The following is a 138,059-nucleotide window of genomic DNA, read 5'->3' as shown; positions in this document are numbered from 1 at the left end:
CTGTGCCAAAACTGGTTTAACTTCCAAATTTTGAATTTTAAACACCGGGGTGTTACAGACTGCCGCACGGCCGTGAGCAGCAGCTCACACTCACTGGGCAACTTACCACTTACCAGCCTCTGAATGTAGGGAACAGGGACGGCGACGATGTAGGCGGGATGGGGACGGGGCAGCCTCTGAATGTGGCTTGGATCCTGGCGGTGGCCGCCTCCTCGACGGACGCGCCACTGGGGCCGCCAGCCATCATCGCGGCATTCGCTGCAGCCAACGCTGCTGCCACGGCCACCACACGCACAAACGCCGCCATGACGAACACCGGTGAAGCCCCTCGATGGAGGCCTATGGAGGCACCATTAGCGACGAACCTTGGATGCCATAGCACTCGGTCGAAGGCGGAGAAAGGACGACATCCGGGGGAGGGAGCTGCCTGGCCGTATGCTCTTGCCGCTGGATCTGGTCCGCGGCGGCCGGACCTAGGCATGCCGCGACTAGATCTGGTGTCGGGAGAAGCAGCGGCGCCCCGGGGAGACGGATCCAGCGGAAGCTGGCGGGCTCTGCACCCTGGCTAAGCGGTGGAGACGGTCCCAGCAGACCCAGCAGACCCCACACGGAAGCGAGGCGCTGCCTGTAGGGCGCAAAGGCAGGGAGAGCGCCGAATCCACGTCTCGCGTCGGTTTTCTTCTGCCAGGGCACGTGTCGATCGGGGAAAGCTCGGTCACTGTGAGGGCACCCTCTCCACGGTGTATAGTATCTAGAGTACTAGCTAGAACCGGCCGAACGGCTCCTCGATCGGTTTTGGCGGCATGGAGAAAGGTTTCGTGTGCTCCCAGCCCATCGGATGCTCCCGTGCACCCGAGCAAGTGCAGCCGTCGGATGCAACGTCGACGGTGCAGAATGATCGTGATTTCTACCAGGTGTAAATTCGTGATTTCTTTTAGAGTGCAAATTTTGCAATTAACCTCGTAGATTTTCTGTGAATTGTGCGCAGTCCACATGTGGATGTTTATGGTGCACCTGCACTCAGTGGCGGATCCAAAATAATTTTTAGAAGGGACCTATTTTCATCTATAGACAACTTCAGCCTCTCCTCGCACTGCATTCATGGCAAAATATTATAGAAGGAGTTTAGGAGGGGCTCCATAGATTCAACGACGGTAGGCTCAGCCCCACGGTTAGCTCAGCCCGTGCTGCACTGCACCGTTGACGTTGCATCCAGACGGCTGCACTTGCTGCTCGGGTGCACGGCAACTTTTCCTCGCCGTGCCAAGCAACTTTCTCGGGTGCCAAGCAACTTTTCCTCAACTGCTCATATGTTGATAGCCTTGTGGTTCCTTATTGCCTCGTCGCGCGCTGACGGGTCCATCCTCCGCGGTGTTAGTGTAAGTATGCGTGTGACGGCACTCAGCCGAGCAAACCCGAGCGTGGCACGATGCACCCATTCTTGCGTATCCTCGCCGTAGTGGATCGTGGCCCCACCTGTCATTTAGGCACAAGGGACGGGAGCATGGTAAACCAGCTTCATTGGACATGAGGGGAGAAATAAAAAACACGCCAAGGTGTGAACGTGTACTCGGGGAGCTAGCGGAGAAATTTCAAAATTTTCAGCCCTATATATAGCGCGCACACCCAATGACCCAATATGCATTTCTTGCGGGGAACCCGTCTTTGCCAAGCACATCTCCTCTCGCCCCCTGTAGCTCAGCCGATCAAGAAGAGGCGCCTTCATGGCAGCGGCCAACGGGCGCGACGGCCGGGCGCCGAAGCTTCGCCAGGCAGCCTTCTTCGAGCGCGGCCTGCTCGGCCTCGCCGCCGCCTCCACGGCAGTCACCTTGGCCGTGAGCGAGCCGCCGCCGTGGCTCCACAGGAACGCCTACTCCGTCGCCCTCTCGGCGCTCTTCTTTGCAGGGATCGCCCAGGTGGTGGCAGCCTCCGTCTGGGCACCCGCCGCCGCCGCCAGCGTGGCCGGGAGGAAGCTCGTGATGTACGCCTCGCTCGTCGTGGCCGCCGGCCTCGCGGCGGCTGCTTCACTGCTCCTGTGAGCTCGCGGCTCCGAGATCACGCCTTCAGCCATCTCTTGGCTGTCGGCGTGCCGGAGTTCAAGCGCCGCCTTGAGCTCAGTTTGATGACTTGATCTCAAGGGAGTGCGAGTGTCCATGCCTCTATTATCGTCAGTCAGTCAGTCAGTCACGGTTCCATGCTTTTTTCCAATTGTCCTTTTTCCGTTGGGCCTCTGGGCTCTGTCGCACGTGTGGGAGCTGCTTGTAAGCTTGTTTCATGTCATGGTTTTTACCTCAGCTCGCATAAATAAAAAGCTGTTGCCTGAAATCGGGAGTCTTATGAATCACCTACCACGCTGCTCTAAGGTATATACTGCTGTAAAAACAAGCGCGAATTACTTACTCGATTACATGTTCTCGACTTTGGGGGATCGGAGGAGGTTGCCGTTTGGTACGACTTTTTTCTCTTTGTTTTTGCTTCACGCTTGATATTTCTCATTAGCACTAACTAGATGTGGAAATCTTCTCGGAATATAGTTCTACGTAGCCAAAAAACGGAGGTGCTCACAAGTACCAAAAGCAAAACAGAGGAGAAGCAGAGAAGGAAAAGAAGACGGAGCTAGCACAGAAAGAATTGCGTGTTGCCGTGTTGGGTCGTTGCCTTGGGCCATCCTTAGGCCCGTCACGCTTTACATCTAGCGGCCCTTTGAATGAGAACGATCTTTCGATTAAACTCCAGGTCCACTTTGACCTACCAATAGATTGTAACCCGTACCATACCCGATATGATCTAAAATTAATATACTTATGTTCTCAAACGAACCCTACCTAAATAGTTAATTAATGAGTGGTTATTACAAGACATGGCATGGAAAGGTGGTAACCGATGATGGCTCTAATGTTCGCTTCACGATCCAACTTGATTCTTATATATTTTTAGCTCAAAATTATATAAGTCAAATTTTAAAAACCTACTCTTTAGATTATCTAAACCAAATTTTAAAGGGTCGCCAAGTCTGCGTGCCACGGACCTTCCCATGTTCCTTTTTCTCTGGCTGTGGAAAGGTTCAAAGCGTAACACTTGTATTCGGGCTCTCTACTGATGGTCACCTGTCTCTAAGGCTGGTACCCGCTACATGTGTGATATCCGGCGATCATCTAGAACAATACGCGGGCGATCAGATACTTATCTCTTTGTCTAAAGGGTGTTTGGGTTCCATCCAGACGAATTGAATGACTAGATATATCTGGGCCGTGTTTGGTTTGGCCTCAAAAAGTTTTCATGAAAACTTTTCGACCCTTTGACCACTAATTACGGATATTAAATAAAATCTAATTACAAAACTACTTCAACAATTATGTTACTGTAGCACTACTGTAGTTAATGAGGTCTTTGACCGTATAAGTAGACGCGGATACTGTAGCTAATCATAATGAAACTTGGCTCATTAAATTCGTCTCGAAAAATTATACTCATTCGTGAAAAAAAATTCGCAAATAAATTTCGTTTAGCACTACATGCATGCATTCATCTTTTTGTGAAAAAAATTTCATGGAAACAACCAAACACGGCCCTGTTCGATCGGACTTGGATGAAATTCAGAGTAGGGATGCTGAGCATTTGCAGCTTGGCATTTGCCACGACGACGAGATACCCTTCCCCTGGGAACGCGCTGTATATTGCGCAACGGGAGGGCTCCGCTTTTTTACCGCGAGGCATGCAGTATGTCGCTGCGGCTGTTTTTGCGTTATGTTTCTACTGCAGTTGGCGGTACAGAGCCCATTGCGGATAGCCTTAATAGTATTTCACCGTGCGAGCGACTTATCCACCCTTGTTTTTGTATTCTGATGATGCACGCGCGAAACTTATAGCGGAAGGTACGTAAGAAATTTCCTCCACGAGATACACCGGATTAATAAGGCTATGTTTAGTTGGTGAAAAGTTGTTAGTTTTGGTATTGTAGTATATTTCGTTGTTATTTGACAAATAATATTCAATTATAGACTAATTAGGCTTAAAAGATTCATCTCGTACTAATGCTTTATACATGTGTCCAAATATTTGTATGTAAATATTCAATATGACAGCTACTGTAAAAATTTTTTGAGAATTAAACCGGGCCTTACTTTCGGGTGAGGTGCGGGCCTTGCTTTCGGGTGGCTGGTTGGCGGGTGCATGCTGGCAAGTGGGATTCAGCCTACAGCCCCACACGTACGTCCAAACCCACCTCCCGGGGCTGCTGACTGCTGTCCGCGCGCATCTTGCCTTATTTTTCTTGGCCTCTTGCAAGGGAGAAGGCATGGGCCCTCAGCCCCTCACCAGCCCTGGTTCTCTACGCTAAGGAGAATTAGAAAACTTTGACTCTAATTACGATATTAAATAAAGTCAGTTTATAAAACTAACTCCAGAACTCCTGCGTTAGAAAATCCTGAAGAACTAATGAGATCTTTGACTGCGTGATTAGAGGATGATTACTGTAGCATCACTGTAGCCAATCATCGATTAATTACCGTCATTAGATTCGTCGCGAAAAGTTATACCCATCTTTAAAAAAAGTTTTGCAAATAAACTTCATTTAGCACTTCATACATGCGAGATTTTTTCTCGACTTGTGTGCGGTAGGAAAACCAAGGTCCAACTGACGTCTCGCCACGCATGCTCGCATGGAAAAGATCTTTTTTTACTTATTTTTTTGTATTATTAGTAATCGTGTGGGCCACCATGGCGTAAATGAAGCTTCCTAAAATTGATTGATGGGGAGCGGCGGGCGGATTATGGCCATCCCAGCCAAGTCTACCGTTGATATAGACATGAGAGCAAATAAAATAAAGAAAAACACCAGCTGCGCAGCATGTAGAGGAACGTGCAGTGGGGTCAGAAAGCTGGAGACGGTGGTCTCGATTCCTTCAATGAGCCAAGACCTCCTATCCACTAGTCTGATTTTCTGTGTTGTCGTCTCATGTTAGAAACGTGGTCAGGTCAATGTATAAGCATAAGCAGCATGCTGCAAGTGTCGTTTTCTTCTTCTTCTTCTTTTTTTTTTCTTGTTAGGGTGTCTGCCGTCGTGCACGTGCGTGCCAGACTTGTTATATATGTGGAACTATTTGGATCCAAGGCTAAATTTTAGTCCCCGTTATATATGCCAGAGTCTTTCTCCTATAAATTAATAATGAAAGAGTTGTGAGAGTTCGTCGCACACCATATTTTTATTTTGCGGGTTCACACCATATTTCTTGCTTTATGCATTATATGCTATCCCTGAACGTCTTCTTGGTGTTAATATGTTATATCGGTGTGGATTGTGAACGATCTCCTTCATGGTTCTTAGGATCGGTAGTGCGCTCTAGTCTAAAAGAGGGGGGAGGTGAATTAGTCAACTAAAAACTTAGATCTATGGCTCCAACTTATTTGCACAAAATTAAACTAAATCAAGCTATCTAGATGTGCAAATATAGTTGTTCTAATGTGAAACCCCTCTCACAAAAGAGTTTAGTAACCTATAGCCTTTCCTATCAAAAAAATACTCTATGAAAGTAAAGACATATAAATTACTAGTATGAAATGCGGAAACTTAGAGATCGGGATAGGAGATAGCAAACTCTTTGACGCGGGTGTTTATCCCGGGGTTCGATTAGCCACAAAGGCACACCTACATCCACGTTGTTGTAGCACTCACTAAGAGTATTGCTACTCGGTCACCAAGTCTCTTCCGTGAACACAATCACGGTCACCTTGGCCCCGGGTTCCACTAAGAAGCTTCTCCACAAAGATGGGGGTCTCCACGTCCTCCGCACAAAGATGTCGTCGCCGCTCCACACCAAGTCGGAGGGTCGATGACGTTGCCGGCAAACCTTCAAAGCTCCAAGGTGCCGGCGCATCGAAATCTTCTTTTGGTTCAGTTAAGAACAACAACACAAAGGCTCTAGGCCTTGCAAACTCACTCACTAAGAGCTATCTTTTACACAACACTCTCAAAGTGTGCCAAGGGCTAAGGATATGATCACTATGCTCTTGTATGGCTTGGAGGTGTTCTTGAGTATGTGTGGGAAGTTCAGCAACTCCTGCAAACTTCAAATGGCCGGGGGATGCCCTATATATAGGCCTCCAAGTTGTGGAGCCGTTGCTCCAACGGTCAGCAGAAATCTGCGTACCATCGGATGAACCGATGCTTCTGCCAGGGATGACGTCGGTTCATCCGGTCACTCTAATCAACTGAAGTAGCTGTTGGCTTCACTGACACAGTTGCAGCGACTCCAGGGACCATCGGTTAGACCGATGCTTAGGGCGTCGGTTCAACCGGTCACACACAGCAACTGGACTAGCCGTTGGGCCTCCCTCTTTCTGCTGACGTCAATGCACCGATGCTATGCTCCGACGCCTCGCCGGTTCAACCGGCGCTGAAGATTTGGCTCCTGCGCACTTGACATCGTCTCTGGAACATGGTACGTTGAATGCACCGATGCCTATCTTGAAGCCGTCGGTTCAACCGGTGTTTCACTTGATCTTCACATGATCTCCAAAGGCGCACAGACTTGTGCCAATAGCCAGGTCGTTGGATCATCCGACAACCATCGGATGCACCGATGCCTATAGCATCGGTTCTTCCGGTGCTACTGATTTCTGCCAAACTTGTCCAATGCATCGCAGCGATCAATTGGATTCTTCAAATTTATTATATCTCTGGATTTCCACTATGCTTTGACATCTCTACGGCGGATTGGATTTGTCATCTTGATGGTGGATTGGACTTGGCGTCTCGACGATAGATTAGATATTGTGTCTTGACGATGAATTAAACATGTTGACTCATATCCATGGTACCTGAAAACTCCTACAAGTGTGATCTCACAAACTTGTTAGTCCCATTAATTATGTTGTCTCTCAATCACCAAAATTACAAACAATAGCCTAAATGGGACTATGTTACTTACAGTTCTCACTCACTCTCGCCGGCAGCCGGCAGCCCGCCACCGATCCGTGTGCCGACGGAACCTGAACCGAGCGGAGACAACAGCCGGCGCCCGGGGCGGGGAAGAGAGAGCCGGTGCATGCCCAACAAACCCACTCCCTCCTCCTCTCTTTCAAGTGCCCAGCCGCCCAGGCGGTGCTTGATGCTGCTGCGACGTGGCCTTCGGCGCTTCTCACCTCAAGCCATCGCTTTTCTGAATTTGTCTTCCTGTTGTATTTCTTCTCCCCTTTCTATTGGGTCGTTCACTTGTAGAGCATTAGTACTGCAGCATATTCCGTACAAAAAAAATCCCCAATTGCTATCTCTATAATTTGTTGGGCGATGAACCGGCGGCGATCACAATACAACCGGGTACGGTGCATTTCGTAGTAGGTCCTCTAGCTAGAATCATATCTGTAGTCAAAACTCAATTGTTATAAGATCTGTACTTCTCAGCTGATCAGTGTGCTTATTTTTGTAGAACCAATTTCCTTCTGAGGATGTCAAAAGAGAGACAAGTTTGGCATAATTTTTTCTTACCATAAATTAGACTGATTGTTTCAAACTGTTTTGCTTATGCTACGAAGTACCATAATTTAATATGATTCTAGACTTTTAATGAATTAATTATATTAAAGGTTATTTATTTGGCAATATATAGTTGGACGTGTTTCCCCTAGACCTTCCATGTAAACCAAATTGCCTCCAGAGAACCATATAGGGAAATCTCCTTCTGAAGCTTACAGTTGCTGTCAAGTTATGTTGGGGGCGTAGACGCGTAGTAGCTTCATGCAGGGGGCGTAGACGCGTAGTAGCTTCATGCATTGAATTTTACTAGGCTTAACATCTCAGAAATTATTGCGTGCCACTTCAGCGTATATAAGTTGAAAGTGATGGCCTATAGTGTAAGAAAGTCTATGAGTTTGAATTCGAGACTATCTGTCAGTGTCCAAGTTTAGTCCACAATTTCAGCTAATAATGCACACTGTGGTTATACCCTAACTACAAATGCATAACAAAAATATACTGTAAACCATCACATGTCCCTTTGCAGCTATCACTGTCAGCAAACCTGAATAGTTTGAGAAGAATAGTTAGGTGATGTGTCATATTGTACTGTATATGGATGTGGCAGAACTCAGGATTACAACTTAAATTAACTACTCAAGTGCAATGTGTATGGCACAACCAAACAAAATCAGCTAGCTTTTGTTTGTGTTGTGATAAAATGTGGTTACCCAGAAGAAGGCAGTAAAACAGTGTAGCTACTCCCTTCGTTCCAAATTATTGGTCGTTTTAACTTTTCTAGATATACATAGATTTTGCTATGCACCTAGAAAAACCAAAACGAATAATAATTTGGGACAGCCGGAGGGAGTATTGATGTACTGCAAGCCTCAGATTTGCCATTACTATCGTTCTCCTAATGTCTTGATTTATTCTGCATGCAACGGGCCGGGGTTGTTTCTCTGCCGACATGTACAAAGTTCAGTGCCATTAGCTTTGCAGTTGGTGTTGTGGTGAGCTTCACTCTCAAATAGAACGGTAGTAGCCTAGTAGGCTATGCCGATAGTCTGCTAGACTTCTGAAGAGAGTTAGGGATGATGACTTTCGCCCGATCAGAGCTTCATTTTTTTTAATATATTCGGCAGCTCTTCTGCCTGGTTTATTTTTTTTTAAAAAGAATTAATGATGACGACGACTAGTGCAATCTTTAAGCATTACTGTATATTTAGAGGTTTTTGCTCAGAGCTATGACTACTCTGTAGCTGAAGCATCTTCGCAGGCTCACTCTTTGAACGCACTACCGGATCCTGGGCCTTTGCCGTGTGCCAAAGACACACGGCAAAAGGCCCAAAGCACACGGCAAAAGGGTTCGCCGTCGGGCGCCCACGGCAAAGATCCGACGGCGACCCTCCCGACGGCACACACACTTTTTGCCGTGTGCTCTTTATCAGGCACACGGCATAGACTTCATCATGTGTTTTTGACAACACACGGCGAAAAAAATTAGAGACGGCGCGGCGACGGAAAATAGCGGAGTAACGGCGGGGTGGACGGCTTCGCCGTGAGCCAAATCCGACGCACGGCAAATAGTTTCAAAAAAATAAAAAAATCCACCAGCTGCCCCCACCGCCGACCGCACCCTTGATACCGCCGCCGAAGAGAGGAGAGGCAGGTGAGCCGCCGCCACCAGAGGAGGAGGAGGCCCCCGCGCCGGATTTGGAGGGGCACCGCGGCGAGGAGGGAGGAGGCCGGTCGGGTGCAATCCTCCCTCTCCTTCACCTCAGCAACTCCGTCTACGCCGAGAGGGAGAGGTAGGTGGCCGTGCGCCGTCGCTGGAGGAGGAGACAGCCCCGCCGTGCGCCGTGGTGGAAGAAGAGGACAGACCCGCCATGCGCCGTCGCTGGGAGGAGGAGGCCGGCCGCAGCTCGCCTCCATCGCCGGATGTGAGGATGAGGAGGAGGCCGGCCGCAGCTCACCTCCGTCGCCGGATGTGCGGATGAGGAGTAGGTCGCGGCCGCCGCTCCTCACCCCGCCGCCCCTCCTCACCGGTGAATCTATTCCGATGAGGGGCGAGCGGGGGGGACGAGAGGAGCCGCTTGTGGCTGGCTGCGCCCCCGCCCGTGGCCCTGCCGGCCATTGCCACCCGAGGCCTCGCTGTTGCCGTGGCCGCGCCCGCTCGAGGCTGCGCTCCGGGCCGCCGCCGCCACCGCAGGCGCCTCGCCCAGCCTCACCTCCGTGGCCACGCCGCCGCCCCTGCAATCGCCGGTCGCCGTCCGCCCGAGGCTCGCGAGGTCTCCCAGCGCCCAGGCTGCCTCCGGCAAGAGAGAGAGGGGGTCGGGCCCCTTATCCATCCGATGGGAGGAAAGAAAGGAGGGATCCAGCCAAAGTCACTTCAGCCAATCAGAAACAAGGATTTCATGCACATGGATCGCTGACGTGGCGATTGTGTTTTCTCTGTGCGTTTATAACGAAATTTTGGTTGGCCAAATGAGCTCAAATGAAAATGTTATAAACTACAAAGTTTTAGAACTCATCGAGATGTACAACTTTGATATAGAACTTATTTACATCCAAAGTCATTTGAAAATTCTAAAAATTTAAAATTTAAATTCTAAGAACTTATAATCATATTTTGAAGTATCAAACAATGTCAAATAAAAAAGTGTACAACTACAAAGTTTAAATCTCGTCGAGATCTACAAATTTGGTATAGAACATGTTTACATCCGAGATCATTTAAAAGTTTTAAAATTTATAATTTCAAATTAGATAACTTATAGTGATATTTTGAAATATTAAACAATATTAAATATAAAAGTTGAAAACTACAAAGTTTTATATTTCAGCGAGTTGTATGACTTTGGTATAAAGTTTGTTTTCATAAGAGATCATATAAAAAAGTTTGTATTCAAAACCAAATTTGATCGTCACTTTCACTCCCAAAACTAACCGCATCCTTCTAAACTCTATGATTCTTCTTCGGAGATGTTTCTGTTTGTAAGCATGTTTGTAAGCATCGTACGTGATAAAATTTCAAAACTCACTCAATTTTTTACCATAGCCTCCACATATGATATAATGAGTTGTTGACAAATCTCACAATTTTTAGACTTCATTTGTATTTTTTAGAATTTTAAAATCATTCAGACACACGGTCGTGGTCGTGTTTCCTGGTCAAGTTGTTCGAAATTTCTTTGCATTTCATGGGTATGGCCTTAAATTGGGCTAAATAACATGAATATCATTTTTGACTCATTTTGATCTACTATTTGAACCACTTGCAGTTCACATTTGACTGGATTCAAAAAATTGCTTGAAAAATAATTAATTAGTTAAATATAGCAAACAAATACAAACATGTTCTAAATTTTAATACGGACTACAAAATGTTGCTTGTGGATTGGGAAACAAATTTGAAGGGTAAGGGATAATTTTTTGTTGTCCGCTTTGCCGTGTGCCTTCAAAAGGCACACGACGAAGCTAAAAGGCACACGGCGAAGGCCTGGCTTTGCCGTGTGCCTCTTCATGGCACACGGCAAAGCCTAACGCCACTGCCCCCTCCTAACGGCCGTCATACACAGAGAAAAAAATTATTGCATTGTCGTGTGCCAAAAAAAATACACGGCAAACTATTACTTCGCTGTGTGCAAAAAAAAGCACACAGCGAAGCTTGACTTCGCCATGTGCCACTAAAAAGCACACGGCGAACCATTACTTCGTCGTTTGCCAGAAAAAGCACACGGCGAAGAATGGCTTCGCCGTGTGCCAGAAAAAGCACACGGCGAAGAATGGCTTCGCCGTGTGCCCGAAAGAAAGCACACGGCGAACTATCGGGCACACGGTGACTTTCGATTTTCCGGTAGTGACGTTTTCATAACTTTTTAATTGAATGTAACTCTATGATTCCATTTGCAATAATAGAGCATCGAATAGCAATAGTAACGTGTGTTTGAGCAATTAATTGCTCAGAATGTAATGTTACTTTGAGAAACTAATACGTATCTCTCTTTACTCGCAAAAAAATAGAGGGAATAGCAATATATAGTAATAATGTTATTAATCAGCTATGGGCAATGTAGTGGTTCGCAAAGATTATTGCGCGATATTGGGGAGTGCTTACTAACATAAGACACAGTTAAGTCGTTGGTGATTTTTTGGAATAACGCATCATCTAATAACTGACGACCCTTCCAAAGAGTTGTTACCTACTAGTCTATCAACCACAGTGCTCCCGCACGGGCTAGTTAGAGATATCTAATAATTATCTACCTCACACTCTCTTTAACCAATTAAATATTATAATCCAGTACTGCAAAGATACATATTTATCATTATATAATTGTAATAAATGTGATAGGTTTAGTTACTAACAATTTTATCTCACTTCATATCACACCTCCATATATGTTTGACATGTGTTTATTTGAAAATTTTGTTTGAGCTATGTGAACAACATGAAAATTGATATTCTTATCTCTTCTCTTATAAATGAATATATGGTGACAAATAGATGGTTAGTATGTTTATATAAATAATAATATGAATAATATATTAATAATGATAGGAATAGTAATTTAGAATTTTATATTGATGCATTTTAAAATTTATTATAATAACATATTTTTGATTCAGATTTGGGGTTCATTTTAACTTTTTATTATAATAACATTGGATAATATATATGAAAAGGGTTGTTTGATATTATTTTATAATGGCATAAGTGGATAATTTACACGAAGATTAGGGGGTACTTTAGATTATTTTCTATAATGGCAGAGGTGGGTAATTTGGATACATGTTTAGGGGGTTCTTCTAGTCTATTTTCATAATGGCAAATGTGGGTAATTTATTAAAAAGATAACAGATCTAATGTCTATTATGATTAGAGTTGCCGAATTGATGGCCGGATGTTTCTGATTTTTTGAGAATTTATAGGATTTCTCTATTTTTTAGACTGTCCACCTAGGATCCTAGGCGGCTTCACCTGGGGGCTTCAAAAGAAGCCTCCAATTAGTAATAGTAAGATACAGGAGACGGTGATGGACAAGGACTCGATGTTACGGCCTACTGTATGCAAGAACGTCGCCCTCATTCACCTAGCTAGCCAGCTAGTACCAACGTATATAGTATGTATCACAAAATAATACTCCGATCCTTCACCAATCAGCAGCTAGGTTAGTTATGTTTATTTGATGATCGATTACTACATAAACTGACACAATAATGAGGATCGATGCTGTTTTCAAGAAACCGATTGGTCCGCATGGTTGTGTTTGGTTTTGATTTCAGGCAGCGTTGGACACCATGCTGACCGCTTGGTTGTGGCGGCAGATAGGGTTGTGGCGTCAGAAAGATGATGTAAGCAACAATACGCATGCCTGACGCACTGGCTATCGCCGATCCGTTCTTTTGGGGAATAGACACGGCGCAAAAGTAGCAGTGACAAAACGCGCTCGCTCGATCGGCAGGGTTATACTTTTGCTGATTCTTCGCCTTACAGTTTACGTACGTAGTACACATATGGCGCGCGTCTCTGCTGATTCCCGTACGTAGTAGCACTGTAGCAGGGATACATTTCTGAGCTAGTACGTTATTTGCAGTTCCGAGCTACTGTTTTGTTTTGCAAAAATCTGCGCATCTCATCACCACAACCAATTATAGAAATTAGCACTTCATTATTGCATTAGCAATTATTCAGGGCCGCGAGCCCTAATATCCTGTTTTTTAGTACATACTTTTTTTGAGAGGTTTCTAGTACATACTTGACTGATCATCGTATGAGGCTATATATATACAGGCTACACAAACAAGACCACAAGGCTCATGCATAGTCATATCTACAACTATATAGAACCTAGGGCTAGCTAGTTCAACCCTACTCTATGATAGCTCATGCACAAAGGTGCTAATCAGCATCCACTTGTGTACACTGTTTCCAAGGTACATTAGTTTAAATTTTATTCCCTTTGCTCCAAATTATAATTCATTTAATTTTTTAACACCAGTTTGACCAGTCGTCTTATTTAAAAAATTATAAGTTGTAAAAATTGTTGCAGCTGCAAATCAGTAGTAATTGTTCCCGGGCCACGTGTCGATGATCCAATTGCAGGGCAAGTACTTTTTTAGACCAAACACCAGTTTGATGATTGAAAGCATAATACCGGGTTACCAGTTTGTCAGTTTACAAGAGTTCAGAAACTCTATAGCTATTGTCCAACTTTGCTGGGCTAAGTTAAAGCCGAGCGGAATAAGTCGGGGCAAGTAGCCAAGTACTACAGGAGGAAACTTCGCGGCAGCCTCGCTCACGCGTGGCCATCGCATCTTTAAAACCCCGATCAGTTGATCACTGATCTCTCGAAGCTCAAAACTCGCTCGCTAGCTGCCTCCTCTTGCTTCTCCGCTCAGACCTCTCTTCTCCTCTATCCTGACCATCAACTCAGCCTTCCCGATCACTATGGCCACTCCGCAGCTCGCCAACAACGACGACAGCAGCAACAATAATGAAGTTCGGATCGACCTTCCCGGGGATGAAATCCTCCAAGGAATTGCCACCGGCAACTCGAGGAAGCTCGCGGGGTCGCTGTTTTGGATTGGACTTGCCACACTGGCGGTGGTCGTGAACAGGAGTTTGTACAAGCCGCCCCCGGGATCCATCTTCGAGGGCCACCAGATCGCTTACTACCTCACCCTCTTTGGCATCTTCCTTGCCGGGGTCGCCGAGGTGTTCGTCGGCAGCTTGCTCTTCTCCCAGCAGGGCCAAGACGGCGGGAGCGGTCGTCGTGCGTTCAGGGTGCCCCTCGTCTGCGCTTCCTTGGTGCTGCTCGGCGCCCTCATCGCTCCCGGCGGCACCTCCTTCATCGTGATGGGCTAATCATCGGGTTCCGTACGTATTCGACGACAATGCTTATTAGTACTATATATATGCTTGCTTTACAATAAAATGAGGTATAGTCATGGCATGCATGGTGCCGTGTATGCAGTGTATGTGTCTCCACGTGCTGTCTCCTTATTATCTGCGATTGTGCTTCTGCTGAATTCTGCTGAATTTAATCGATTTGAGGTTTGTGTTTATGCAATGTATGCACCAGTGCGTGCAGTGGTTTCCATTTTGAGATCCTTTAATACTCCCTTCATATTGTAAAGGAAGTCATTTTGAGTTTGTCTTAAATTAAACATTTTAAATTTAATTATAAATAAATTCTTTTAGGTTGAGTTTGAAAATATAAAAGTGATATAAGTAGATTCAACTTGAAATGTAGTTTCGTAAAAGTATATGTTGACTATATTTTATAAATTTTTTATAGTAAAAATTTAGTAGTCAAAGTTGTTTTTGGAGATCGTGTCGACGTCATAAACGACTTCCTTTATAATATGGAGGGAGTACCTGTGCTTTTGCTATGTTATTATGCTGAATCGAGTCGATTTGGGCAATCCTCTCTCTGTGTGTATGTGTGTTTGTTTGTTTCAATTTCCCTCGTCTCCTCCTTCAAAGGAGCGGCGGCAGGGACGGGCCGGGGATAAATGGAAGGAAAAGGTCAGGTAGCTGATAAAATTATCATTTTTCCTTCATCGGCTAGCCTAGCGTTTGGCCGGGGTTTGACACTGATTTACTGCTCCTCGTTTGGACTCCATCTGCAATCCAACGCCAAGAGATTTTATCACTCCTATCAATCAGTTGCACCTGTTGTACGGGATGCCATTGAATCTCAAACTTATCATTTGAAGTCCTGAATTACTGCATGCATTTCCTTTCCAGTGAATTCCTCCTCTAGATGTTGGAGGTTCAGCCTGGGCAAGCCAGCTGCCTCCCAATCCGAAATCACATCTCTCTGTGTGGGCTGACCAAATTGCTCACTAAAATGTGTAAACAAATATTCTTCCTTGTCAGTTTGTCACCATCCATGGAGCAACTTTGTCACCATGTATGCAGCCAACTTTTTCTCCATTTATAGAGCAACTTTGTCACCATGTATGAGCCAACTTTGTCACCATAAATGGAGCAACTTTGTTACCATGTGTGCGCGTGGCCGGGTCCCTCCGCCGTGTGTGTTTGCTTTTAGTCAACCCAACCCGACGATGCACCGTACCCATTCTTGCGGATCCTCGCCGTAGTGGATCGTGGCCCCACCTGTCATTTAGGCACAAGGGACCGGAGCATGGTAGACCAGCTTCATGCTACGTGTTGGCGTGTACTGCCACGCCCGATGAAGCTGTTGCGCAAAAACACGCAAGCGATTGACAGCAACGTGGCGGTACCCTGGGGTGGTTGGGAGCGCCAGCAACGGCCAAATATATATACGCCCTCGCGGGCCCAATCTGCTAATGCTCTAGACCCAAACCAAAACCGCACCAGACCAATTGCTTAGATGCTCGTGTATAAAACCACACCACACTAATCTGGTTATTTGAAAAACCGAACCAAACTAAACTGTATGGGTTTTCAAACCAGAAGCCGCGACGAATGAGGCTGGTGTGGTTCGGTTTTCGTTCCCTCCGGCGCCTGTAGCTACTGGAGTTCGAGCTGCTCGTCGAAGGTCGATTTGGAGGCCAGGGAGGTTGAGCTGCTCGACGGAGGTCAAATCGGAGCGTCGGAGGTCGAGCTGCTCGCCAGAGGTCGTCGATTCGCAGCTTCCTGCCGCATCGCCATTGACCCCTCTACCTGCATGCTCGATGAGCAGTCGTGCACCTCTTGGAGCTCGCCCTCCTCTCCTTTCTCTGTTGCGGCCTCCTGCGTAGTCCAACATGAGGAGGAGACATGAGCTGATTGAGGAGCGGACGTTCAAGACATGAATCGGAGTGGAGTCGTCGGAGCTATAGCAGATGGGACTCATGGAAGCGATGGGAGAGCGAAGGCTGCTCCTGCCTGGAGGTTGAAGATGAAGGACGGGCGCAGGATCTACATCCGACGGCTGCAAATTCGAGTATGGTCGGTATCTACATATTCCATTTAAGATTCCATCCCAAACTGAATCAATCCGTTATAGCAGTTAAACCAGACCAAACCAGACTGGTAGACACCATAACCTATTTGCCACCGAACCAAATGGGCCCAAGTAGCAAAACCAAACCATTAAAACTGGTCTTAACCCAAACCATTAGCAGCTTGACTCGTGGCCTCGCCCCCAACCCCCACCCTTCTTGCAAGCGCCCCCCGTCTCCTCTCCCTCCCTGTAGACAGCAGTTCAGCCAGCCCTTTTCCCCTAGAGTTCCAGGACACAAGAAGCGGCGCATTCACGGCATGACGGCAGCAGCAGCCTCTGGCTTGGAGATGGCAGCGGGCAGGGGCGGCAACGGGCGCCAAGGGGAAGAGCGTGCAGCCTTCTCCGAGCGCGGCGGTCTGCTCGGCCTCGCCGCGGCCTCTTCGGCCATCGCCTTGGCCGTGAGCGAGCCGCCGTCATGGCTCGACAGAAATGCCTACTCCGTCGCCATCTCGGGGCTATTCTTTGCCGGGGTCACCCAGGTGGTGGTGGTGGTGGCAGCAGCCTCCGTCTCGGCACCCACCGCCGGCGGCCGCGGAGGCGCGGCCGGGAGGAAGCTTTTTATGTACGCCTCGCTCGTCGTGGCCGCCGGCCTCGCAGCGGCGGCTTCGCTGCTTCTGTGAGCTTGCGCGCGGCTCCGAGATCAGCCGTCAGTTTGACCTCATGGGAGTTGGTGTGCATGCCTCTTTTCTCGTCAGCTGCGTGTGGTTCAGCCAGCAGTGTCAGTCAGTCAGTCGGTGTGGTTCCATGCTATATTTTGTCCTTTTTCAGTTGGGCCTCTGTCGCACGTGCGGGAGATGCTTGTTTCATGTCATGATTTTTAACTACCTCGCATAAATAAATAAATAAAAACTGTTGCCTGAAATCGAGAGTGTTATGAATCACCTATCACGCTGCTCTAAGCGCGAATTACTCGATTACATTTTCTCGACTTTGGGGGAGGAGATTGCCGTTTGAGACGACTTTTTTTTTTTTTGCTTCACGCTAGATATTTCTCATGGCCACTAAGTCACTAACTAACTAGATGCATGCCGATCACGGGAGACAACAGCTATGCAAATTTTCGCCAACTATGAATGGAAATTTAGCAATAGAATTGCTGCTTAATAAATTTTCATGTGAATTTTATTGGTGTCTCCTATTTACTTTTGTGAACTTTATGAGTGTGTTTGCAGACGGAGGTGTTGCAGTTTGATGTAACGAGTGGGTTGTAGCCTCTTGGAGGTCAAGGTCGGACGCTTTTTTGCATCATCTAAAAAATCGTCTCGGAATTTAGATGTACATAGCAAAAACAAAAAAAGAAACGGAGGTGCACACAAGGAAAAGCAGAGGAGAAGAAAAACAAGAGGGAGCCAGCACAGAATGAATTGCGTGTTGGGCCGCTGCCATGGGCCGTCGTTAGGCCCGTCACGTTCTGCATCTTGCGGCCCTTTGAATGACCTCCCGCGCCTGTGGCGGCGCCGACGGAGCCGAGTGGAGGCAATGGTTCGCAACGGGTCCTGTCAGGGAAGGCCTCAAGAGGAGAAAAAGAGCAGAAAAGAGCAAAGGTGGAGCAGGATCTTGCGAACTGCGTCGGCACACGTCGGAGAGACGTGTTCGGTCGATCAAAAGAGAAGCTAGTTTGGTACGGTGGAGACACATGTGCGTTGGGCCTTGTTTGGTTTAGTAGCAAATTATGACTGTCCATTACAGATATTAAATAAAAATATTTTACAAAACTAATTCTACAACTCATGCGCTACTTCGCAAGACGAATTTAATAAAATCTTTGACCGCATAATTAGATGACGGTTACTGTAGTAAATCATGAGTTAGTTAGGCTAATTAGATTCGTCGCACAAAATTACATCTATATGTGAAAAAAATTTTGCAAATAAATTTTTGTTAGTACTCCATGCACACGAGATTCCCTTCTAGCGCTAGGTGTGCTAGGATGAACCATGCCGGATACCTTTTTAAACAATGCTGGGAACTTGTATTTTGAACAAAAAAAAATTCTATATGGTATTACTTACATGCATGCATGTTGACACAGTCGCGCTTCACACATCAGAAAGCCACGGATCGGAGGCACCTCCCAAGCACACCACCATAGTATGATGACCTGTACATGGACCATTACATGCTGATGAGAAAATCACTTCACACATTACAAAGTCACAGAGAGTAAATGGCAGAGTGCCCTCAGCCAAAACCGAGTGGCGACAAGACGCTGGAATGAATCGTACCGCAACACATGGCAAGACCACAAATAGGAGCCTCTTCCTAGGGCTGGCTGAGTTTCCTAGGGTGCACAAGGACGGCCGGGGTAACCACCGAGGGAGGCGAGCGTCCTTACGCGGCTTCTCGTCCAGCGCATCACTGATCTCATCGACTCGACCTGCATCACTAGCTCCCAATATAAACCCACCGCCGCTGTCTCCTTTTCTCAGTGCCCCCGATCGTCCCTGACGGTGTGCAGTGCGCCCCCCTTCGCTTTTGCAAATAAACCGCCGGCGTCGAGCTAGTACAAGACATGGCAAAGGACATTGGCGGCGGCACCCCCTGCCGGGAAGAGGATGTTCACATGACGGGTGGTCTAGTCGGCTTCTTCGCCATAGCCGCAGCTTCCACTGTCGTCGCAGCACTGTCCGGTCGCGAGCCGCCGCGGGGGATCGATGACAAGACCTGCTTCCTCGCCCTCTGGGGCATCTTCCTTGCCGGGGCTGTGCTGATCACCGCCGCCGTGTGGGCCTCGGACGCCGCGCCCCGCCGACGCGCCGCGGCGAGGAACAACCTCACGTGCTGCGCCTCCGCCGTCGCGATAATCGTCCTCTCGGCTGCTGCTGCGCTTCACTGCTGTGGTGACTGGTGAGCTCGCACTTTGCCGCAGCGCTCTGTGTTCACGACGCCTGGGCCGGAGCCTTCGGCGAGCGGAGTGCATGCTTCAGTCTCTGTCCGTGTTGTTGTCCTCCAGTTCCAGGTCAATCAATATATATAAGCAGACATGTCAATGTCAGCACGCGTCGTCGTTTCCTGTATCTGTGGGCTTGTTATTATTACAGTATGTGTTGTTGTTCGTCTGTGGCGGCGTACAGTATGTACTCTGTCGTGCATCTGAGGTATCCATGCATGTCAAGTCTCTCTCTCTTCTGTGAAACAGTGAAAGGAATAATATATATTGGTGTATGTGGATCATATTTGTGTTCTGTTCCTGAGAGCCTTCCAATGCTCGCCGTCATGTTCTCAAAAGTAACGGAGGGCGATCATGCTGTTGACTCGTCATCACTGGTCACCTGAAAATCTTCAATCGTTTCTTGACTTTTGTTTTTGTTTTCAGTGGACGAGACCTCTGAATATGCCTGCATCGTATTACGATGCAAGTAGATGATTCAATCAAAAGAAAATGCAATTTAAGTGAAACAAGAAAAATTCAACTAAAACGACACTACCAGAAGCGAGAAAATTCAGAAAACAGAACAAATGTAGCGCAAACAACATAGAGAAAGTGAAGGTAAAGAGAGGCGTGTTTGCACCAGTTTATTAAGTGATTGTGTCGCGCCAGTGAACGGCAGTTAACTTACCACGCGCACAACATATATTCAATCGTCATACATTCTAGGGCCTTATTTAGTTGCAAAATTCAAAATTCCAAATCTATCACGTAGAACGAGAATTTTACATGCATGGAGTATTAAATATAAACGAAATAAACTGGTATAGGTGCAGAACTAAAACGACAATACCAGAAGCAAGAAATTTCAGAAAACAGAGCAAAAGCAGCGCAAACAAACATAGAACATAAAGGCAAAGAGAGGCGTGTCGGGCCGCCGCTTGGGCTGCGCCCGGCGAGCCCCCAAGCTTACTCTGTTGTGCCTCTTCCGTCCCTCTCTCATATACCACCATACATATGTACACATACTCATTTATTTTTTTGAGTATGTTCATATACTAATTCTAAAATACTTCAAAAGGATACATATGAAAATTTTCAAAAGTATCCTTAGTTTTTTAAATATATTGTGATTATACCTTAGTACTAGTATATAAAAATAAGTATATCAACATACTGTATGTATGAGTTCATACTCAATGCATATACCATCATGGATAGACTAGTATGATCACATACTTCACGTACATGCTCTTCGTTGGGTCAGATATGTCACGAGATACTCATGGATTGATTACAAGGGCGAGAACGTCTGGTCACAAAGTCCATACATACTCTTTTTACCTTGCGAAACACGGTAGGTTGATCTAATAACTCAGATTGAAGTTTCTATAGTTTGTACGGAGAGGTTAGTTTGCACTTGATACGTTCTCATATATGTATACGCACGTCTTAGGCTTGTTTGGAATATATCCCCTTCAACAATCACTTTTAGCAAGTTTTAATAACTCTTGGCTGGCTAATGACTACTGGCGTTCAACTAAAGTTTAGCAAGATTTTAGCAAGATTTGTTTGGATTCAAAATTGTTGCTAAACTTTAGCAACTAAACTCTAGCAAAGGGATTCAAATATGACCTTAATTTTCCAATAAACGTCTCTCCGTCTCGAAGAAATTGAACTAAAAATGATCGGATCTTGACATAGGTTCATCATTAAAAAAACAAATCCAAGTATCTACTTCGTAGTCCATACAACCTGCAACATGCATGGGATGCAATGCAATGCAATGAGGTTGAGGACAGGGAGTCCAGCTGGCAATAACGCAAAAATAAAGATAGCCCCACCTGTCAATCTGTCATATAGTCTTGTTAATTGAAGGAAGCTTCCTAGTACGTACAGCCGAGATCGCGTTCGGCATCCACGACCACGACCCCTCATCAGCTTCATGTACGTCCGAACACGGGCATCGCCATCGCCATCGCCATCGCCGTCGTATATATAGGAGTAAGCTGAGCTTCCTCTCTTGCCAGGCCACCGCCATCCTGGCATCCTCCAATTCGTTCTCACATATCTAAGCTCGCAGTCACAGCCCCGGGGCAAAAATTAGAGATGGCAGTGGCCATTGCCCTGAGGCAAAAGGAGGCCCATGGCTCAGCGTCGATGTTCCGTCAGGCCACCTTGGCCGGCCTCGCCACCGTCTCCATGGCCATCGCATCGCATTGGCCATGTCGTCCGAGCTGCCGCCTGCAGGCGGGCTCCACAGCAACGCCTACTCGATCGCGCTCTCGGGCGCCTTCCTTGCCGGGATGGCGCGCGGGGGTCCTCGCCGCTGTCTGGGTCTCGAGCAATCCCTCCGCCCGCCGTGCCGCGGGGAGGAAGCTCACGTACGCCTCCGTTGGGCCGCTCGCCGTCGTCGCCGGCCTCTTGCTGGCTTCACTGCTCTGGTAATAAGTTTGTGTGGCCGACGGCTCATCGTCCTCAGCTCCGGCAGCTGGGCCGCCCGTCCGTCGTCACTGCCGGTGGGATCTCGGGGGATGTGCTGGAGTCTATGTTGTCGTCAGCTAGGTACTCATCAGGGTCAATAAGCAGCAGCGTGCCCTCGCCATTTCCTGTTTCTAGCTTTTCCTTTTTTTGTCGTTGTGGGTGTAAACATTCGATTCATTTCAATATTACGCGATCCCGGCTGATGTTCAACTCGATCTGGTCTCATAGATCCCGTGCTGCTTCGGTCAAAGCTTTCTTTGTACCTGTGGAGTTCTAGCACTGATGAAAAAAGTTTCTTGCTGCGAAAACCCTCTTTCTCTCCATATCATAAACTTAAATATGTACAACTTCCTATAATTTCTCCTCCGAAAGTTCGTTAATGCCTGAGGGAGATCAGATCATGCCGTTTAGCCGTTCAACCATGAAGCTGGGAGCATGCAAAAATAATCTTCTATTTCTTACCCTGAAGCGGCCCAAAGCCCCACTGCCGGCCCATTCCTTTTTTTTCCTCTCCCGGCCCAGCCCGCTCCGTTTTCTCCCTCTTTCTCCCTCTGCCACGCGGGGCCCGCCCATCAGGGTTTTCCCCTACCCCGGGTCGGGCACGGACTCTGCAGTCCGGCCGCACCCCGCGCCGCCGCTCCGCGCCTTGGCGCGCACGCCAAGGGGCCCTGCTCCGGCCTATAAAAGACGCCGCCCGCACCCCTTGAACCCCTCAAGCCGCAGCCTCGCCTCGCAAACCCTAGCTCCCGCGCGCCGCCGCCATTGTTGGAGCTTGGAGCTCCGAGCCGCGCCGCCGTTCCGCGTGGTTCCCGTCGACCTCAAGCCGCCCCGGAGCTTCGCGTCAAGGTGGGGAAGCTCGCCAGCCCGTTTTCCCCCTCCCTCTCGCTCAGCTTCACCGGGATTAGCTCGCCGGAGCTTTGCTCCGCCGCGCCGCCGCCGTGCGCCTTGCTCCGCCTGCCTAGGCCCCACCCGAAACCCTAGATCGAGTTCGCCGTGCCGCGCGTTCTCTCCCAGGCCGACCCGCGCTCGAAACCCACCCCGGATGGCCATTTCGGCAAACGCCGGTGAGCTCCGCCGCCGCAACACCTCGCCGCCGGCGCAAGCGCCGCCCGCCAAAGTCGCGGAGCCGCCGAGCCGCCCCGCCCGAGCCACTGAGCCGCGTGCATGCCTGCAGCCGAGCTGCCGCCCGCCTGAGCCGTTTCAAGGCCGAGCCGAGCCACGAAGACGCCTCTGCGCCGTTAGATCTAGATCTAACAGGTCAGATCTGTTAAACACGAGCCGGATCTGAGCCGTCCTTGGCCTTTTTGCAAAAGAGACCCTGAATTTCTCAAAATCAACCCGCCGTCCTGCTCTGTTAAAAAATAACTCTGTTTAAGTCCTTTTATTTGCAGAAAGAACCCTGCATTTTTACAAAATAGAATATGCCGTCCTTAGTGCGTAGTTTTTCAAGCTAGCCCCCGAGTTTAGGGTTTAATTACATTTTTAGTCCCTAGTTTCTTCACCCAGAGCCCCTGTTCTTTCCAAAACTCTTACAAATAAGCCCCTAGAACCCCGTTTTAGCCATAACTTCTCTGTTTTAGCTCTGTTTTCATCAATTCTTGCGCTCACGTGATCCTTGCAACGTGTGCAATAGCTTTATCACCTTGTTATCCTATGTGAACACATTTTGTTGTGTCTTACAAATCTTTTCTGTTAGTCCTTAACCCTTTGGTTAATCGTGACTAATAAATTCCTAAAGCACCATTTATCCCATAGAATCGCCGTTTTAGCTCCGTTTTCCGCGTTTCTTGCGCTCTCATAACCATAGCAGCGAGCCCTATCCTTTAATACGTTCTTTTAAATCTTTTCTTTGTTTTGGTGTATTGTTCTTAGTTGTATTTTTGTTTGTTGCTTTGTATGTTTACCCGAAGATTGTTCCGAGTAGAAGAATCGCTGTTCGAAGATTGAAGATCAAGTTTTCCATGCGAGCAAGAGCTAAAGAGCAGTAAGAGTTGTTTTTCGTTGGAGAAAGGCAAGTGACCCTAACCATACTTCTGTCTATGCTTTATTTATAAGATTATATGTTTAATTCGAATATGGAGAACCACCCAAGAAAACAATACAACCACAATACTATATGGCTCTGATCTTGGCTAATTAATTAGAGACTCTAGCCTGTGACAATCTTACCGAAAGGGCAAGAGGGGATGCATCGATGGGGTATAACTCGGTCCTCTTGGGGCAATTGGTATTGTTTAATGGTCCTTTGGCAAGTTACCACCTCATTAGGACAGTGTTATGACCACTTTGACTTGAAATCTTAGCAGATTGTCATATGTTAGGAAATCTTTGTAAAGGCCTCGTAGAGTCCCTATGCAATCACACCTCGGAAGTGTGGTATTGTGCCTAGCTAGCACATTGCGTGGTTGGGTTCAAAGTTCTTTGGAACTTTTACGCGAATTGTGGTGAAAGTGTACAACCTCTGCAGAGTGTAAAACTGATATATCAGCCGTGCTCACGGTCAGGAGCGGCTTGAACCCTCACATGATTAATTTAACTTAAAGATGAGCTCAAATCATATTCTGGTTTTTTCTTGTGGCCTTGCTGAGTATCAACCATAAGTATACTCACCCTTGCTTACTGTTGCTCAGAAGGAAAAAAGTTTGGAAGTCTTTTGAAGATGATGCTGAGTTCTAGGCGTACGCAACCCCCAGTCGATTGCCTGTGAAGTTTGAAGACTTCATTTCCAGGATAAGCTGTATAACTCTGATAGTCTTTAATTGTTGTTTTTTTCTCCTTTACGTGATACTGTTATTGATTATTCACTTATAATGTCTCTATATATATGAAACTTGATCCTAGCATACATATAGCTATGCATTCGGTTTTGTCCTTAAAACCGGGTGTGACAGCGTGGCCGGCCGGTGGCCTGAGATTTACTACTACAGGACGGGTCAAAAAGTTACCCACTCATGCAAAAGGTGCTTGGTTACTGTAGCAACAGACCCATCCCGAAAAATACATTTAGAAGCGGGTGACACCATCACCCGCCTCTAAAAGTTGACACACCACCATTTTTAGGGGTGGGTGAGGTGACCCGCCCCTAGAAATGGCGGGTTACCGACCACCCGCCCTACAAAGTTTGATCCGAACGAGCGGGTTAAAACAATTACTATGGCTACGACGGCATGAGCACCTTATCTTCTCGGCGGCCACCTCTTCCTTATCATCTTCTATCTCCTATATATATCTCACCTATCCTCCCTCATCCCTCCCCGGTGGCCACCTCCTCTCTTCCCTTCGCTCTTTCTTTTAGAGCAGTCGGCAGCTTAGGGCGGCGGCATAGTTGCCGGCGGGCCCGGCCTCCAGCGGCGCCAACAGGCTCCCTCCCGGACGCGCCCCTCCCCGCCCGTGCCCCAGCGGGCGAGAGCGTACCGTGGTGGAAGGGCACACGGCGGTGGCGGACATGGCGGCAGCAGAGGCACCCCACCTCATCTCGAGCGCCCCAAGGGAGGATGACGGCTGGATGATCAAGATCCAGGGGGAAGACGGCACCGCTACTCCGATCCAAATTTGTGAAATCATTGAGTTTTTTCTATTTTTGTTATTTCTTGGGTGATTTTTGTTCATCGCAATTTTGGACCAAGTTCTTGAAATTTCTTGAGGGGTTTTGTTGCTTGGATCTTTATGAGCAATATTGCTTCAATCGCAATACAAATCTCTCGCGAATCAGCTCAGACTTGAGTTTCCCCAAATATGAGTTCTTGATAGGGCGTTTGGTTTTTCGTTTTAATTCGTGATGGATTATTGATCGTATCACCTATCTTCTTCATGGATTATTGAAAATTCATCTTGATCTGTTAGGTGGCGCGGCACGGCACGCAGCGCGGGGGGGGGGGGTGCATCGGGGCAGCTCGCGGCGGCACGTGAGGCACGGCGGACAGCGGGGGCGCATGCATGGCGGCCGCTGGGCCCACTTTTTTTGGTTTCTAGGGGCAGTTGACTCCCTCGTGCACCCAAACAAATCGTTTTCAAGGGGCAGGTACATCACGCATCCCTACAAATAACATTTGTAGCTGTGCGAAATAGGGGCGTGTAGTGCATCTGTCTCTAGAAATGCGATTTTACCCGCCACTACAAATTATTTTCATAGTAGTAATTGTATTGTATTGTGAAATTAAAATAATAAGGAGCGAAAACAAGAAGTTCATAAGTAAAAGATGAAACGTGTTGAGGAAGTAAAATAATACATGTTCTTTCCAAAAAAAGAAGAAGTAAACGATGAAACTTGTAAGAGGAAGTCTTCGATGGAGACATGTCAGCTGACTATAAGGTACTAGTACACATCACCATTTACCATATGTGGTGGACGTGGGTTAGTTACTGAATAGAGAACACACATCTAACGTTTATCTAGTGATCTAGGAGTAGTCTATAGCAAAAAAAGAACGAGATAATTATTGTTATGTTGTCTTTACTTTACATATACACTGAGGTCCCGGGGGCGTGTCACCGGAATGCTAAAAATTTTAGCCCCAACCGGAATATGATTCCGCGCACTCGCAATTAATTCATGTCCTGACCGTGTGCTACTGCAGCTAGGTCTAGGAATTCGGTCCGATCGGTTGGTTCCTAGAAAATAGAAACTGATCCATTTTTTTTATGATCACAACCGAGCAAATTCAGTCTTAGTTCAGTTCGATTCCAATTCTAACTGAGGGAACCCAAATTTTAGGATGCACAAAACAGCCCATTCAATAGCACAAAAACAATCACCAATTACTCATTTCTCGTTGCAGATCCTCCTGACATATGAAAAAATAGTCCAGTTATCACAGATCCCAGTTCCTCACATCTAAAATCACATACAGATACTAGCACATCTTGGAGCCCAGATAGCCATATCGGCCCAGTATCACCCACTAAGTATATATATACCACGATTTAGGGTTTCAGTTCTATCACTTCTCTCCCTCACCTACAGCCCATCGCGCCGCTTTCCCTCCCCTCCTTGAGCGCCTCGCGCCCTCCCTCCCTCCCGAGCGCGCTGGCCCTCCCTATCCCTGTCATTCTCAGGCACGGGCGGCGCGGCAGAGCCGGCACGGGCGGCGCGGCAGAGCCGGCACGGTGGCGGTGCGTCCTCAAGCTAGCGGGCGACGGCACGGCCTAGTGTGGGGTGGTGGCGCTGCAGCAACAGCTCCGAATCTGCAACGTCAAAAGTAGAGTGGGGTCACAGTGGGGCATGACATCGACGGCGCCGTGACATGTTATGGCGGCGATGGAGGCCGGATCCAGCGTTGGGGCGGCCAGATCCGACCAGGGACGACGACGAGATGATGTAGCGGTACGGTGGGTGGATGAGCTCACCGACCAGCAGCTGCGGCGGCGGCGGCAGCGGCACGTGGATGGGCTCGTCGGCTTGTCCATGGATTATTTTTCCCTTTTTTGTTTTTTATTTTGATTTATCAAGACAGGTACCAAACCGCCGCAAAAATAAGTCATTTACCGCGAACTTAGTTCCGAGGCGGTTGGGGTTGCCCGCTTTGAAAAATCTTTTCTAACCGTCTCCTTTAAGTTGATTGTAGTAGTGTGGGGTGTGCAGGTCGTGACGTCGGGTCACGGGTGTGGGTGGGGATTGGGGGTGACAATTGGGATTGGGAGGGTGGAAGTTTGGGATGTCGGGGTTAGCTAGGGTTTGTAGTTTGGCCGGCTTGGGCCTTGGCGAGCTAGGCTAAATTAGCCATGGGCTCGGTTCTTCGGTTAACCGAACCCAAGAATCGAAAGAGCCGAGTGAATTCAGTTTCTCAAAATTAGGAAATAGAGCATAACTAATTTTTTTCGATTTCGGTTATATTTTCCCAGCCCGACTGCTAGCTCTCTTCGGTTAACCGAACCCAAGAATCGAAAGAGCCAAGTGAGTTCAGTTTCTCAAAATTAGGAAATAGAGCATAACTAAATTTTTTCGATTTCAGTTATATTTTCCCAGCCCGACTGCTAGCTCTCGTGAAATCGATCGAGAAGTCTCATGCTTCAAGCGATGACCTGTCCTAAATTATAATTCGTTTTAGCTTGTTTATACATAGTAAAAATTATGTATCTAAAAAGCTAAAATAAATTATAATTTGGGATGAAGGGAGTAATTAGCAAGCACGCGACCAAGTCCAGAATTATTGGAAATAAACAAGATCGATGGAGGTTCACAATAACAATACAGCTGAGCATGCAGGACATATAATGTAAATGTTACAACAATCAGCAAATTATAAAGCCTCTGTCGGTTGTTCAATGAATCTTCATCCGTTCCGATCGGCGTATTCATGCACGACTGATGGAGAAGGAAGCAAAAGAAAGTGCAAGTCCCCAGCCAAACTCGATCCGATCCGTCCGTTCCGTTGAGTGGCGAGAAAAAGAACGTGATTGCAACGGGTAGTCGGAGGCCGAGATGGCCTGGGAAAGAAACACGGCACTCAGCGACGAAACTAGAATCTAGGTTTCGAAATTAGAGCGATGAGAGAGAGAGAGAGAGAGAAACCATGTGCCTTCATATTTCTTCATGTTTCACAGCAATTATGCACTGCAATAACACAAGTTAAAAAATTCGCAGCTATCATATTTGACTGAATGTTATAAGTTTTAGCAAATTTGCTACCGATGTGCAAGCTACCAAATTGGAACGTAAATTGCCAGATTACAATTAGCTTGTCGCTTGGTACTTCCAAATAATAAGCAAATTGCAGTGAAGCCGTGAAGGTGCTCTATTGCTTTGAGCGCAACCTCTAACCGCTGCCGAGCGGATATGGATTATGGTGCCCCGCAAGGCCGCACGGCCTTCGCAATCGCAGCAGCGCAGCTCGCGCCTGTGCGACCATCTCTAGACACATGATGTGGCTTCGATCAACCTCCGCTTGCCGCCGGCCGCTGTGCCTCCGTAGCAGTCGCAGCAGCGCCGCTCGCCGTCTCGCCAATGTCACCCGGCTCACCCCCCCCCCCCCCCCCCCCCCCCCCGATCCGCCACTCGGCACTGTATGCATCTTGGTGATTCTAGTGTCCTTTTTATGATGGCCTTTAGGGAGACTGGCATGGCCTTAGGGAGAGAGGAGGAGCACGGGGGAGGTGCGCGAACGTGGGTGGTGCTCCCTGCAGGCGGGTAAATTGAGTTCTCAATTCTTTGACTTTTAACACCTTGATTGATTGATTCAATGGATTGATGTAGTAATAATCTATCAGGGTATGCTAGCTGCGCCGCAGTAACAAGGGTTTGTTTGATTATTAGTAGTAGTACTTGTTATGTAGGCAAGATGACCAGTACCATATTGTCTATCTAATCACTTGTGAGCTGACATGTTGGTACATGTCATCCCCATCGGCAAAGACCAATATATAATCCTCTGGTATTTCTCTTCCGAAAAGGCCACGCACACGACCCGCATACATACATGCACACGTTTACTAGGCAACGTGGGTGCATCTAATGCGTCCACGCGATGGCTTGCATCCGCCGGGTGCACGGGAGCACCAGATGCACCTGGAGCACCCTAACCGTTCTCGTGCTGTGTGACAGAACCGCCAAATTAAACGGTTTAATTAAGCGTAATGGCCATCATTTGAACGCATCAGGCGCATTAGCTTAATTAAGTGTAACCTGACAGCTTGTTTCCAACTCACAGGAGCGCAGACGGTACCAGCATGATACAATTTTACAAAATAGTAAACAATATTAAGGTATTTACAAAATGACTTTTACAAATTAAAATTCATATAATAGATAACAGCAGCGGTAGAGAGAGTCTAACCTGAGAAAGATTTTTATTAGAAACCAACTGAAATAAAATGAAATAAAACGATAACTATGGAGACGTGAGGACGTCACATCGAGCCCACCGATGTTAATCCTGGTTAGCTTTTATACCTGAAACAGGGTAAACAACAAACTCTGAGTATACTAATACTCAGCAAGACTTATCCGACTATGGGTATACATAGCCCACTATCTAGACATGCGCGGCTTTCTGGCTGTGGGTTGTTTTGTGGAAAAGCAATTAAAAGTGAGTCCTTACTTTCAATATTTTAGGTCAAAATTAGGAATGAGTACCTATTTTCTACGGTTTGCATTTCTACACCAATCAGTGGGGAAAAACAATTGATTAGGCACAACCATATTGATCATTTCATTCCCTTCCATGTTCTTTCTACGATGTGACTCGCAGATCAAGGTGCTCATGTCCGAGAGCGACAGACGGCGAATCGATCCGATTTAACCTTGCAAGGTGGACCTAACCAACACGGCACGTATTTGCCCCGTCGGACAATACGAACTAACCATTCTCCTCCCCGCCTCGAACTACAGAACCGCCCCACCTGCATATAGTCAACCAAGCCCTACGAGAGACCACCAAAAGTAAACATATGCATCCCAATTCTCCGCGGCCACTCGACTGCCCTAAGGGGTGGGTAGAAGTTCTGTACATTCGAAACAAGGCAGTACTAGGCTTACCGGTTTCGACTACCTCCTACTCCCGGCATGCAGTTAGTACAATTAAAACATGATCAGCAGGGCCAACAACGGTACGGTCCTCAATCGACACAGACGAGGCTAAGACACCAGGAACTCTGTCCTGTTACCATACATATATCTCATCATCATTCCCCGTCCGGTCTCAAATTTCCAATCATTCCATATTGTATTTCATATCTCATATACTGGAATATAAAGATAACTATAAATCTCACGAGTAACCAGAAATTACTCGACTTTTGCCCTATAGCTCGCGAGTGACATGAAATCACTCGACTTCTAAATATCCTATATCTCGCGAGTGCAAGAAGGCACTCGAATTCTATCGAGAACTATTAAGCATAGCATTTCTATCGTCTTATATATGCTAGTATAACTCAGGGAAACCTAGGGATCATGAAACTAGGGTTCCACTCAACTCCTGAAACGTAATGCACAAGTAATAAATACATATATAGGTATCATAATTTCAAATAATAGGATGTGCACCGGGCTTGTCTTAATTGCAGGTTAAGTTAGTTTGCTTGACGCCGAGCTTGATCCATGGCAATTCCACCTGGGTGAACTCCAGATTGATCAACCGCAACTTCGTGAACGATAAGTGCATATTCCGACTCTACATGAACGATAAAATGCTATGCATGAGTGCAATGGATGAATGCATGCATTTATGAAACAAACATAAACTACACAGTGAAGTGCGATGACTACTCGATAACCAACGGATAGGGCAGTCAGTTACCGAACCACTAAATATTTACTAAACCACTATAAGAGGCAACACTAGTATATCTACAAACAACAAGAAAACTATTTTAATTAACTAAGTCCTAATTAAATTCAACTAGTTTATCAAGCATAAAATAATTATTAGAAACTAACTAAATTATTTTTGCATGAACCCCAAAAATATGTTTTTAATACAAACTAGCTAAATTCACCATGAGCAAAATAGATTTACTAAAGTAGATCATGAGTACATTCTAGTGATGAGCAAAATCTAACATGAAACAGCTACTGATACAGTGTTCTAATTTAAATTAACAAGATTTTTCTTACATATAATTTATTCCTTAATTTATAGATATACTAAGATATGGAGAACCCAATTAACATATCAAACTATGTTTTCTGGACATGAAATTTTTATAGTGGACTACACATGCATAAAATGAAGTACCCCAAAAATTTCATAATTTTTGGACTAGCAGATTTGCAGAAATTAATTAATTAAGCCTAAACACAATTTAAATTTTTGCAAGGGTAAAAAGATCATTTTGCAAGAATTAATATTTTTCCCTTATAGATACAGATGTAACCACTCTAACAAAACTAATTTTGTATTTTTACTATTTTTCCTTGATTTGCTATGTAGTCTACAAGTTTTCGTTACATGAATAAAAGTCAGAAAATCTTACCCACCGGTAAGACAGGTCACGGCCTGCGGCGTGGCGACCAGCTCCCACCGGCGGCGAGGACATCCGGTGACGGGGCATGGTGGCGCGGCGGCTAGCGCAGTCGGGTGGAGCCGGCGCACACGGCAGCGCGGCGCAGAGCCGCGTGCGTACAGCCCGCGGTGAGCAGCAGTGTGGCGGCGGCGACGGCACGACGAACGAGCGCGGAAACTCATAGAACGCGATGGAACGAGAGAAGCACGAGCATCAGTGCATCTCCTAGCTTCGATTTGAACTGCTAGACGAAGAAAATGATGGCCGGAGCTAGGAGTTCGATGGTGAGGGGCGGAGGTGCTGTCCATGGTGGTCTGATCGTCGGGTGAGGGAGCTTCGGGTGTGAGGGATTTGGAATCTATGAAGGGAAGCTCGCAGATTTTAGATCGTACGAGTGGTCTGCTTGCTCTGTTTTTGCGTCCGGAGGTAGAAGATGAAGTTGAGCGAGAGAGAAATGAGGAAGAGAGCAGGCAGTCAGCTCAGGAGACGGATGGGGACGGCACGAACGCCGTGGAAGGCCAGAGAAGGGGAGATGGCTCGCCCCTAGGCGGCCGGTGCGTGGCGTTGACGAGCCTGTTGCCGTCGCCGGCATGGGTGCGGTATGGCGATGGAGTGGTGGCGCTCGGCTATTGGAGCAGCACGCCGTGGAGACGGCCAATCGATGCACGACAACGGTGAGGAGCAGGCAGCAAGCTGAATTAGTTTTGGATTAAGCATGTTTAGACAATTAATGAGTGGTTAATTAGCTTTCAAACACCAGGGGTGTTACATGCTGCCGACGCGGCCATATACTCTCCAAGCTTCCTTGGGCAAAACGGATGTGGCCCTCGTTTCTGCACTCCTATGCGAGGCCTTGGGATTCTCGATCTTGAGCGGCTAGCTAGTGAGAGCACTTATACTTCGATGGTGCTGGTTCCATGGAAGCACCACAGTAGACCGTGGGTTGGTCTTGACATTCATTGTGATAAGGGTGATCGAGACATGTTCAACGCATCAACAATAGTACAGTGGGCAAAGGAAATAAGGTTGGTTTTTGACACTCAAGTTGGGCTATCCGCGCGGCACCAAAAAATTTAGCACCAAGTCTTTCTAAAAAATTGAGGAAGAATTTTATTGTCCAACACGCGTTGCACAACAATTTCTAGATTAATCAGTTGTGCTCTTTACATATGGGTACTGAGTTTAGGGAGCATGCAAGCCTGTGGGGGATAGATCAATTTACTTGGTTGCGATCCAGATATTTAGAGATGGACGTCGGATGGAGAATACACACTAAAAGCACATATCGCATCCAGTTTGTAGACCAGGTGAGAAGACAATCTATTATCCAATTTACTTGTTTTAATAGTTGTTATGTTCTTCCAGGCCCTACAAAATTTTTAATCTTGACTTTGATAGGTTATCTCACACAGTATGATATAGGAAATTTGATGGTGTAGATCAGAGGGGCTTCACAGAACATCTCATGATCTAAATTGAGGACCACGAGAATACTCCAAAAGCATTGGAAGCATTGTAAGAGTTGTTGCAATACAACTCACCATACTCTTTTTTATCCACAAATTAAAGCATATGGTATTACTACGAGACACAGAGTCGTCTTAAGATTTTACATTGATACATGAGACCACCTTTTAGACGGCATCGATGTACTTGTCCTTGAGCTTATAACACATGAGGATGTTATTTGTGCTCCACACCTTTGTCACCCACAAAATATCCATTACCCTTTGCATTAAAATACCTGGAAGCTTTTCTTCTTCCTCAAGAGCTTTGCACCCATTAAAGCTCTATTTGCTACCCACCATTATTCACCATATAGAGGGAAGAACATTGCCCTTTGCTTCAACATCCATGCGTGTGAAACTAACGTAATCTTAGTAAAGCAACATCCATTGCTTAGTTTTTTTCTTGAGCGTAGGGCCTCATATGTGGTTCTTATTTTTTTTCCACTACCCATACTTAAAATGTGCATATTTTACTTAAATTCATTATGATTGAATCACACCAGAGCTTCCTTGCAATTAGCAAAAGGTGAAAAAAAAACACCCAACAGATTCCCATATATGAAAGTTGTCTCACAGCTTTAAATCTACTTGTAAACGTATTTGAGATGACATTGCACTAAATGTGGACTTTAATTATTGTTCAGTAGATCCTCTTTGACACATCAAACTAAATAGAATGAACAGAAATAAAGTATGTTGTGATTCAGTTTTATGGTTTTCTGTTACTGAAGCTACCAATGGTATAACCTAAGTTCCAGAGAAATAGCAGCACAAAACCTTTTTAAGGGTGGAGTATGTAGATAGTAATTAAGAAGAATAAATATGAAACTACAAAACACATATTTGTGTCGAATGGAATGTGGCAGTGGCATGAGATCAACTTCGCTCCATGCAATGGCCTTATATCAAAGTCTTGAACTTGAAAAGCATAAGGGGATATGTTTGGATAAGGCATATTCCACCAAAAAGTTCAGGATCAGATTTATATAATAAACAACTGCAATCAAACTGGCTCCATTGATGTTTCATGTTGTTACCATTGGTTAACTAATTCTTCACGGGGTTACCACATGACAAACTAATGTCTTACTACAATTTTTTCCCTTTTCAGCATAGAAGACACATTTGACCGCTATCAGCAATTTGCCAAGGCAGGAACAAATGCAGCTGGAGATCACAATAAAAATGATGTAAAGATCTGAATGTGGCTTTTGCAGTGCATAACTCGCTATTCATTTTCAGACATGCAACCTGTACCCACTCAGATTTTTATCATATTTTAAAATCCAGTCAAACCATCAATCTGCCTATAATGCTACTCTTGCCATTGTCAGTTCTGATACACCATGATCTGCTTGTACAGTATGTAAAATACCAACAAAAAAAGAGCTATAATGTTCAACTAACGATGAAGTTAACTGAGTATTTTGGTACAGAACGAGGATGAAACTTCTTCAGATCTGCAGTCAAGGCTCCAGCAGATCGCAACCTGGTAACACTCAGTTTTCATATTCCTCCCAGATTTTTTTTTATTTATTAGATAGCATAACAACTCTTGTGTTAAAAATTGAGGTCTATCCAAAACAATGCCGAAGAATCGGATGCCACTGAGCTAGAGCAGTTGGAGAATCTGCTGAGAAATGCTTTGAGGGATACAAGATCGAAAAAGGTAGGAGAAACTGTTTCTAGCTGCCAACTTTGTGCCTACTTTACATTAAGATCACTCAAATTTGTGAGGCTTTTGGGTTCCTAGCTTAGCATGCCAAAACTTCACCGTTATCACTTCTGGTTGTTTAGCTATCTGTCTTTTTATCTCAAACTGCGTGTTACAACTAGATAGTATTCCTTTGAATCGGTATTACCCAGTTGGGCAGCTATTACCCTTATTTGGTGGTATATGGTTTGTTGAAGTACTATTTGACCACAGTGAGACAATTTTCTTCAAGAAAAATTATCCAGTAAGATGAGAAAAAGCTATCAAAATGGACGTAGTTGGACTGCGTGTATTGATTCCTAGGTTTTGGCAAATGATTTGCTGATAATAAGGGAACACACAAGAGCCACGTTCATTTTGATTATTGGAGTGTGACTTAGTTGTGCTAATTTGCACGCAAATAGCATTAGCAAAAGTATACTGTTAGACACACCAGTATTGGAAAATAAATATATGCAGAATGCAGAGATGGCAGATCATGCATCAAAATCATTGTCAGAGAGTTTTGTTTGGGAGCAAGATAAGATGGCAAGCAACTATCATGATATCTTATTTTGCCTGTGTTTTCTGGTTAAATCTCTAGTGACATGTACTCTGACTGTGACAACAAGTGTATTCTGCTGCCTTATTATTATTACTGAAATGTGCTAGTCACAGGATAGGGTGTAAAAACAGGCACTTATCATGGGGTCCTGTTCTGTTCGTATAGCCTGCAGCCTGAAATGATTGTCAGTCAACTCAAATCATGAAACTGTTGCTCATCATTCTGCATAATTGCCAAATTCGATATAGTCTGCCTGAGATGCTTATTTATACTTTTCTATGATGATTAGATGCAGTTGTTGGGGAAACAGAACACTGGAGGGAGTGCAAGCGGCTCCCAGAACTGCAAGGCGTGAGCATGGAACAGGGTGTCCCGACCTGCACTGCGCAAGCGGTGAACGAAGCTGACTTGGTGCAGTTACTATTGACAGCTAGGACTCTGGTTCCCTTTTCTGATTCCTGTACTACACGCTGATTGTGAGATCGTACGGGGTGTTCCTAGCTTGGACCTGATGACATCTCTGGGGTCTCCCTTCAGGGGATTGTGGATTCAATGTTTCTTGGTCCACTTATCTGCTGTGATATGCAGCCAATACCTGGTGCCAAAGGCCTGCTGCTGTAACTGATAAGGTTGAATTCATCACAGATCTCTCTATGCAGCAGCCACTTATTTCAGTTTCTATCTACTGCATGACTCTATCTGCCAAAATGGGCTTCACAGTTCCATATAGCTAAGGAATGGTTGCTTTGGGCTAGAGATGGAAATGATGGTGTCAGGCTCAGGTATGAGTTGTTGAGGTCAACTTATGACATCAGTCATTCATGATTAGAATGTTTACTGATGACATCAATTGTGACTGAATTCTGCCTACCCAAGTTTTTGCAAATGCCATGTGTCTGAGAACCTGGCATGGGATTATGCGCTGATATATACGTACCCTTGCTGGAGTTCGTATACGCGATGGTGAAGAGGCAAGTCTTGCTGTTGGGTTGCTTGCGCCGGTTGTATCGCTTCGTTTTCTTCCTGGTGGCCTGAACAAATTCTGGTCTTGGTGATAATGTCCACGATGATTTCCTCGAACTGAAGAAAAATTATGCGCAAGAACTAACTGATCATTGCCACGAGATGGTTCTGAGCAAAAAGGTTGGTGGAATCGATCGAGAGGAGCCTCGCTCAGCTGACCTCTGCAACCGCGACGCGACGTACGCGAAGCGGATCGGAAGAGAGCAACTGCCGCGCCGTCAAGGAGTGGCCGGCCGGCCGGCCGGCCGACGGCGAGCGGCATGCAGAGCCACCGTGGCAGATGCGCTTGGGTAGTGGATTATATAGAGATCGAGAGACGAGCGGCGCGGCGGCTGACGGTGCGATGGACACGGTACAGAAAGAGAGGGGACAGGTGCCATTGCGCGCTTGGGCGCTTGGCTCCTCGTCGGCGCGTACAAGGTACCGCGCGTCGACGGGTGGCGGCGCCGCCCCACGCGTCGACGCATTCGTCTTCCCCGGAAGCGGCCGAGCGGTGGCGGGCACTTTGCCTTCCGATGCGCCTGCGAAGGGCCGAGAGCGTCTAAAATTTTGCTACCACGACATTCGGATCCTTTTTCGCGGAGTAAAAAAGTGTAACAAGAGGACTGAGCCGTAACTCAGTTGGCAAGGGACGCCGGTGTGCTCCCTGCCCGCCCATGTTCGAAGCCCAGCTTCGACGTGGGTTGCTCACCTGGGGATTTATTCCCCATTTTAGTTGTGGTATCCTCGGACGCCTGTGCAGCACAATAGGAGGCGACGCTCTCGTCGCTAAGCGAAGTTCTGGTCTTCGTGCATGTATTGCAGGCGTGTTGTGTGTATAAGTTTAGGTCTTAGCGTGCGCCTTAGGGTGTGTGTCGTGTGCGTGGGTAGGGTGTGGTGTGCGCTTGGACGTGCGTTCAGATACTACAACTTGTACTCTCTGAGGAATAAAAAAAAAAGTGTAACAAATTTTAGAGTCCGTCTTAATGGGTTATTAAGATTAAAGTTTAATCACATTCAAAATTCAAACATCTAAATTCCAACTGATAAAGATCTTATCATGAATTATATGGATATCTGGACTAAATTGTATCTATACTATAAAGATCGAAAATAATTAAAAACCTTTCTCACCCAAACTGAACCCACCTTACCCCTCACACTGGATCCACCTGTCGGGGTCGAAAGGAGGTGGGAGGGGGCGGAGATCCGTAAAAATCACATGTTAGAGAGTATTTCTGCCAAAAAAGCTAATTATTTTGTCACCATCGGTTATCCTACCCGCCCACGTATACCCTCTTATCGAGTCTCACGTGTGTCTCGGATTCTTCCCTTCTCTGCTGAACTCTTCTCCCCCCTTGGGTATACATGGCCAGACGGGCCGCACGGCACTGGCACGAGCACGGTCAGGCACGGCACTATGCCGCGCTCGTGCCTCGCCGTGCCGCCTCGGGCCACCGTGCCGAGAGCTAGGCACTAGCACGACCCTACGGACGCCTGGCCATGCCGTGTCGTGCCCTTAGGCACGGCGGCCCCGTCGTGCCCATGCCGGCTTGCCATGGCGCTGCGCCGAGGCTCCGCTGCACCGTCGCGCCGCCGCTTCGTCATGCCACACCACAGCTCCGACGCGCCGTCGAGCCGCGGCTTCATCTTGCCGCCGCGCCACCACTCCGACTCGCAACGCCTCGCGCGCGAGGTCGTGGTGCCGCTGCAGCGCCCCGCTGCGCGCCTGCGCCACACAAATAGAATGGGGAGTGGCATGGAGATCCGAAGATGGAGGAGGGGAGGTCGTCGGGGCACTGCAGCAGGAGCAGGAGCGACGATTTTGGGTGGAGGGAGCGAAATCGGGCAAGCGGCGGCGTCGGGAGGGAGAGATAGAACGGAGGGGGCGGCGCTAGGTTGTTGCGTGAGGGATGGAGGCTGTGGGAAAATAATGTTGAGTTTTATACTTAAGTTTTGCAAATTGGGATGCAAGATGGGCCATTAAAAGGCCATGTCTTTTGGTGTTATCGGGCCGGTATCGTGCCAGCCCATTAGTCGTGCCGTGCCCGTGCTAGTGCCGCGGGCCGGACCTGCGGCCCAGGCACTATATAGAACATACCTCGTGGCAGCACTGGCACTATGGTGTCATGCCCGTACCATGTTAGGACCGTGTTTTTTCGGATCGTGCCCGTACTGGCCCATCGGACCTGGCCCATTTGGCCAACTATACCTTTGGGGCCTCGCCTATCCGAGATTCAGTCATCCGTCCGCGTCCAACCCCACCGCGTCCAAAATCCCACGTATTGCCATTGCCGTGGCATCGGAAGCTCAGAGCTCGCCCTGACGCCCTCCTTGCTCCCCCACCCGGCCCCGCCCAGCCCTCCCCCGTTTAGGCCGAGCCGCCGAGCCCGACCGCCGGTCACCGTCGCCGACTCGCCCACATCCCTGCTGCCGCCGCTCCTCCCATGGCGAGCTGCCTCCACGCGGTCCTACGCCGCGTGCCTTGGCTGCGCTTGCCGCGGTGCCGCTGCACCCCGCCGCCATCCAGAAAACGAATAGCACGTAGCGTCGTAGCCGCATATTCCGTCGTGATTGCGCGCACACTAAGTAACGGGGCCCGTCATCAGGCTGCCGGCTATGCAGGAACTCACGTCGCCGCCTTCCGGGAACGGAGAGATGATGTCCATGGAGGAGCTTCCCTTCAATTCTGACGACAGGACGAGGCACTGGCGTGCTGCCGAATGCCGATGCTTCAAGTCTCGGGAAGGGAGCATCTCGGTGGCGGGTCGGCGGCTACGGCAGCTCAGTGGCGGGTCGGTGGCCACGGCTGAACAACATGGATTGTTGGTAGGAGAAGGGCGACAGAAATTGTTGATCAGCGTCGAGACTTTTTTGAAAATCTTCAAAGAAAAGTAACAGATGCTATACTATAGCAGGTGAACTATAGAGTAGAACTTGATAAAATCTCTCCAACACTGCTAGCTTTGTTGATTAGTAAGCTGCATAAAGGCGTGCTCGTGCTTTCAAGCTCCGGCGGTGCTATGCAGAGGACCTCGTGTTGTTCATGAATATTCAGTAATTTTTAAAAGAAAATATATTCAGTTACATATGGTTGCGGCCGTCTGGTGTCATGTTTGGCGTTGAGAATTAAGTCACAATTGGTAATCAGTTGTCTGATTCCATGGCCCAGAAGGTTGCGGAGTCAGTCGACATGCATATATAGATGTATCCAAGAATGTTTAACTTGGGTATTCAGACCGTGTGGTTGTAAGTGAGGTACCTCCACTTCATGACAGCTTTGCTTTGCTTTGTGGTCCTTAAGATTTTGCTTTTGTTACAATAAAATTGATTCAGATAGTATCATTTGGAGATGGTTTCTTCAAGCTTCCATATAGTGATATAGAAAAAAAAAACGCGGCCGGAAGGGTGAACGGACCCCAACCGTTTTTTCATTAAGAGGAAGCAACACGGCTTCACCCGGCCGCGGAAAAATCTCCCGAACCCTGGCCCATGCCCGAGAGGGCCAAGCCTTGCGGCGAGCACAGCGAGGGGGATTTTTTTGCCCACGAGAAAATTCATCCCGGCTGGAAATCGAACCGGCGACCTCGAGTGGGAGTGCCATCGGGCTGGGCTAGCCAGTTGGCCGCCCAACCTTAGGCCATATAGTGATATAGAATAGTTTTGCTGTCACCATTCTGATATGTAGAACCATTTTATTAATTAGATGCAGTACCAAAGCGATATGTCTGAATATCAATTTATTTACGGCATGTAAATTGAACCAATGCCATTTATTACTGGTATTGTCTCTATTTTGCCCCCAATTATTATAAGCATTTTGCTTGAATACATTGTTTTAAAATTCTTATTTATAAGATTCCTCTAATTTTTTAAAAAATATACGTGCGTGCCGCACGTGCGTCTCTGCTAGTAGTATTGAAAAGATCGATTATAATCTAGACCAAGCGAGTGTTGCAAAGAGGATAGTGTTTAGGACGGTACTTTGATCAAAGGACGCGCGGCCGTAGGGGACAGTGGTGGGGTGGCCGGTTCCTCGGACGGCTCGGTTCGAGCATTCACGCTCCTGCAGCAGGCACAGCCCGTTCTGCCCGTGCAGGTGCAGCCTTCCACTACGTGCTGCACGAATCTCCACCGTTTCTTTTCCTTGTCCGATCCGGTCACTAGATACATGGACCACCAAACAATCCTTCGTGTTGTCCCTTTCTGCCCGTCAAGAACCAAGCGTGTTGAGTGTACGGTTTAAGATGGGATAAATAAACCATCAAAATCGCAATCCAATAATAACTCACTTTCCAGAACGCAATGGGTCAACCTCGTGCAAAACCATCCAAGTGAAAATGGTAGCTGAATCGACACATACACACACAAAAAAAGAGGAAAATCTGTTTATGGAGACACCTTGGAACAATCATCGACTCTTCTTCCCCTTTGCTACAGTAGAGAAAAGGGCGAGTCGGAGGCGATCTAGTTTTCTACTGGTGATTCCACCGGTTCCTCTCCTCCCGACGGCCAGTCCGGCGCCGGGGAGATGGGGGAACTGCGGAACGGAATCGACGGGCGGAGGTGTATAGGGTAGGTTTTATGAGATCTAGGCTTTAGCTCGATGTCTTCCATGGCAACGGAGGCGCGGAGCTTCTGCTTCGGGATGAGGTTGCCGCGTCGGGGACCTCTCACCGGTGAATAACAAGTAGTTCTAGGGTTGGCTGGAAGGTTGGCGGAGGCGCTGTTGCCCAAGTTCGGTGGATGGCGATGATGCTCGATCATCTGTGCCTGCTGTTCCTCATCCTTCGGTTCCTAGGTGCCAGCGATGGCGTGTCTGCTGGGATCCTTGGAGCTCTTGTCGGGAGAATTTTGTTTCTTCTACTCTTCTCTTATGCTAGTGACGGCGACGACATGGCTTGGGATGAAGTTTCAAGGAGGTTTGTGCTCTGTTTCTTCATTAAGATGGAGTTGTGGTGCTTCTCTGTGCGTAGCTTCCTTTTCTGCGATGAGTTCTTTGTTGGTGACGGACTTCCCTTTCGGGTGGGTTTGCGGATTGTGCTCGTAGAAGCTTGGTGGTTACTCTGCTTGAGTAGTGCAATGGATTACTCTCCCCCAACTTTTTTTGGCCATGGATGAGGTAGAGGAAGAAGAAAGGGGGAAGAAGAAAAAAAAAAGAGGAAGGAGGAAGAAGGAGAAATAAGTCTCCTAATGCTCAATTCTTGGATCCGCCACTGATGGAGAGAGGTTAGGTGGACAGATGTAAAAGTTTGACGACTGATGCTCTCTTTTGGCGGATTTCATGCGATTTATTTACCTTCGTTTGGAGTCTGTTTTTTTATCTGGGCGGGTGGTGAAGTGAAGAAGGTGGCGGCGGTTTTTTTGATCTGGTCAATGTGATTCTGATTGCTGCGTCAGGTCAACTGGAGCAGAAGATGATGGACTTCTTTGTAATTTCTGTGTAAATGAGGGGCCCATCTGAAAAAGGGCAGCACTGTTCTTGCGCCTATTTTCTTTTAATAATATAACAAAGTTGTCCCTTCTCGGAAAAAAAATTATCCCCTGCTCACTTATCCTCGCTTAACTCTCTTTTTGGCATGTGTGGAGTGGCTATTTGTGGGCCCGCCGTGGGAAGTTAGTGTGCGGGCGACAGGTCCCCCCCTCCAAACGTCTGACGTGGCCCAGCACGCATCCGCACGAATATGCTGGGCCTGCGGCGGTCCCCACCTGGGCCTGAGCCGGCCAGGCACGGGTCGCAGGGCCGTGGTGGGCCACGCGATTGCCATGCTGCCCACCACGTCGTGTCGCGCTCGCTTGCCATGGGCCCACGCTCGCGAGCCACGCGTGGGCTTTCCCGATACGGGAAATTTCGGATTGAGTAAAATACACAGTGGGTATTTCAACTCGTAGCATTGTGTCAAATAGTTCCATAAATTTAGAAATCAGACATCTAGCACCTTAAACTTGCGAACTCCTTCACCCCAAGTCCAGCCCGGTTTTGTATAACTTGCATGGCACTGTGCAGCCGTAATTTGCTACAATGACCCCGGATTTGCTACAGTAACTGCGTTTTGTTTTTTCTTTTTCTAATTTATTTCGACTAAATCTTCGAAAAATCATAACTCTTCGATACGACATCGGATGAAGATGATTTTTATATGAAAATTGTAGCCCTCGACGAGATCTACAATTTTCTAGGTTTGAATTTTTTCATTTGACGATGTTAAGGTGCTCAAAAAAATTATATAAAATTACAGCACTATAATAATCATGTACTTTTGCTTGTCGCATTAGAAAATTAATATATTTTTTGTTTGTTGTCAAATGAAGACATTTTGTATATCAAAATTTTAACACTTTTAACGATATAGATTCTTGTAGTTTTGAGTTTTTACATTTGAAGTTGTTAAGATGTTGATTAAACAGTATAAAGCCTCAACGTCTTTCGTGTACTTAATATGCTGCTTTATACTGTTTTATCGATATTTTAACAACTTCAAATGTAAAAACTCAAAACTATAAAAATATAAAAATATAGATCGTTAAAAGTGTTAAAATTTTCGTATACAAAGTGTCTTTATTTGACAACAAACAAAAAATATATTAATTTTCTAATGCGACAAAAGTACGCGATTATTATGGTGCTGTAATTTTATATAATTTTTTTTATCATCTTAACATCGTAAAATGAAAAAATTCAAAAATAGAAAGTTGTAGATCTCGTTGAGGGCTACAATTTTCATATAAAAATCATCTTCATCCGATGTCGTATCGAAGAGTTATGATTTTTCGAAGACTCAGCCAAAATAAATTAGAAAAAAAACAAAACCACGATTACTGTAGCATATCCGGGATTACTGTATCAAATCCCGGCTGTAGAGTGTCATGCAAAACCGGGCTGGACTTGGGATGAACGAGTTCGCAAATTCGAAAGATTAGATGTCTGATTTTTAAGTTCAAAGATTTATTTGACACAGCGCTACAAGTTCAGACATCATGATATATTTTACTCTCTGTCCCCCCCCCCCCCCCCCCCCCCCCCCCCCCCCCCCCCCCCCCGCGATGGTGGCCGCCGCCCGGCCCAACAACCCCTCTCGCTGTCGCTGTGCTCCGCTTGGCCTAGCTTAGCTCCCAGCGCCCAGCAGCGGCGAGAAGCGATTGGGCGGAGGGCCCGGCGGGGTTGGGTTCCCGCGGGAGCGACGGCGGCGCGATGCCGCGGCGCGGGCGCGTGGAGCTGCGGCGGATCGAGGACCGCGTCAGCCGGCAGGGCGCTTCTCCAAGCGCCGCGCGGGGCTCTTCAAGAAGGCCTTCGAGCTCTCGCTGCTCTGCGACGCCGAGGTCGCGCTCCTCGTCTTCTCCCCCGCCGGCAAGCTCTACGAGTACGCCTCCGCAAGGTTCATTTTCGTTCCATGGTCACCAGCTTCAATTCTGCCACGACCTGATGATGTCCGGATTCTCCAGAATCTAACAAATCTGTTTTTTTTCAAGAGTTTAATTTGCAGTGAGCTCATGTCCTACTGCCATTCTGTTTCCTTCTTTACAGCATACAAGATACGTACGACCGCTATCAGCAATTCGCCGGACCAGCAGGAGACGCGAATGGAGATCGAAATGGAAACGATCGATCTGATCTTTCAAAAAAAAAGAAAAAGAAAAAGAAAAAAGGGAACGATCAAAAGATCTCGGTGTGTGGCTTTTTCCAGTGCATAATATTGCAGCCTGTAGCTCATGCCCAGCTCTTGATCATACTATTTCAGAAACCATCAGTCTTTGCACAATGCGACACTTGCTGGTTGACAGCACCAAAAATAAAATGTCGTACACGTAGTTTACATAATGTTTTGTCTGTACAGTCTACGCAAAATACCAGAAGTGTAAATGCAAAGAATGTTAAGCTTTTGATTAGATGTAGCTGACTAGGGTGTTTTGGTACAGAACAAGGATGAAGCTTCTTCAGATTTGCAGTCGACGCTCAGAGAGATTGTAACCTGGTACAACACCTACTCCGTTTCATGAGTTCTACCTGCTTACTTTTCTTGTTCAATGATAAATGATTATAATTGCATCATGCTTGCAGGTGTCTCCAGAGCAATGCTGACGAATCAGATGCCAATGAGCTAGACAAGTTGGAAAATCTTTTGAGAAATGCTTTGAGGGATACAAAATCCAAGAAGGTACAAGACTGAAACGTAACTGTTTCTAGCTAATTAAGCATGTTTGTGCGGCCTTATCTTTGTGGTGCTTCGGGGTACCTAGTTAATTAAGCAACATATTTTGCATTGTTGGTAATTAAAATGACATGACTCCCAGTTATGTTGGTATAGTTACGTCAAGCTGGCCATGCCAACCAGGCACATACTTTCCCAGACGGTTTCTTAAGATCCATGATCCGTTATGCTCAGTAGATAATGCTAACTTTTGGTGGTGTATGGTTTGACGAATGAAGTTTAAGTTGATCACAGATATTCAGTAAAACAGGGGAAAATGTAGTGTCGAATAAAATAGACACAAATGCTGAAATGAATCTTGAGACTAGTGACTCTGCTATTTTGGTTAATGATAATCCGATGTTAAGGGGGCACACTGATGGAGGCCCGTTTCTTGTATGCGGCTAATTGTTGTTTGTTTTGTTTGAGTACTAGGCTAGGCTCTGCACCTTGTGTATAAGAATGCTAGTCTGCATGGAAATAGCACTGGGATGGGGGATGGGGGATGGGCAGCTTTTTTTTTTTTCTGATTAGCTGGCAGTAGTGATACGTACGTTTTCTATGAATGCGTGTAACCATAAGATGGCTGCCTTACTGAATAGCACTGGTAGTGAGCTATCCCACAAGGTAAGGGTTGTAGAACTGGCAGTTATTAGTACGGAACATACGATTGTGATCTTTGTTTGTGGAGTCTGTAGCCTGAAATGATCAGTCAACTAAAAAAACAGGATATTCATCAGAGCCCCTTGCTCTCAGTTACTGCTAAATGCAATAATTATAAGCCCCCCTGATGTGCTAATAATTTTTTCTCATTTTATTGTGGTGATCAGATCCAGCTTCTGGCGAAACAAAATGGTGGAGACGGAGCAAGCGGCCAGAGCTGCAATGTAGGCTTGTAGCTATAAGGCAGGAGCATGGAACAGCGTGAGCACGGAATTGAACTGTTGCAGCTCGCGAATGAAACAGAACATTTTGGTTCTTTTCTTTGAGTTGGTTCCCCTTATTACTGATTTGATGCCTGTACTGATCGTGGGGTTGTGATATTGTACGTATGGTGTTCAGCTAGCTTGGATGTGCCAACATGCAGCGTCCCTCTCACTCTACCCTTGTCTGTCGTGAGAAGCAGCCTCTACATAATTAATGGCACCACACAGTTTGGCGCTGACGTGCTGTAGGCGATCAGGTTGAATAATGGTTTTGAGAGATCTCTATGCCAAGCAATTGCCAATTATTTTACCAGTTACTCCTTGCATAGCATGCAGCCATAATCTGAAAACCCAAATAGACTAGCATGATAAGCTATTGATAAAGTGCAACCAAAATTTACAAGAATTATTACAACAGAAACTATTTCTTTTAGCCTTAGCAAGACACAAGCAACAAATAAGGATCTACAAAAATACGCATAGTTTTCTAGATATGACATTTTTACAATGAACTACTTATGCAAAACGCAAGCTACTGCATAAATTTTATGATTTTTGGATTAACAGATCTGTAGAAACTAATTAAACAAAGTAAAGCACAAATTAAATTCTACTAGGGGTAAAAAGGACATTTCACAAGCGTGAATATTTTTAGCACATGTCCTCGATTTGTTATGCATTTTAAACAAACAAATTTAGTTTTACATTTTTAGTATTTTTCCTTAATTTGTTCTGCATTTTACACGTCTCAGTTTACACAAATTTTTTTAAAAATAATCCTTATATATCCGCCTCTAACCTGTGGGTCCCACACGTCAGAGGGGCCGTTCACGCCATGGCTAGCGCGGGGCCATGGCAGACAGCTTGGCCGGCGTGCAGCTCTCGCCGGCAGCAAGGCTAGTCGGGCGGGCCCGCGGTCAGCGCGGACGGGCGGAGCCGAGCCCTTGGTAGTGCGGCTCAGGGCTGTGCGCTCAGCCCGCGATGAGCGCGCGGCGGAGCATCCACGTTTTGACGCCGGCGGCGTGCGAAATGGAGGGGAAAAAGGTTGGGGTGATGATTTTGTGGGTTGATTCGGGCGGATTATCGCCGGAGATGAGGGTTCAATGAGTGCCAGTATTTTGGCGGAGCTTCAATGGAGGCTGATGGTGGCGGGGTCGATCTCGGCCGTGAAATGGCCGAAATGGGTCGGGTGAGTGGCGGGGAAGGTGGAGGGGTGGTGAATGGTGATGAGGATCTAGGCCCGTGGAATGGAAGTGGGAGGAGGTGTGGCCCATAGGCGGACGGAGCTTGGTTCGCACCGAGCTGGAGGAGGAAAAGAGGGAGGAAGGGAAATGTGGCGCCGGGAAGGGATAAGGCCCCAGGTGGAGGGCCCAACGTGTTGAACTCGGCTGGCGTTATGCCAACTCGGCAAGGGATGTGACCATGGCGCCATGGCCATTCGTCGGTAAGCTTTGTGGCAAATGTGCTCTGCCCGGTGGGCCGAGGAGAGAGAGAGAGAGAGAGACGTCGGGGTCAAACGATATTTGACCGGCGAAAACTCCAAATTTTATATTGAAAACTTGGAAAATAGCTAAACCGATAGTTGTAGAGGATTTCAAGACCTTCAAAGACTGTTTTTGGGAAAAAGTTTATTTGAGTTCTAAATTTAGGAGAAAAAGAGATTAAAGCCCAGCCAAGGTTCAAAATTCAAACACAGCGAAACATGAGTTTGACTGTGGCTACGAACCACTCAACAAAGTTTTTATAAAAAGGAAGTCAACCACATTAGATGATTAACACTCGAGGTGTTACAGATGGGCCTAAATAAGCTCATAAATTTTGATGCAGGTGATTTGGACTATTTGTAGAATCCAATTAATTAGAAAAAATCCATTCAAAGAACTAACAAAATTATGTCCATTTGCATTGTTTATTATACTTAATTTGTACCCGGACAGGCTAAATGGATGGTCCAACATTGAAATTGACGACTAGATCAAATAGCAAGGTCTAGATCTCGGCATTGCTCGAGAGAACAAGTTCAGACTTCGGATTTTGAGATTAGAGATGATAAGGGAAATTGATAAGAGAATTTTAATCAATGATTATATAGGAATGATGGTCTTGATTATTATGAAGTAGGTTCGAGTTTAAAGTGCACACAAATAAAGTCCCAAGAATCTTGAATAAACCTAGAAAAAACAAAAACATGCGGCGCTATGAAATTTTGTTTCACATTTTCTATTAAACTAAACAATTTACACCTTGTTATTAGCTAGAAAGATTCACATTTGAATATTATAAAAAATAAAATCTTTAAATGAATAAAAATCTTCGAGAATTCATTTCCTCATTTTGTACTCTAGCGTGTTTAAATGCAAGTAGTTTTTTTTACCCATAGCGACACACAGACATATTTTCTCGTAAATGATATGTGATCTCAGTTCTGAACTCTTCTGATTCGCTTTCAATAGAAAGCAAAGTTTTTTCCTTAAAGTTATAGCAAACGTTGCTAACGTTGGGTGCCTCATCAATCTTTAAATTAGGAACAATCTGTGTAATCAAATGGCTTTACATGTAAAATGGAGCAATCAAATGCGGAGGAACGGAATCACATTAGCACATCGCACAAGGCACGTGACTACGTTAGGCCGACGGCTGGTTAGTAGGGTTACCCAGACATCGCACGTTTGCTGACGATCCATCGGGGCGTGGATCGTTGTCAAGCCAACGCGTGTGGGCGCCGACTGGATGCACGATTCGGCCAGGGCCCCACCTAGCAGATGACGTAACAGAGCGAGTCAATACGACAAACTCCACCAACGTTGCGTCGACCCCGCTATTTTGCTTGGAGAGGGCGTGTGGTTGACCATAGCGATTCAGCAAGTCAACACACTGTCCGGTGTTTGTTTCGGTGAACAATTACCCATTCTACCCTTGGCAGCCAACAAACTGTGCAAAGCTAACCTTGGAAGCTTCGGGGTAGCTTCTTCGAGATATCGTTCCCCCACCGTCCGTGCCTATTTATCCCCCCGGCGTGGACATCCGTTTCGATCGTGCAAGCTGAACCAGAGAGAGAGAGAGAGAGAGAGAGAGAGAGAGAGAGAGAGAGAGAGAGAGAGAGAGCAGCTGCAGCTCAGCGCAGCACAGCACAGAGAGAGCAGAGAGCTAGATGGCGAGCTTGGTGGTCGCCGACGCGTCGGAGTACCTAGCCATCACCGGCGGGTTCGACACCACGCCCGTCAACTACGAGTTTGAGGTCCACGCAACAACGTTGGAGAAGCTCTCGCTCATCCTTCCCATGGTCCTCACCGTCGGCCCCAAGGTTGACGAGCACAGCAAGGCGTACTCCAAGCTCATCATCGCGCCGCACGGCAACGACCCCTCACACGTCGGCGAACTCGTGAGGGGCGCCGTCGAGGGCCAGGCGCGCGCGCTCGCGGCCTCCATGACCGCGGAGGAGATCTCCCAGGGCGCCGAGTCGTCGTTCGAGCAGGCCGTCGTCGAGAAGGTCCAGCTCGAGCTCGACCACTTTGGCCTCTTCATCCACAACGCCAACGTTAGCAAGCAGTTCGTCGCCGTGCACAAGGTGGACGTCCAGGTGACCAAGGTGGAGGCGGAGGCGGAGGCGCTCGAGAACGAGAGGGACGACGCGGTGGTGGTCGCCGCCGCGGCCAAGGCCAACCTGGAGGCCACCACCAAGCTGCCGGCTTGGGTTCTGGCCAGCCTCTTCATCGCCTCCGCCACTATACCACAGCCCAGAAATCCCATCAAACGTGTGTCGGCAAAAGTAGATTAATAGCAACAAATTGTCGGTCGGTAAAGCTCTGCAACAGTCAATCAGTCGGTAATTCAAGTTTTAACGACTGACCATCAGTCGGTATTTCTGTTCACATGTACCATCGCACCATCAGTTGGTAAAAGCTGATATAGGCCTCAAACCATCCGTCGGCATACATGTACTGGGCCTATCGGGCGCTTTAGGCCCACTCCGGCGCGCAATTTTTCCTTCAGGAGCCCACCAGTGACCAATCAGCTTCGGAGAACCCTAATTCTATCGTTCTTCTGCCCTTGCGCGCTTGCGCGCCGCCATCTTCTCCCAAATGTCTCCGCCGCCGCGCGCTCTCCCCAAATCTCCCAAAGTCTTGCGCGCTCGACCGCCTCGCGTTTGCTGCTTCTCTCCCAGATCTCATCCAGAGCCGCGCGTCGCTGCCCGCCCAGTACTCCTTTCCCAAATCCACGCTAGCAACAGCCAGCCACCGTGTCGTGGAGCCGCGCCGCTGCCCGCCCACTGCTCCTCTCCCAAATCCACGCCTCCTTGCGTCCAGGAGCGGGAGACCGGGCAGCCCCGCCGGCCGCCGCGTCCAGGAGCCGCCGCATCAACCCACGGGAGAGCAGGAGACGTGACGCCCACCGCTCGAGCTGCAAGAAACGCGGGACCCGCAGGAGGATGTGGGCGGCGAGAGCGCGTGAGGGACCGCGGGAGCCGGCGCATGCCTTGTGCTCGCATCCGTGCGGGGGACCTCCCAGGAGGCGGATGCTGCACAATATGGACTATGGAGCACATCCATTCGTGCGGGCGCAGAGCGCATCGGTGGCGGCGGCTGCGAAGCCGCATGGGCCGCATCGATCCCCTTGTCTTCCCGACTGCCCGAGCCCCTCGTCACGCTCCATCTTTCAATCTCCATCAAGGTATTACTTTCCATTCCCTCACTCCCCCCTCCCCTTGCTTGGATTTTAGCAGATCCGGTTGCACTTGTAGTCCTGGATTCATATACGTATGTATGCTTGTTGATTTGAGGACGTGCTAGGGTCAACTGTCAAGTTGTTCGGTGGTGCTAGGGGTTTTTCCCCCCTCTTTGCTTACAAATTACTTGTAACACATGTTGGTTAGCATTCCGTGAGCTGAACTATATAAGCATTTCATATATACCGAATTTTGTTGATGGGAATGAATACATGGGTAACAGATACGTAGTGACAAAGAATGAGGAGAACAAGGAAAACGATCTTGGTCCTGCACCTCTGGAAGAAATGGCTCCAGGTATGACATCCCATTAACTCTTGCATACCCCCTTAAACTGAAAGTAAATGCACATGGTATGATATATTAATGCCTGCTGATTTCTTATGCATCTATTACCAGCACCATAACTTGACTGAAGAAATGACAGTACTTACCATGGCAAGCAATCGAGCTGAAAGCCACTGTGGAGGTCTAGACTTTCCATCTTGAATGTTCCGCAACTCCTCATGCTGCACACAGCATAGCATGTTAGGAATTCAGGTAATTTTTTTTTAAAAAAACTGGTATTTTTAAAGACATTCCTACAAACAGTGCAAGTATCTGGATAATATATCATGCATTAGCTACATATTTGAGTTCTGTATGTATTATGTAATTGAATCATTTCTAATTATTTTTTTCCCTTCAAGGTGTGAGCATGGATGCCTGATCGCAGAGGGAGGGCATGCTTCTTTTGTCTACCAGTTCCAGCACATTGAAATTGTGTTTCTTCTGAACTTCCTAGAGATAAAACTAGGATCTCCAAGAGGATGCTTTATAAGGTGTCTCTAAGAGGATGCTTTATAAGGAGTCAAGTGCTTAGCTGTGTTCCTGGTATGTAGCCTTTTAGGTTGTGTTTATAGGTTAGGCCTTCTCTGTAGTTAAGTCTTTTGGCGTTCCTGAGCGCCTTTTGGTGTTTACTGTGATGGAAAATTTGGTTGTATATGCTTCTTGTAATTGCTGGCTTATATGGACCCTTTGTCTGTAGTTCTGGGGAAAAATTGGACAACTAAATGTATGGGTGATCAATGTCAATGTTTGTATGCTCATATTGAATCTTTTGGCTTCAAATGAAAAACCATCAGTCAAGTGTGTTTGTTATGTATTGTTTCAAAAAAATTGGTGCTGTATGATCAATGAGAGATTAATTATATTATTTTATATGGATTCTTAGCATTGGATTGTTAGTTGGTAAAGAAATTTAGCTACTTGCTGTCAGTCGGTAAAAAAATTGTAACAGATCATTGGTTGGGATATGTGTCAGTTGGTATATCTTAGTAGGGCATCAGACCATCAGTTGGTATAACTTTGTCAGTCGGTATAAGTTATACCGACGCCACTTATAACGACAGAAACGTGATGTTGGCATACATCTATACCGACTGATGGTCTGTCGGTACAACGGCTTTTAGCGACTGACGGTCAGTTGATGTATCGGGGCTGTGGTATAGTGCGCGGCCGTCACCCTCGTCGTGTACGAGGCGCCGACGGGCGTGGGCAAGGGCGCTTACTACCTCGCGGTGTCGGGCGCTTTCTTCGCCGCCGTGGCGGCCAACTGACACCCGCACACATGTAGATACTGGTCACGGCCATCGAGTATCTTAGTGGATACGCCTGCTGCGTCCAGGGCCGTCCCGCAGTGCGCAAGGTGCGACCGCACCGGGCTAAAAGATCTGTTAAATCACAAGTTACACTTGTGCTCGAGAGCTAACTCATTTAGGTGTTGAAAGGGCCCAGATCATCCAAATATTTGGCATGATCCTCTCCCAGACTTGATCCTCTCCCAGACTTTATAATTTGTATTGTTGGGTATGATATCTCTATCTAGTTGGATGAATAAAGTAACGAGCTGTTTTGGGATAAAAAAAAAGTTACAAGTGCCATCAAAGCCCAACTGCATGTTTACATAGATAGTAGGCCTAATAGAGAGGAATCAATTGACAACTCATCCACCATCTACCAATTGCACGCCTTAATGCATCCTTTACTTCCTCGCGAGATGTCACCGCAGTCTACGGATCACCGATTCACCGCCTGCGATTGCCAATTTGACTTCTTCTATTTTTATGGTAAATGGGGCCTCCATTTTTTTCATGCACCGGGCCACCAAAAAGTCAGGGCCGGCCGGCTGCGTCGTCGTCGCCGTCTCGTCGATCTGCCTGCTGATGTCAGGGTCGTCAATAGGCCGCGTGTGCTGTTCACGTGTTTTAAATTCTGTCTGGGATATAAGCCGGTACTCGGTATAGTGAAGCGTCCCCTCATAAGAGAAGACTTAAATGTGATACAAAACATCAGTCGCAGGAGGCTGATGCCACATTTATTACATCAGATGGTTCAAAACCTTACAAACCTTGGCGGACACTCAATACAGATAATGATGATAACTAACCAAGCTACGACATAACACCAGACTGCAAACCACATAGGGTCTACCACAGGCTCAGAGTACTGCGACAGCGGAGGCATCTCGACAGGGCCGGTTCCACAGGCAAGGTTGGGTGCAGGACGGTACCCCTACTCAACGTCGTCCGGTACAAAGTCTGGGTCTTCTTCTGTAAAAAGTAAGAGTGGGGTGAGTACAAACGTACTCAGCAAGTCCAATCACACCCACGGAGGGGGGTTATAACAGGATATTATGCATAGGTAAATCAAGGATAAGGTTACGGTTTAATTTGCAGAAAAACGATATTTTATGCAGGGGTTTATTTTAAGGAAAGCCTTTTTGAAAAATCAGTTTCTGGAGTAACACGGAGTTTCAAATTTTAAACTGCTACCGGACTCCCCGTCCGTCGTAGCACACGGCACAACTGCCGGACACAATTCCAAAACAACTCACACCAGCCCATCCCAAAGAAACACTAGTTATGTGACCACACCATAACTCACCCAATACCGTGGGCACGGACTATTCGAATAGATTCTTAACTCTGCAGAGGTGTGCAACTTTACCCACAAGTAGGATACCACAACTCGAACACCGTCGTGTCGGTGTAGATCCCAACATAGCCATTACCCACCATAGCTAAGCCTGACTAGCCATCACGGGATGCACCAAGGGGTCATCGACCATTCACTTAGGTATAACCGGGCATAAGTCACTCTGGACTTATCCCTTCTCCTTAGTCACCCGTTGCTCTCAGCTCTCCTGATGGCTATCACACTAACTAGTGGGATTTATGCTACGCCGTTGCCCATACAACGGTCGAGTGGTTTGCACGATAGTGGAGTTAGGTGAGATGACACACCAACTCGGTCCTTAAACGCGACAAGATGGATAACTCCCTTCTTTGCCCTGCCACACAGGCATAAGCACACCAATCGGCAATTCACACAGAAATGCCGTCCATCTCGCCCATACTCGTCTTTCGGAAATCCACATTTTATCCCGTCCCATACGCACACATTTTTCTTTATCAAATAAATCATATTAAGGGTAAAGTCCTAAGCGTTCTAATATCGATTAACGTCCAAGCAAAATCAGACATTAATCTAGGTGGTCAAGGAATAGTCATCGCAAATCAAGGGGTGGCTATCCAACCGTGTTTTCATGCAAGTAAACATATGCAGTTTTATAAAACAGGCCATTGGGTTGTGTTTATAAAACTAGGACAGAAACATGCATCAAAGGATGGGATTGAACTTGCCGTCTTCAAAGCCTTCGGGGAATTCCTGTCCTTCGGGCTCGGGGTCGTGGAACTGGTCCTCGTTCTCCTGCTCACAGTACGGCTCGTCAACGGGTTCTCCTTCGTTCACTCCGTGATCTAAAGCGCACACAAACAGGCACACAATCAAAACACAGAAAGTAAAGATCTGTCGTCGAGCTCGAAACGGGAACACATGAAATACAGAGCATAGAGTATTATTTTTGGATGGTTTCTGAATGGTATGGCCAAAACTGAGTTAAGAGAGGCGTGGTCGAGTTTTGGGTAGATCCGAGGTTGTTAGGCGCATAAAATGATAGGTCAAAGGAGTGTTTAGGCCCTAAACAGGGGTCCAGGGACCTAATTGTAATTAAGTTTATGAGGGCAGGGGCTTGGTTTGCATTTTTAGAAGTTTCTTGGGTTAGTCTAAAAGAGTCAGGGGCCTATTTATCAATATTTTTATACAATGGAGGGTTTGTTTGTAAATCCAATAAGGGGTGAGGCTTTATTTGAAAAACCCCAAAGAGTGGAAGGGTTCTTTAGTAAATAGAAGGGAAAGGAAGGGCCTAGGGGCAAAAAGCCCTCTCTTCCCCCTCCTTCCTCCCGTTCAGAACAGAGGAAGGGGATGGAGGGGCGCCGGCGGCGCCAATCCCGGCGGCCAGAGGCTCGGGGGTGGCTCCGGAGTGGGGGAAAAGGGAGAGAGGGAGCCGTGAGGTTGATTCCCAGCCACGGCTCGGGCGGAGACGGCCTGAGTTGGCCTGGCCGCGACGGGGTGCGGCGGCGAGCGGCGGCGGACATGAGGCGGCGCTGCAGCGCCTGCTTTCGGCCCGGATTCGAGGGGAAAAGGGGATGAGGAGCTCGGGAACCCCGTTGCCTACCTCGGCTCTAGCTGCGGTGCTGCGGAATGGGGGCTCCGCGGTGGCCTGTGCTCGCGGCGGCGGTAATGGTGGGAGTGGTGAGCGGCGGCGGCGCTGCAGGGCTGAGGAGAGGGCGTGGGGTGGCGGCGCGGCCGGAGGCTGTAGGTGTGGTGCTCGGGGAGGGCTCTGCGGCCTCTTTTATAGGTGGCCAAGGCGGTGGCGGGGTGCTGGCCGGCGGCAAGCTTGCAGGCGGTTTAATGGCGGGGGGCGGCGAGGCTCTGTGCGGCGTCAATGGTGGCAGCGAGTGAGGCGCGCGCGGGGCACTGGTGGAACGTCAACGGGGCGCGGAAATGGAGCGGCGAGGCGAAGCGACACCACGGGCGACCGCCGCAGGCGGCGCTGTGCCGTGGTCGACGCCGCTGTGCCGCGTCAACGGCGGTCGGCCGTGGCGTGGGCGCGCGCTCGGCTCAGGCGGGCGCGCGTGGGTGCGCGCAGCGGCAGTGCGGGCGGAGGGGCGGTAGCAGCGGCGCGCGCGAGAGCGGGGTCCCGGGGGCGTGCGCGCGCACGGCGTTCGCGTGGGCACGGCCCGGGGGCGGTGTGAGCGGGGCCGGCGAGCGGGATGGGACGCGACGGCGGGTCGCCGATGGCCCTGTGCGGGGGTCGTCGATGGGCGGACCGCGTGGCGGTGCCTTGGGCAAGCGGCGACCGCGTGCAGGCGGCGCTGTGCCGCAGTCGCCGGCGCTGTGCGCTCGGCTCGTCACGGCACCGTGTCGCCCTGGCGCGGCTCAGCTCAGGCGGGCGCGCGCGAGTGCGGTGGTGGCGCGGGCGGCAGGTGGGGCACGGCCAGGGGGCGCGCGCGGGGAGGAGGACCGGCCGGGCCGGGCGCGCTGCGCGACCGGAGCTGGGCCCAAGGGCGGCGTGCTCGGGTGGAGAGCGCGGCCGGGTGAGCAGGGGGCGAGGGGAGGGCGCGGGCCAGGCGCGCGGCAGAGGAGAAGGAAAGAAAGAGAGGAGAGGGAAGGAGAGGGAAAAGAAAAGGAAAGAAAGGAGAAAAGAAAATGGAAAAAGAAAAGAAAAGGAAAAAGGAGGGGGAAAGAAAAGGAAAAAAAAAGAGAGAGGGAGAGAGAGATCCGCGCCGGGATCACGGCGCTGATCGCGGAGCCGGTCGGCCACGCTTGGCGTCCGGGGGCGCGAGAGTGCGACGCGCGGGTCGAGGAAAAATAGGGTGTCGGATACGGGTGTCGGGTCTCTGGGGATTCGGGAGATCCGGCGGAACAGGGAAGATTCCGGAAAACTGGGATTAGGGTATCAAGGAGAGATCGAGCTCAACGACGAGAAACAAAATTTTAGCGCACGATTTATTTTAGGTAATTTTCGGGATGTTACATATAGTCTCCTGTGTATCGTACTTGTTCCGTCTCTGTCGTGGGCTATTTCCGTTTCCGTCTCTGAAACACCACAATAATGACTTGTTGCTTGATTGCGTGTATCTGCTGCGTTTCTGATCTCTCGAGTACAGCAAGCGTGTATAGGAGCAAAAGAAAAAAGAAGAAGATACGCTCCAAAGCGGTAGGCGAAAAAAGAGCAGAGCAGAACTTAGGGTGGGGGAGAAGACGACCTTCCCTCCCATAAAGAGTGCAATCCCAATATTTAAAAAAATCACAAAAAAGTGCAATTCTAGGAATTATTGGATAATAGCAACCGTCTAATATAATTTAGTGGTCAAATTTAATTTGCATTTCAAAATTAGTTTTTGTCCATGATTTTAGGAAGTCCGGTAAGTTGCATGAAGTAAATGAATGAGGATATGAAAGTCATTCACGCCACGATTGACTTGTGAAAGAAACTAGTATTGCACTCATTGGGGGATTTTATGGAGAGTTTCATGACATTAAATATTATTAATTTTGCTAACACGGCAAGGAGAAAGAAGAATGAAATTTCATGAGATGTGAGGAGAGTTTCATCACCATAAAACTTATCTGGCACGGTTACTGTCAGTGTCCGGACCTCGCGGTCTAGCACCAACTAGTAATGATGCTGCGTGTCCCTGTCCCTAGATGGTTGATGCAAGAGATAACATAATGACACCGGGTTTATCCTGGTTCCGGCCGATGAGGCCGTACGTCCAGTAGAGAGGGGAGCACTGTATTATCTTGCACCGGGGTGCTTGTAGTAGGGGGTACAAGCTTGAGCGAGAGAGGGAAAGAAGCTCCCAAGTCCCTAGATGTGCTAGGGGTGATTGAGGTGAGTGCCAATATCGGGAGTTGTGAGTGCGAGTGTGAGTTCGCGTGTGTCCGCTCGTGTGTTTCTCCCTCCTTTTATAGACCCAAGGAGGGAAGGATTACATATGTGCATGAGCAGTGGAGTCGTCTCCTTCCCCCCGAATCGGGGGAAAACAGTTGGCGGTCCCTGCGCTGTGGAGCATGGCGCTGGGCATGGTCGTCGTCCTTGAAAGCCCTTCAGCCATGCCCGGGGCGTGTCCTTGCCCTGTGGCTCCAGTCGGCGGTGTGGCGGTCGCTGTAGAGGTGCGCAGTGCGCAGTGCGCCGTGTTGACGAGGCGGGGCGCCGAGGGTGCTGCTGATGGCGATCTTGCCCCGGTCAAGGGCCGTACCGCGTCCGAGGGCCGTCGCCCATGCCTGCCGAGGGTCTTGCAGAGGAGAAAGTACAAGGGGTAGGCAGCACAGTAGCGGGGCGGTGTCAGGCCTGTCCGCATAGTTTTCCACAGATCCACCCCGTGCCGGGAATAGTGGCACAGTGGTTGGAGCAGGCAGACGGGACGGCGGTCACGTCTGCTGTGCGGCGTGGTGGCCGACGCCGTCTGGCTCCCTTCCCATTTTGCGGAGTGGTTGGCAATAAATGTGCCCGTCCCGTCGGGTGGTTGGGCCGTTGCTCCAGTCTGCCGAGGGGAGACTTGAGCGAGGCAGAGTTTTCCCCGTGCCGAGGCCCCGCGGAGGGCTCGGCTGAGGGGGCCTCGAGTGAGGCGGAGATTGCATGTGCATCGAGGGGCCTCGGCGGGGAGCCCTCGAGCGAGGCGGAGTTGGCTCCACGACTGGTGAGGCCTCGGAGGGGCCGTACCGTGGTGTTGGGCCGTGGGCTGAGTGTACATTTGGGCCCCTCTCTCATGGAGTGGCCTTGGGCATCCAAGCTTAGATGTCGGTGTTTCTTCCAGAGAAGGATTCGGCCCAGGCGTCTGATCTTGTTTTGCGTGTTTGAGGGCGTTTTAGTCCCTGATTAGGGTGCCCTAAATTATGGTACCTGACAGTTACCTAGTTCTTAGTCTAGTATCTGTGTCCATGAAACTCCCACTGACAGTGACCTAAAATCAAAATTGGGGGACAAAGCAGCCGTTTGCTAGGAATACTTTTAACCAACAAACTAACCTATTGTGGCTGTGATGTGTCTCAACCGCGAAAACCATGCAAATAGATCCAGTTGTTGTCTTGCTGAGCCAGAGTAGATATCAACACCCGAACCGTATGGCGCATATACTCTCTCCGTTTTAAATACTATATGGCATTGTTGCCATTTTACTCAAATTCTAACCAACAATATCTATTTATTGGTTTAGGGAATAAAAGTAAAATAAGTAGCGTTATGTCTAGACCTACATCAAATAGTTAAATAAACTTAAAAATCAACATCGTCATATATTTAAAAACGGTGGTAAAACTAGATAACCGTATGCAACGGACCCATATAAATCCACTGGATCTAACTCCTACTAGCATTTTTTCAGCATTTATATCCTGGCGAGCAATGGGGACGGTCCAAATTTGCCAACAAAACTGCACTCAAGAAAAAAAAAACTGTGGCAAGGAAAAGTGAAAGCAGAGGACGACCCTGCGACCATTGCCTGGTACTGGTAGCTGGACCCATCTCCTAGTTTGGACCGGTCGTAACTGTCGTAGGAAACGAATATCACCGGTGGGCCTGCAGATGCTTCGTCAACGCAGCATTACATGTTTGGTTCATTCTAACACACCTAACGCTATAGGAGAATTTTACATGCATAAAATACTAAACAAAATTTATTTGTAAAATTTTTTCATAGATAGGTGCAATTTTGTGCAACAAATCTAATAAACCTAATTAATTCATGATTGGCTACAGTTTTCATACTCTAATCATGCAATTAAAGACCTCATTAAATTCGTCTCGGAAAGTAACACAGAGGTTGTGGAGTTAGTTTTATAAACTATTTTTATTTAATACTTCTAATTGATAGTTAAAGTTTGCTACAGTAGCCTAGCGCTACGAAGCCAAACAATGGCACAGTAAGGTCTCCATCGGCTGACGACGTTTCTAACTTATGCTAAGATGACAGAGAGAGAAGAAAAAAATCTTCTTTCAAAAAAAAGAAAAGAAAAAAAATCATCTCGTCAGCGACAATTTCATCGCTAGCTTATGACACACTTCCCTATCACTGTGAGAGAGCCGACGCACAGACTAAGAGGAAAGTCGGTTTTCTTTTGTCTTTTAAGTTGGCACTGATGGCAGGATTTGGGCAAAGGGATTCCGCGCCGCCGCAGCCCATGCGGCGGTGACAGCGAGCACCGCAGAAACTACGCGCAGAGCAATCAAGGCGGTTCCCCCGGTTTTGACTCTGGCGCTCAGGTGTTGCGCGAGTTTTTTTGCCCGCATCGCATGGCTTGGTTACTGAGAGCATATTCAACAATCTTCTTTCACCGAATAAACTGCCAATACTATAAAAAATATATTCTACTCCCTCCATTCCAAATTATAAGACATTCCAACAATTTTGAAGAGTCAAAATTTTCTATATTTGATCAAATTTATATAATAGAATAATGACATTTATTATATAAGCTAAGTACTATTAGATTCTTTTCATAGTACATCATTTTTTTGATAATTCATAGTACATCAGTTTGATATCATAAATTTTTATATTTTTTCTTTATAATTTTGGTCAAACTTGAAATTGTTTTGACTCTTCAAAATTCTTGAGATATCTTATAATTTGAAACAGAGGGAGTGCCAATCTTGTGTCTCAATCTCAAGCCGTGCATCCCCCTGGTTTATTTCACCTCCTCGCTAAGCAACCGACCAACCGGGGGTCCGGGCCCACCCACAAATCGAAATCACGCTCCCGGACCTCTCGATCTTTATCCTCATCCTCAAACAGTCAAATCGGTTGTTGCTGCGTTGCGATTAGAGGTGGTAAAAGATTTTGGAATTTGATCTAAAAAATTTAAAGACCAAGTCTTAAAAAAACCGGAGTTTAATCCTATACAATTTTGAGCTAAAAATTTAAAATTATATTATGCTAAGGCCATTAGAGCCATGACCTATTACCACATCTGGTTGCCATAGATAGTCACCTTCCAATAATTCCACCGCGAGAACGACAGCAACAGCGATAGATGGTGCTGCTCCCAAGACCATGGTGCCCCAAGTTCAGGGGGTCAAAGCTGTTGGACATCCGCGAGGCCGTTTTGAGTGGAGCTGAATCCAAGCACGAGCAGCAACAAATCAGCAGCCTCCGACCAATGGATAGGTGGCGAGGGGGGAAATCTGCAACTGGGGCAGGCATCATGCGTATGCAAAATTATACTATAGTAGTAAACGTTTGATGTGACTTGTGATGTCTGCATTGTTGGGCAACTTGGATGGAGTTTGGCGAAAGCAACTTTTAAATAGATAATTTTAAGAGATACTAGGTCATCAGGACACAAGTTGGAACCGACGTGTTTTTTCCTTCGTTATTCCCCTGTCTAGCTTCTTTATTTTATTTTTTATTACTTTATTTTACACGATACTTTGAAGTTAGATCAGAAGTGATCTTGGTGCATATCTTTTCTCCTTTCGGACAACGAATAAAGTGAATAGTACACAGGCGGGGAAATTGCTTTGACATCTATATCAAAGTAAAAGTTTCATAGAGAAAATATCCTTCTCATCCACATAACTAAATAAAAAACCCGATGAATAAAAATAAAAAACACTTTGGAATCTATTTAAAATTCAAAAAATCCTTTGAAATCGTATATTTAGAACTTTGTAGTGGTATGTGGAACTTTAAACTTTTGTATTTCCAAACTTCACACAACAAATTTAGAAACTTTCTACTAGCATGTGCACATTATAAACATTGTACTCTCAAATCCAAACCATTGTGCTGCTAATAGAATCTTCGAACATTATAGAAAACCTTTTAATTTGGTGCAGCATTAAAATTTTTTTGAAGACATATACCAAAACTTCCTACTCCTATATCTGAAACTTACTACTAGCATATATCGAACATTGTATTTGTAGATATACAAATTTGTACTCCCAAATGCAAAAAGTTTAATTGAAACCTTGCACTCTAAAAAAATAAAAAACTTTGTACTAACATGTTTTCAAATTTTCTACATCGGAGTGCACAACTTTGTAATTCCAAAACTTTATACACTAAATGAAGAACTCTGTACAAAAAAATTAAAAATCTATGGTACTAGATACGAAACTTTATACATGGATATTTGAAAACTATAATTCAAACCTTGCACTCAAAATTCAAAAAACTTTCTACTAACATATTTTCAAACTTTCTACACCGGAGTCCACATCTTTATAAAAATAAAAAACACTAAAATCAAGAACTTTGTATAATTTATACTAGCATTCAAAACCTTCCGCACAATGGATCCAAAACTTCATAAGCACATGTTAGAGACATTTAAGAAAAAATTTATTTGAGAAAAAATTTTAAATTTTATATAAATAAATGTGTGCATTCCAATCTTTTAAGTAAACGTCTAAAATATTTGAGATTGGATATGAAAAACTTTCAAATGATATATTTAAAACTTCTGACAAAGTCCAGCTTTCAACATCATTTGAAAAAACTTTACATTCAAAATTTGGTAACTTTGCACTTTGAGTTAAGAAACTTTGAAGGCGCTAGTTAAAAAATTCAAAACTAACTCCAAAATTTGCAGTTTAATAAATTCTAGAGTTTCTGATGGCATGTTTCAAAATATTTTAAGGATCCAAAATAACTTTGTAATTCTTAACTTTGACTCTGAATTTATGAACTTTGTACTAAAATATTGAAAATTTCTACTATCATATTATAAACTTTAGACATCCCGGTTCTAAAAATTTTTAGTTTCAAACTTTTGAGTCACAGCTGCAGGAAAATTTATACTAGTACATTTCAAAACTCTATCCTTCGTGGGTCTAAAACTTTATATTCACGTGTTAGAAACTTTTAAGTAAATTTTATCTGAGCGGTAAATTTGAAACTTCTTACATATTGGGTTGAGTACCTATATACATAATTACATACCTAACTTCGTGGGTCCATAGACTTGGAAAACATATATTTAGAGCATTTTTACTCAATACAAAAAAAACATGTGTTATTAGCACAAAAAATGTAAGTGAATTTTAACCAAATTTATGAACTTTCTATGAGCACGTTATAAACTTTGTACACCTAGATTTGAAAATTTGCAATTTCAAAACTTTACACTCCTGGATCCAAAAATTGTGTACTAGAATTTTACAACTATATAAAAAACTTTATAAATCATATATTAAAAACTTTAACTATTTTATCTTCCATTGAATGAGAAACTTTGTATAAATAACTTTCTACATTTCAAACTTTTAAGTAAACATCTAAAATCTTTAAGATTGGATATGAAAAAGTTTCAAATGATATATTCAAAACTTTTGACATGTCCAGCTTTCAACATCATGTGAAAAACTTTGCATTAAAAATTTGGTAACTTTGCACTTTGAATTCGGGAACTTTGAAGACACTAGTTTAAAATATTTTTACAAAACTAACTCTAGACATTTGTAGTTTAATAAATTCAAGAGTTTCTATTAATATGTTTCAAACATTTCAAGGATCCAAAAACTTTGTAATTCTTAACTGTGACTCCAAATTTATGAACTTTCTGCTAACACATTGTAAATGTCTACTATCATATTATAAACTTTGTACACCCGGATTCAAAATTCTGTAGTTCCAAACTTTACAATCACAGCTGCAGGCAAGGTGGATCTACATGGGGGGCTAGGGGGATCAAGCCTCCTCTATCTTCCCAAGATCCATAGATACCCCCTTCGCAGCGGCATGGGAACCGGCGAGCCCCCTCGCGGTGGTTCCCCCTCGTGGTGGCGCTGCGATCGGCCGACCGAGCGGTGCTGCCATGGCCGGGCGGGCCAAGCTGACACAACCATTGTTGGGTCCCCCTCGCAGCGCGGCGGCCGGCCGAGCAGTGCAGCCATGGAAGGCATGGAGGGGCCGAGGAGGGAGCACGAAGGAGAGCAGACAAGGTGAGGGCGACAGGATAGCTAAATCAGGGGCGGGTCTACATGGGGGGCTAGAGGGGGTCGAGCCCCTCTACCTCCCCAAGAACCATGGATACCCCTCTAAGCCCACCTCTCCATTTTTGGGAAGAAATAATGAAGAAGGGGCAGGAAGAAGGATAGAAGGAGAGAAAGAAGAAGAGAAGGAAAATGAGCTCCCTCTTTATATCTTGGTTAAATTCCCTCCTGAGCTAAATGGTTAGAGTCGAATAAATATGGTAGCTAGTCTGTTGGACTCTACCACAATATAGAGAGTCAACCTTTGCAAAATGGATAGTTAAATGAAAATTTTGCTAGTATATTTTGGAGAGTCTCTCAAAGATGCCCGCCCCGCCTTTTATATGGCTCACGTAAATTGCGTGCTCTGTCTTGGACGTGCCCCAAAACTCTCGATGGCATATGCTTAGCCGCATCGATCGAGTCTACACGTACATGAGGTGGTATTGTGAAAGTAATTGTAAGGCTAGTCTCAGTGAGAGTTTTATGGACACAGATACCTAGACTGAAAACTAAGTAACCGGACCAGATGAGTTTTATAGTGATGAAACTCTCCTCACATCCCATGAAACTCCATCATTCTCTCTCCTTGCCACGTCAGCAAAATTGATGATATTTAATGTCATGAAACTCTCCATGAAACCCACACTGAGACTGACCTAATGGAGAGTGAATCTAAGCAGGAAGTTAAATACAGTAACTAATTAATAGTAATTATAAATCACAAGCTATTAAAAAAAGCAAAATTAAAGCTTAGTAGCTATTGGGAAACATAATGACAGCTTGATCGCACATTATGTTTTCGTTTGATCACCGTAGATAAATTAATGTGGATGGATAAAGATGCATGTCGCGCTTGACGAAACGTGCGCAACCTCTATTATATATACAAGTTGAATTTTAGTTTAAAGTTTACAGTAGTGGACATCACAATGCATATTAATATTTTTTATAATTTTTCATCGTTATTTTTATATAATATTGAACTCCAATGATTAATTTATCATTAAATATTCTAACCTATCAAAATAATAATAAAAATTATGATGTATTTTTCTAACATGTGTTATGATGTGTACTATTATCTTGTAAAGCTTAAAACTCCACCCATGTATGGATAAATAAAAAGAGATAAATTGTATTAGGGGTAATTTGAACTAAATGACATAATTTAGAGGGTAAATTGAAGAAGTTATAGTTCAAGAAGTTATCCAGATTTTAGCTATAGTTGAAGGAAGTAATTTAGATTTTTTCCTTTAAAAAATAACAGGCACACTGCTCATTCATGTTGTCAAGTCAATCTCAGGTCTCAGTTTATTATTGATGGAACACATTTTGGTGCGCCGCCTGCTCCAAAAGTCAAATAAAAACTAAAAAGGAGGAGAGAGCTAGGATGAGGTTGGAAGAACTTGCAACCCCGGCGGGAAGCTTCTTCCCTAGGTACGCAGCGTCTCGATGCCCTCTCCTTTTTCCCAATGGACAGGACAGACAACTCTTTCGGCAATCACGTAGGGGGGTCGGTTCGATCGCGGAGGACGCGTGTCCGCCATCTCTCTGGTACGGTCGCGTACCAACTAACCAATGACGCTTGCTAAATTTGCATTGCATCCACTACTACAAGTCCAGTATGAAATCAAGCACATGGCCTTCTTCAGCATCAGGTTCTCTCTCCAGTTATTGGTTGATTCCTTGCCCTCGCTCCGCTGGAAAACCACTGATTCCTAAAACGACCACCAACTAACATTCCCCTTGTCTCCCCAGTCTAGAACGTCGTACTTGAGTAGTGTTTCTTCAGGGCTACATCAGACAACAGGAGCGACCTTTCAGGAATGCCTAAGTACCCTTGGCCTTTTAGCGAGGACAAGAAGCCGTTCCATCTGACGCATGACCTACCTTTTTAACAAAAAACTATGATCCCCAGCCCAGAGAGGCGTTCCTTGTTGCTGCGGATCGGACAGGGGATCCAGCATGTGTGAACGTGCCACTTGTCATATCTGAAAAACATTGACGACGACGCCTCCTTTTTGTTGCCCTATATAAACCCTTGTCCTGAGTCCAAAAACCTTCCCCTAGCTCCATCTCAGCAAAAGACACTCTTTCAAAACAAAACGAACAAGAACAAGCTCATTTTCAGTTGCTGATCCACTAGCAGCCTGCTTGCATCCTCCTAGATCCGATCCTGACTTCATTTCATCCCATCGTATCCCATGGCCACCCTGCAGCTCGACAGCAACACTGCTAACAATGGTGCCGCCGCTACAATTAACATAGCCCCGGACGAGCTCATGGCTGACGACGACGACGACGCGCCGGTGGGCGAGTCCAGCTCCGTCGTCTCCGGCTCCGGCGCCGCCTCGAGCACTCGGCTTGGGCGGTCGCTGGTCTCGGTGGGGTTCCTGACGCTGCTCATGGACACGGCCGTCGCCCTCCACAAGCCGCCCGGGGGAGTGGTCTTCGGGCGCCACGTGCTCGCCTACTACCTCACGCTCGCGGGAATCTTCGCCGCCGGGCTAGTGGAGCTGTGGGCGGCCTTCTCGCTGTCCCGCTCCGCCGGTGGCGGCGCGTTCGCCAGGGCCGTCCTCTACGCCTCCGTCGTGCCCCTGGTGCTCGTCATTGATCTCGGCGGCTTCTCCGTCCTCATCAAGATCTAGCCGACTAATGCCAGCAGTCTACGCTGCGTATATACTATGCTACTGCCAGTAGAGGTGGTAAAGGGTCATAAAATTTGATTTAGATAATCTAAGAGCCAGGTTCTAAAAAGATTTGCCTCTAATTTTATACAATTATAAAATAAAAATATATAAGAGCTAATTTGAATTGTGAAGAGACCACTATGGTTATAATCCGTTACCACCCCTAACCGACACTACTATGCCATATGCCAGTGCAATTTGCCACCGTATATACTACCACTTTCGGTTCGACCATACATTATACATACTACAAGTATAAAACAAATGAAATTCAGGTGGGGGACACTCTCCCCTGGTGACCTTCAAAAGAAAAAAACAAAAGGATCTGATGAATTCTCCAAATTTTTTTTGCAATGGACTTTTTTTTGTGTGATGAAGATGTTGCATGTGTGATGTGTCTGGTAGTGGACGCGGGAAAGTAAATTTTCGCTGCACTGGACAAAAATAGGCCCAAGCGTTTTTCTAGTTTAGATCCAACGACAACTTTAAAAGCTTTTCCGTAACTGATGGGCCGGGCCAGCCTGTCAACATACGGTCCGGGCCGCCATTGATGGGCCGACGGATCAGAAACACCCAAGAATTCAGCCATTTTTCTTCATTTTTTAGAGGATAGACAGCCCATCTTTCTTGCCCGGCCCGGCTTCCCGTCGCCTTCCTAATCCTTCTCTTCCTTTTCCTTCCCATCGCCGTCGCCGATTCGATCTCTCTCTCCTTCCTCCCCCGACGACTCTTCTTCCACGCCTCCCCCTCCAGCTCGTCCCACCTCACCTAGGGTTTCGACTCGCAGCTCGCCGCCGGCACCATGGACGACAAGTAAGTATCCCGTCAGCTCGGTCGCCCTCATCCCTCTCCCCCTAGGGTTTCGTCTACTCGCCCTGATTCCGCTCCCCGATCCGCGCCCGCAGCTTCTTCGACGAGGACGGCGAGGCGCTCATGGACCCCGACGCGCGGGACCCGTCCCCCGAGCCGCAGCCCTACGAAGACCTCGACGACGACCTGGGCGACGACTGGGCCCGCGAGCGCTCCCCGACCCCCGCCCACGGCGATGACGGCGGGGCGGGGTCCTCCAAGCCCCGGAAGCGGCTCCTCAAGAAGGGCGGCGGCGGCAGCGGCGGCGGCGGCATGCCCGGCGACGACGGGCTGGAGGACTTTGGGTTGGAGGACGCGGACGCGGACCCCGCGGCGGAGGCGAAGAAGAGGAAGGGCTCGTCGGCGCTGAGGGACCTCGCGAGGGGCGGGGCGGGCAAGGAGAAGAAGGAGAAGAAGAGGAGGAGGGAGGACGACGGGAGGGGGAGGGACAGTGGGGCGGCCAGGGAGAAGCGGGGGTCAGGAGGAGGGAGGGGCTCCGGCGGTGGGGAGGACCAGGATGACGGAGAAAGGGAGATCCAGGAGCTCTGGGATACCATTGCCGGTGGTGACTCAGAGGTAATTGTGATTGCGAGCAATGTCTTAATTTCATCAAGCTATTTTTCACTTCTAGTTTGTTGAACTTTACTGTTTGGATTCCCGTTCCGTGCACTTGTATCTATGCTAGCTCGTTAGGAGTACTCTGAGCTTAATGTGAAAGGTTATTGGAAAATTGAAATTCTGTTGGCAATCGGGGAGAGATCACTCCTGTCTTTTGTTGAGATCATAATGCTTTACTATGGTCCATGGAATGTACTGGCTATTTTTAATCTATCAATTGACACCTGAATTGTTGCTTGTCGTGATTGGCTGAGCTTTACTTGATGGTGACGTAACCATTGATTTAGTTTATATACCAGTGCTGTTGCATGTTGATTCATCCAGATGTTATTGGTTTCTTATGCTGTTGTTTCATCCACATGCTCTTAGGGAATTCAGATTGTTCTTCAAGTATTAGTAATGTTTATAGCCAACCCTTTGTTATCAGGATGTAGTTTAGATAGCATCTCAACAGTTTTGCTTGTTGTATTTTTAAAGTGAATTTGGGTTATTGAGATGTCAAAATGCGGCGCTGGGTTCTATAATGGCCTATTTAGATGCCTTTGGATTAATTTTGCAAGTTAGGATTTTACTTATCAGAGCTGTATAGAGCTGTTTAATAATCTATTTGTGATACTTTTTATTTCTAAGGAAGATAGTATAACTGGAATGATTTCTCTTTATGGAATATATCTTAACTTCATTTTTTAGATGACATGGCAATTGATGGCTTGTTTGCTAATACCTCAAGATATGGAATAAGGAGATAAAGCATCTAGTGGGTCATCATTATTAGTTTGCTTGTTTTTTTAATCTCCGTTCTTGCATTTCTAGTTGATGCATTGAAATTGCTTACTCATATTGGGTTGTGTAAAAATGTTGGGTGCATATGGATTATTAAGTCAGAATTGTTGTACCTTGTTAGTTGTCTACTACTTTGATTGTCTTGGACAGACTAATCTCACAGCTGCCATTTTAATCTGGTGGAGTAGGATGACCAAGAAGGCGTTAGAACTGTAGATGATGATAATTTCATTGATGACACTGGGGTTGATCCAGCTGATCGTTATGGCAGTGATAATGAGCGGCATTCTCCTGGACGTTATGCACAGGTATTTGTTCTTGAGTGCTCAAGTGCCCCAGAGCCTTTTCTTTTGCACTCTTCTTGAAGACATTATCATTCATGTTGAATGAAATGTCCATTTGCACATTATATCATACCTTCCGTTGTGTTGCATGCCAATTGCTCTAGTGAGTACAGTATATTAACTATACGAATTGGCTGCAAGTCACTATTAACCGTGAGATCCACTTCATAGTCTTTCTGGAATTCATAGAAGCTTTAGGGATTAGTCCTATGATGAAGCTAAAACCATGATCGAGTTGGCCCCTTGTTGGGTCGACTAGGTCTGCTGATTTCTGGATCATGCCACCGCACCGGCTCATGAGTTGTCCAAATCAATACATGTGCTCTACAGAATACAGATGGTTATCTATGTGCTGTACAGAATACATATGGTTTATCTTTTTCTGTTATTCTCTCTAATCATAACCGCTGATAATATAGATTGATTCTTTACTATAGGCTGAGGAGGGTGAGGAGGACGATGAAATTGAGCGACTCTTCAAGGGTAATAAAAAGAAGAAGAAGAATGATCGCCCACGTGCAGATATTGGTCTTATAGTGGAACAATTCATCGCTGAGTTCGAGGTAGCAGCTGAAGAAGATGCGAACTTGAATAGGCAGTCAAAACCAGCCATTAATAAACTTATGAAACTTCCACTGCTCATAGATGTTCTCTCCAAGTAAGATATCTGGAGCCTTTCCTGTAGTGTCAGTGCATATTGCCATTTTTTATAGCTAACAATAATATTCTTGTTCATCTCCGTTTCACAGGAAGAATCTTCAGCAGGAATTTCTTGATCATGGAGTTCTCACTCTTCTAAAAAATTGGCTTGAGCCATTGCCAGATGGAAGCATGCCAAACATGAATATTCGATCTGCTGTACTTAAATTATTAACTGATGTAGGCATCTTTATTTCCTTCTACCTTTTTGCATTGTAGAACATTGTTCTTGCACAAGAACCTAGTTGTCTGTGGTTTATGTTTTGATGATGGCTCCTAAAAATTTGTTTGTTAATGGAAGTTTTATGCCTCTTGTAGTTTCCAATTGACTTGGAGCAATATGACAGAAGAGAGCAGCTTAAGAAAAGTGGTCTGGGAAAGGTACTCTTATTTTGGCTTGCGTGGTTGCTCTGATGTATTTTTTTTTTCAGATTATTTGTTATGTCTTTTATGTGCTAAATCTGTCCAATGATGCATGTATAGGTCATTATGTTTTTGTCCAAATCTGATGAAGAGACTACTGCAAATAGGAAACTGGCTAAGGAGTTGGTTGACAAATGGGTAAGTCTGTGTTCACGGTAACATATATGTGTGCTTGTTTACTGTGAAGGGTTCTTTAGTTGGTACTTATTTTTGTAAACAAAATTCAGAGTCGACCAATATTCAACAAGAGTACGAGATTTGAGGATATGAGGAGATATGATGATGAAAGAGCGCCTTACAGGCGGCCACAAATGAAGAAGTAAGTGCATGCAGTTATTGGCAATCTGAAGACTGTAGTCTTCTTATCGTGTATATTATGGCTGTATGTCGTATTTTTATTGGTTATCCTGTCCTGTCATGAAGGCCTTCGTCAAGTAGCTCTGGAATGGAATCTAGAGATGATGATCTTGATGCCGACTTCTCACAGTAAGTCTTCATCATTTTTTTACCTTGGATGCTGGTTTTCTCTCCATCTCGTAATTCTTTAATTAATCTATTTTATGCGTTGTATTTAGACGCAAGTCTGGGCAAAGTAGTTCAAGGCAGCATGCTTCAAGGCCAGAAGCCTCGCCTTTGGACTTTGTCATTCGTCCACAGTCCAAAATTGATCCTGAGCACATACGGGCTCGTGCTAAGCAGGCAGTCCAAGACCAGCGCAGGCTCAAGGTTTTCCTTCCATCCTTGAAACACCTCGGTTTTTATAAGCTGCTGTAGCATCCGTCAATTCTTGTTAAGTGTTGAAATAGGACCGATGAGCGACAATTAATTGTTCGTGTTGAACATGCAGATGAACAAGAAATTGCAGCAGCTGAAAGCGCCGAAGAAGAAAAATCTTCAGGCATCAAAGCTCAGTGTGGAAGGCCGTGGGATGATCAAATACCTGTAGGCCATCCACTATGGCATCCGCAGCCAACAACTCCCTGCACATGACGATTGTGCCTGTAGGGGGTTCACTGAGCTAGTGTGAAGCACCCTACCACCGGCGGGGGGCCAATAGCTCGGCGTTCAATAATTGCTTGGATCTTTTATCCAAGTATTTTTCTTGCCTGGCAGGGGGCAGCAGATGGGCCTCAGAAACTCGATGATCTGGGCACTATTCATTGTGGAGGGCTTATAATATGGTGTGCATGAATATAGCATTTTTCAAGGAGAATGGTGCCTCTATACTGTATAAATGTTTTGTCAAGATTATAAGTTAACTGGATCTGATCAGCGGTATGTTGAGTTGGGTTGAATTTTTTATTTATTTGTACTTTAAGAAACGTTATGTTTTATGAAATCAATAGTACGACAACCAGTTAATTGTGCTTAATGGTTACTGCATACTGGTCTGGAACTTGATTTTGACAAGTGATATGTGATCATGCTTTGATGAGTTCTATCTTGCTGTATGAAGGTAGTGTGCTCAGGCACCTGAGTAGCATTTAAGTTTTATCTAGTGGATAGTGTTTGATTTATTGTGGCAATGTGGATTACTCAACATTTTGCATTATTTGTGGTGATCCTAGCAGGATAAGAATATTGAAGCCTTCACGATCAAACTCTTTTTCTGCCCTTTTGCTGCCAATTGTCGGAATGAAGATCGATGATACGGTGTGTATATCCAAGAATGGACCATGTCGTGGCAGTCTTTTTCAGGCTGTACCCGAACACATTGTGATGCGGACAGGCAGATCTATCTGATCGGGATATTCTCTGTCACGTACGTAAAGGAAACTTTAGTTCGCGGACCAAGTCCTTAGCTGACAGCGACATGGTAGTTTAGCCATCTTTATTTGTGTTCCGCAGCGGTTAATGGGGTTGATAGGATAGTACGCAGTGATCTCGTAGCAGTCAGTACACGAATAAAGTGACGGCGAATTTTGAAATGGACAGTAGATCCATATGTACATTTTCATTTGAAATTTGAGATCATATTACCCAAATTTTATGGTCTCATTTTCTTTAGTTGCTCTCAGTGCCTCAGTGGACACTCATCACGCAACAAATAAATGGTCGCCGTCAGAACGTTGGGATCTAGGACTAGGAGTACGAATTTTCCAAGGAGTAGAATTTGAGTCGAAACTACTAATGCAAAATTGTTTATTTTTCGAATTAAACTCGAGGAGACAAAGGACGATTAGATTCGATCAGCTCTGCCATTTCCGCCCGCGGAGAAAATACTCCTACTAAAAATAGAGGTCATTCTCCTTCTGCGTCCTTTCCTTCCCAGGTCGCCACCGCGTCTCGTCCTCCTCCCCCCTCCGCACCACCTCCACCAGGAGGCAACACGCGCCAACCGGCCCTCCCGAGCTGCAGAATCCCGCCCTGCGCGCTCGCATTCGGCGCGCCGCCACCCGGGATCCAGCCGGCCACGCGCCCGCGCCCCCCGCCGCCGGCCGCGCCATGCCGCGGCGGGGCGAGACGGCGGTGGTCCCCATTGACGCGGCCAGCGGCGAACGAGGAGGCCAGGAGCGGCCCAAGAGCGAGCGCCACCGGAGCCACGGCCCGGGGCACCACGGCCGCCACGGGCCGGGACACCAGCACCGGAGCCGCCCGCCGCCGCCGCCGCCGCCCGTGTTCCGCCCGTTCCGGCGGTGGTTCCCGTTCCTCGTGCCACTCTTCATCGTCGCCAATATCGTCCTCTTCGTCCTCACCATGTACATCAACGACTGCCCCGCGCACGCCCGGGCCGCCGGCGCCGCGATAGGGGGATCCGTCGGCGAGAGCGCCACCGCGCAGGGCTGCTGGCTCGCGCCAGAGCTCGGCAGGTTCGCGTTCCAGTCATTCAAGGAGAACCCCCTCGTCGGCCCCTCCTCTGCCACGTAATGCACTATTCAAATCTCTCCGAATTTTGCATCTTTCTGCTGTTTGCTCGGTTTAGGCTATTTTAGCTTTAGATGTGTGCAGTGTGACAGATTATGACGATTTTATGAAATGTTACTTCCTTTATGGTCTTCCGTTTCGAAGTGTGCATGTATTTTATAAAATTGCTTATATCGAAGTCTTTTCAGGCAGGCACTTTTCCTTTTATCTTCCAGCGAGAATCCTTCCTTGTTCCTTTTTTAATTAATAATCCTCACAGTTTATTTGAATTGGATTTTATCCTAAACATTAAATTTTGAATTAAATGAGGTTGGAGGTTTTGAATGTGATGCTTCTGACACATTTGTTGGTCTAAACGATTCCTGATGCAATGTTCTAAACAAGAGAGAGTGAAGATAATATTTTGGAAGGGTTAAATTACTAAAGTTGGTCTAAGTGGATGACTTTATTAGTCAGCTACTTGTTTCTATCTTGTTCTTGTTAAAAGGGGCGTACCCAGTGCCGTAGGCTTCCCGCACTGTGCGGGGTCTGGGGAAGGGTTGTCTTTAAGCCCCAAGCCTTACCCACACAAATGTGCAGAGGCTGGGGCTCGAACCCGGGACCTTCCGGTTACAGACGGTAGGCTCTACCGCTGCACCAGGCCCGCCCTTCTATCTTGTTCTTGTTAACAAAAGAAATTTTCTTTGTTTCACTTTTATCTGGTTATGTTTGAATTATTAGCTATTGGAAGCATGGTATATGGTAAAGATCTTGACAGTACCTTTTATGTATCATGGATTGAATAATCTTCTCCCTAAAATAAAATAATTTCTTATATCTACATCTTAGACCAGTGAGGAAGCAGTCGCAGTGATACAGTAACATTGTGCACTGTTCTATAATTTTGTTAAACAGTATTGTTTGACAATGTATTTAGGATCACTTTTCGCTATTGAGATGTTTTTATTAAGCCCTCTGGTGGCAGTCCTGTTGATTTTTCTCCTGCTTATTAATGTAGTCTTGGTAGCTTGGAGGTTCAACTAACGTATGTTTAAATTAATTCCTCAGGCTGTTGAAAATGGGGGCACTGGAAACCAGTAAAGTTACCAAAGATCACGAAGGCTGGCGCCTCATTACATGCATTTGGTTGCATGCTGGAGTTATCCACATACTCGCTAATATGTTGAGTCTCGTATTGATCGGAATCAGGCTCGAGAAGGAATTTGGCTTCAGTAAGTGTCATTTTCTATTCTGAAGAAAACAGATTCTTAATACCTGTGCATTACATTTTTATTATCTGGAGTTCATTTCGACCCCTGTACACTGTACTTCTATTATCTGGAGTCAGATGGTTCCTTCAAGGCCTGATGATCATTTAACTTCACCATTGTTGAATGATTGTCTGTTGCAGTGAGGATTGGTACACTGTATGTGATCTCTGGTGTTGGTGGCAGCTTGCTGTCATCTTTATTTATGGTGTCAAATATATCTGTTGGTGCTTCAGGTGCACTATTTGGACTATTGGGCTCCATGCTGTCAGAGCTCATAACAAATTGGACGATATATGAGAACAAGGTTGATTCTAAATATATGCAATGTCTTCACAAATTGTGCCATATTCCGTGTTTCTAATTATGTTCTTGTTTTCAAAAATTCAGATTGCAGCACTCATGACCCTAGTTATGATCATTGTCATCAACTTAGCTGTTGGGATCCTTCCACATGTTGACAACTTCGCTCACCTCGGAGGTTTTACATCAGGGTTCTTTCTCGGTTTTGTGTTGCTAATGCGACCGCAGTTTGGATATATTAACCAAAAGAACTCTCCTCTTGGATATCCAATGGGTGTAACTAAACGGAAGTTCAAGATATATCAAATCATACTTTTTGTTATTGCGCTAGTGATATTAATTTCTGGGTAAGTATCATACTGATCAGAAGAATAATAATGATCTAATCATCCTTTGCACATCAACTGTTTTTTTTTTTTTGCTAAACCTTGTTGCTGGCAGGTTCACTGTTGGCTTGGTGTTGCTTTTTCAAGGGTTCAATGCTAGTGAACACTGTTCTTGGTGCCATTATTTGAGCTGTGTGCCTACTTCAAAGTGGAGCTGCAAAGCACCAAGTAACTATTGCATGGTAAGCCTTTTTCTGCATCTACAGATCTGATGTGGCAATCACCAGTTCTGATACTTTTAAACTTGTTGGTTGGGACAACTTGTGTTTAAGATAAACCTAAATGCTACACGGAGGGCCCTCTCCATTTGGCACTATCTGGAGAGCCCTCTTCTTACTTTCATGAATACACACAAGGAAGTAACAGAAGAGGACAAGAAAGTAACTCCGCCGCACTTCTTCCCCGGCGAGCACCTTCTTCTCCGACGACGGGCGGGCGGGAGGTCGCCGCCGGCCGCAGGCGGCGGAGGTCGGCGTTGGCGAAGACGATTCGGGTTAGGGTTTCGGGGTTTTCATGGTTGCTGGGTTTAGAGGGATGGCCGGGGAGGCCGCCGGACCGGTGGTGGTGGTTCGTGGGCGGTGAGGCTGGCGGCGATGGCGCCGCCGGGCGGGTGGTGGGGGAGGCCGGTTGGGCGGTGCCAGCGGCGAGGGCAACTGGTGGAGGTGGATGGGGTGGGAGAGGGAGGGGGAGGAGAGGGCGGTCCTCGCCGGCGTCGGTGGCGATGCCGGCGAGGTGGTGGCTGGCGGCGGGGCGGGGGCACTCACCGGGGATCTGGATAGAGAGGGAAGTGAAGGGAGATGAGGCGGGAGAGAGGGTCGTCCTCGCAGCATCCGACGCCGGCGTGGCAGGCGGCGGAGGCAGGGGCTGGTGCCGCCGCCACTAGGCGTCCCGCAGGCGGGCGGAGGCGGTGCGACGGCGGTGGCTGCGCGGCGAGTGGATAAGGGTCATGGGGCACTCGCGTTAGCTTAAACAGAGGGTGCTCTCCCTGTAACCAGGTCCTAAGAGAAAACCTTAATATATATTAACACAGGATAAGCACAAATGCCAACTCTTTAGTTTTTTTTTAACTTTACGTAAATCTCTTAGATAAAATCATGAAAACTATCATAACTTCAACCACAAGCTGTAACAGCATATTATGATAGTGAAAATATTGCATTGATTGGTTTTCAACTAATATGCTCTTTGCAGTTTTGCTCTACCTTTCCTGTAAGCGTAATGAGAACTTTCTTAGGGAGATTATTTACTTTCAATATGATGGTCATGTTTCATTGCAGCTATTAAGTGCTTAAATTCATGTTTCATTTTTTATTTATAGCCTCGCGTAAATTTACTAATATAAGCTTTTTGTGCAGTCTTCACAGCTTGGAAATCAATTAAATCTGACATGTCAAAGCACTGGAAAGGCTGCAACATATGTTCTCAGCAATCCAAACAACACGGAAGCAATTAGAAATCTTTGTGTTGGCCTTTGCAGTTAATGGTGAATGTATGTACTTTCTAACCTGGAATCGATGCCAGCATATCTAAGGAAAAGATAAATAGAAGCTGATGTTGACATTGAGATTCTCTGGTAATGCTTTTATGGGCGTCTATGGTTTTTATTCTATTTGTGCATGCTGTGTATTATGTTTGTCAGTTGGCAATTATAAAAGACGGAGAATTTAGGACAGTAGTTTCCGCGACAAAGATAAAGAAGTGTCAAACATAAACTTATGTTGAGACTTGAGAGAATGATAACTTGGTGGATCTCCTAATTTCTCAGAAAGAACAACAAAATAGAACAGTAGATGGAATACGTGTACATATCTTAGATTGTTTTCCCAAATATTAGGTAGAGAGAGGGAGATAGGGGCAATCATGGCAAGCATAGTAGGAATTAGGAGTTGTCCTGGTTAAAGTAAAATTATTGCATCAGATATACTGAAGAAAGATGTTTACACAAGACCCAAGTCATGAATGCTCTCTTACTCCTGTGCTGTGCCGTTTCTTCCTAGGTTAGCATCCCTCTTCATTGTTTCCTTCCACTTTTGACATAGATATCTTAGTATCTTATTAGCAGAATATTTAGGTTTTTCTGTGCTACTTTGGATGGTCAAAGGATGTAAATGTTACAATAGTTAATGGAATGATACTAGTAAAGCAAAAACAAATAAATTCCCACTGAAACTTGAATGTTAAATCTCGATTCATTTTATATCCCTGGTTCCCCTGCTTTTGCCAATGGTTGTTCCATGGTGTCAGGGATGTATTTTTGCACGTTGATTTTATTATCTCAATCCATCAAAGATACCAAGTATTCAACTGCATGACATGGTCTGCACTCGTCACTTTATATAGACTATTCATGTCTATGATTTCCTGCATCATTTATATAGTAGAACTATTTATGTGTTCTTGTAACTATATGTTTGTCGTGGGATTTCTAGGGTACCCACAGCCGGGTGGCGGAACGCACCCGCCTATTCCCAGAGAGGGAGTGCTCGGGAAGGTACTAGGCGATTGGGCTGATCTAGCTCTGGGATAGGCACACAAGAACACACGATCTAGAGTGGTTCGGGCCGCCGGAGCGTAATACCCTACATCCACTGGGAGAAGTTTTGATCTCTGTTGTGTATGAATCTATCCTCTGCCGGGCCTTGGCTCTCACCCAGCCTCCGCTTTCCTTCTAGCGGGCGCCCCCTTTTATAGACCAAGGGGGCGGATACATAGGACGTTGGGGCCCCGACAGGTGGGCCCAACGTGACTGCGCAGCATACTGCGCAGAGTATTTAAATGGCTACAGTGGTTACGAATCTTTCCTCTGATACACTCCCACGCCCTGCTAGCGCTATGACGAAAGGTGGTCTTCTCTTGTCCCGTCAGCAAGGTGTCCGTTGGGGAGCGTAGCTTGCGGCGTGGCCTGTGGAGGCTATTATGTAGGCGTCATAATGGGTGAAGCCGAGCCATCGTATCCATCTGTTATGGCAGACTGGCAGGCGCGGCGTGGGCGGCGCCAGCAGCTCCACTATCTTGGTAATACGCGATCAATAGTGTCCCCTGGTCAAAGTATCGCCTCGGCTTCTGCTACATCAATGCGGACGTCCTCCTGTCGTAATGAATGCAGCGGTAGGTGAGCCTTACTAAGGAGACCAAGCGGCCTTATATACGTGTGTCTGGGCCTGTTGACACGTGGTGGCCCCGGACCACCCCGAGGCGGGGTGACGATTCCTTTCCTTGGAGAGGGGTCCCGGACCCCAAGGGAGGTCCGGGATTCCCTGGGGATCCGGACCTCTTCAGGAGGTCCGGAGCTTCCGGCCGTTCGGGCTGACTGCCAGCTTTACCCGGGACACGTGGTGCTCCCGGACCTTTCCCAACCAGGGGACGGGTCCGGGACCGCTATTGGGTGAGCAGGGCTCCGGACCGCAGGGGTCCGGCTGCTGGACGTAGTTAAGGATAACTACAAGGCTCTTGCCTAGACGCAGCAAGAGGGGGTACCCCAGTCCTGGGGTACCGACAATGTTTATGGAGTCGAGAAACTAACCAGTAGGTCTGTAGTTAAATAAGTTTTAACATGGATCCATCTTTTGGAATGATTATTTCATAAGGAAATCTCCTTTGTGAGGCAACTAATAACAGTGGACCAGAAAAGTTAGCGAGTGTAAACTAACAAAATTGCACATGGATATTGGTATAAAAACGGGAACAGATACAAAGTTCCATTAATGTTTCAGCTTTCAGGCTAGGAGGGAAGTAGCATAAGCCTACAGTGGTGTGACTTACAGATACATAGCAGATAGGTGCCCATCACTAATGTGCAAGAGCAAAACAGACATACCCTACAGCACATTTATGTCAAGACCTCTGGATGTGATACATGTCATAGCTTCAACCTGTATACTGCTACTAACTGCTTGTCTTCAGCTGCTCGAAAATATAATTCACCACTTCTGCCATTGTTGCCTTCCTCCCTTCCCTGAAATTCCAGAGCTCATTCACAGCATGCCGTCCCAGAGGACTGTACTCGTTGAGCTCTCTCAGGGTAACTTTCACTGCATTGCAGACAATGTCACCATACTCGGTCCATAACTGTCTCAACTTTGGATCATTTTCATTCACAACGTCCTGAAATCATCCAGATGTGAGGCTTTTTAATTAATGACTCTCCAAACAGAATTGAGAACATGCAAATGAAGATATCAATATATATAAATTGGGCAGGTACCTTTTCTTCTCCATCGACCAAAATAGTTGTAAAGGGGTTCCAGGATTTGTTCTTGAGTTCCTTTTGCCAACTTGAGAACAACCTTGCTCCTTTGCCCTCTGGGTCGTCATCCCTATACTTCCTCTTGCATGCATGGTGGAAGGGCTTTTCATCAAGTTGTCCCATTCTTTTAATCCCTATAACTGTGCAATCGCCGATCACCATGCTTTCCAAACACTGAGCATTGCGATCATTCGGCAGAGGAAAAACATTACTCATACAGTGGAATTGAAAGTGTCAAAAACATGTTATTTACCTTGATCACTTCTTGGCAGGTCTCTTGAAGCTCATTTCTGTTCAGGTGATCTCGTTGTGTTAGGTCAACGTATGCATTTTGAAACCTTTCAGCTTTTTGCTCTAGACACTCCTTCAAAATTGTAACTAATTTATAAAGATGTTCATATTCTTCCATTCTCAAGTTTTTCCCTGGCTGTAGTTTCTTGTTCAGCATACATATTGCAGACTCTTGTGCTTCCTTTTGCTCCAACTGCTTCTCAAGCTGAATTACTTTTGCGTTAATGGCTTTCATCTCTTCCTAAAAAGCATACATGTAAATGAATTTGTGTGAATTGGTTGGTCATTTGTGAAACAGCTGATGCAAACAATCTTGTTAGTTGTTATACCCAAATTGAAAGAAACCTTATGTTTATCGTGAAGCATTTGAGCATTGTCACTCGCCGCGGTCTTTATATCTGCCATGTCCAATGAATTGATCTTGATAGCTAGCTGATTGAATCAACGTATCAGAAACAGCATAAGCTAAAGTGCTGCATTGAGAGGGTTAGTCGGAGGTGGATAAAACACAGAAAATGGAACAGATTGCGTGGCTACTTGTGGTTTAGTGAGCAAATTCTGCCAATGTTGGCCTTGGGTGACTATTTTTGCTGCTGGCAAATAAAGGTGATGTTAACTGATGCTATTTTTGTTTCCTGCTGCTTGTAAATTTAACTATTGCAGGGGACGAAGCTGGTAGCATTACAATGCAGTGAACCGTAAAATTCTCTCTTAGAAGTAGAGAGGTGATACTATCATATGGAATTGTATGATGTATTCTTTCAGGTTTCTCCAGCTGAAGATCCATACAGAACTCTGCAATCCAGATAAAACGAGTAAACCTTCTCCAGTTTGCTCAAGTGCAGATCCGTTCTGCATTCCTTCAGCTCCTGGATTCTGTCCACCCGCAACTCGATCTCTCCCTGGATCGCATCCAGCTCCGCCCTCAGCTTCTCGTTCTCCTCCTCGACGCCACGGTTCATCTCTGGCAGGGAATTGTCAGCTACGGCTTTCAGCTCTGCAACAATCACAGGAACATCGCGGCAATCAGGTTCTGACAGAAGTCTCGGGGACACAATTCCATGGAATTAACCCTAAAAGCGCCGTGGATCCATGGATTAACCTTTGAGCTCGCCGCGGAGCCAGCTGGTCTCCTCCTCCATCCTCTGGACCGCCCTGGCCATCTCCTCGTTCTTGGCGGCCAAGAACCTCTCCCTCTCCTCGTACTCGCCGGCCACGGCGCCAAGCGTGACGGCGACGCTCGCCTCGTCCTTCTCGACGTCCTCCACGCTCCTCGACGCGGCGCCGGACTCCCTCAGGAGCCTCCCGACCGCGCCGTCGCCGAGCAGGTCCTCACCCACGGCCGCCCAGCCGAACACGCCGCCGGCGCCCTCGCTACCACCCTCGCGACCGCGCCGCTGCCATTCCCTCCTCCCGGCGCCCGGCGCCGGCGAAGTGGGCGGCCAGCGACATGGCGCCCCGGAGGCCCGCCCAGCTCTTGCCGAAGTGGAGCAGCAAGAAGTGTTGCCGGCGACGCCGGTGGTTGGCTGGCTCCTCCTGGAGTGCGGTGGTTGCGACGCCGGCGACGCGCTGGTGAGCGTGGAAGGCGAGGGTCGTCATGGCATCAGCGTCCTCATCGGCCGCGGCCATGGCGAGAATGCCGGTCCAAGGCCAGACGAGGAGCTCGCCGGCGTCGTTGGCGGCTTCTGCATCAGCCATCAGTACGTCGTCGGTCGGCATGGAAGTCTTTCCTTTGGTTGCAGAGCTTCAACGCAGCGGGGTTGGATGGGGCTCTGCTCTGTAATTCTGAATGGCATCGCCTTTGTTTTATCAATATACTTACTGTGCTGTGTTCATGGATTGTGTACATGCTGCGTCAATGTGCTATGGTGATATTTTTGTGCTAACTTGATTTTTTTATTTGGATTATGGTATTCTACTTGTATCGAAACAGCAGTGAGCGATGTCTGAACTCTGAAGGGTTATTTGCTTATTATTTCTGGTTCTGAATCTGAATTTTATTCGATAAATAGGTGCAAGCAATTTCACCCAATCACAAGAAAGCACAACTTGCTAGCCAATTAGATACACATCATGCAAAAGAACACAACTTTCTGTTGGCTGAATCGCAGTTCACTGACGACTAAATCAGAAAGTTCAGGGCGTAAGAATTGCAGGGAAGCTCCTGATTTAGATAACAATAAACATCCTAGCATCATATATGCTAACATAAAAGGCGACTGGTTAGATGCATGCATCTTCATGTTCTGCAGCAAATCCACTAGTTCGACTGCTACCTGACACGAGTAAACAACCTTAAAAACCCCCTTTCACTACAACGAACAAAAGAGAATGCGAATTCCTAGGTATCAACAGATCGATGATTGGATGCAAATGGGGTGTGATGAACAAGCTGTGGCCTTGCAGTGTTAGTAAGCATCCGCTGCTTCCTCTTCTTCAGGGGAACTAGCAGCTTGTCGCCTCTTAGGGCAGTTGCGGTAGTCATGAAAGACGCGTGTATTACAGGACCTGCATAACCTTCGGGCTCTTTCTGGCTTCACCTGTTCACACACAATAAAGGTCTCATAAGCAAGCACAAAGATTAACTGACTGCGTGCTGAAAGAAAACAAAAAAGGGTATAAAGAAGGGGCCATGGAGTGGGACAATATTACACATAAATGGGGTGCTCACTGATCAAGAAGATACATATAGTCAGAAGGTTCTACAGATTTTTCAGTTTTCTATTACAGGTAGGTGCTAATTACATGATTACATCAAAGTTTTGGGATAGATCAATCAGAATCAGATTGGACTTGAATCCTAAGTATCATACTAAGGTTGTGTCAACAACCAAACAGAAATTCTAAATGAATCGATTCAATACTGGGTTAGTAATCCACTAGTAAAATTTAATCATCTAGACTGATGAGCAGAAGAAAAAGAACCATTTAGCACTAAGAGTAGATAACGCTAGCAAAGAGTTGGAAATACGCAAAACAACTGCAGGCTGCTATTCAACCAAAACAATGACAAGACACTAGTGTCTCAAGCATGTATTTCAAGTGTTCCTGTGATGTTAATTGTAGACAGCGTGATTTAAATAAACAGAACCGCATAGGAAGCTTACATTCTTTCTAAGTTGCTCATTCTCAGCTTTCAGTTCTTCATTCTCCTTCTGCAGGGACTCCATCTCCTTCGTCTTCAGAAGCAACTCTAACTTGAGCATACGGTTCTCTTCCTGCTTGAGCTCGCTCGTCTTCTGAGCCAGCTGCAACCTCAGATTCTCAACCTCGCCATTGGCCTGTTCATGGCCCTTAAGCACCGGGCACGGACTCTGAGCTGAACATAGGGAAAATTCACAAAGTGCATGTCAGAAGACTCTGAGAAACAATTTCTTTTTACCTTGACTCATGTCATTCTGGACCTCAACTCCATCAACCTTGGGCTTGCTGCGCTTCGCGATTGCCTTCCTCTTGCTTCGTGGCAGCTCCCCAGGTAAAACATTGTTGCCTCCAGAAATGTCATCTGCATTTAAACATGAGATCAATGAAAAATGCAAGGATACAAAAGGAAACGGAAAAAATTCTCTCCTGCTCTATAGTACCATAACGCAACAAGGGAGAACTTAAATTTCTGTAACACTGATCCGCCATCCATGTCTCACAGACCAACAGAAATGCAAACATGTTGGCTGATTTCGGCTGATTCAACCAGCAGAGCAGAGTAACATTTTTGCATTTCTGTTGGTCTGTAGTCCTTCATGAAAATGCAGACGAGTTAATAGCCGCTGCGCGTCACTAGTTCCCATGACGAGAAAACCCTATACAGACAAGGCATTTTACACTACGCTTGAGATCGCTCTGCTCCAAAAAAAATCCCCTTTCGTCGGCACACTCCGCTTTCTCCTTCAACGATGCAGGTATGAGCTTTGCGATTTACCGCGATCTCAACTTTTAGGGGGCAAACGATGGGATAGTAAAAGTAACTGAAAACCCTCGAGAGGGATGAGAAATAGCAGATTAGTGTGGTGTCAATTTCACGAACTAGGCCTCCGGCTCACCATCGAGTTTGGCGCGATCAGCGGACCGCGCGCTGCTCCGCCTCTTGCCGCCGGCGCCCGCCGGCGCCACCTCGCCGCCGGGCGCGACGAGCTCCGCCTTCGCGCCTCTCGCCGCGGCCGCGGCCCTCCCGTCTCCGGACCCCATCTCCGCCTCCTCCTCGTCCCCGGCACCCGCGACGCGCGCCGCGCTCCCGCCGCTCACCGCCACCCCCGCCCTGCCGCCGCCGGCACCCTCGGCCTCGTCGCCGCTGTCCGCGGCGCCGGCGTCATCAGCAGCGGGGGCGCCGTTGTTGAAGCGCAGCCACCACTCCGCCTTGGCCTCCTCCGTGACGCCGGCGCGGCCCTTGGCGATGGCGGTGGAGGCCATGTCGGCCCGTCGTTGTTGGAGCCGCGGGGAATGAGGAGGGTAGTGCGTGTTTGCGATTGCGAGAGGAGCGGTTTTCTCCTATGATTACCCCCACGTAATAAAATGACTTCTTTTTCTTTTTTCTTGCCGCGGAAAAACAATTTGTTTCCCGCTCTCCCCGCCCAAACATTTGCAAAAGAGTAAGATAAAAAATGAGATTAAAGAAAAGAATGAAATACGAGTTTTTTAAAAGATATAAATGTTAATACGTGTTGCTCGGGAATATATAGACCTATTCGTTGTTTGGGTGGCTGCAAAAACTAGTATGAACGATGATAGAAATTAAAACACACCTCATGAGCACCAAAGAATGCTATGCATATGTGTGTAATTCTAGAGAAAAGTACGATTTACACCCTTTAACTATAACAAAATCTAATTTTCAACCTTTAACTATAAAATCGGATAATATAGGCCATCCAGCTGTTAAAACTGGACAAATTTGGCCCTTATGATGATTTTGAAGGTGGTTTTATATTTTTTTAAAAAATAAAAAATTCTAATTAGGCCTAAAAATCAGAACTAATTCATTAAACTAGTATATCCAAAAATAATAGCCATACCTAAAAGCAACCAAATATTATGAACATAAAAAATTGAATCTGAATAACTAACAAATATAGTAACAATAGATAGGTTGTATTTTTAGAAAAAAAAATTATACCCATTTTTATTTTTTATTTGAAATGAATTACTTATGAATTTTTAGTTTAAATTTAAATATTTCAAATTTTCACAAAATTAAAAATCACCTAAGGGGCTAAATTTGTCCGGTTTCAACAGTTGGATGACTTATGTTATCCGGTTTCGCAGTTGAACGTTGAAAATCGGACTTTTGTAATAGCTCGAGGGTGTAAACCGGATTTTTCTCGTAATTCTACAATCGTAAAAGAAGCCAGCCTTGAAAACTTGCAAAAACTCACCACATGCTTTGAAAATTCCGTCTCAAACTATTTCACTTTTCACCTCGATTAGCATGTCATAAACAATATACTATTATTGTTAGATGTGGCGTGAGGTTTAACCGGTTATTCTTGGGTGGTGTACCTGTTGACAATGAGACGCTTATGTTGACTTGTTACTATATTATCAAAGTGAAATAAAATATAATCTGTAACTAAAGTTTAAAATGACAAATATAATTAGAATGCAAAGTAATGTGTTATGGGTTGGGGAATCTCATGACATTAGTTCGGTGTAATAGTTGAGAGGATCGAGAACTCCCTAGGTCACAATACTTGTTGTTTTAGAGTCGAGCACAAGAATTAATAAAGATTAATAGGGTACATCAATTAATCTAATGTGAAATGTGCATGCATGAAAAAAAAGCAAGTTGATGACACAATCAAAGAAGGCAAGACTAGGAAAAAAAGAGACGCTACAATTGTCTAAAAGTTATTGCTCCAATGAGTAATTTGAAGAATGTCGCAAAACAATAAATTTTTGAACAAGAGGAAGTAATGTTTTTATGAGAAATTGTTACGTAATTAACTCCAAGTCTCCAACAAAGATGTCCTACGGCGAGAGCTAATAAAACGACATTTTTTCAAGAAAAGGAGCGAACAGTGTTATGTAAATACCAACTTGCCTCAACCTTAGACCATTTTGGGTTTCCAGATAAAAAGTCATTTTTTTCAATTGGAAAATTGTACCCGGCATTATACGAGAAATACGAATAGCTGCACGCAGACAGCGTTTGTGGTAGACCATTCATCAAGGGACGAAATTAAAGTAAGCAACGGTTACACTAGACTAGAATGCACACATCTTCAATAGGACGTGGTCTTCAAATAGTCGAGCAGGTGGCCAAGCCTAACTTGCGGCTCGCCGCGGTGGGTGGGTGGGGGGATTAAGTGGCATACTTAAAGGCACTGACACGTGGGTCCGAAATGTATGGGGCCCACACATCAGGGACTTTCAAGTCCCGTACCGTACATCAATGAATCTCAATTGGGGGTGTCTATTCATCGCGCGCGCACAAGACGATGCGCCGTCTGTCAGCGAACAGGGAACGGGGGTATTCTTAACAGACGACTCATGGAGAGGCTCAACCGACAAGATGCACAAAGAAGTAAGTTAAGAGATGGGCCCATCTGATCCCACGTCTCGGGATTCAGCTCGAAGGATCCCGGGGTGCTACTGTCCACCTCGGGATCAGGCTCACCTAATCCCACGTCCCAGGGTGCAGCTCGGAGGATCCGGTGACACAGGCGAGCTTCCTTCGGCTCTAAGGAAACACTATGACAGCTTCCAGAGCAGATATTACTAAACAGCTCCTGCAAGAGTGCAGGAAGATAGCCTGCACGCATGCACGTGTCAGGATAACACAAACAAAAAAATGACGTGACATGAAGAAAGAGGCAAAGCATGTGCTCTCTCTCCTTCTCACCGTGGGAAGGCAAGTGGGTGGACAAATGTATGCATGCATGCCCCCAACAGGTGGGCACCTCGGGTGCATATGCATATGCCATGCACCCCGGGATGCATGCACCACCATCCCGATGTGCATGCCCACCACCATCCCGGGGTCATTAAAAAAGTACTCCATTCTCTTTCTCTTTAGCCCATTTGGTCACGAGTTCCAATGAAATAGCTCTAGTCACATGCTTGCATGCATGGGCTGTATGCAAGCTCATCCAAATACATGCACCTGCACGCGCATGTATGCATGCAATGAATAATGAGAAGGAGGTGTGCAGGTACCCAGAATGGAATGACACCCGTCAGAGGTCAGCGCAGGCTATGGGCGTGCATGTTGAGCACGTCAACTGTAGGGATGACACCTCACTTATTCTTCAATGGACACACAGCCCGATGTGGTGATCCCTCTTGAGCTATAAAAGAGGAGAACCGGGGCAGGAAAAGGAGACGACTTCTTTTCCCCCCAATGAAGATTACAAAGTTTGTGCACGAGCTCTGCCCATGTATTCTCTGATTTATACACAACCATAAAATATACGTGTGCATGTTATCCTCCGGGAGGCTTGAGCCTGGGTAAAAATCCTCCGTGTGTTCTTTGTTCTCTCACAAGTTACCGCAGGAGTCTACAACATGTTCATCTCTTGGCCGAATCTCTAAACGGGGGCTCCCACGAATCCCTGCTTGCGGTACTCACCCACCGTCACCGTCGCTGCAGGTGGGCCCGTGACACTATTCATCTTCCACCTCAAGCACCAGCATTGTTTTTCTTCTCCGACAAGATCTGACGACTGGAGACAGAGGCGGGCGAAGGCGGATGCGGAGGCGACCGGATACGGAGGCTGGAAGGCAGAGGCGGAGGCGGCCCGGAGGCGGAGTGGAGACGGCCGGAGGCGGATGCGGAAGCTGGCGGAGACGGAGACTACGGAGGCGGGCGGAGGCACACGTGGGCACCGGCAGGGGCGGGCCCAATTGAATTCAAAAGTATTCAATTGAATACCCATTATTTTTGGACAAAAATTTGGTATATATAGAGTACTCTATGTATGTGATTAAAAAACAAAAGTAACACAACAAACCAAACTACTAGTGTCTCAGTCTCTCTTTTGGCTCAAAAAATCTCAGCAGTCCAACTTCCCTCCTTCACCACCAGCCCATATACCCCGAAAAGACTTAAAAATGAGTCGTCAAACTGGTTTGCCAAGACCCAATCCCCCTCCCAGGCTCCCCATGGAGCTCCACCTGCAGGCTTACAAGATCTTAGCACCAAGCTTAATCAACAAGCTGTTGACTCTGATTCAATGTTCTAACCAGCAATTCCTATAGCGAGGAGACCAAAGGCAAGATTTTGCTGTTAGACTCGTGAGCAATCCAAGCCAACCTAGGCGCCTTGTCGATGAGCTCCTAGACGTAATTCTCGCCCAAGGTGGCCCGCGTTGATGCCGCGAATGATGGGCACTGGTTTGGTCTCGCTAATCGCCACAACGTGCACAGACCCTGGTGCGCGAACCACCTACGCCGCAGCTTGCTGCACGCGTGACTGCACCGAGCAGAGCACCGCCACCACCACGAACGCCATCTCCGCCCCTGCCGCAGCCGACGATGCGGCCTCCACCTCTGCCGCCGGCGCCACCGCCACCGTGAGGGTTTGGTAGTGGCCTGGTGCGAGCAGCGCTGCAGCGCGCCATTGGCGTGGTACGCGACGCGTAGGAGAGCCACACATGTCTTTGACGGAACCGCCAAATTTAAAACTCTAAATTAAGCGTAATGGTCATCATTTGAACACATCAGGCACATTAGTTTAATGGTTTAATTTGAACTCTAAATTAAGCGTAATGGTCGTCATTTGAACACATCAGGCACATTAGCTTAATAGTTTAATTTGACGGTCCTTTCTCAACCCACGGCCCGATCGAAACAACACCGGTAGTCCCACGCGAAAGCGGGCGTAGATGGTACAAGCACGACAAATACTTGAAAATACAACAACACTGCATAATATAATACAAACTTTTTACAAACCAAGTTCAAATACAAAAAATTTACAAAGTTTACATAACTCGATAATTTACAAATGTTACAATAGGGTAGCCCAGCTTAAACGAAAAACAACCTACAACTACTTTAGTGTTCAGCCACTACACAACCGGTCAGACCGGTTCATCCAACCAGTCAGACCAGTCTGCATGGAGACCCCTACGAAGCCCACCGGTCAGACCGGTCCAACCAAAACAGACAGGTTGCACCCTCAGCCCGCAAGTGTGCAACTCAACAAACTCCTAGCCTAAGGGTCTCGGTCCACCACCTCCCACCCCTCTGCATCACGACGGATGAATTTGACACAGCAGGGACAGAAGTCGACGTCGGGGTGTCATGAAATAAATTTTGGGTGGCAACAAACCTGAGCAACTAATACTCAGCAAGACTTACCCGACCAGTGGGTATACTTAGCCCACATATCTAGACATGCAAGGCATTTAGCTGGTGGTTATTTTGCAGAAAAAATGACTAAAGTAATTTCTTATTTTTATTATTTTAGCTCCAGATTCTATGTAAATTAGCCATAATCTAATATTTACATAAACCAACTATAGCAATCATGGTGGAGAAATAAATAATAATACAATGTATTCATAACCAAAAATATCATTATCAATTCAACATAAAACTACGATGTGACACAGTGACCAAGGTGCTCATATCCGAGAGCGACTGACGGTGAATCGATCCGATTTAACCTTGTAAGGTGAACCTAACCAACAAGGCACGCTTTTGCCCCGTCGGACTATACATGCCAACCATTCCCCTCCCCGCATCGAACTACAGGAACCAGCCCAATGACATATAGTCAGCCGAGCCCTACGTGAGACCACCAAAGGTGAATATATGCAACCCCTTTTCTCCGCAGCCACTTGACTACCCTAGGAGTTGGGTGCGGGTTTCTGTACTTTCGAAGCAAGGCAGTACTCGGCTTACCGGTTTTGACTACCTCCTACTCCTGGCATGCGGTTAGTACAATTCAAACATGATCAATAGGGCCAACAACGGTACGGTCCTTAACTGACTCAGACGGGGCTAAGACACCCAGGAACCCTATCCTGCTGCCATACCTATATATCATCAGCATTCCCCGTCCGATCTCCAATTACTATTCATACCATCTCAAATATAGTAAACCATATACTGTAATATAAGGACATCCTATATCTCGCGAGTGACAGAAATATCACTCGGCTTCTATCGAGCCCTATTAAGCATAGCAGTGCTAACGACCTATCCATACTAGTATAAGGCCCAGGAAAACCTAGGGATCATGCAACTAAGGTTTCAAACAACTCCGAAAACGTAATGCATAAGTAATATATACATATATAGTGAGTCATAATTTAAAATAATAGGACATGCACTGGGGCTTACCTTGAGTCTGCTGCTCAGCACTAGGGTCAGTTGGACCTTGGGCCAACTCCCCACGAATCTCCTGCTACGGGGCTTGCCCCTACGGCTCCTGTGGCTCCGCAACCACCTCGTATATCATCTCCTCTGCCGCGGCTGCTACACGTGTGCATATGCATATGATATGAGAATGCATGCATGATTTATAAAATTTAACAGGTAACCACTAACCAACATAATTTCTAACTATAAGCACTAACCGACTCTTATTAAACTCTGCTCAGCCTCTGCTATATCGGTCAGACCGGAGACCCACACCGGTCAGACCGGTCCAATTTAATCCAACCATGCCACCGGTCCTACCCAGACCGAAACTGAAAGTCTGGGCACGGCGAAAATCGCCCACCACATCCAAAACCTTTCTAGACACTAGTTCAGAGATACAATTGGACGTGTTTGACTAGAGGGAATCACCTAAAATCATCTAGAACTAGAGATCGACCATCACAAGCTAAAATATCTTGGATGAGCTTTTCCCCCGCGAAGAACTTAGATCCGCTGCTCCCCAGAGAGGGAATCGCGAAGAAGAAGCTTCCCCACGCCGGTTTGATCTTTCCTTGGCCTTGGATTCAGGGGAGTTTAGGGTTTGGGTGAGGGAGAGCTCGGGAGAGAGCGTGAGGGAGCTGGGGAAGGTGGGTGAACTGATGAGGAAGAGAGAGAGAGAGAGAGATTTAAATGTCGTGGGGTCCAACAACAAGAAACAGTTGACCCAGCTTCAACCGGTCAGATCGGTTGCCCCTACCGATTAGACCGGTCCGACCAGGCAGACAAGAAGATCGCTAACTTATGGTTTAATGTGTAGGTTTGAAACTAATAACCCTGATTAAATTTAATTAGGATTAATTAACACCTGGATGTTACAATGTCCACCACCTCCCTGGCATCCCCGCCGAGGAAGCCATACTCCTCGTCCTCGAACGCAATGCAGAGCGGGGCGGCCACCGAGCGGGCGCCTCGGTCCTGGCCGAGGAGGGCGGCGCCGTGGCCGGTAACGAAGCGCGGGGCACGCACGTTGTCCGCGGTAATCTATTTGTGGGCTGGCAGTGGCAGCGGGTAGAGGCGGCGGCCTAGCGGGTGGACAGGGCCAACGCACAGTGTAGGACGGCCGGGCACAGCTGCGTGGAACAGCTGCACAGCGGCATACCGAGTGCCAAAAAATTTTGGCCCTTTAAAATTTTTGAATACCCAAAAGTCCAAATTCTGGGGTCCGCCCCTAGGCACCGGCATCTGCGAGTGGATCGATTCCACTCGCATATGCGGTGAATAGACCCCAGCGAACCGTGGCTGCAACCGTCAAGGTGGCCTCCCTGCCTCGCCGGCGCCGGCCCCGCCGCTTATGAGCCTCGTGTGGAGGCCGGAGAGAGTTCGCGGCTCGTCAGATCCAGCACTGGGCACACCGGTGCTTTGCCAAGGCTGCGATGTGGGGTAGACGACGTATCGCCCACTGCCTGCAATGAAGTGTACCTCAAGTGTATGTGTGTGTGTGTGTTTTTTGCCGTAGACGGGACGGTCTCATTCGAATCACCTGCTGGGAGTACCTGAAGTGCCATCTATACCTGCAGCCCCTTCAGCGTATCATCGTAGCAATCTAAGTATATAACGGTATATCACATGGGTTTGTGCTAGGACCATATATCCCCAACGCTAGTACAATTACCCATATAACATTGGGAAATTGCTTTAAAAACGTGGGAAATCTAGCGCTAGGACTATTTCAGAGGGTAAAACACAATAATGTCATGACAAGAGAAATACATCAAAAGAGAAAACCATGCGGCACCCAATGCCTAATAAAATCTGTGTGGCTTCCGTGCAAAAACGTGCACCGATGCTTGCTGATTAAAATACGCTACATGCGTTTTGGAGGGAAGGAGAGAGAGGAGATAAGTTTGGGATTTTTAATTGTATTTTGGTTTCCAAGCGGTGTTACAAGTGAAATAGTCATCACTTATAACATGACGTTTCAATCATCACTAGTAAAGCTACACGTTGTGGAAGGCCTAACACGTTCACGTGATGTTTGTAATTAACGAGATGACATCTTTCAAATCGGGTTTCTTAAGGGCTACTGCCTCCTGGAGCTCTCTCCGTGCTTCTGGGGACGCGTGGCGCCCGGCGCTGAATTCTGGAGCCGAAAGCGCTGCGAGCCTGAAAAGCTCCAACAAATAGGGAACTGCACGTGTAGGTGCAAGAAGTGCATGCGGGCAGACCATGGTGGACTAGACGGGACGCATACAGTATTGTTCTACTCGTCGCCCTCATCCCGGTGAGACCATCTCCAAATATTTGCTGCAAATTACTGGCAAATTGCGTGCTTGCAAAAATATGAGGACCATCTCCAAATTGCGTGCTTGCAAAAATTACTGGCAAAGATGGACTGTTTTTCTCAGGTAGAATTTGCTGCTTCCATCTTCAATAAAGAATCTTCCTCTCACTTTATATGCTGCATCTGATTTTCAGGCCGCCGACTTTCTCAAAATGGATGTTTTGCTTCAGCTGGCTTGTGAACGTGCTGCTTAACTGATGGTGGGAAGAACACCAGAAGATGTCCATTCTTTGTTCAGCCTGAAATCTGTTGTAAGCCCATCAGAGGAAGCTTATATTAGGAAGAAGAACCATGGGTGTGACAATTGAACCAGGCAACCAGGCAGTACACATTGCCTGGTCTGCAAATCTAGATTTGTAAACTAGTTTTTCCAATTTAGTTACAGAGAATAGTATCAAGATTTAGCAGCTGAGATTGACACTGTGTAAGGAACATGGCCCCTTCTAGGCCATTGTTTGTGATTTTGGTGATTGAGTGACAACATAATCAATGGGACTAATGAATTTGTGAGATCACACTTGTAGAAGATATTAGGTCCCATGGATACAATTCAACACGTCTAATTCGTCGTCAAGACGTAATGTCCAATCTATCGTCGAGATGCCATGTCCAATCCACCATCAAGATGTCAAGTCCAATCCGTCGTAGAGATGTCAAAGCATAGCAAAAATCCAGAATATATTTCAAGCATCCAAATGATCCCCGCGACAAATTGGACGAAGCAGTGCAGAATTAGCTGCACCGGTTTAACCGACGCCATACCATCGCTGCATCCGATGGTTGCCGGATACAACGACGCCCCATGCATCGGTGCAATTGGATGTGCTTATTGAGCCAAGTGAGGAACACTCAGTAGCACCGGTTTAACCGACGGTCCACTCAGAAGCATCGGTTCAATTGTCCAGAGACGATGTCAAGCATGCAGCAGCTAAGCCTTCAACACCGGAAGAACCAATGCCCATCGGAACAATGCATCGGTGCAATGATGTCAGCAAGGTGCAACGGCTACGAGAAGATCATGTATCACCGGAAGAACCGACGCCCTAGCATCGGTTTAACCGATGGTCCCAAAAAGTTGCTACAGCCGTGTCAGAGAAGCCAATGGCTACTTCAGAGCGCAGTGTGACCGAAAGAACTGTGACATCCCAAAAATTCACTAAATTAAATCACGCACTAAAAATAATTTTCAAAACTTTTTTTCGTCGCTGAGCTCGAATCGCTTTCTGTCCGAACTCCAAATTCCCCGTAAACCTCCCCGGCGATTTTTCGCCGTCCCGACACCCGAATTCAAATGTCGTCCCGTCTCCCTTTTCTTTCCTCGTTCCGCGCAACGCACCGCGCGTCGCCGACCGGCGCGCGTGATCGTCCGGCCGCGGTCGCCTCCGTGAATTCCGCCGCGAATCTCTCTCTCTCTTTTTCTCTCTCTCCCTTTTTTCTTTTTCCCGTTTCTTTTTCTTTCTCTCTCTCCTTCTTTTCTTCCCTTTTCTTTCTTTTTTTCCTTCCTTTTTCCCTCCTTCTCCCTTCTTCCTTTTTCCCTCCTTCTCCCTTCTTCCTTCTTCTCTCTGCTCCCTGGCCGCACGCGCGCCCTGTGCCGCCGCACGCGTTCCACGCGACCCCGATGCTCGCCGCGCCGCCCGCTGATTAGCCCCGCCACCGCCTTCCTGTGCCCGCCTTCGCCGCCGGCCGTTCTTGTGCCCTGCCCACGCACACGCGCACACTGCACCGACGCACCCCACACGCCTGCAGTGCCCGGCGCGCCGCTCGGCCTCTGCCCGAGCCATCCCATCGCCTGTGCTCGCCTCGACACCGCGCAGCACAGCGCCACCACCGGTCCCGCCGCCATTAAGGCCGCCCCGACGAGCTCACCGGCCACCACCGGCGCCCCTCCTCCCCACCACCTTCCAACGCCTATAAATAGGCCTCGACGTCACCCACCACCACCACCACCACTCACCCCGCCACTGCTAGCCGCCTCCCCAAGCTCCCAGCGCCGCCGCCACACACAGCTCTGGCCGCCACCCGCCGGCCACCGTGGGCGCACCTTCTCTCTCCATCCCAGCCCAAGGTGAGAAGGGCACTAGGATGCCCTCGCTCCCCTCATCGTTTCCCCCTAGCCCTGGCCGCCGCCGCGCCCCACAGCGCCGCCGCCCGCCGGCCCTCGTGGCGCCGCAGCCTCGCTTCGCCCTAGCCCGAGATAGGAGGGGGAATCAAAATCCCTCGACCCCCTCGTGCCTTTGCCCCCTCCATGACCGCCGCCTTGCCCTGGCTCGCCGGGAATCAGCGCCACCATCGCTCCCTCCCCCTCCTCTGTTTTGGTCATGGGGGAGAGGAAGAAGGAAGGCGATTTTGCCTTTAGGCCCCTGCCCTTCTTTCTTTTCTTTTATGAACCCTTTCCCCTTTAGATCTTTTTCCAAAAGAGACCTCCTTCTTTTCCCTTTTAAAGAATAAACCCCTCTACCGTGTAAACTTAATTCTAAATATATCCCTGCCCTTTTTTAGAGTAACCCGTGTATTTCTAGAAATAGCAACCAAGTCCTTTCTCTCCCAAAATAATTACAAACAATTCACTGAATCCTTATTTAACCCCTGAACCCTTCTTTAACTCGTTATTTCATGCGTCAAACATTCTCCGGTTGACCCGAAACTTTACCACGCCTGTTCTAATATAGTTTTGGCCATGCCATTAGAAAACCGCCCAAAAATATTACTCCTGTCTCCATATCTTAATTGTTTCCGATTCGAGCTCAACGATAAAATCTTTACTTCTTTTTCTTAATTGTGTGCTTGTTTTTGTGCGTCGTAGATCACGGTGTGAACGAAAGAGAACCCGTCGACGAGCAGTATCGCGAGCAAGTGTGCGACCCCGAACCCAAAGGACAGTACCTCGATCAGGACTTCCTGTAAGGCTTTGAGAACGGCAAGTCCAATCCCATCCTTTGATGCATGTTTTGTCCCAATTTTTATAAACACAACCTATTGGCCTGTTTTACAAAACTGCATATGTTTTGACTGCTGAAAACATGGTTGGATAGCCACCCCTTGATTTGTTATAACTATTTCTTGACCACCTAGATTAATGTCTGAATGTGATCTGTTTGGACATTAATCGCTGCTAGAACGCTTAGGACCTTAAACACGGTACAACTTGTTTTATAAAAGGAAAATGTGTGAGTGTGTGGGAAGAGAAAATGTGAAATTTTCAAAAGATGAGTTAGATGGAATGGATGGCAAATCTGTGTGAATTGCCGAATGGTGTACTCGTACCTGTGTGGTTGAGCAAGGAAGGGAGATATCCATCTTGTCATAATTAAACCCTAGCCTTATCCTTGATTTACCCTGTATATTATATTCTTTTTATACCTCATCCGTGGGTGTGGTTGGACTTGCTGAGTATGTTTGTACTCACCCCTTTCCTAATTTTTATAGTGGAAGATCCAGACTTCGTTCTCGAAGACGTTGAGTAGGGGTTCCATCCTGCACCCAACCTTGCCTGTGGATAGGGTCACTCGCAGGAAGCTCCGTATGGCGCAAGACTCTGATGACCTCTTCATAGTTAATGTTGTTGTGTGGGTTTTAGTTGTTATCCTCGCGATAGTGGCGCTTCACTACCCATTACCGCGTAGAGTTGTACGGCGATGTATGATCTGATGTAATAAATGTGTTATCAGCCTCCTGGGACTGATATTTGTATCATATTTAAGTCTTTTCTAATGAGGGGACGCTTCAAGAACCGATGCCCCTGCACTGGAAGTTTCGATGCCTACGCAGAAAAGTGCCCAACGGCTCCTAACGGCTAGTTCAAGTGTTTGGTCTATATATATGAGTTCTCCCGACCATTTGAAGTTTGCTGGAGTCCCAAGACATCACACACATATCCAAGAACACCTCCAAGCCATCCAAGAGCATAAAGATCAAATCCTTAGTCCTTAGCACAAGATTTGTAAGTGTTAGTGCTAGGTTAGCTCCTAAGTGAGTGAGCAAGCAAGGTTGAGATCCTTGTGGCTGGTTCTAGAGTGAATCAAACTTGTATTTTGGTGCGCCGGCCTCCTTGGAGCATTGGTGGCTCGCTGTCACGTCAACGACCCTCCGGCTTGGTGTGGAGCGGCATTGACAACTTTGTGCGGGGGACGGAGACCCCTCCTTTGTGGACAATCTCCCTTAGTGGAAATCGGGATCAAGGTGACCGTGATTGTATTCACGGAAGAGACTTGATTGCCAGGAAGCTATACTCTTTATGAGTGCTTCAACAACGTGGATGTAGGGGCGCCTTTGTGGCAATCCGAACCACGAGATAAATCCTCGCGTCAAGAGTTTGCTTCATCTCATCCCTCTCTTTAAGCTTCCGCATTTCATATCGCAACATTTGTGCCTTTACTTTCATAGAGTAGTTTCTTGATAGGATTGGCTATAGGTTGCTAAACTCTTTTGGGATGAGGGTTTCATACTAGAAGAACCGTAGTTGCACATCTAGATAGCATGCAATAGTTTAATTTTATGTGCAAACTAGTTGGAGCCATAAGTTAAAGTTTTTAGAGAGCCTAAGTCACCCCCTTCCCCTCTTAGACTAGAGCACCGATCACTTTCACATTGATGTACGGATTTTGTAACTTGAAAATGAGATTGAATTGTGTGATACAGATTCTTGCGTGTTCTATCATTTTGTAATCAGTACTGTTATGTTTTGGGCTCATCTTTTTTCTGTTAAGCAATATACTGTATGCAGAATGTTTTTAAACAATCATTATGTCTCTTCTCACTGTACTGTTGGAAACTTGGAAAGAAAGCTACAGGCATCTGATTGCTTCAGTTCCATACACTGGACACAGTCTTTTTTCTATTCTTCATATAGTTTGGTTGGTACTGTGTCCTTTGAAACAACTAATGCCATGAAACTTGTTGCGTGGCATTCTGATTCCTGAAGTACTATCGTCCTCAAGTTGACATCAGACTGACCATCAGCCAAGTATCTGATCAAAACTTCCAGGTTGGCACAGAGTGAAAGAAACAATCATCATAGTCAATATACATCACCCACACGACGGCAGTTCTGTCAGCCATCTCTGGATTACAAGTTCTAGTGTCAAATTACAAAATATCATCTCTGGATTACAAAATATCAAGCCTTTCAATGTACAAAAAATGAAAAAAAGCAGCATACAAGTAGCTAGTGCCAACTACATTTTGGTCTTGTTTATCTCCATGAATCACAAAGTGGGTCACACTACCAAGATGGACAAATTCAAGTGCTCTTGCAATCTGGGTTGCTATCTGTTATCTCCTATCCGAGATAAGGTAATCCTTGTCATTATCATCATCTGAAGAGCAATAGCACTTACAAATATGAGACCACCAAATAATATGGTCAGTAGTTACAGGCATTGTTCAGAATAAATTTCAGGAAACAATAAGATTAGTGAGACCAGCAAACAGTAAAGTTGGGACCTCAGAACCATTTTTGGTCCATGTGAGCGGACTCCATGGAGCAGCCACCGGCTTCATGGCTGTTGGGCGGCGTTTCCATTGGAGTTGGAGGCCGGCCTCCATGGCCTTGCGACGAGGGCGGCGGCGCTGGTGGCCGCTCCACGGAAGGCGGCGGCGGCGTTGTGGGGAAGACGAAACATGGGCGCGATGCGCTCGTGACGGAGGGAGACGGAACGGAGGCGGACGGCGCGTGGGGGGAACGGAAGCAGGGGGCAAATGCAAAACTGACAGGCAAGGGTGGGGAGAGGCGGGCGTGAAAATGCAAAATTTCCCCACCTCTATCCAGTGCCCTCGGATGGGGATCCAGTGGCCTCCGTTGGAGTTTTCATAGTTTGCACAAAAGATTTGGTTTTCATAGGATACGGTGTCTTATATCTGTGATATATGTTTGAGTGGGGTCCTTTATACGTGAAAAAATAAAAAAAATAGGGTTTCTATGGTCACTTTGCTGTGTGCCATGACACACGGCAAAGTGACCATTTGGGATGGCCTGGGAATTATTTCGCCGTGTGCCACGGTGAATTGACCAAGCTTTGCCGTGTGCCGCAGGCCAAGCACACGGCGAAGGCATTATTTTTGCCGTGTGCCTCAAGTCCACACACACGGCGAAGCCGGTCTGCCGCTGGGCCCCTCCCACGGCTTTGCCGTGTGCCGCCTCCTGAGGCACACGGCAAAGTCATCGTCTTCGCCATGTGCTGGGTCCCTTGGCACACGGCGAACTCACCTCGACGCCGTCCGTCCAGGGTCACGCTGTCTCGTTAATTTTCTTCACCGTGTACCTACAAAAACACACGTGTGGCCGGAATAAGGCACACGGCAAACGCGGCATTTGCCGTGCCTGTGGCTGCCCTCACCATCGGCCACCCTCGGTGAAAACTTCGCCGCGTGCCCTAGGGCACACGGCGAAGTCTCCATCTCCCGTACTGAACGTCCTTGTCCGCCTTTGTTTTCTTGAGCAGCTTTGCCCCCAGAATCGGATGCTGATCGATAAAGAAAAATTTGGTAGGCCGAAGCTGCGGTGAAGCGGTGGTCAGCCGTCCACTTCCACAAGAAACGGTCCTCAGCCCTGCCAGATCATCAACTGTTTGGTTTTGCACCAAATTCCAAAACTTGCAGATATTCGATGAGCACTTGGACAGTGAGTGCTCCTGCAATGTCATATTGACTTGCTAAACTATTGCAAGTTGATCCTTTAGGTTCAGATTATTTAGTTTTTTCTTCTTCTTGATGTTGGTGCACCACTTTATTTTGGCCATGTTTAGTTCCCACCCCGTAAACGCAAAAACGCAAAATTTTGCGAAGGAATTTTGCTAATTTGAAGTACTAAATGAAGCCTATTTACAAAACTTTTTGCATGGATGAGCTGTAAATCGCGAGACGAATCTAATGAGCCTACTTAATCCATGATTTGCAACAGTGATGCTACAGTACCATCCGCTAATTATTAATTAATCATGGATTAATTAACATCATTAGATTCGTCTCGCGATTTACAACCCATCTGTACAAAAAGTTTTGTAAATAGACTTCATTTAGTACTTCAAATTGGTAAAATTCCCTCACAAACTTTTTTTGAGTTTACAGCCCGTGGAACTAAACAGGGCCTTTGTATGTAAGAGCTAGGGTTGTTGTTATTCAACAATTGATGCTCAAATGAGTATTAGATCGTCGGGTGTCAGATCGGCCCATCACTTAGAGAGGGGTTCCTGGTCTTGACGGCGTGTGTAGCGAGAACATAATTAACATGCTGGAGGCGCTTGTGGGTTGTGTTGGGGCCAGGGTTTGGGCCGTATTAGCGAGTGCTCTCAAGGAATCCCTCCAACTTCAGGGCGCTCGAGGGCTTGATCTGGAACGAGCTACCAGCGGGGACACTTCCGATGAGGAGTTACCGGTACCGGAGCTGCGGCTCAATATCTGCTTGGTATCCGAAGTGTTCGTGCAGATCCTTGCCACGGGGGTCGGCACCCTCGCCTTCATCTGGGCCACCGTCGTCTTGCTCGGAGGCTTCTCGACTTCTCTACATAAGGCTGATTTCTGGGTAATCACGGGTATCGTCTTCGTCCAGGCTTCCAAGTAAGAATGAAGCTTCATACCTTCATGCCTCATCCCAACTCATCTTTCTAAAGGTTCTATTTGGATCCAAACGAGAGTGCTAATGAGGTGGACTAAACTTTAGTCAAGATTTAAAAATTTTAACATGTGTATTAGTGCTAATATATGCTAAAGTTTAGAACTCAACTTTTGCTCATGCCGTAAACTGTTGGTATATGCAAACAGGCCCTAAACCAGTATATGCAGTATTCGAAAATTTTCAAGAGCAATCCCGCTCGTCCGAGGCCAGATTACACAAAGGCTTTATTAGGAGAGACTTGTTTGTTTGGCTACTCCATGCTCTCGGATGTCAGTCTTGATATATTTTATGCTTGTAGACGGTGTTGTAGACGGATGTCACTGTCTCGGATGCCCTTTGGCTTGCACAATAAGCCTGCACGCTGCCCATCTAATAGGCATAATCTGTATCCTCAAAATATTCTGACCTTTAAACCCAGAGCAGCTTCTAGATTGAATTTAGGAAAAATTCTACCAAATAGGTTTTTAAGAAGTGATTCTATACTGATTTTGTGGAGTGATTCCCTGAAATGGACTAAGAAGCCGGGAGCTGAAAAAAGTAGCTTTTTATTCACTTCGCACACTGAATCTGTTTTTTCATAAAGTTAATCATAGAGAATCACTTATGTTAGAGAACTAGCTCCTATAGAGAATCATAATCAGTTGGAGCTTACCAAATTAGCCCTAAGTTTCTTGTTCTAGAGAGCAAGAAATGTGCATTATAGGCATGGGGTGGCGGCATTTGAACCGTATAAGCACCAAAGTATCAAGTTCTTGCATTGAATTAAGTGGATTACAAGTTCTTGGAGTAATTTGCACCCACGCACCTAATTCTTGTATTTCGCGGATGCTTTATTCTATATAAATTGTGTATTCACTACTACAGATTGCGCATTTTGTCCCGATTCCAAACTGTCTTTTGTCCCGATTTTGGAACCGAGACTAGGCTTTCAGGACAAAAGCCGATCCCAACACCTCTGGCCTTGCGCACAATTATCTTGCCAAACCCACCTATGCAGCACATGTGACTCAATATAGGATGTCTTCCTTTTGAACTATCACTGGAGGGGTAGTCTGGGTTGGTAACACCAACCGGTCCTTTAGTCCGGGTTGGTGTTACCAACCGGGACTAAAAGGTTGGGCTCTTTAGTCCCGGTTGGAGCCACCAATCGAGACTAAGGATGGACTTTTAGTCCCGGTTGGAGCCACCAATCAAGACTAAAGATGGACTTTTAGTTCGGGTTGGTGGCTCCAACCGGGACTAAAGAGCTCTTTCGTCCCTAGTCTTTGGAACCAGGACTAAAATATTCTTTGATCCCGGGTCCAATATTTGTCAGGACAAATATAAAGGATCAAAGCCCCTTTCTGTAGCAGTGATTAAAACTTCACGTAGTAGACTATATCAATTGTCTAAACCACCTATATTTTGAACCGTAGAGTATCTCGGTCCATCCTAATACTTTAGGGTGTAGGCTCCCCTACTTGGACCAGGAACCAATTACCAACATAAAACTAATAAGATAAAAGTTTAATTTTTATTCTCAAACTATTATGATAGTCTAATTTTCAATCCTCAACTATAAAACCACAATTATAAAACTAGATAATAAGGGCCATCTAAATGTTGAAACCATGCAAATTTAGCTCCTTAGATGATTTCAGTGGTGATTTTTCAATTTTTTTAACATTTTTTTATAAATTGATTTGATAAAAAATTCAAAACTAATTTATTCTAAATAAAAAATATAAAAAAATGTATTAGTGATCTATTTAGATCTTATTTATTCAAATTGTAAACATAAAGAAGCTCAAAATAGAAATAAATTAAAATTAAAATAAATGACAAGTAGAGTACTCAGTTCCATTTTAGAAAGATGTTGGGACTTTTTTATATTTTTTCTTTTTTAAAATAATTTATTTATATTTTTTAGATTAACTTGAATTTCTTTAATTTTCACAAAATAGAAAACTATCTTCGAAACCACCCAAGGTGGCCAAATTTGGGAAGCAGTTCCTCTGCAGAGGGAGTCGCTCTCACTAACATACGGGCCGCACAGCACCAGGACCCACATGTCAATAGGACGAGTCCCTCTGCAGTATTGCAGAGGAGACTCATCCCAAATTTGCCCAGTTTGGACAGTGGATGAGCTGTTATCCAATTTTGTAGTTGAAAAATAAAAATAAGATTTTTATGATAGTTGAAGGCTCCCAAGAAAAAACCATCGGTTTTTCAGATCAGAGCTCTGACTTTTTTAGGCTGACCGCTGAAGCCTAAATACAGGTCCTAAAGACCTAAACATTATGTAGTCAAGGCTGATTAGTTCGTGGTTGCATTTGCTGACTAACAGGGTCGTGGGCGTAAACTCAAACACTGAAGCAAAATTTTTTGCCCAAGTTCCGCCGGCCTTCCTAGAATTGGGAGCCGAGCACTTCACGCGATGGGGTCGACGAAGGCCGTTAACGGGCGATGCGTCAGGCCAAAATATCGTGTACTACATCATGCTGGGATTTGGAAGTGCATGGGATCTGATAAGCTTTATGGCCTTGTTAACATTAGGCCTACTGCTCCTCCCGCTTGTCGCAGCATCCAGCTGCATCGGCCTCTCCATCTTTCGCCTCGTGATCATTATTACGCGGAACAATTACCGCGGCAGCAATTCCAATTTGTTGCGTGCACTCATCTTCTTCTATGCTTTGGTGCTTGCCCAAGGGGGATTGTTCCTGATTTGGCTAGTCATTCTGTCGGTCCGCTTGGTAGAGAGAAATCGAGTGTGCTCACAGTATCAGTTTGAAGGCATGGACAAGAAACTGATTGATAAATATATCAACAGAACCTCAAGTGCCTGCATCAAAACAGGGGTGTTGAACACCATCAACAGGAAACTGGTTACCTTTGCAGTAGATTTGCTGCAATCCAAGTATAGTCAAGACCGCATTTCTGGAGTCCTAGTGCTCCACACGTTGACATACAAAGATGCCCCTCAAGCTCATAAAGCAAGAGCGCTTGCCCACATTCAATCCTCACCTGATTGTATTGCCACGATGCTTGCTCTGCTCAGCTCAAAAAGTACCATTGGTGAAGAGAGCAAAGTACACCTAGCACAGATTGTCACACTGCTTGCTAGCGATTTGAGGTTAAGTGACATAGACAGAGCAACCGAGTCCATATCATCCTTGTTGGACCCCTATTTGGTGAAGATATCAACAACAGCTAACACTGTTAGCAATGGTCAGCAGATAACAATTGACGTTGACCAACAGGAAAGAAACCAGTCTCCCAACACATCCGATGGAGAAAAGAGCAAACCTCTGATAATTCATGGCCTGATGATCCTTGCCAAGCTTGCTGGAAATCCGGACAACTGCTCAAAGATATATGAAACCAAGAGTCTCTTCTCCAAGATCACTGCGCCTGTTAGTAATAAGATGTATAAAGTCTTCAGCCATGATGATACCGCAATTCAAATAGCAAAACATTCACTGCAAGTTCTGAGCAAGCTTGTCAAGGGGACAGATGAAATCAACAGAAATATACTCCAGGAGATTCATAGAAATCAATTTGAAGCGAATAGCATCCGCCCAATCTTGCAAGATGACCAAAGGTACAACGAGCTAAAGGTTCCAGCAATAAAGATACTTACAAAGCTAGCTTTGGCTAATACCACCAGAGACACTGTTGGAGATGAAGCCATGGTTAATTTCATCAATTTCTTGATAGGATTATTCTTCAATGATCACAATGAGAGTTATCTCAGGAAAACTGCAGGGAAAGCACTGGCATTGTTGGCAATAGCTTGTACGTCGTATTGTGCGACGATCATGAATGGCAACACAGGGACAGCTCATTCAGTTGTTCAGAAGCTCTCCGATATGCTTGCTGATAGGAGCAACAAATCATATCGAACTGCCATAGCACAACTGTTGAGGCAATTCTGTATTGATTGTCGTGCTGATCAAAGGGAGCATCTCACATCAGCCAAGACAATTCTGCACGAGGTATCCCTAAAATATATCTTCTGATGTTTGTTCGTTATCATAAATTAGGCTGCGCTCTGTTTATTATAGAATTCCTGCACCCAGGGATCACTATACCTTCATCTATTTACAGTCTCAGATCAGTTTATAATGCAATATACACTTATTTAAAACTGAAATCATGTTACCATGAGAATGTGTTCTGAGAAAAATCTATACTTAATGGGTTCGTATTATGCCCCTAGAATTTTATAAGTGTATTGTTGATCCATGTTAAAGCAATTTAATTGCATTGTATATTCTAGAATGAAAACATTTAATGGTCCTAAACCCAAAAGATTCTTCTTTTATATACTTTTATTTTGACATCACAGGTGCTCAAAGTTATATGCGACATTGATCAAGAAATGGACGCAAATCAATCGGATTCTCTCGAGCACAACCGAAGCCGAGGTCTAGTTATCCTGCAGTTTTGTTTGCCTTGCATAGACCCATCACAGTGTTTAGGAGACTATGGGAACAACCAGCGACCAGCTAGAACAATGCAGCAGTATCTGTTCCCCTGCCTTGGCACTTCATCGCCGGCAACCAGAGAACATAACAGCAACACTACTTCCCAGAACCAGGCGCCAGGTTCACAAGATGAAAGACGTGAAGGGCACAACCAAGGCTTAGTTCAAGGAATATTATCAAGAGGATTCCAAGTTCTCATCTTTCCCATAACTTGTTATTACAGAATATTATCAAGAGGATTTCAATTTCTCGTCAATGTTCCCACGACTTTTCATGCCGATAGGCAAAACAGGAATGTTCACAGTGACAACGTTCAAAATCACCAGATGGCTGATACACCAATTGAACCTGGCAGGAGGAAATCACTGGTAGCCTTCCTAGGCCTTGCTGTGCAGATGTGTGAAAGACTGATCGATGCAAGTGATTTCGATGCAGCAGTTTCAAATATTTCCCTTTCCGAACCTGAGGTCGTGGAGAAGCTCAAGGAGATAATAGAAATATGCATTAAGGATTCGGTTGGTCCTTCGTTGGGAAAAGGGACCTCAGTTGATTATCTAACGATGATTAAGTCAGTAACAAAGTTGTGCACATGGGTTATGCGGACCAAGCCAGGTTATGTCACATACTTCCTGGAGAAAAACATTGGCCATAAACTGAAAGATGCAGAGGAGACCATGAGAGGACTGGAACTGGCTGTGCTTCTGACTTCTAGGGCAGATGAGATGACCAATTACAAGACCCTTTCATCTATCGTGGGAGATGCTACAGCACTCATCCCATCTCAGCATCCCAATATGCCAATGTGAGTAATGAGAAACCACTGAGCTGTGAGGATTCAGATATGCTACCTCTGTTTTTAAATATGTAATGTTTGTGGGTGGTGGTTTACTTGTTTGTGTGTGAACATTTACCTGATTGATTGTAATCCCCTACTTGTACCATGCTTCTGCAATACGCTAGAGTTGGATTGTGTATGCTCCCGTTTGGTCCTGTGAAAGAACAGTTCATTGTTATAACTTTATTGCCATCCATCTCGCTGATTTGATTCTGTCCATTGTTGTTATTTACAATGCCGCTCTAGATACATTATGCTTGAGCACAGGTTTCTCTGTGTCACGATGAAAGATCTACAAGTTTGAACGAGATGGGAACGATCTGGGGGCGCACGGTGAGAACTGAGAATGGGAACCAGAGGAATGCTGCCACAAACAAGAAATCGCTGGCACTAATATTTGGAAAAATCTCCGCAACGTGCAAAGGTGAATTAAACATTTGGATACTCAAAACCTAGGCTTGGATCGAAGCAATCACCAAATTAATGTATTGTGTGCAGTAATAGAGGGGGAAATGAGGGGAATTGGCAGTAGCAAGAGTGGGACTAACCTCTGTAACGGCCGCAACGTCCAGCGCGGGCAGATCTTGCGAGCTGCCGTAGACGCCGAGGAGGAATGGAAGGGGGATACACCTTAAACCACCAACAAGCCGGAGTAGCTCGAGACGGAAGGCGATGGGATGCAGACGCAGATGCTCCCGGAGTCCGGTCCTCCGGGGGCGCAGCGATCACGTAGGGTGGGAGCCGTACGGATGAGCCCGCGAGCACGGCCGCGGCAAGAACACGGGCACGGACAGCGGAGGGGGGAGAGAGTGGAATCCGGCATTCCGGCGGCCGGAAATGGGAAGCAAAGGATGAGCAGTGAAGTGTTCAGCAGGGGGAACGGGAACAGAGGCACAGAACCTGCTGGTGGTGGCGTACAATTTTGCTGTAAAGTGTAAACAGTAAGATTCACTGTGAACAAGTAGTACCAAAGACATGTATTTATATATTTACATAATACTCTGTTTATCAATAAAGTTATATATTGAGTGAATTTTTTAATATGAAACAATTTCTTCAATAAAAATTAACCAGATTTGAATTGAAGAAATTATATAAATATAAAATAAATAAATAGGCATTCGAATTCGATTGAGGTGTACACCATGACTCTAAGCTTGTTCATTAGTGTTTACTAGCATAATGTCCGTGCGTTGCTACGGGTAATAAAAAAAAATTACTACATCTCTAACCCATGAACATCAAATATTTTCAAGATAGAGTTTAAATTTGTGTGCAAACTGAGCTCGATAATAATTAAAGTGATAGCGCCACATGCTGGGTAGGGTTGCGGTGGTGATGGGGTGGTGACAATAACCAGCCACCTAGTCAGACCTACAGGAGAAAAATGCAAGTACCACCAACTTTGCTCTAGGTTTGGCATTTGGAGTTTGATTTGGGAAAACATGACTGTACGTGTCGTGTTCATTTTTGTTTTGCAAGTAAAGGAGAAACATCCAAAGGAGAACACGCAAGTACCACCTCTTTTTCATCTAATTTCTCTACTATACGTGGTGTTTGAACCAAATTTCATGCTAAAACAGGGCTGCATGCTAAATATAATTTTGGTATAAATGATGATAATTTTTTTTTGAAACGAGTTCAAATGATGATAATAAAGTGGAACCAAAGTGAAACATTATTGGAGATAATTCTAAACACAAATACTATATGGAAGGGCTTGTGAATTGAAGTTAAAGTGAATATACGACTGTATAAAGTTTATACAAAGGAAGATACATGAGAGGTCAGCCCAGCCATGTGACGACAAGTATCGGCTCAAGCTCAAAGAGCGAGTCTTGTGTCCGCCCTTTTTCTTTTTTGAGAATAGACGGTAACGCCTGCTCCTTTTTCTTTTTTGAGAGTAGGGGCAACGCCTGCTCCTGGCACCCAGTTCGACTCGGACTCTGCTTCCAATCAGATTAGATACGGACTCCTAGGCTCTTCTGTGCAGTGCAAACAATGATAAGCCAACGAAAAGAATTCTATCGTTTCTATATCCAGCGCACGCAATCAGGGAGCTGTCCGACACAAAGGATTTGTCAGGACGGACGAAAATTGGCATACCAAGGCAGAAGTGAACGCACGAAGGATTCATTGCTCGCTTTTGTAAGGAAAAGAACAAGGGGTGTACCGGCGTTTCATAAAATTTTCTTTAGCAAAACATAAGTATAGGAAACCAGTCGAATCTTTTACTATTATAGTAATTTGACAATGGAAAAAAAGGAACCCAAAATGCGCCTTTATCCAGTAGAATTATGAGAGAGAGAGAGAGAGAGAAACAGCAGTACTTATTTATTCATTCGTTGCCTTGTCTACTTGTCTATAGTAGGCTACAGAGCTTCCATGACCGTCCCCCTTAATCTGCAGTGTACTCGCCCACACTTGAGAGATTAGTTGAGCCGGCGTTTTGCTCTAATAATTTTGGTTTGGCAAAAATTGGCATCCAACCAATCAGACTCTCATTCTATGAAGCCTTCGTTGATCTTCCTCTGAAGGCCTGTCTTGGTGCCATTTTATCTCTTCCAACTTCAGAGCTAGAAGAAATTTTCTCTTCAATCTTCAGAACCAGCCCCAGTTCAGTCAACATGATTAACGTAGTTTGCTTAGTTCTGGGTCTGAAGCCAAAAAAATTATCTCTTCCAAAAGACCATAACGTTACTGCCGGCCCCAGTTCAGTCAACACAATACTCAGTTCACGCCAGTAGGCGTCAAGGCAGCCTTACCAGAGTTTGCTCCTGCAAAAACCATCACGAGCACGAGGCTCCAAGCAAGCGCTTTCTTAATGATGTTTCTTAATAAAGGATTAATCCAGCCTCTATATCCACAAAGTAGATATATAAATCCAAACGTTACAAGAGTACTTAGACTCCAAATCTCAAATAAGGGATTTCACGGAACAAGAGAGAGCGCTAGAAAACAATCTTCTTCTTCGTTCCCGCTCCAACCTTGAATCATCTTCGCGCAAAACACCAATCCATCACATCTATTGTTTGCTTTCTTAATGATGTGGTATGAGATATGAACGGCAACAGTCAAAGTCCATTGTTCAGTACTCTGCTCTTACTAATCAGATGCCAGTGCTCTTACTAATTCAGTCAGTCCGTAGCAAATGCTACATTTTTCTTACACAAATTAACATATCACAAGCATCATCAAACCAACACCGAGTACAGATGCTATAAATCGGTAGCATGATTAGCCAGTTACGCATGAGAAAGCCAAGGAGGCCAGCACTAGCACTACTACATATGTACTTCTGCACGAAAGCCACTGGCTGGTATTATTCAGTTCACCGATCACATCAGTATCTAGGATGCAAGCGGCAACAGCACCACCACATGCTGACATGCACACCTCACCTACGCTTGTGGCACATCTTGTTTCCCTGTCTCCTTGACAACAACAAAGTCTAAGTTGCGATCCTTGACCAAGTCCGAGATATACTGATATTTAGACAAGTCCGACATACCTCTGATATTCCAAATTTCCAATAGATGCCTTTTATGGGGTAACTTTCTTGTTGGTTGGGGTATCTGTGATGAACTAGGATATTTGGTGGCCTTGTTCTCACTACTCACAGAGGAAAACCGTAGCAAACGAGTACAAGATCTAGCTCACAAGTCGCTCGGTACATCAGCGTCCGCAGATCGCCGCCTTCTTCCGGACGCAGCCGGCCAATTACTTCTTCTCCCTTCCTACCTCCTCTTCTCCCAACTCACAGAGTTCTTGTACACATCTCGTCGGCGCTTCTTGGGCCATCTTTACTTGGGCCGCCACTCTAGGCCGGCATACTTGGGGTTGGGCTTCGAGATTCGCTTAGACTTCCTGTTGACAGCAGCGTTGCTCACCCTTCCATCATCATCAGAGCATTCAGGTTCAGTTATGACAGTATCCCTCCTACGTTCTTTATTCTTCTTGGAACGTGACTTTGACTTACAACCGGTAACCATCAGATCACAAATTCTTGTGTCTAGCTCAATATCATCAAAGCCAATATCCGAGACATCTTGGACCTGTTGCAACATAGCCACCAGCTGTTCACCTGTAGCCTTCTTTGACTCCAGCACTTTATTTTTCTTTCGAGTGTGTTCCAGGGAGGCAGCATAGGCTTGCAGCAACCAGAAGAACAGGAAATTGGTCGAAAGCCCATCAAATGTATGCGAGTTATATTTACGAAAAAAGCCTTACCAGCAACCTCCTCCTTAAGAGCAGCATGGTTGGCTGCAGAACACGTGTAAGCGGTAAGCCAAAGAAAAATATCAACAATTTGACTACAGGTATACCTCTGCTAGCCTGAGGCGCCTCACAGACTCCAGAACAATATCCCAGGAGTTTTTGGTCCCATATATGCATAATTATTTGAAAGTTGGAAATATGAACTTTCTCACGTTGTTGATGCACAATCCAAACAAAAAAGGCTGAACCATGAATATTAGGGCTACTTTTGCTTAAAACCAACCTGCTCGCATAAACAAGTGCTACACCAGACCAATATAATTTGGCAATACTTGAAAAAGATTAAACCTTACTAGTCAGATAACCTATAATAGCTATATTAAAAATCTCAGCATCAGTACTTTTAAGTTAAGAGTTTTTTATAACCATATTATTAACATTTGATGAAACTGGACTGATTGCAAATTTAGATGCATGGCATAAATATAACTGATGGTTCTATTTTAGTGACTTTTGATCAACTTCCCATCACCATACATACAAAAAGGGCACATGTAAAAAGATTGTATACCTTCCACAGATGACTTATGTAGCATTCTCTTGCCCACTTCGAGCTGAGGAGTTGGAAAGTCTATTGTGCTGTACAGCTCCTCGAGTTGCAGCAAGTGCTTTCTCTTAGTGTCAATCTTATTTTCCAGAATCTCCTTAATCTTGATTGGTAGAAAGAAAAGTTACCGCAAATTAGATATTTCTATATATTTTACTTCCACAACTTAAAAACATTCACGAATATCTAATGAAGCATGATTTCATTTTGATTGGCCCAGGTTTCCATTGAAAGGTAGGAAGCAGCAAAGACCTACATCCATGTTTACAGGTGCAATAAACATAGGTAGTCTACTGGTGTGATTCTCTTTTTCTTAAGTGAATGGCAAAGCTCCTGCACCTCTTTTTCAAAAAAATACCGAGTGAAATCTTACATTATTTTTTAAAAGACCCAGACAGCTTATGCCCGGCATATATTAAAAGCTTACATTCTTATGGAAGCCATCATTCTTGGCTTCTAGCTCCTTATTCCACATCCTCATGCTGTCATTGTTGGCCTGCAGTGTGTTGTTCCACTTCGTCAGGCTGTCATTCTTGGCTTGCAGCTCCTCACTCCGCTTCCTTTGGCCGTCATTCTTGGCTCCCAGCTCCTCAATCCACTTTGTGAAGCCGACATTCTTGGCTTGTAGCATCTCATTCTGCTTCCTGATGTAATCATTCTTGGCTTGCACCTCCTCATTCTGCTTTGTCAGGCCATCAGTGTTGTCTTGCAGCTCCTCATTCTGCTTCATTAGGCTGTCATTCTTGGCTTGCAGCTCCCTGTTCCCCTTCCTCATGCCATCACTCATGGTTTGCAATTCTATATTATTCTTCACTAGGCCATCATTTTTGTCTTGCAGCTCCCCATTCACCACCTTCATGCAGTCATTACTGGTTTGCAGTACCTCATTTTGCTTCACCAGGCCATTATTATTGTCTTGCAACTCCTCATTTTGCTTCACCAAGTCATCATTCTTGTTCCGCAGCTCCTCATTCGACTTTCTCATGCCTTCATACTTGGCGTGCATCTCCTCATTCTTCATCCTCAAGCACTGTATTTCTTCTGCATTCAGAGCCAGCTCAACTCTCAACTTCTGATTCGCCTCACAGTATCCAAGCTTTTTCACATCCTCGTCAAGTTGAGCCCTCAGATCCTCGATCTCATTTAAAATCCTCTGAGAATCATCGCAAGCCACCTTCAAATGTTCTGCCCATGGGTGACAATATTAAAGCATGGCATGAAGACAAGCGTGAAAGATCTAAGTAGATTTTCAGTAATACATACCTCCACTCCCAACCGGACTCCCCGTATCTCTGGATATAACTGACACTTTCCTCTTTCTGCTTCCAGGTTCTGCCCCAAAATCCTGGCCTGTTGAGGCTGCAGAAACCAAGAAAACATTTCCCTTCAGTAAGTGCAAGCTATATATCCCACCACAGGTACAGCTAGGTGAGCAATCTATCACAAAGTCTGTTCCTGAGAATAGTACATGTTACAGCTGAACATAAACATAGTAAAACGAACTAGAGAATGAGATGGCTGGACACAAACTGATTTTTTTCAACAAAACTAAAATAATAAGATGTGTGATGTGCCAACAAAACTGATGATCCAAGCAACCAATTAGTGTCAGCATATCAAGTCAGCCTTCAGAAACCTTGGACGCTTGATTCTGACTAATTATCACTGTTGATTTCTCTTGACATTTACCTAAGTTAATTCAAGTGTAATTGTTCCCCGCTAACTGTACCACGTCACTACACTCTGTTGCTACAAATTCCACCACTCAGATAGTCAGATTGCTAATCCTGAAGCCCAAAAGGTCTCCATTCGTTAGCCAATTGAAAGAGTATGTGACCCTAACCCAAGGTCGCAGTACAGTTCAAAAAAAAAACAAGGTCGCAGCTTGAGGGGAAATGAAATGAAGGAAATTAGTAAGCTGGTTTCGGAAATGCATCACAGATCAGATAGATATCCAACTACGCCGCTCGACCGATGTAGTTTATCTGGAGTAGTAGATGAACTGCATCGCAGGGAGGTAGTACTACCAGATCAAGGGCTTAAAGAGCCCTAGCAAACAAAAACAGAGAAGAAAAGAAAATGTGATTAGGTGGAAGAAAGAGAAATCGTAGCTTATATTACCAACAGCCGTTGTGCCTCGACCGACTCCACGGCGCATGGACCGCCCGCTGCCCTCTCCCACCCCGTCGTTTCCGCCGGAGGGGGGCATGGTTACGGCCTACGGCGGAGAAAGAGTGGGCTCGCCTTGCGGGCGCCGCCGCGCAGGGAGCCGGCCAGGGAGGAGTGAGGGGTAGACCCGAGCGAGACCGGGAGCGAGCGGAGTGCCCGGCGCCACCGCGAGAGGCCAGGCGGGAGCGACCTGCCACCGCCGGCCGCTGTGGAGCAGAGGCGCCAAGCTCGGCAGCCCGCCGCCGCCGGTGTCGTCGCGGAGGCGCCGCGCCACCGCGAGCAGCCGGGGCCAGCGAGCAAGCGGGCAGGAGTCTGCGCGTCCCCGGTGCGGCGGGCGGAGACGAGGAGCTCCCCGCCGCGGTGCGGATGACGGACGTGGTGCAGCCTGGCGCTCCTCGTCGCTGCGGCGCGGAGGAGTGACGGACGCGGCACGGTCCCGCAGAGGTTGCCGCCGGTCGGACCTGCAGAGGACTGGCGCGGCGCGGCCGCCGACGCACGCGGCTGCCGAAGCACGCCGTCGCGGGGCCGAACGAAGAGATTGGGGAGAGAAGCCCGTGTGAGTGTGACTATAGATGTCCATTCGGACCGCCCGGCCCGGGGCCTTCCCCGTGGTGTGCCTGGCCCGGCCCAATGTCCCAGTGTGTCGTGCCAAGCTAGCCCACGGGCTGCACCTACGGCCCAAGCACGGGCCCACGAACCCATTTTCGTGCCGGGCCGGCCGGGCTGGCACAGATTGCCTGCCGTGCCCCGGGCCCCGCTCGCCCACACTGCGGCGGCGGCGAGGGTGAGAGCAAGGCGGCGGTGCAGTAGTCCCCCGAGGAGAAGACGACGGCGCAAAGGAGGAGGGTGGCCGCGGCGAGGGAGCGGAGCAGGGCAGCAGCACGGAAGAGGAGGAGGCGGACGGCGGCGCGGAAGAGGAGGCGGCGGCGCGGAGGAGGCGGAGGCGCGGAAGAGGAGGCGGCGAACGACGCGGAGGAGGCGGCGCGAAAGAGGAGGCGGCGCGGAGGAGATGGCGGTGTGGTGGCCCTGGCCCCCGAGGAGCAAGCGGCGGCGCCGAGGAGGAGGGCGGCGGCATCGAGGGGGCGGAGCAGGGCAGCGTGGAAAGAGGAGGAGGCGGGTTTTGGGGAGGAGGAGCCAGCCGCCAGGTGGCCTAGAGAGGAAGGGGGGAAATGTAAATGGCAGCTAGGGTTAGGAGCCTTTATTTTTACATGGGCCACGATGATTAGCGGGCTGACATCGGGCCGACCTCTGTTAACTGGCCGGGTCGTGCCGCCCGCCGTGCCGAGGTGGCGGCCCAAGCATGGCCCGTGCTATGGGGCCGTGCCGGCCCAGGCACGCCAGCTACGGGCTCGTGCCGTGCTTGGGCCGGGCAAAAAAGAAAACGTGCCTCGTGTCGGGCTATCGGGCCTCGTGCTTTCCGGACATCTATAAGTGTGACTAATTTTTTTTTGACATATGGGATTCACAAAATTTTAAAGCTGTTGTTACAGATGATCCATTGAGTGAATAATCTATATTAATCCATCAAGTAAATAATCTATATTAATCTATGCAGATGATCTGGCAAATATTATAGAGAGTTGCTCTCTATAACTGTTGCGGGTGCCCTGATAGCAGGCCACTATGGTGTGAGCTCTCTCGAGTCTCGAGCTAATAAAAAGTATATTTTTATGCTTTAGACGTAGTTGCCTACTAATTACTAAATGTAATAAAGGGTACTACTTTAACTATTTATCTCTAATTTTTTTATGAAAGTACATCTTCTACTGTCATCAATCTGATATTGTTGATACACCGAATTTCTTCAAATATTGATTACCAAAAGTGAAAAGGATTATAACCAACAAAATCCGAACAATTTATTGCTATTGCCGTACACTAGCTTGGATTGGATAGAATGTTTAAGCCTCGTAAATTCTAAATATAAGTTCTTCTTTTAGGATTCAGAGATAATTAGCTTGTTTGTTGACAAAAAAAGGTGCGAGCACCCGCCACATTCTGTCAATAATGAAGTAACAAATGGCACCCTTTTTTGTCAACAATGAAGTAACATGAAAACCTCTCTCGCTTATTAACGAAAAAAATTAAAGCTAAAAGTGTTCGCGCTTTTCTGAACCACATCAAGCACTTGATTTTTGGCAATATTTTTCCGACTCCAGCGAGTCTTGGACGAGCTAGTTCGAGTTCGTTCCAGGATGGTGATCTGGCCATTGATTGGTGACGGCTTTGCAGGGAGGGTCGAGGGATGAAGGCAGCAGGCCTAGTAGGTGGCGCCGTGACGGTGAATGGTGTCAGGCACGGGCGGCGGTGGAAGGTGCCAGTGACGCGCCACTGGCCAAGGCCCAAGGGTCAACCATAGACAACATGTTAACCAACATAATCATTGTGTCAGGCTCTAAAACAACTTACCAAGAGAAGTCGTGGGGAATGCTCTCTAGGATAACCAGTTTAAAATGCATTCGTTTGCTCAAACAAAAAGAAAGGCGACGAAATTGCCTCGGTTGGATGCAACATCTCACAAGATTACACTACACCTCGTTCATCTTCCTCGTGAGGTATGTCCCTCGAGCTATCTTCAGAGCCAGAAGAGTTTCTAATTAGTAGTTTTTCAGGGCAACCCAGGTATCCATAAGACCATAACATTATTGCTGGCCCAGTACAAATGAGCATCATCAAATCAACACCAGGTAGCTAGCTATATTACGGTACAAATAGATGCTGAAAATTGACAGCATGATTAACCGATTGCGCATGCCAAGAGACAGTCAAGCTTGTTAGCACTTGCACTACTACATATGTACACCTGCAAATATACAGACACCTAAGAAGAGCACAAAAGCCACTGATTGGTATCGTTCAGTTGGCAGATCACATCAGTTTTTACTTTTTAGGACGGAAGCGGCAACAGCACCACATGCAAATGCCACATATGCTTGTAATGTTCATACGCAAAGGAACGCAGAGGATAGATCTCCTATGTCAGGAGGGGATCCAGCAGCGTGGGCTCCCACAACGGTACCAATTGCGCTTGGTGATCACGCAGACCAGGGTGCCTCAGCCCCTCCTGCGCTTGGTCGTCATCTCCATATGTCCCAACAGGTAGAGCACCTCCTTTATCGTCGCCTTCCGGCCTTTCCTGAAGTTCCAGAACTCGGGCACTAGATCCCGCTCACTGGGGTTGTATATGTTTATCTCCATCAGCGCGGTCTTCACTGCGTTGCACACATCGTCGCCGTACTCGAACCGCAGGAGCTTCAGTTTTGCATCATCGTCGTCTAGAACTTCCTGCAACAAATGAGGATGGGCTATGATTTCTGAACAAATGCTAGCCTCTATAGATGACAAAGATATATAGAACCTTAGTTGGATAGAAAAACACACAAAATACCTTATGCTCTCCATTAACCTGAACAACCAGAAAAGGATGCCAGGATGGATTCTTCAATTCATCCTGCCAACTTGATACCAGCTCTGCAGCTTTGGTCTGGTAATCAATGTTTCCATATTTTCTCTTACATGCATTTTGAAATGGCTTCTCGTCAAGTTCTCCCATTCTTTTGATCCCAATAGCTGTCTGCCCATTTAACTTGTCCTCCAAACCTGGTTTTTTTAACCTTTTTTTAATAATATTTTAAATTTAACCCGTATTGGTTTTTATTTACAGGGCGTAGCCCATTTGGTCGCGCCAGCCCGCATGGCGCGACAGATAGCCTCTGTCGCGCCAGTGCATGTGGCGCGACAGTGTGGCCACGCTGGTGGCCCGAGCCAGCGCTGCACCGCGACGGCGATGACGTGGCCCTTGCTGTCGCGCCATGCGGGCTGGCGGGACAAGGCCAATATCCTGGCCCGCGCCGGCCTCTTCTCCCCCACCCTCCCTTTCTTTCCCTCACTCCTTCCCGACCAGAGCAACAGCAGGTCGTCGCTGCCGGCCGCCCCACCCCCCAGATCCCTCCAAATCCGGCCTTGGGGGGGGAGTTGGGGGAAACGTTCCCCACCCTTCTCCGAAGGTATTACTCCCATTTTTTCCTCCTTTAACCCTGCATATTTGTAGATATTAGGGATTCTTGGTGATTAGGGTTTGGTTCTTGATTTGAAAAATAATGTCGTAGTTGATAGTTTTCTCATTATTAGGGTTTTAGATGATACTCTGCTCTCGATTTGGACGTGAGGTAGTACGTGCATGCATCGATTAATATGATTTCTAGGATTGAGTGGTGGGGATGTTAATATGAGTTACATGTAATTTTATTCCATAGTTTTAGGAATGTACATATTATATTTTGAGCGCTATTATATTGTGCTTAATTAGTATATACTTTGTTTCCATAATTATTTTGTTTTTGTTTCCATAAGTATTTTTTTTATTTCACATGGCAATTGAATTTATGTATCTGCAGTGCACATGGCAATGAGCGATGCCCGGTACAAGCTGCTTGGTGGTGGACAGTACACATCCGAATGTGATGAGGATGCCCCAGTCCCTCCTGCCCTTCCAGATCCATTCTGTCGTTGTGAACCGGGCAATCAGCTGGCAGAGGTGAAGCAATCGAGGCATCCCAAGACGGCCGGTAGAGCATTCTACATATGCAAATGAAATGATTCATTGAATCATTGCCACTGCTTTTTCTTTCAGTGGATCGATGGTTCGGATAAGTTCGATCCTAGAATTCGGCTGTTCCCTTATTATCGGTCAGAGTCGTGGGCGTACAATGAGTTTAGACGATGGGTCCCTCCCCCACCAAATCCATCACCTATGACAGAGGAAGAGAAGCAAGAAGCTACTATATAACGTGTGAACAATCCTCCCAAATATCATTGTGGTGTTCGTGCCAAACTTCAAAGGCATAATATTGGTGTCCCTCCAAAGTTCACTCCCTTTTTTAGATGCTCGCTAAAGACTAGAGTAAGTGTCATGTAGCGTAGCATTGATTCTTTAATTTTGCAGGAGTAGATGCTCGCAAATGTTATGTGTCATGCAGGATGGATGGCCGTCATGTGACTTCAATGAGTATATTTATGGTCCTAGATCTCATTGGCCGACAGAAGAGAAAGTGCGAGAATTTGAGAGTGGGAAGAAGCCATGGCCATGTACAACTACTCCTAGTCTTCGATGCAAGTGTTGTATTCTGGCCACAAAAGGCGTAGTTCCTTCTGAGCTTGGCTACGGATATTACTGTGGCAATAGCTACGGAGAGTATTGGGTTCGTATATTAACCACAAAGTTGAAACTCCTTATGATTCTGTCATTGTGCTAGTATTTGGTATATTAACATTTCTGAATGTTTGGCTCTCAATAATTTTTCAGGAGGGAATGACATGTGATTGGGAGTGGTTGGAAGGCCGGTATGAGCTAATGTTGCAATTGGGCAGAACAAAAGAGCCTTGGAAATCTCGAGACACTTAAAATAGAAAACTGAAGATAAGAAAGGATTACCAAGTTAATTTGCCCCTTGAGTCATTTCAGTCAGGGCCTGTACTCCAAGACCTTCATGCAGCTCCCCATTCACCACCTTCACTAGGCCATCATTTTTGTCTTGCAGCTCCAGGCCGTCATTCTTGGCTCCCAGCTCCTCAATCCACTTTGTGAAGCCGACATTCTTGGCTTGTAGCATCTCATTCTGCTTCCTGATGTAATCATTCTTGGCTTGCACCTCCTCATTCTGCTTTGTCAGGCCATCAGTGTTGTCTTGCAGCTCCTCATTTTGCTTCATTAGGCTGTCATTCTTGGCTTGCAGCTCCCTGTTCCCCTTCCTCATGCCATCACTCATGGTTTGCAATTCTATATTATTCTTCACTAGGCCATCATTTTTGTCTTGCAGCTCCCCATTCACCACCTTCATGCAGTCATTACTGGTTTGCAGTACCTCATTTTGCTTCACCAGGCCATTATTATTGTCTTGCAACTCCTCATTTTGCTTCACCAAGTCATCATTCTTGTTCCGCAGCTCCTCATTCGACTTTCTCATGCCTTCATACTTGGCGTGCATCTCCTCATTCTTCATCCTCAAGCACTGTATTTCTTCTGCATTCAGAGCCAGCTCAACTCTCAACTTCTGATTCGCCTCACAGTATCCAAGCTTTTTCACATCCTCGTCAAGTTGAGCCCTCAGATCCTCGATCTCATTTAAAATCCTCTGAGAATCATCGCAAGCCACCTTCAAATGTTCTGCCCATGGGTGACAATATTAAAGCATGGCATGAAGACAAGCGTGAAAGATCTAAGTAGATTTTCAGTAATACATACCTCCACTCCCAACCGGACTCCCCGTATCTCTGGATATAACTGACACTTTCCTCTTTCTGCTTCCAGGTTCTGCCCCAAGATCCTGGCCTGTTGAGGCTGCAGAAACCAAGAAAACATTTCCCTTCAGTAAGTGCAAGCTATATATCCCACCACAGGTACAGCTAGGTGAGCAATCTATCACAAAGTCTGTTCCTGAGAATAGTACATGTTACAGCTGAACATAAACATAGTAAAACGAACTAGAGAATGAGATGGCTGGACACAAACTGATTTTTTTCAACAAAACTAAAATAATAAGATGTGTGATGTGCCAACAAAACTGATGATCCAAGCAACCAATTAGTGTCAGCATATCAAGTCAGCCTTCAGAAACCTTGGACGCTTGATTCTGACTAATTATCACTGTTGATTTCTCTTGACATTTACCTAAGCTAATTCAAGTGTAATTGTTCCCGGCTAACTGTACCACGTCACTACACTCTGTTGCTACAAATTCCACCACTCAGATAGTCAGATTGCTAATCCTGAAGCCCAAAAGGTCTCCATTCGTTAGCCAATTGAAAGAGTATGTGACCCTAACCCAAGGTCGCAGTACAGTTAAAAAAAAAAGGGTAAAAAAACAAGGTCGCAGCTTGAGGGGAAATGAAATGAAGGAAATTAGTAAGCTGGTTTCGGAAATGCATCACAGATCAGATAGATATCCAACTACGCCGCTCGACCGATGTAGTTTATCTGGAGTAGTAGATGAACTGCATCGCAGGGAGGTAGTACTACCAGATCAAGGGCTTAAAGAGCCCTAGCAAACAAAAACAGAGAAGAAAAGAAAATGTGATTAGGTGGAAGAAAGAGAAATCGTAGCTTATATTACCAACAGCCGTTGTGCCTCGACCGACTCCACGGCGCATGGACCGCCCGCTGCCCTCTCCCACCCCGTCGTTTCCGCCGGAGGGGGGCATGGTTACGGCCTACGGCGGAGAAAGAGTGGGCTCGCCTTGCGGGCGCCGCCGCGCAGGGAGCCGGCCAGGGAGGAGTGAGGGGTAGACCCGAGCGAGACCGGGAGCGAGCGGAGTGCCCGGCGCCACCGCGAGAGGCCAGGCGGGAGCGACCTGCCACCGCCGGCCGCTGTGGAGCAGAGGCGCCAAGCTCGGCAGCCCGCCGCCGCCGGTGTCGTCGCGGAGGCGCCGCGCCACCGCGAGCAGCCGGGGCCAGCGAGCAAGCGGGCAGGAGTCTGCGCGTCCCCGGTGCGGCGGGCGGAGACGAGGAGCTCCCCGCCGCGGTGCGGATGACGGACGTGGTGCAGCCTGGCGCTCCTCGTCGCTGCGGCGCGGAGGAGTGACGGACGCGGCACGGTCCCGCAGAGGTTGCCGCCGGTCGGACCTGCAGAGGACTGGCGCGGCGCGGCCGCCGACGCACGCGGCTGCCGAAGCACGCCGTCGCGGGGCCGAACGAAGAGATTGGGGAGAGAAGCCCGTGTGAGTGTGACTATAGATGTCCATTCGGACCGCCCGGCCCGGGGCCTTCCCCGTGGTGTGCCTGGCCCGGCCCAATGTCCCAGTGTGTCGTGCCAAGCTAGCCCACGGGCTGCACCTACGGCCCAAGCACGGGCCCACAAACCCATTTTCGTGCCGGGCCGGCCGGGCTGGCACAGATTGCCTGCCGTGCCCCGGGCCCCGCTCGCCCACACTGCGGCGGCGGCGAGGGTGAGAGCAAGGCGGCGGTGCAGTAGTCCCCCGAGGAGAAGACGACGGCGCAAAGGAGGAGGGTGGCCGCGGCGAGGGAGCGGAGCAGGGCAGCAGCACGGAAGAGGAGGAGGCGGACGGCGGCGCGGAAGAGGAGGAGGCGGCGCGGAGGAGATGGCGGTGTGGTGGCCCTGGCCCCCGAGGAGCAAGCGGCGCCGCCGAGAAGGAGGGCGGCGGCACCGAGGGGGCGAAGCAGGGCGGCGTGGAAGAGGAGGAGGCGGGTTTTGGGGAGGAGGAGCCAGCCGCCAGGTGGCCTGGAGAGGAAGGGGGGAAATGTAAATGACAGCTAGGGTTAGGAGCCTTTATTTTTACATGGACCACGATGCTTGGCGGGCTGACATCGGGCCGACCTCTATAACTGGCCGAGCCGTGCTGCCCGCCGTGCCGAGGTGGCGGCCCAAGCATGGCCCGTGCTATCGGCCCGTGCCGGCCCAGGCACGCCAGCTACGGGCCGTGCTGTGCTTGGGCCAGGCAAAAAAAAAAAACGTGCCTCGTGTCGGGCTATCGGGCCTCGTGCTTTCCGGACATCTATAAGTGTGACTAAAAAGTTTTTGACGTATGGGATTCACAAAATTTTAAAGCTGTTGTTACAGATGATCCATTGAGTGAATAATCTATATTAATCCATTAAGTAAATAATCTATATTAATCTATGCAGATGATCTGGCAAAAATTATAGAGAGTTGCTCTCTATAACTGTTGCGGGTGCCCTGATAGCAGGCCACTATGGTGTGAGCTCTCTCGAGTCTCGAGCTAATAAAAAGTATATTTTTATGCTTTAGAAGTAGTTGCCTACTAATTACTAAATGTAATAAAGGATACTACTTTAACTATTTATCTCTAATTTTTTATGAAAGTACATCTTCTACTGTCATCAATCTGATATTGTTGATACACCGAATTTCTTCAAATATTGATTACCAAAAGTGAAAAGGATTATAACCAACAAAATCCGAACAATTTATTGCTATTGCCGTACACTAGCTCGGATTGGATAGAATGTTTAAGCCTCGTAAATTCTAAATATAAGTTCTTCTTTTAGGATTCAGAGATAATTAGCTTGTTTGTTGACAAAAAAAGGTGCGAGCACCCGCCACATTCTGTCAATAATGAAGTAACAAATGGCACCCTTTTTTGTCAACAATGAAGTAACATGAAAACCTCTCACGCTTATTAACGAAAAAAATTAAAGCTAAAAGTGTTCGCGCTTTTCTGAACCACATCAAGCACTTGATTTTTGGCAATATTTTTCCGACTCCAGCGAGTCTTGGACGAGCTAGTTCGAGTTCGTTCCAGGATGGTGATCTGGCCATTGATTGGTGACGGCTTTGCAGGGAGGGTCGAGGGATGAAGGCAGCAGGCCTAGTAGGTGGCGCCGTGACGGTGAATGGTGTCAGGCACGGGCGGCGGTGGAAGGTGCCAGTGACGCGCCACTGGCCAAGGCCCAAGGGTCAACCATAGACAACATGTTAACCAACATAATCATTGTGTCAGGCTCTAAAACAACTTACCAAGAGAAGTCGTGGGGAATGCTCTCTAGGATAACCAGTTTAAAATGCATTCGTTTGCTCAAACAAAAAGAAAGGCGACGAAATTGCCTCGGTTGGATGCAACATCTCACAAGATTACACTACACCTCGTTCATCTTCCTCGTGAGGTATGTCCCTCGAGCTATCTTCAGAGCCAGAAGAGTTTCTAATTAGTAGTTTTTCAGGGCAACCCAGGTATCCATAAGACCATAACATTATTGCTGGCCCAGTACAAATGAGCATCATCAAATCAACACCAGGTAGCTAGCTATATTACGGTACAAATAGATGCTGAAAATTGACAGCATGATTAACCGATTGCGCATGCCAAGAGACAGTCAAGCTTGTTAGCACTTGCACTACTACATATGTACACCTGCAAATATACAGACACCTAAGAAGAGCACAAAAGCCACTGATTGGTATCGTTCAGTTGGCAGATCACATCAGTTTTTACTTTTTAGGACGGAAGCGGCAACAGCACCACATGCAAATGCCACATATGCTTGTAATGTTCATACGCAAAGGAACGCAGAGGATAGATCTCCTATGTCAGGAGGGGATCCAGCAGCGTGGGCTCCCACAACGGTACCAATTGCGCTTGGTGATCACGCAGACCAGGGTGCCTCAGCCCCTCCTGCGCTTGGTCGTCATCTCCATATGTCCCAACAGGTAGAGCACCTCCTTTATCGTCGCCTTCCGGCCTTTCCTGAAGTTCCAGAACTCGGGCACTAGATCCCGCTCACTGGGGTTGTACATGTTTATCTCCATCAGCGCGGTCTTCACTGTGTTGCACACATCGTCGCCGTACTCGAACCGCAGGAGCTTCAGTTTTGCATCATCGTCGTCTAGAACTTCCTGCAACAAATGAGGATGGGCTATGATTTCTGAACAAATGCTAGCCTCTATAGATGACAAAGATATATAGAACCTTAGTTGGATAGAAAAACACACAAAATACCTTATGCTCTCCATTAACCTGAACAACCAGAAAAGGATGCCAGGATGGATTCTTCAATTCATCCTGCCAACTTGATACCAGCTCTGCAGCTTTGGTCTGGTAATCAATGTTTCCATATTTTCTCTTACATGCATTTTGAAATGGCTTCTCGTCAAGTTCTCCCATTCTTTTGATCCCAATAGCTGTCTGCCCATTTAACTTGTCCTCCAAACCCTGAGTATCACGGTGCTCACAATTTCAACACTCAAAAACATCTTATGGACATCAACTGATGGAGAACAAGATAGGTGCATGTTAATTGCTAAACTAAAAACATATAACACACATAAAATGAGCAGTACCGTAGTCAACTCTTGTTGGGCTTGCTGTAGCTCATCGTCACTTTGGCGGCCTTTCCTCACAAGACTTCCACTCAAATCTTCCAGGGCGTCATTCCTGTCTTCCAGCTCCTCAATCAACTTTGTCAGGTTGTCATTCTTCACTTGCAGATCCTCATTCCGCATAATTAAGGCACCATTCTCGGTTTGCAGCTCCCCATTCCGCTTACACATGCTGTCATTATTGGCATGCAAGTCCTCATTCTGCTTCACCAAGCTGACATTCTTGGCCTGCAGCTCCTCAATCTTCTTTGTCAGGCCATCATTCTTGGCTTGCAGCTCCTCCGTCTGCTTCTTCAGGCCATCATTCTTTGCTTGCAGCTCCTGATTCCACTTAGTTAGGCTGCCATTCTTGGCTTGCAGCTCACTATTCCGCTTACCCATTTTGTCTATATTGGTTCTCAGCTCCTCATTCTCCTTCACCAGGTCATCATTCTTGTCTTGCAGCTCCTTATTCTGCTTCGTCATGCCGTCACTATTGGCCTGCAGCAAATCATTTTGCTTTCTCATTCCATCATTGTTGAGTTGCATCTCCTCACTCTGCTTCCTCAGGCACTGCATATCTTTCGCCTTGAGAGCCAGCTCAGCTCTCAGCTTCTCATTGGCCTCACAGTATCCAAGCTGTTTCACATCCTCATCTAGTTCAGCCCTCAGGTCTTCGATCTCCTTTGAAATCCTCTGATAATCATCACATGCCACCTTAGAGCTGGTTGGTTCTAGCGGTGGAAGGTTTAGCTCAGCAGCAGATCTGCAAAGGGCTACAATGAGATTCATCCAAAACCAGCATCAACAGCTACTCGAATCAAGCGACTTACATCTTCGATCGTTTCACGACAAGTCTCTTTGGTACTTGCAATACCCTACACACTGGAGGAGTACCAGTCGAGGGAGTTGCTAAAGACGCAGCAGGAGCGGCTGGAGCAATTGTGGTGCTGGCAGAGCCCTCAGCACCCCGACTGGTTCCAGTCAAAGTTTCTTCGGCGAGATTGGAAGTTGATGGAACTGAAGGAACCCTAAAGAAATGCACAGAAGATATTACAAAAACTTATTACGGTGATTCTATTCCATAACACAAGGGGAGAAATTTACCTCTCTTCAGCAGCAGGCTGAGTGCTAGTTTGTTGCCTAAGCGGTGCATGATTATCACCATCAGAATCTAATGATATCGGATCTTCTTCTTCCACAACTGATTCTTCAAGACTAATGGCCACATGTTCTGCCCATGGGTGACAAGAATTAAAACCATGGCATGAAGAAAAGTGTTAAATATTGAAGCGTGTTTTCATACCTCCATTCCCATCCAGATTTCTCGAGTCATTGGACGTAACTGCTGGTGTCATCTTTTCAATACCAGATTCTGTCCCAAGATTCTGATCTGCTGCAGCTGCAAAAACAAAGAATGCATTTCCCTTCAGCAAGTGTATGCAAGATCGCCCACCACAGGTACAGCAAGGTGAGTGATAAATCACATTCTGTTCATGTGAACAGTACACATCACGGTCGAACACAAACAAATATTATAGTAAAAGGAATGAGAGAATGAGATAACTGAACACAAAATGATTTTTCAAAAAAAAAGTCTAAACAATAAGATGTGTCAACAAAACTGATGATCCAAGCAACCAATTAGAGTTGACTAACTGTCACAGTTGATTTCACTAGAAATTTGCCTTAAATTCATGTGCAGTTATTCCTTGGAAACTGCATCACATCAATATACTCTATTCCTACAAGTCCCCAAGACCACTCAGATAGTCGACTTATTGCACTTGAAGACCAAAAGGCTTGTACCTCCAACTGAAAGAAGGTCGCAGCTTGTGTGGAAATGAAGCGAAAGAAATCAGTAACCTGGTACTAAACTGAAGGGAAATAGTACTAGGATTTCAGAGGCTCAAGGCGCCCTCGCAAACAAAAAGGAAATAGGATAGGTAAAAGAGAAGGGAAATCATGGCTTCTCACCACCACCAGCACTTTGATCGATGCCATGGCGCATGGGCGCCGTGCCGGACTTTCCTGTCTCGTCGCATCCGACGGCGGGGGGCATGGTTACGGCAGCAGAAGAAGAGCGGTGATGAAAAGTGGGGTTTTTTATCTTTCTTGCCTACTTCCTAACGGCAGGAGAATGGACAGGGGGTTTTGTGAGCCTCAGTCATCAGCCCCTTGACCTCCCACAATAATACTAGGAAGATTGGCGTGCAACGCCGCGCCCGCCCCGAAACAGCAGTGCTTTCTTTGTTGTCTGAATGTTGAACATGGTGAATGAGTCAAATCAAGCAGGGTACATTGGGAAGATATGATGAGGTAGTACTATTAGCCGCCAGGAGAACATGTATGCCAAGGCAACAATAATTCTTTCATATTAGAGTATGGAGTGAAGCACTTTGATTGACAGAAGAAACACATCAAAACTGAAACAGCAAAGGGATCAGGGGAACTCGAGAACAAACTACCTTATCGTAATATTTGAATGGTTACACATGGTTGCCATGCGGAAGAATTTAGGCCATATCAAAGAAGATGTCTTATCACAGTAGAAATATGCTAAGTCAACAGCCATGTATGTGAATATTTTATATGTTTACTGATAAATTACTTTTAGGGGCTAAAGTATCGTATATGTATCACATTTACATTTATTATTAAACTGATAGGTCATCTGAAAGCACAATAAACATACACAACCGTATTAAATAACCTGCAATTTCAACTTTACAAAGACTCATATTGTTGGTTAATTTGTTAGATAAACTGTCAAGAGTAACTTGAAAAAAAAAGGCTTAAGCTATTTATATAAGCAGAAACATATGCCACTGTACAAATCAAAAAAAATATTTAGTCCTACTTATACTACATGAACACACAATTTAGAAACTACTGATTACTGTAGGTAGGGGCAGAAAAGGTAAAAGTGAAGAAATATAATTGATGTGATCAGGACCATAGATGCCTGCACTTTGCACTTTGAACATTGATGAAATTAAGCCTAAGTACAACACCTAACCATTGCTGGATCAGTACACTGCTTACCCAGCCATGTTACTAATCAAGTTTTGCGGACAATTTCATGCAGGAAATAGTCAAATAGATAATTAGAAGAAAAAAAATAGCATTTGATCATGTGGAACTAACGCAGCATCTAACCATCTAACGCTGATTTTGGACAGGGGCTATGCAAACAGGAAAATAGATTACTACCCTCCAAAATTAAATCAGATCAAGCAGAGAGAGGGACAGAGAGAGGGTCACTCACACCCACCATCGCTGTTCTTCGGAGCAGTCCCTTTCATCTAGCTGGCAGTGGAGCTACGAAAGTTGGTATTTGTGTGACCGCATTGATGTCGGTCCAATCGAGAACTGCAGGCGGATGAAGGAAGACGGGGCGGTGAAGAAGTGGAAGCGGTTGGGCGGACGAGGGGCTGCGACCTGAACTGTCGCCGGCGTTTCGACCTCGTCGGGAATGGCGTAGTGAGAGTGCGCGTGGCGAGAAACAGCACCAGCGGCGAGAGGGGAGGCGCGAGAGGGCGGCAGCGACCCGTCGGCGTCGGCGACGACGGCGAGGAAGGGGAATGGCACGGAGGAACAGGCGCTTGCCGATTTTTATCGCGAGGCACCGAGGCACCCAACGGCCCAAGGCCCCAAGCCCAGCAGGCTGCAACGGCCGCATCAAAGGCCACGCGACCTGGGCCGAAGATGGTAAAAGAACTGAAAAATAGAGAACGGGCCCGCAGCGGACAGATGCAGAGTACCTCGCAAATAAGTCGATCGCATGACTGACAGTTAAACCACATCCAATAATTATTTTTTATTCTCAAACAAATTTTTTTGTATTGTTGGAACAATTAAAAAATTATTTCGAAACAAAAATTTTTATTCTGGAATAAATTTGACTGGATTACACATTTGGGGCGATTTATTGGACCAGTTTAGGCCCAAAACATAGAATCTGGAGTGAGGAGGCTTAGTGTGACAAGTCCATTTCTTCAGCGACTTCAGCGACACGGGGTGTTTAGTTTCCTCTCCAAAAATTTTACACCCCATCACATTAAAGAAAATCTTACTATTTATGAGTATTAAATAAAATATATTTATAAAAAATTTTACACAGATGAATTCTAAATTGCGAGACAAATCTAATGAGCCTACTTGATTCATAATTTGTAACAGTGATGCTACAATAACTATTCGCTAATTATGAATTAATTACACTCATTAGATTCATCTCGCGATTTACATCCCATCCGTGCAAAAAAAATTATAAATAGATTTTATTTAATACTCCTACATAGCAAGATTCTCTTTCAAAAAGTTTTTGGGAAGAGAACTAAACACAGAGGTTACTTATTTCAGGCGCGCATATATCACGGTTGTTTTTCTTGTTTCCAGGCGCGCATATAACAAAAAAAAGAATCTAACTCAAGCCATGAACTCAGCTTGTATTTGGATATTTTTCCCTATCTATTAATGAACAGCTCACATACGTGTTCAAGAAAAACAATAATATTTTAGCTGCCTACTAGTAAATCAAAAGAATTACAGTTTCTACTGTGTGACACGGTCTACCTCCACAATCATTGTGTCAAACTCTACTTGTGATCGTGCCCTCTCGTGGGAATATTTTCTAGGATAACCTTGAAATGAATTATTTACTCACACGAAAAAACATAGAAATTGTCTGCACTGAAATGATTGAATGTATCATCGAGTACCCACAGTCGCAGTTGACAAGATTACATCATTCCAAGCCCTCCTTAAACGTTCATCTTCCTCAAAGGTTTCTCGAGCCATTTCATCTCTTCAATCTTCAGACAGAAGTTCAGAAAGAATTTTTTTCCAGGGAAACGTAGGTATCCGTAACGTCTGCCTCAGTTCAGTCAACTAAATGCTCAGCTCAAATGCTCCTGCAAAACCCAACTAAATGCTCAGCTCACATGCTCCTGCAAAACCCATCTGGCCATCACCGCATCATATGAGTACAGTTCACATGCTCCCGCAAGAGTGCACTAATTCAGCAAGATTTTTCTTAAAAAAAATGAGTACAACTATCATCAAACCAACACCAAGTGGCTATATTACAGTAAAAATACTGAAAATAGGCCGTATGATTAACTGATTACGGCACAAGGCCGGCACTTGTAGTACTACATATATGTACAGACACCTAAGAAGAGCACGAAAGGGTTGGTATTATTCTGTTGTTCACCGATCGCAACCCTTTTTGGGATGTAAGCGGCAACGGCACCACGTGCACATATCACATACTCCCTCTGTCCCAGTTTAAGTGCACTTTTACAATTTGAACACAAAATTAGTGTGGATGGGAAATGACACAATTACCCCTACATACAGAGAAAAGCTGACTTGAGAATAGCAGTGGGAAGGATCCAGAACTTTACAGATTAGGCGGGCATGACCGACTCGCTAGGAGCTTCAAACTTTTTTTTTTACAAATGGGCCCGGTGCTCAGACCAGCCGTGAATGGTGAGGGATGAGAGCATCTAGGAGTATGTGCTATTGTGCGTTTAATTTGGGACTTTTTTTGAATGCTACAATTGCACTTAAACTGGGACGGAGGGAGTAAGCTTTTAATGTCACTACACTATGGAACACCGAGGATAAATCTCCTATGGCACCAACGACGCACTGAGGATACACGACCTTATCTTAAAAAAAAAGGGGGGGGGGGGGGGGGGGGGGGGGATCGAGCAGCGCAGAAATCCCACAAATCCACAATGGAACCAACGGCGCGCTTATGGCATGCACGCACGACTACTTATTGGCTTGGGGCGGTCAACCAGACCCTCCAGCGCTTAGTCGCTGTCTCCATCTGCCTGAGCAGGTACCTGAGCACCTCCCCCATCGTCGCTTTGGTCAATTCCTCCTGCCAACTTGAGACCAGCTCTACTGCTTTGGTCTGGTAATCATCTTTTCCGTATTTCCTCTTGCATGCATTGTAAAATGGCTTTTCATCAAGTTCTCCCATCCTTTTGATCCCAATAATAGCTGTCTGCCCATTTAGCTCCTCCTCCAAAGCCTAACCATTGTGATGGTCATTTCATCAATGAAAAACATGAGCCAACTGATAGAGAACGCATCAAGTGCATTCTAATTGCTAATGAACATATATTATGAGCAGTACCATAATTAATTCTTTCCGGGCTTGTTGTAACTCAGCGTTACTGTCCAATGTTTTACAGTCGTCTAGTCGGACCTAGTCGCCATGGCACCGAAAGGTGATTATTCGAGATTAGTCGTCGATCAGGCCGATTAGCCGATTCTAGTCGTCTGTATAGTCGTCCTATCATGCTAGGACCGATATGATATGTATACTATACATTACATAGTGTATATCAAGCATGAACACCACAATGATGGTCAGTTGGTCACTCACTTGTGAGATTTGGGTGACAGCGGGTCTGAGGCACATGCATTTGTGCATATATACCTAAAACCTAATGGGCCTAATGCCAGCCCAGCAGCCCAACCACAGTTGACGCGGCCCATTACTGCAAATCTAATCGTTTTCCTACCTAGTCCAACGACTAATTGCGACTAATCGACGACTAATCGGACGACTAGAATTCTAGTCGCTCATATCTAGTCATTGCTCCTTATCGGTGCCAAGGGAATGATAAGCCTGACTAATCGCGATTAGTCGGACGACTGTAATGTCACACTCTTTCCTCACAAGAATTTCATTCAAATCTTTCAGGGCTTCATTTTTGTCTTCCAGCTCCTCAATCCACTTTGTCAGGTTGTCATTCTTCGCTTGCAAGTCCTCATTCTGCTTCACCAACCTGACATTCTTGGTCCGTAGCTCCTCAACCTTCTTCGTCAGGGCATCACTCTTGGCTTGGAGCTCCTCATTCTGCTTCTTTAGGCCATCATTCTTTGCTTGCAGCCTCTGATTCCACTTTGTTTTCTTGGCTTGCAGCACTCCATTCCACTTACCTATTTTGTCTATATTGGTTCTCAGCTCCTCATTCTCCTTCACCAGGTCATCATTCTTGGCTTGCAGCTCCTTATTCTGCTTTGCCATGCCGTCACACTTGGCCTGCAACAAATCATTCTGCTTTCTCATCCCACCATTGTTGAGTTGCATCTCCTCACTTTGCTTCCTCAGGCACTGCATCTCTTTTGCCTTGAGAGCCAGCTCAGCTCTCAGCTTCTGATTCGCCTCACAGTATCCAAGCTGTTTCACATCCTCATCTAGTTCAGCCCTCAGGTCTTCGATCTCCTTTGAAATCCTCTGATAATCATCGCATGCCACCTTATGTTCTGCCCATGGATGACAAGAATTAAAATCATGGCATGCATGAAGAAGAGCGTTACATATTGAAGCGTGTGTTCATACCTCCATTCCCATCCAGATTTATCAGATCTTTGGACATAACTGGTACTGTCATCTTTTCAATACCAGATTCTGTCCCAGGATTCTGATATGCTGCCGCTGCAAAAACAAATAACGCATTTCCCTTCAGCAACTGTATGCAAGATCGCCCACCACAGGTACAACAATGTGAGTGATAAATCACATTCTGTTCATGTGAACAGCACACAACTCGGTTGAACACAAACAAATATAGTAAAAGGAATGAGAGAACGAGATAACTGAACACAAAATGATTTTTCAAAAAAAAAGTATGGAGTATGGAGTAAAGCGCTTTGAAGAAACACATTAGAGTATGGAGTAAAGCACTTTGAAGAAACACATCAAAACTGAAGCAGCAAAGGAATCAAGGGAACTGGAGAAGAAACTGCCTTATCGTAATATTTGAATAGTTACACATGGTTGCATGCGGAAGAATTTAGGACATATCAAAGATGTCTTATCACAGTAGAAATATGCTAAGTCAACAGCAATGTCTGTGAATACTTTATATGTTTACTGATAAATTACTTTTAGAGGCTAAAGTATCGTATATGTATCACATTTACATTTATTATTAAACAGATAGGTCATCGAAAGCACAATAAACATACACAACAGTGTTAAATAACCTGCAAGTTCAACTTTACAAAGACTCAATTGGTGCATATTGTTGGTTAATTTGTTAGATATAAACTGTCAAGGGTAAGTGAGTAACTTGAAAGAAAAAAGGCTTAAGCTATTTGTATAAGCAGAAAGATATGACACTGTACAAATCAAAAAAATATTTAGTCCTACTTATATTACATGAACACACAATTTAGAAACTACTGATTACTGTAGGTCGGGGCAGAAAAGGTAAAAGATAAGAAATATTAATTGATGTGTTCAGGACCATGGATGTCTGCACTTTGCACTTTGAACATTGATGAAATTAAGCCTAGGTGCAACACCTAACCATTGCTAGATCAGTCCGCTGCTATGGAGCAAGATCGATGGAAAGGCTTCATGTCGGCAATGCATATCCTGACTTCTGACAAATACAACTGCACTGCTGAGGATTCAGAGATGGACTCTGCCACCCCATGTGCACCCAGCCGTGTTACTAATCAAGTTTTCGGGACAATTTCGTGCAGAAAACAGTCAAATAGATAATTAGAAGAAAAAGTGCGTTTGATCATGTGGAACTAAAGCAGCATCTATCTAGCATGAAGAGTTTGTTAGGAATAAACGCGCCATGGGTCGTGTTGCGTGCGTCGCGCCGTGCGCGTGTCGAGCCATGCGCGAGTATGTGTCTGTGTCGTGTAGATGTCCAGCTTGTGTACGTGCATGTGTGGATCACGTACACGAGTGAGTTGTTGTACGTGTGTGTCACGTACATATAGGTCTAGGAAGATTTGAGTCAAGAGCACGTGTGCGTGTGCGTGCGTGAGTTTGTTAGGATAGAGTCCAGGATGTAGGATGGAGTGGTGTGCGTGGTTGCCGGTTCGCATGGAGGTGCCGTGATGCCCGGAAGGAGCGAGATGCTCTCGGCGTTGCTGAGCGGGACGTGCGGATCCTGGCACGAAGGCCGGACGTGGAGATTAGCTCTCGGCAGTCCGTAGCGTATTTGTAGCCCCGGTGCTCCTCCGTTGTTCCTTTGCCGAGTCCAGTTCAACTAGTAGGAAGCCAAGATACAGGAGCAAGTTGGCTTCGCGGCGTTCGTCGCCGGCAAGTTCCTTGTGCTGTGTTCCCTTGCGTGTTGAGTTCGTGAGTGAGTTCCTGGGCAAGGCCAACAGAGTTGTAGACCTCTGAATGTATTCATGAATGCTATTCTAATTTCTAACCATCTAACCATCCAACAGGAAAAAAGATTACTACCCTCCAAAATCAAATCAGATCAAGCAGAGAGAGACAGAGAGAGGGCCACTCACACTCACTATCGCTGTTCTTCGAAGCTGTCTCTTTCATCTTGCTGGCAGTGGAGCTACGAAGGTTGGGATTTGTGTGACCTCATTGATGTCGGTCCAATCGAGAACTGCAGGCGGATGAAGGAAGACGGGGCGGTGAGGAAGCTGGAAGCAGTTGGGCGGATCAGGGGCCGCGACCTGAACTGCCGCCGGCCTTTTGACCTCGTTGGGAATGGCTCAGTGAGAGTGCGCGTGGCGAGGAACAGCACCAATGGAGAGAGGGGGGGGGGGGGGGGGGGGGGGGGCGCGAGAGGGCGGCAGGGGCCCGCTGGAGTCGGCGACGACGGCGAGGAAGGGGAATGGCACGGAGGAACAGGCGCTTGCCGATTTTCTTTTTTTTTTAGAGACAGTGATCCAGAAGATTTCGAGTTCGAAATGTATTGGGCCCGACTCAGACCCAATCCGATTAGGGTAAGGGGAGGAGCAACAAAACGAGAAAATAAGATAGAAAAACGAGGATCGCCGTATTCTTCTATCCGCTTCCTCGCGCCGCCGCTTCCGCCGACTGAAAAGGTATTTCCAAAATAAGAAAATAAAACCTTCCCCTCCCTCCTTGGACGCCGGCGATGGCGCTGGTGTCCAAATACTTGCCGGATCTCCAGGTCTACAAGCCGAGTTTCGATAATGAGTTCCCCTTCCCCGAGGAAGAATCTGTGTACAGATCCAAACTGATGCACAAGATCGAGGCTTCCTATGCCAAGCGGCTTGATAGCAGGCCGAAGCACCGCCGCGCGGCTGCTGATTACCTCATCTGCGACCTCTGCTTCGGCCTCCTCGACCCGATCTCCAACATCTTGGTCAACACTATCATCTCCAGCTGTAAGAAGGGTTAAAAGGGCGAGCGGCGGGGCGAGGGTGCGCTGGAGGACCTGAAGCGCCGGTCGCTTGACGGCCTGGTGGCCTTCCTCACCCGTTTGTTCCCGGACCTCGCGGAGAGCCAGGCCGTGCGCTACCTGCTCCTCGCCGACGCCGATCTCCTCGTCGCCGCCCGCATCGTCGTGTCGGACATCGGCATGAAGAGATTCGAGGCGTCCGGAACAGCCGTCACGGAGGCCCTCAACATGGCCCTCAAGTGCGCTGCTCTGGCTGCCGGGCACTCGGACCCCGCCCGCCTTGTCTATGGCGCCATGGCGGGCACAAGGTGTCCAACCACACCGACGAGGTCCTACGCCTCCTAGGCCTGTTGCGGGGCTCCTTCCGCTACTCCAGCATTCGCAAGCAAGACAGGCTGCTCAACCACAGCGGCTGCAAAGATGATCTGCCGCCTTCCCACAGCGGCTGCAAATGCAAAGACCACAGCGGTTGCAAAGATGATCTGCTGTGGGCGTGGCAGCTCGCGGCGTTTCGTCGCCTTAGTCCCTGTAAGGTGCCGTTCCAGCACACCCGCCTGCTGAATCGGACGCTCCAGGACGTTATCCACGGGTTCTACCTGCAGGCCCTGGCTCGGCTGCCGGCCAGCGAGCTGCGCTCCCGCTTCCACCGCAGCCTGCTCAAGTCCGGCCCTTTGGATCCTGTCTCCAACATCATCATCAACACCATCTGGTATGACGCAGCATTCCCACGGACCCATGAGCTCGAGCTGGGTGTGGTCGGCACGCGGAGCCTCCACCGGGTGGAGAACAGCTCCTTGTATGGCATGGCCTCCTTCCTCAGCACACGCTATCGTCACATCGATTTCCATGAAGCTGTACGCTGCCTGCTCCAGGCAGATGCCAACCTTCTGCTCGCTGATCCCAACCTTGATCCTTCATCCCCCTCTGGAGTGCAGGGAGGCTTGCTGATGTGCGGAGCTGATGCTTGCCTTTGCAACGCTCAAACTGCTCAAGACCCAGACACCAGCATCCAGGGAGCCTTTTTGGCTGCCTCGACTGCAGCGTGTCACCCCAACCCCGACGCACAAGTAAAGCTTCTCACTTCGTGTAAGGCAATGCTGGGGTCTGCGTTGTCTCTGCTGCAGGGCTGTCACAAGCTCTCCTCTGAAGATGTTCGGAGGCTTGCCATGTTGCTATCTCCTGAATCCCCCTCCGAGAAACCACTTCCCCCATTACCCCTCACAGGCTACCCTCGTGCAAAGGTGGCTGATGCACATACAAGAATTTCCAAAAGGGTCAAAGCTGTGTTGAAGGCATATGAACAGATGCTAAATGGGGTAGGTTTGTTTTGCTTCTTGTTGGTTATTGCAAACATTTCTCATGTAATGTGGTATGCTATTGTCGCTCGCTAAATTGATATACCCTTCTGTCCGATTACAGGATCAAACTTTTGAGCTTCATATGATTTGTGGCGTGAATGATTGTGTTTCTGGCCCTGTGGGCTCTTGTCATATCTTTTACCACTCTCACGTCAACTTTGTGGCTAGTACTGAATTCCCTCGTGGTTCGGCTTCTTCGGTGCTTTTTTTTGCTGAAATTAGCACCGATGGCAATGACAAGTCCTTCTGTTGCCCTGTGTCTCTGCCACCGCCATGCGCTCGTATGCTATATAACCAACCTATGCTAATATTTTTTCCGAATCTTATCACAGCTATATACAGTACTGTTAACTAGCTGCTTTATACAGAATCTGAACCTCCATGATGCACCTTCACCACAAGTGGCCTCTTGATTAGGTTTTCTACGGTCAGCATAAACCCTCATATCCAGTTCAGAAATAAATTTGTGCAAGAAAAAAAAGATTTGAAGATAGAATGAGTGCCTTTACTTGATCATGTCAGTGTTTATAGGTTACTAAGGTCAAACATTTTGTTCAATTAGCCTGCCAAAGCAATCAACATGTAGCTGGATGATCGCTTTCTTTACACATTATACATGGTTTAATAAAAGTTGGTAGTTCATCCATGCACCACTACCGGACTCGCGTACTTTGCCGAGTGTCACACTCAACTTCTTTGCCGAGTGTAGCACTCGGCGAAGCGCACACGGCCTTTCTTTTACCGGCGAAAAAAAGTTGAAACGGGACGAACGAACAGGTGGATAGCAAGAGTTGTCAGTAGCCGGCATTAGGTAAAAGGAAAAGCTCTATAAAAGCGAAGAAATGAAATCGAAGGATACTAGCACTTCTTTCTATACTTGTAGGCTTTCTTTCTTATATTCAACTTAAAGAATTCGCTATGCTAGGTTCATTCCATCCATCTATCAGGTTTGAGTAGGTAGTCTCTTTCCTTAAGAAAATGCACGTAAATAAGTGAATCCGCGAATGGAACGGGCGAACGGGACGGGGTCGAAAACTTTGCCGAGTGCCAGACGCGTGGCACTCGGCAAAGATTCAAACTTCGCCGAGTGCCAAGCTGGCAGCACTCGGCGAAGTTTCAAGCTTTGCCGAGTGCTGCCACACTGGCACTCGGCGAAGTTTGGCTCTTTGCCGAGTGTCACGCGTCTGGGACTCGGCAAAGTTTCAAACTTCGCCGAGTGCCTAAGTAAATGCACTCGGCGAACCCTTTTTCCAGTAAATAGAAAAATAGTTGCTTTGCCGAGTGTCTGGGTAAAAACACTCGGCAAAGTTTGTTGTTTTTTATTTATTATGTTTATTGTGTAATAACCACATTCATCATCACAAATACAACATATATACATTCCAGACATTTAATACAGCATATATAAGGCACGTCCATCACAAATATCACATAATAACACAAATATCTCACGCTACATCGCACGAATATCACAAATAGCACAAGTCCAACATCGATGCCATAATTTTAACGTTCAACAAGCACAAGTCCAACAAATTAAACAAGTCTAGTCCAACAAGCACAAGTCTATAGAACAAATACCATGAATGACTCTAAATCAGCTAGGTGGCCACTGCGACGCCGCCGGTGCCGGTGAATTCTTGTCCGGAGGCTTATTTGACCCCCCCCCCCCCCCTCGATTGATTCTGCAAAAAGAAATAGACATATGATTACATTTCTAAGTCAAATTGTATGTGCAAGCAAAGTAAATAGATTGATACTCACAGGAGTGCCTGCAGCGCCAGGTGGAGGAAAAATAGAAGGAAGGCCTAGCGGTGGCAGCGGTTGATAGTTGATTGTCGCGCCAATACGTTGGAGGTAGGAGAACATGGTCTGCATCTGTTGCTGTGCGGCCTGTCGCTCAGCAAGAAACGCCTGCTCCATCCTCTGCCGCTCCTGCATCCGCTCTTCCTGCCACCTGCGCTCTTGCTCCTGCCTTAGCGTCCGCTCCTCCTCCAGCCTCGCCTCGATCTCCTCCCGCCTCTTCGTCTCTTCGTCCATCCAGGCCTATAATATTTCACCCAAATGTTACAATGCGAACAAAAGATAACTAAAAGCAACGAACGACAAATGGAACAGAAATAACCTGGATTGCACGCACACTGGCCACTGAAGTCTCAGGCCGTGGGCGTATTGGTGGGGTCGAGTCGGTGGTCCTTGCCCGAAGCTGGGATTGCACGCACGCTGGCCACTGAAGATGTTTGATTTTTTTCTTTAAATTCTTGTGCAAAGCCTCAAATTTGACTAAAAACATGAATATAATTTTTCCATTAATTATCCACACCTTTGACAACACTTTGCAGTTCAAATTTGAATTATCCCCAAAATATTCTTGTAATGAAATGAATAGTCTAAATATAGTAAACATAAAAGATAATTTCCCAAATTTAGATATGATGTCCTTCACATAGTATGAGAACGGAGGAAAAAGTTTGGAGGGTGTTGGAGAAAATATTTTGTCTTTGTTTGCCGAGTGCCAAGGCAGACACTCGGCAAAGTTCACTAGATGCTGAGTGCCTGCATGTTACACTCGGCATTGTAAGAACTTTGCCGAGTGCGCCAATCAGGCACTCGGCAAACAATAATAGTAACGGTCGTGGCAAAATGGGAACGTTCGTGCCAACAGCGTAACGGTCTTGGGAACTGACGTGTGCAACGCACGTGACAAAGTTTGCTGAGTGTCAACTGTGGGGCACTCGGCAAACAAAAACGGCCGTGAAGCCCCCCCCCCCCCCCCCCCCCCCGCGCGCGCGCGCGTAACGGTCGTCGCATGTGCGGTGCACGTGACGCTCTTTGCCGAGTGTAGGATGGCTTTGCCGAGTGCCAGAGGTCTAGCACTCGGCAAAGAGCGGCTTTGCCGAGTGCTATATGGCCGGCACTCGGCAAAGAGTTATTCTGCCGAGTGCCAGCTATTCGCCGAGTGCTATTTTTTGGGCACTCGGCAAAAAGTGTCTTTGCCGAGTACTCGAGATTCTGCACTCGGCAAAGAACCTGACACTCGGCATATGTGGGTTTTCCGGTAGTGCACCCTTTCTTTAAAAGTTATCATCACCTAAATCATTGGCTTAAAAGCAACTGGTTCATCAATGCACCCTTTCTTTACACATAATACACATAGTTTATGTCAATATTCTATGGAGCCACTGTGGAATTTGAAAGCAGCATATCATTTTTATTTTTATACTTTTTGCCCCTCAAATTATGCTGCAACCTTTAATGCTCATTGTTGATTACCTTATGTGTTGGCAGCACAAAGTCGGTGTCTTTACTGCGAGTTCATGGGGATCAGAATTGTGCATCCAGTTGGGATAGACTTTCATGGGCGTGAGTTGGAATTCGAGAAGGTGGTCTGCGGAGAAGACCCCTGTGGAGAGAACATTGTTCCTATACTGAGGAAGCCATTCTACAACAACCTGGACATTGTGAATAATAGGACTCTCATCGCAGAGGCCGTTGGTCACAGGGTGAAAGAAGATAGCCTCTATGATAACATTGATGACATTTATGAGCAGAAGCGTCAAAGGATTCTACGTTCCAAGTGTATCAGCCCTGCCGATGTTTTATTTCTAATACCATGCTCTAGCTATCATTAAGCTGCATTGGAAACCACTGTGTGCCATGTAGTACTGTGACTTTTTTATGCAAGACAAGTTAACTTTATCTTATGTTCGTGTAATTTAATAAGTGGCTAACGGGTAATTAGAATATCTGATGATGTGTGGTATTTGGATGTGGGAACTGACTGTGTGATTGCAGTATACTGTGTTTTAAAGGCGGTAAGGCGAGGCGAGTGGGTACGCCTGGACGCCTAGGCGACAAGGCGCCACTATAACCCAAGGTGAGCTGGTTGCGCCTAGACGCCTAGGCGACGCCTTTAAAACACTGGCAGTATACTCTCTTAACTAGTAATTCGTAACTGCTTTGGTTAGAAATGACAGGTTGTCAGATCTTTGTTCTCAAAATTTGATCATGCTGACTTGCATTGAGCCTGTAGAAAATTGGTTGTATTATTCCATTTTGCTGGCAGTACAATTTTAGTAAGCTCCAGACCTCAAGTTTCCGTTGTTATTCTAACTGTTTTCCCTACTAATTTTTCAAATAGTATCAGATTTTGGCGCACAGCTGATGTAACGTGGTGGTTCAGATGTGAACTGCTGGGGGCAT

At 46.5% G+C, this 138,059-nt stretch overlaps 13 protein-coding genes, 5 long non-coding RNA genes and 1 pseudogene across 25 annotated transcripts in view; 11 read left to right on the top strand and 8 right to left on the bottom strand.

Annotated features, from left to right (window-relative positions):
• The window catches only part of LOC120706007, a 5,633-nt gene extending 4,950 nt beyond the window's left edge, over positions 1 to 683 (bottom strand). Inside the window, exon 1 of one of the 2 annotated variants that reach the window (XR_005688151.1) lies at positions 61 to 683. This is a non-coding gene — a long non-coding RNA (uncharacterized LOC120706007). The remainder of the gene's footprint in view (positions 1 to 60) is intronic. The other variant, XR_005688150.1, reaches the window with a different exon arrangement.
• Positions 684 to 13,832: 13,149 nt separating this feature from the next.
• On the top strand, positions 13,833 to 14,353 carry LOC120710471. Its single transcript, XM_039996153.1, has one exon. The coding sequence runs from the start codon at positions 13,908 to 13,910 to the stop codon at positions 14,322 to 14,324; it is 417 nt and encodes a 138-aa protein (XP_039852087.1). The 5' UTR covers positions 13,833 to 13,907; the 3' UTR covers positions 14,325 to 14,353.
• An 18,817-nt stretch (positions 14,354 to 33,170) lies between these two features.
• On the top strand, positions 33,171 to 36,180 carry LOC120706006. The gene is made up of 4 exons (XR_005688149.1): positions 33,171 to 34,427; positions 34,674 to 34,729; positions 34,810 to 34,906; positions 35,785 to 36,180. It is a non-coding gene; the product is annotated as an uncharacterized LOC120706006 (long non-coding RNA).
• Positions 36,181 to 43,555: 7,375 nt separating this feature from the next.
• LOC120706005 lies at positions 43,556 to 45,851 on the top strand (annotated as a pseudogene).
• A 2,857-nt stretch (positions 45,852 to 48,708) lies between these two features.
• Positions 48,709 to 51,478, top strand: LOC120706003 (flotillin-like protein 1). Of its 2 annotated transcripts, none has more exons than XM_039990567.1 (4): positions 48,709 to 50,283; positions 50,562 to 50,635; positions 50,766 to 50,878; positions 51,028 to 51,478. In XM_039990567.1, the coding sequence occupies exon 1, from the start codon at positions 48,764 to 48,766 to the stop codon at positions 49,388 to 49,390; it is 627 nt and encodes a 208-aa protein (XP_039846501.1). In that variant the 5' UTR covers positions 48,709 to 48,763; the 3' UTR covers positions 49,391 to 50,283; positions 50,562 to 50,635; positions 50,766 to 50,878; positions 51,028 to 51,478. The 2 variants fall into 2 exon arrangements, with proteins under 2 accessions (XP_039846501.1, XP_039846500.1); XM_039990566.1 differs by having other exon boundaries at positions 50,738 to 50,878.
• Positions 51,479 to 66,527: 15,049 nt separating this feature from the next.
• LOC120706001 (protein IWS1 homolog 1-like) lies at positions 66,528 to 70,984 on the top strand. The gene is made up of 11 exons (XM_039990564.1): positions 66,528 to 66,709; positions 66,802 to 67,321; positions 68,335 to 68,454; positions 68,928 to 69,148; positions 69,240 to 69,369; positions 69,508 to 69,570; positions 69,673 to 69,750; positions 69,840 to 69,931; positions 70,036 to 70,098; positions 70,188 to 70,338; positions 70,460 to 70,984. Exons 1-11 carry the CDS (start codon positions 66,699 to 66,701, stop codon positions 70,556 to 70,558), a joined length of 1,548 nt encoding a protein of 515 aa, XP_039846498.1. The 5' UTR covers positions 66,528 to 66,698; the 3' UTR covers positions 70,559 to 70,984.
• An 888-nt stretch (positions 70,985 to 71,872) lies between these two features.
• Positions 71,873 to 76,020, top strand: LOC120706002 (RHOMBOID-like protein 1). The gene is made up of 6 exons (XM_039990565.1): positions 71,873 to 72,476; positions 73,525 to 73,688; positions 73,868 to 74,031; positions 74,115 to 74,374; positions 74,469 to 74,595; positions 75,769 to 76,020. The coding sequence occupies exons 1-6, from the start codon at positions 72,058 to 72,060 to the stop codon at positions 75,892 to 75,894; spliced, it is 1,260 nt and encodes a 419-aa protein (XP_039846499.1). The 5' UTR covers positions 71,873 to 72,057; the 3' UTR covers positions 75,895 to 76,020.
• Positions 76,021 to 78,054: 2,034 nt separating this feature from the next.
• LOC120705999 (factor of DNA methylation 5-like) lies at positions 78,055 to 80,856 on the bottom strand. Its single transcript, XM_039990561.1, has 6 exons — positions 80,053 to 80,856; positions 79,772 to 79,947; positions 79,296 to 79,382; positions 78,913 to 79,191; positions 78,618 to 78,833; positions 78,055 to 78,517 (listed from the first exon to the last, which is right to left on the bottom strand). Exons 1-6 carry the CDS (start codon positions 80,111 to 80,113, stop codon positions 78,299 to 78,301), a joined length of 1,038 nt encoding a protein of 345 aa, XP_039846495.1. The 5' UTR covers positions 80,114 to 80,856; the 3' UTR covers positions 78,055 to 78,298.
• A 159-nt stretch (positions 80,857 to 81,015) lies between these two features.
• LOC120706000 (glycine-rich protein 1-like) lies at positions 81,016 to 83,414 on the bottom strand. The gene is made up of 4 exons (XM_039990562.1): positions 82,991 to 83,414; positions 82,333 to 82,455; positions 82,058 to 82,269; positions 81,016 to 81,490 (listed from the first exon to the last, which is right to left on the bottom strand). The coding sequence occupies exons 1-4, from the start codon at positions 83,355 to 83,357 to the stop codon at positions 81,359 to 81,361; spliced, it is 834 nt and encodes a 277-aa protein (XP_039846496.1). The 5' UTR covers positions 83,358 to 83,414; the 3' UTR covers positions 81,016 to 81,358.
• Positions 83,415 to 98,701: 15,287 nt separating this feature from the next.
• Positions 98,702 to 104,719, top strand: LOC120705997. Its single transcript, XM_039990560.1, has 3 exons — positions 98,702 to 99,147; positions 101,532 to 103,179; positions 103,533 to 104,719. Exons 1-3 carry the CDS (start codon positions 98,819 to 98,821, stop codon positions 104,475 to 104,477), a joined length of 2,922 nt encoding a protein of 973 aa, XP_039846494.1. The 5' UTR covers positions 98,702 to 98,818; the 3' UTR covers positions 104,478 to 104,719.
• LOC120705998 lies at positions 101,981 to 105,405 on the bottom strand. The gene is made up of 3 exons (XR_005688148.1): positions 105,055 to 105,405; positions 102,825 to 103,281; positions 101,981 to 102,595 (listed from the first exon to the last, which is right to left on the bottom strand). It is a non-coding gene; the product is annotated as an uncharacterized LOC120705998 (long non-coding RNA).
• A 1,918-nt stretch (positions 105,406 to 107,323) lies between these two features.
• On the bottom strand, positions 107,324 to 112,048 carry LOC120705990 (girdin-like). 4 transcript variants are annotated; one of them, XR_005688143.1, is made up of 7 exons: positions 111,453 to 112,048; positions 110,595 to 110,690; positions 109,759 to 110,516; positions 109,296 to 109,434; positions 108,737 to 108,769; positions 108,018 to 108,656; positions 107,341 to 107,940 (listed from the first exon to the last, which is right to left on the bottom strand). XR_005688143.1 is itself a non-coding variant. In XM_039990546.1 (6 exons), the coding sequence occupies exons 1-6, from the start codon at positions 111,538 to 111,540 to the stop codon at positions 108,310 to 108,312; spliced, it is 1,461 nt and encodes a 486-aa protein (XP_039846480.1). In that variant the 5' UTR covers positions 111,541 to 112,048; the 3' UTR covers positions 107,324 to 108,309. The 4 variants fall into 4 exon arrangements, 1 of the variants encoding a protein (XP_039846480.1); XR_005688144.1 differs by having other exon boundaries at positions 107,341 to 107,937; XR_005688142.1 differs by having other exon boundaries at positions 107,341 to 107,933.
• LOC120705996 lies at positions 110,442 to 111,204 on the top strand. Its single transcript, XR_005688146.1, has 2 exons — positions 110,442 to 110,583; positions 110,661 to 111,204. It is a non-coding gene; the product is annotated as an uncharacterized LOC120705996 (long non-coding RNA).
• A 2,073-nt stretch (positions 112,049 to 114,121) lies between the features above and the next one.
• On the bottom strand, positions 114,122 to 115,196 carry LOC120709632 (factor of DNA methylation 1-like). Its single transcript, XM_039995313.1, has 3 exons — positions 115,163 to 115,196; positions 114,889 to 115,100; positions 114,122 to 114,785 (listed from the first exon to the last, which is right to left on the bottom strand). Exons 1-3 carry the CDS (start codon positions 115,194 to 115,196, stop codon positions 114,555 to 114,557), a joined length of 477 nt encoding a protein of 158 aa, XP_039851247.1. The 3' UTR covers positions 114,122 to 114,554.
• Positions 115,099 to 116,473, top strand: LOC120705992. The gene is made up of 3 exons (XM_039990558.1): positions 115,099 to 115,507; positions 115,898 to 116,037; positions 116,134 to 116,473. The coding sequence occupies exons 1-3, from the start codon at positions 115,195 to 115,197 to the stop codon at positions 116,287 to 116,289; spliced, it is 609 nt and encodes a 202-aa protein (XP_039846492.1). The 5' UTR covers positions 115,099 to 115,194; the 3' UTR covers positions 116,290 to 116,473.
• A 578-nt stretch (positions 116,474 to 117,051) lies between these two features.
• On the top strand, positions 117,052 to 118,343 carry LOC120705995. Its single transcript, XR_005688145.1, has 2 exons — positions 117,052 to 117,733; positions 117,811 to 118,343. It is a non-coding gene; the product is annotated as an uncharacterized LOC120705995 (long non-coding RNA).
• A 2,863-nt stretch (positions 118,344 to 121,206) lies between these two features.
• Positions 121,207 to 125,927, bottom strand: LOC120705988 (factor of DNA methylation 1-like). 3 transcript variants are annotated; one of them, XM_039990544.1, is made up of 7 exons: positions 125,601 to 125,927; positions 123,639 to 123,734; positions 123,440 to 123,566; positions 123,166 to 123,363; positions 122,315 to 123,098; positions 121,974 to 122,186; positions 121,207 to 121,870 (listed from the first exon to the last, which is right to left on the bottom strand). In XM_039990544.1, the coding sequence occupies exons 1-7, from the start codon at positions 125,635 to 125,637 to the stop codon at positions 121,640 to 121,642; spliced, it is 1,686 nt and encodes a 561-aa protein (XP_039846478.1). In that variant the 5' UTR covers positions 125,638 to 125,927; the 3' UTR covers positions 121,207 to 121,639. The 3 variants fall into 3 exon arrangements, with proteins under 3 accessions (XP_039846478.1, XP_039846479.1, XP_039846477.1); XM_039990545.1 differs by having other exon boundaries at positions 125,607 to 125,927; XM_039990543.1 differs by lacking the exon at positions 125,601 to 125,927 and adding an exon at positions 124,310 to 124,544.
• Positions 125,928 to 128,120: 2,193 nt separating this feature from the next.
• LOC120709631 (factor of DNA methylation 2-like) lies at positions 128,121 to 131,666 on the bottom strand. The gene is made up of 4 exons (XM_039995312.1): positions 131,630 to 131,666; positions 129,702 to 129,797; positions 129,036 to 129,625; positions 128,121 to 128,381 (listed from the first exon to the last, which is right to left on the bottom strand). The coding sequence occupies exons 1-4, from the start codon at positions 131,664 to 131,666 to the stop codon at positions 128,121 to 128,123; spliced, it is 984 nt and encodes a 327-aa protein (XP_039851246.1).
• An 832-nt stretch (positions 131,667 to 132,498) lies between these two features.
• Positions 132,499 to 137,488, top strand: LOC120709630 (the record flags this gene model as incomplete). Its single annotated transcript, XM_039995311.1, has 4 exons — positions 132,499 to 132,808; positions 132,844 to 133,814; positions 133,918 to 134,137; positions 137,145 to 137,488. Coding segments are annotated over 4 exons (1,845 nt in total), but the record flags the coding sequence as incomplete, so codon positions are not given.
• Between the last annotated feature and the right edge of the window lie 571 nt (positions 137,489 to 138,059).

Source organism: Panicum virgatum, chromosome 5K (genome assembly GCF_016808335.1).
Source record: "Panicum virgatum strain AP13 chromosome 5K, P.virgatum_v5, whole genome shotgun sequence".
Taxonomy (NCBI): domain Eukaryota; kingdom Viridiplantae; phylum Streptophyta; class Magnoliopsida; order Poales; family Poaceae; genus Panicum; species Panicum virgatum.
The sequence above is the reverse complement of the archived record's forward strand: the minus strand, read 5'-3'. Positions and strand labels throughout refer to the sequence as shown.

What these genes read in the sequence shown, in the direction of transcription:
- LOC120710471 (XM_039996153.1), top strand. Translation starts at nt 13,908, where the DNA reads ATGGCCACTCCGCAGCTCGCCAACAACGACGACAGCAGCAACAATAAT.
- LOC120706003 (XM_039990567.1), top strand. Translation starts at nt 48,764, where the DNA reads ATGGCGAGCTTGGTGGTCGCCGACGCGTCGGAGTACCTAGCCATCACC.
- LOC120706001 (XM_039990564.1), top strand. An exon ending in AGGCGGCCACAAATGAAGAA is followed by an intron (nt 69,932 to 70,035) that starts GTAAGTGCATGC and finishes CCTGTCATGAAG; the next exon opens with GCCTTCGTCAAGTAGCTCTG. An exon ending in CTTGATGCCGACTTCTCACA is followed by an intron (nt 70,099 to 70,187) that starts GTAAGTCTTCAT and finishes CGTTGTATTTAG; the next exon opens with ACGCAAGTCTGGGCAAAGTA.
- LOC120706002 (XM_039990565.1), top strand. Translation starts at nt 72,058, where the DNA reads ATGCCGCGGCGGGGCGAGACGGCGGTGGTCCCCATTGACGCGGCCAGC. An exon ending in GTCGGCCCCTCCTCTGCCAC is followed by an intron (nt 72,477 to 73,524) that starts GTAATGCACTAT and finishes TTAATTCCTCAG; the next exon opens with GCTGTTGAAAATGGGGGCAC. An exon ending in CTAGTGATATTAATTTCTGG is followed by an intron (nt 74,375 to 74,468) that starts GTAAGTATCATA and finishes TGTTGCTGGCAG; the next exon opens with GTTCACTGTTGGCTTGGTGT.
- LOC120705999 (XM_039990561.1), bottom strand. Translation starts at nt 80,113, where the DNA reads ATGGCCAGGGCGGTCCAGAGGATGGAGGAGGAGACCAGCTGGCTCCGC. An exon ending in GCTCCGCGGCGAGCTCAAAG is followed by an intron (nt 79,948 to 80,052) that starts GTTAATCCATGG and finishes TGATTGTTGCAG; the next exon opens with AGCTGAAAGCCGTAGCTGAC. An exon ending in CCTGCCAAGAAGTGATCAAG is followed by an intron (nt 78,834 to 78,912) that starts GTAAATAACATG and finishes CGCAATGCTCAG; the next exon opens with TGTTTGGAAAGCATGGTGAT.
- LOC120706000 (XM_039990562.1), bottom strand. Translation starts at nt 83,357, where the DNA reads ATGGCCTCCACCGCCATCGCCAAGGGCCGCGCCGGCGTCACGGAGGAG. An exon ending in TGATCGCGCCAAACTCGATG is followed by an intron (nt 82,456 to 82,990) that starts GTGAGCCGGAGG and finishes GTTTAAATGCAG; the next exon opens with ATGACATTTCTGGAGGCAAC. An exon ending in ATGAGCAACTTAGAAAGAAT is followed by an intron (nt 81,491 to 82,057) that starts GTAAGCTTCCTA and finishes GTGTGTGAACAG; the next exon opens with GTGAAGCCAGAAAGAGCCCG.
- LOC120705997 (XM_039990560.1), top strand. Translation starts at nt 98,819, where the DNA reads ATGCTGGAGGCGCTTGTGGGTTGTGTTGGGGCCAGGGTTTGGGCCGTA. An exon ending in GTCTTCGTCCAGGCTTCCAA is followed by an intron (nt 99,148 to 101,531) that starts GTAAGAATGAAG and finishes GCTGACTAACAG; the next exon opens with GGTCGTGGGCGTAAACTCAA. An exon ending in CCAAGACAATTCTGCACGAG is followed by an intron (nt 103,180 to 103,532) that starts GTATCCCTAAAA and finishes TTGACATCACAG; the next exon opens with GTGCTCAAAGTTATATGCGA.
- LOC120705990 (XM_039990546.1), bottom strand. Translation starts at nt 111,540, where the DNA reads ATGCCCCCCTCCGGCGGAAACGACGGGGTGGGAGAGGGCAGCGGGCGG. An exon ending in TCGAGGCACAACGGCTGTTG is followed by an intron (nt 110,691 to 111,452) that starts GTAATATAAGCT and finishes TGGTTTCTGCAG; the next exon opens with CCTCAACAGGCCAGGATTTT. An exon ending in TCTTAAGGAGGAGGTTGCTG is followed by an intron (nt 108,657 to 108,736) that starts GTAAGGCTTTTT and finishes GGTTGCTGCAAG; the next exon opens with CCTATGCTGCCTCCCTGGAA.
- LOC120705992 (XM_039990558.1), top strand. Translation starts at nt 115,195, where the DNA reads ATGGCGCGACAGATAGCCTCTGTCGCGCCAGTGCATGTGGCGCGACAG. An exon ending in TTCCCCACCCTTCTCCGAAG is followed by an intron (nt 115,508 to 115,897) that starts GTATTACTCCCA and finishes ATGTATCTGCAG; the next exon opens with TGCACATGGCAATGAGCGAT. An exon ending in CGGGCAATCAGCTGGCAGAG is followed by an intron (nt 116,038 to 116,133) that starts GTGAAGCAATCG and finishes TTTTTCTTTCAG; the next exon opens with TGGATCGATGGTTCGGATAA.
- LOC120709632 (XM_039995313.1), bottom strand. Translation starts at nt 115,196, where the DNA reads ATGCGGGCTGGCGCGACCAAATGGGCTACGCCCT. An exon ending in GACCAAATGGGCTACGCCCT is followed by an intron (nt 115,101 to 115,162) that starts GTAAATAAAAAC and finishes TAAAAAAACCAG; the next exon opens with GTTTGGAGGACAAGTTAAAT. An exon ending in AGGTTAATGGAGAGCATAAG is followed by an intron (nt 114,786 to 114,888) that starts GTATTTTGTGTG and finishes CATTTGTTGCAG; the next exon opens with GAAGTTCTAGACGACGATGA.
- LOC120705988 (XM_039990543.1), bottom strand. Translation starts at nt 124,394, where the DNA reads ATGCCCCCCGCCGTCGGATGCGACGAGACAGGAAAGTCCGGCACGGCG. An exon ending in CGATCAAAGTGCTGGTGGTG is followed by an intron (nt 123,735 to 124,309) that starts GTGAGAAGCCAT and finishes TTGTTTTTGCAG; the next exon opens with CTGCAGCAGATCAGAATCTT. An exon ending in CCCAACAAGAGTTGACTACG is followed by an intron (nt 122,187 to 122,314) that starts GTACTGCTCATT and finishes CGTGATACTCAG; the next exon opens with GGTTTGGAGGACAAGTTAAA.
- LOC120709631 (XM_039995312.1), bottom strand. Translation starts at nt 131,666, where the DNA reads ATGAAAGAGACAGCTTCGAAGAACAGCGATAGTGAGT. An exon ending in GAAGAACAGCGATAGTGAGT is followed by an intron (nt 129,798 to 131,629) that starts GTGAGTGGCCCT and finishes TTGTTTTTGCAG; the next exon opens with CGGCAGCATATCAGAATCCT. An exon ending in AAGATTTGAATGAAATTCTT is followed by an intron (nt 128,382 to 129,035) that starts GTGAGGAAAGAG and finishes CACAATGGTTAG; the next exon opens with GCTTTGGAGGAGGAGCTAAA.